The sequence below is a fragment of the Phytophthora cinnamomi genome, assembly GCF_018691715.1.
Source record: "Phytophthora cinnamomi strain GKB4 chromosome Unknown Contig59, whole genome shotgun sequence".
In the NCBI taxonomy this organism is placed as follows: Eukaryota; Oomycota; class Peronosporomycetes; order Peronosporales; family Peronosporaceae; genus Phytophthora; species Phytophthora cinnamomi.
In genome coordinates, this window is record NW_027150992.1 from 98,095 (window position 1) to 217,265 (window position 119,171).

A 119,171-nucleotide genomic window follows, 5' to 3' on the forward strand; every position below is an offset into this window, starting at 1 on the left:
TTCAGCTCTGATTTGTGTTTAGCCTGTGTCACCCTATAGCCTACCATCCCTACTCTGATCCTACAACTAGATGCTAACCGGATCCTTGCCCTGACTGTGCCTTCTGATGCTTCCCATCCTCCGTCGAGCAGCGATCGGCCCGAATCTGTATGCCGATCGCGAAACTTCCCAAACTTGTATGCCGATCGACAATCATCCTCGAACCAGTATGCCGATCGAAAATCCGTCCCGATCGGCCGCCGGTCCTGCCCTGTCACGATCCCACTCCGCCGATCCTGCCGTCCCCGCGCTCACACATGCGTCCTTCCAGCTCTACACCCGCCGACTGGGTCCGGCTCCAGATCCGGTAGCTTCTACTTGTTCTGATCGATAGTTGTAACGGGGTTGCAGGTACAAGTGGCTACAAGCCACTTGTGAATTTAATAGATAGGATATCTGTTAAAAGTTTTAGATACTTCCTCACCTTGGTGTAAGTCACACCAATGGATGCATTGAAGTGGGCCACCACAATGAGTGGTCCACACCTACCTAAAGATCCTATTGGTAGAAAGCAGCATCTTTCTACCAATCAGAGACATGCATATTGGCGGGTCTCTGACAGCCAGCCGCTGTCAACCCCTTTCATAGATGATAAACAATTTTAGCAGATTTAGGAGGAAGATCAATTTACAAACAATACAGTTCTCATTTTACCTAATCTAAGTCACTTGGAGTCTTATCTGATTTAAATCATATTTGTGTATTCAAATATAATCAACCTAAATAATTACTCAGTACCTACACTTCCTCATACACGTAGCGCGACGTGTAAGCTAAAGTAGTGAGTCAAGTTAGACCCACTACACCTGGTAGCACTTCGTAGTCCGTCCAACGACCGACTGCTTGACGTTCGTACGCGGTGTACGAACGCGGAGTCGAGAACCACATGAGCACGGAGGTGACCATGGAGAGCTCCAACACGCCTGCAACGCATGTTGCACGCGCCGACTGCCCCCACCTGTCTGACCCAGAGTGGGAAGCCCTCCAACGACTGTCAACAGTCAGTGGAGAAGCGGCGATAGCTACGATGCTGCGTACGCTATCGCCGACGGAGCAACATGGTGTTGCTCTGGGATTCATCATGAAGGAATAGCGTGATGCTGCTTCCTCAGTGACGGCGTCGTCAGGGACGACACCGCGTGCTCAACCATTAAAATTGAGCGTAAGCAATTACGTGGGAAGAGAGGGCGAGCCTCTCCTCCGATGGCTTGTCGAGCTGGACACAGCCATAGCGGCTCGACGAATCGTCGACCCGCTGTCGAAGGTCGCGTTCGCCATGTCCTGCCTTGGCGGACGCGCAAGGAGTTGGGCGTATGGACGCCGACTCTCCGATCCTACGTGCTTCAGCACGCACGAAATATTCAAAGAGGAGCTCAAACAAGCGTTTGAGCCCCCGCAAAACGAGTTCCGGTCGAGGGCGGAGTTCCTCGACCTTCAGCAGGGTAAGCATGACGTCCATGCTTACGCGCAGCGCGCACGATACTTGGTCTCAAATATCGTGACCAATCCAATTGACGAGGTGACTAAGGTCGTCACGTTCATGAAGGGACTTAGAGATGGGCCCGTGAAGACCTATCTCTTCCGAGAGTACCCGAGTACTCTCGAAGCTGCAATCGCCCTTGCCAGGCAAGAAGAGTTTAGCCTGCGGCAGGCTAAACTCCATGTAAATGTACCGAGGCCGCAACCGCGCCCGGTAGCGAGGACGGGAGGTCCAGAACCAATGGACCTCTCGAACGCAACAACTGCTGGTTACCAGCAGCAGGGAGGTAGCGTGCGATGCTTCCGTTGCGGAAGGATCGGTCACTTTGCACGGGAGTGCACAGCTCCCATGCCCCCTGGAGGTGGCCGTCGTGGCGATGCTAGGCATCGCCGCGGACCAACAAAAAACGCGAACATCCAGTAGGCGCGGGGCGCCCTACTGGTAATGCAGTCGCGCGTGCCGACATCGGGCACGCGACACAGAGGACTGCAGCCCCCAGTGAGACTAGCTCTCACTGCAAGAAACAAGATGACAGGCCGAACCTAGTCATCTTGAAGGTTTACTTGAAGAGAGCGAGTGACTCTCTTCGAGCTTTGGTAGATTCAGGCGCGTCGAACAACTTTGTTCGACTACGAAGCCTGCCGAGGCTTGACTTCGAGGAGGTAAATGTACCTCGAAGTCTTCTGGAGGTACGACTGGCAACAGGTGCAATCGTGAAGACCGAGAAGCGCGTCGTGAACGTGCGCTTCTCGTACAAACAACGCGTGTTTGTCGAACACTTTATCGTCCTGGACCTGGACGATAAGTTCGACGTGGTAATGGGCATGCCGTGGCTTGCACGGCATGATCCGGTGATAGACTGGAAGAAGCGCATGCTCGTGCGCTTCGGACGCGACAGCGGAACAGAGAGCGATGGCCCTGTTACCGCAGCGCACGCACCAACAGGTGCGCGCGACTCACCAGTCGAGACAGCGTTTAATGCCGCTGTCCTGGGGTGTCCAAGGGGTGCGCGGGGATGCGCACTAATGAAACCCGCGTCGGCAATGCTGCCGACGTCGGAAGGAAAAGATGTGTCGCTTCCGGGAACCAACACTCCACTCGCGTTCAAGTACGAATGGGACAGCCCCTGACCCTAAGAGGTCAGGTCGATGACGACGCGTCGACTCCGGGAGTCGACGCACCCTCGGTAATGAGGGGCTCCGCCAATGAATGGCGTCGAGGTGACAAAGGCGTGTCAACTCCGGGAGTTGACGCTGCAAACAGTGCGGACGGTTGCAAACGTACCGCACTGACGCAATTTGCATGCCGTCGTGCAGCCCGGCTGCACGATGAAGCGCCATGCGATCAACCCGGGCTTGATACCGCGCGCCCGCGGACAGGGTCCGCCGGCGAACAACTGTCCACGGCCTGGACAGAAGAACAACTGTGCGGAGCCCGGCTCCGCACAACAACAAGATGGCGCATGCGAAGAACGCTGCGCGAGTCTCGGTCCGGGACCGGGCCGCCACAAGAACCGTCTGCTGGGCAGACTGAGGCGGTGACGCCGGACGTCGAGACGCTTAGCGTCTCGGCGTCCGGGAGTACAAAGACGTACTCCCGGAAGAGATTCCTGCGGAGCTTCCGCAGGATAAGGGCATTCAGCATGAGATTGATCTCGTGCCGGGCACGAAGTACTGTGTCACGCGGCAGTGGCCACTGCCGCGAGATCAAGTGAAGGTGATCGACGACTTCTTCGAAAGTCGTCGAAAAGCAGGACAAGTGCGGGAATCAAAGTCCCCGCACAGTGCTCCGACATTCTGTGTCAAAAAGCCACAGGGCGGATGGCGCATCGTTCATGCCTACAACAAGCTGAACGATGCGACGGCACCGGCGCAGACGCCGATACCGCGAAAAGATGTCATCATCGCTTCGATGGCCGGGAGAACGGTTTACAGTGCTCTCGACTTGCGAGATGGATTCTATCAGATCCTAATGCGTGAGAGCGATATCCCTCTCACGGCAGTGAGCACGCCAAGCGAGATGCTCTGGGAATGACTAGTGATGCCACAGGGGCTTAAGAACGCCCCTGCGACCTTCAACAGGTGCGTGACGCACTTGTTGCGCTCGGTGCGCGACTTCGCACCGAGCTACTTCGATGATCCACAGCCGAGCTGTGGACGGGAAGACCGACGTAGAGATGCACAGGGTGCATCTCCGGAAGCTACTTGAGCTTATGCGAAAACATAAGCTCTACGCGAACCTGAAGAAGTGTATCTTCGGGGCGAGCGAGATACCCGTCCTCGGGTGTCTCGTAGGGAAGAATGGCGTTCGCCCTGACCCGGAAAAGGTCAGAGTGATCAATGAATGGCCAACGCCTTCAAATGTCAAGGAACTGAGGCAGTTCCTTGGCTTGGCCATGTACTTGTGCAAGTACGTGGAGGATTACGCGGGCAAGATCCGCCCGCTGTCACAGCTTCGTAAGAAAGAGGCTGTGTGGAATTGGATACCCGATTGCCAGAAGGTATTCGATGCAGTCAAGCAGGGCTTGACTGAGGCGCCGATCTTGGCAGTGGCGGACCAAGATCGCCCATTTCACCTAGTGTGTGACGCATCCGACTTCGCGATCGGATGCGCGTTGATGCAGCACGATCACGAGGGCCGTGGTCGTGTCGTCTACTTCCAATCGCGTCAGCTGAAGCCAGCTATCCGGTGCAGGACAAGGAACTCCTTGCCATGAAATACGCACTCGCAAAGTTCCGAGTGTATTTGCTTGGAAGTAGACCGTTTGTGGTCTACACCGACATACGTCCTTCTCACGCGCGACTTCTACTGGCACCACCAGTATAAGTGGGTGCGCTAGTACATCCATGCTTGCGAGGTATGCCAACGCGTAAATTCTGCGCCATTCGCGCAGGCTCCGTTTGAATCACTACCGACTCCGTCGGAGTGTTGGAAGTCCATGTCTTTGGACTTCATCTTTGGTCTTCCCCCGGATAGTGGAGGGAATACCGGTGTTGTGGTCTTCGTCGACCGCTTCAGCAAGATGGTACATCTTGCTGCGGTGCCGGCAGAGGTGACCGCGAAACAGACGGCCCGTCTGTTCGTCGACATGGTGTTCAAACACCATGGCATGCCGTCCGACATCGTGTCGGACAGAGACTCGCGCTTCACAGCGCACCTGTGGCAAGAAGTGTTTACGCTTCTTGGGAGCCAGCTTTCCATGTCGACTGCGGGTCATCCGCAGACGGACGGTCAAACCGAGCGCGTGAATCGCGTGCTCGTCGACATTTTGAAGAGCTACGCTCACTCGTTCCAATACTGGAGCGAGTGCTTATCGATGGCAGAGTTTGCCATCAACAACTCAGTGCATGCCCCGACCGGGCATACACCGTTCTGCGTGAATGTCATGCGGCATCCACGTCTACCGAGTTTAGTCGGAGTGATGGCTCCCACTTTAAGTGGGGGAGGATCTACGACTGCAATACAGCAGCCGCAGAAAACCGCTGACACTTGCACAGTGTCAGCTGCAACAACGAACAAAACGCATGAGTCTGCGCCCTGAGCAGACTCCTCCAACAACAAGGACAAAGACCACGGGTCTGCGCGAGGTGCAGACACCGCGAAGAACCACGCAGAGGCCGGGCCTCTAGCGGAGAGCGAGCTGAACGACTTCAGCTCGGATGCAATCAACTTCCTTACCAAAAGACAAGCCGTGATCCGGTTTGTCCAGGATGCAATAGCAGCTTCTGTTGATCAACAGAAGCTGAACGCAGACAATGTGGGCAGAGGCAACACAAATGAATTCAAAGTTAGTTAATTGGTTTTGTTAGCTACTCAAAACCTGCCTAAACATGCAGTTTCGGATTTCGGAGCAAGTAAGCTTGCTCCGCGCTTCATCGGGCCGTTCACTGTGTTGGGACGGCACGGCAACGCTTACACGCTAGACATACCGTCTAGCATGCGCTTCCATCCGACCTTTTACGTCGGACGGCTGGAGCCATACCTGGTGCACGAGCCATCTAGCTCCAGCGCGCGGACGGGCCGGAGCAACTCCTTCATCCGGGTCCTCAACTCGACCTGAATATTCGAGGCGGTCTGCGAGACCGCCGCGACTTGGGCTTTCTGATTCGCCAGCTCCTGTTTCAGGGCGGCGAACTCAGCGCCCTGCAGACGCTCCACGGCGGTCACCCGGTCGTGGAGAGGCGCATACTGATCAGCCCGGGGCTGATCATACCCGGGGCGTGTTCCCACCCCCGCCACCGCCGATCCGTGACGCCCGCGGCTCAACCCGCTGAATTGTTGAGCGGATTGTTGACCATAGTATCCCGAAAACGAACCCTCAAGGCGCTCGTTTTCGTATTCGTTGGAGAGGATTTCCTCCCCATCAAGATACATGGGAGCCGCGGAACGTCTTGCTGGAGGACGTTCCGGAAATGGTGAGGAGCAGTACGCGCTGGCGCAGCGGAAGTAATACGAGCGCTGCGATCATCGCTAGCGCCCGAACCCTCACGTGCTAAGAACTTAGCACGGAGCTCTTTGAGACTCTCGGGCACACGGAATGACGTGTACCCGTTCAGGTCGCGGTCGCTCAAGCGGACCGCGCCTGGGAAGCACTTCGTGCACTGAAAGACCTCGGGCACAGCGCACGGCACATTAGCCTCCTCCGCAGCAACGTGGAGTTGCTCCAATTTTCCACGCTTCGAGTACGTCTCGAAGCGATCACGCGCTTGCTTAATCCGATCACGGTAAGCACTCGGCTTCTTGTTGAAGTTCTCAACAAAAGCATTCCAACTTTGACAAAGTGCCTGCCACTCGGGCACTTTGCTGCGAGAAGATGTCTTCTTGCGTTGAACCCATCGGAGCTCATGGAAGAGTCCGATGTAATAATCGCGCCTTTGATGCGTCTCCGCATCAAAGTGCAGCTCGGCAGCCACGGCGGCATCTTTGATGGCGCTGCATACGTACAGCGGCACCTCATTCGGAGGTACCGAGTTCCCATACCGGTCCGTGATCTCGGAAGCGGACGGCATCCACGGATCGCGCGGAGAGCCTTGAGCTTTGGAATCACGCGCTGCAGTTGCAACGCGCGGAGAACTGAGAGCCCCAGCGGAAGCGAGTGGGGTATCGCTCTCAGTTCGCGAACGCTTCGAACTCGAAGCGTCCGATTCGTCCCCTTCACGCGGGCGAATGTTCTTAGCATAAGGGTCGAGCGATTCGCTCGACACTGAGTCCTTGCGCTGTGAGGACGAGTCCTTCTCGTCCTCCATGTCTTCATCGTCGTCGTCGAAGTCGACGACGTCGCCATACTTCGCCTTCTGGCGTTCGAAGTAGTCATCGATGGAGAGATAACTCTCCAACGACTTCGGAGTCTTCTTTTGTTGAGGCACGCTCATCGTTAAATGAGCGCGGGTTTCTTCTCCAAACGCGGAGAATTGACGAATGGTCAATTCAGAAGATTGACGTGCAGGGACCCCGCGCGTCTAACCTTAAGGGGGGATGGTGTAACGGGGTTACACTCACAAGTGGCTACAAGCCACTTGTGAATTTAATAGATAGGATATCTGTTAAAAGTTTTAGATACTTCCTCACCTTGGTGTAAGTCACACCAATGGATGCATTGAAGTGGGCCACCACAATGAGTGGTCCACACCTACCTAAAGATCCTATTGGTAGAAAGCAGCATCTTTCTACCAATCAGAGACATGCATATTAGCGGGGCTCTGACAGCCAGCCGCTGTCAACCCTTTTTATAGATGATAAACAGTTTTTAGCAGATTTAGGAGGAAGATCAATTTACAAACAATACAGTTCTCATTTTACCTTAAACTAGCTACTCGGAGTCTTATCTAAGTTAAATTATATTTGTGTATTCAAATATAATTAACTCACGTAATTACTCAGTACCTACGCTTCCTCATACACGTAGCGCGACGTGTAAGCTAAAGTAGTGAGTCAAGTTAGACCCACTACAATAGTGATCACATCGGATCGGACTCCTTCATCCTCCTGACACTCGGGCGTCACTGAGTCAGATCACGCGTCCTTGCTCGTCTTCTTCCTTCGTCATCTTTCCTAGATCTGGATCCGTCCTGGCCCGGGCTGTCGATTTATGTGCGTCGTCCCCTCCGAGGAATCTTTCTTGATTGACATTTTACCACAGCTCCAGCTTGCTCTGCACGTCACAAACAAACGCAAGAACTTGTCCGAAAAAGCGCGGAGCGGAAGAAGCACGAGCCAGCGAAGGATGCACCTGCATGTTGTTGCGGACCTGCCACTCGTTGACGGCGCCGTAGACCACGCCCATGTGCGAGAAGGCCACGGAGATGACCACGAGGCTGGACAGCACTTGGTACGGCATCTTAGGCTCCGCTTCCGTCACTTTGCTTATCTGCTGTAGCTGCCGGTAACTGGCTGGTATGAATTAACGCTCCAAGTTAGGGCGACCTAACCCTCCGAAGGGATCATTTTAGCAAACCGAGCCCCTCCAGGATGCGTAGTTAAAACAGGCGGCAAAAAAGTTGAAAACCACAATTACATTAAGCTCGATAAAAAGGAAAGAATGCGTGGTGTGGCTAGATTTGTTGTTTTTATTTACTTTGCCACCACCGTTTGATCTCACTAAAGTATGAGTTGACTTGGGAAAACGTAAGTCCCTCGCACCGACGATTCGGGGACGTGATATAATTGGCTGAAAATAGGAGAGCGTCGGCATGGTTGTTATTGAGGGGTTGGAACGCTGGGCAAAGAGTGGGGTAAGCACATGAACAACTTGGGTAACACGTGTAAGACTGGTCTAGCAACCCGTATATCGTGTATTAAATCAGTTTAAGTAGATGTATTATTCTTTTTCGGTGTTGGTGACCCAGAACATGTCGTTGTAGACATTGAAATTGGCGGACGGCACGTTAACAGCCTTGGTGAGCATTATGTGTACGGCGTGCCTTGTGGTGGTGGAGAAAAGAAGACACAGAAACCGGGGGGGGGGGGGGGGGGGGGGGGGGTGGCGCATTCTCACTGACTGTACTCCGGATAAATATCGTTGTTGATACGGATGGTTGTGGCGATGAGAGAGGAGTTGACTCGGCAAGGCGACGATTGAAGTTTAGCCTGCTAAAGTTGTGACTGCTGGAGTTAGCGTGATTGAAGTTGTGGCAGGTAAGGTTGATGTACAAGTCGTAGCGATTGCGGTCGAAGTGATCGAAGTCGTGACAGCTGAAACCTCAGGAGAACCGGGAGGTGTGCTGCTATTGACTACTGATTTTTGACGCTTTCTCTGCTTGAATAGAATGATCTGATGCCCATGTGTTCAACTTGGCGTATTAATCTGAGCGCTATGGTAAGTATGAGCGGATTTGTTCTACGCTTCCGCAAACTCGATTTTAATCGTAATGCGTGGTATCCAATGTTGAATTGTGTGTGCTCCATCGCGATTTTCGGGTAGCGGAATGTTTGACTTGGCTTCAATAACGTAGACTATTTGTCGCCTCATTATCGACCATGCTAACAATGCTACTTTCTTTTTTGTGTGCCTAGATCATCGGATGATATAGCACATTACGGTGAATAGTCACGTCTAGAATCACCAAACCACCTCCAGAGAAAAACTGCTTCATGCCATCACCATATTCCTCGGGTAGTTTGATCACCTTCAAACGAAACAAATCATTTATAGCACTCAAAGTACCCGACTTCGCAGTTCGATGTTTGTACACCAAAAAATGCTAAAATATTGCAGGCGTAAGCTGCATCAGATTGAGGTCGTCATTCGTGTCAAAATATCTAGCTGTATTGCGGTCTTTGTCGTCTAGCATCAAAGCAAATGCTGCTCTTGTGCACTTCGTGATGCCGTTAGGGTTGCTTGTGTGCTTCTTTATCGTTTCGGGGGCGATGTAGGTGTCAGGTATGGCTCGCGGCTCGACTGCAGCCTCCTGTGATACACCACTAACCATGTTAGCACCACGATGAAGGATGGGAATGATTTTGGCCAATTGGAGTTGCGCCTTATCGTCGGCGATCGCGACTTACGATATCTCGGAAGGGTTCGTTCTCGGACCGCCCCATAGTTACCTCCAGTCAAAGATACGTCGGGAATACATCCATTCCAGGAAAACGTAAGCTGAAACGCCGACGATTTGGCGGGGGGGGGGGCATATATAACTTACGTAAATAGAAGATTGTCAGACTCATTGCCGGGCAGATGCTGCGGCTGCGACGCACCTTAAAAATGATGAAATAAGTCAAATTTTAAGTCCGAATCCCAACTATAACCTGTATTTGTATTTGCTGTGGTTACGGCGACCACGCCCGAGGCACGCTGCGCTGCATCCTCGCATACGGAGACTATGACAAAGTGTAGACCCCGCGGTAGCTTTAATATTGAATCTGATTGTTTTTGCAATTCGATACAACCGAACTTGGTATTATTATGCTAGAGGCGATGCCTCTGAAATACTGAAGCTGTCGACAGTAACCAAACACCGCAGGACATCGGGCTAGTAAGCGTACCTTCGTTGACATCAAAAGGCCAACGAAGTACAAGCCGGTTGAAGGTGCGGACAGCTGAATGTGGCAGCAGTCTACCCACGAGCAGCAACACGACGGACTCTGCCTGGTAGGCGAAATTCCCATAAAATAGGTATCCCGAGAGCAACATAGCTTCAACTGTTGTACACCGTTTGCCCATGTACGTGACGTAAGCGATGTCGTCGCAGTCTTTGAAGAGTCTGGCGAACGGCCCCCCGATGCAGTTTAGTTCAAACGACGTGAGTTGCTGCTTTTGCAGTGTAGAGGTCGTAGTAACGCGTACTATTGTAGTTCTTGTTTTGGAGAATGCAACGAAAATCCTGCTAACACTGTGAAGGCCCCCAGTTGGGAGAATCTTCAAAATAAATGCAAACGCATGTACCGTGGCACTTGTCGCAGCACCGGCAGTGGCGACAACAAAGATTATGTTGACCGTGAACACGTAGCATGAATCCTTGAGGCCGCAGTACTTAGCGCCCATCTCGAATGACTTACGCAGAAGGGTAGCGTTGTAGGTGCAAATGAATGCTAAGGACGTTAATTGTAGCGAAAAGAGCACTCCTGCCATGGAAATTGTGGCTATCTGCAGCACGATTTCCCACAAAAGTCGGAAGTCTCGATTCAATAGTTGTTCTCCAGTGCGAGCCTTGATAAGATTGACGAAAGAGTAAGTGAAAGTAACATAGCTGAGTGTAAGATTAACCACAGAGGCGGACGACAACGTCCCAGTGGATAATACTTGTCGGAGTTGTAGACGAGATGATATGTTATCTGTGCGATATAGATGATCTGCATACGTCCGCTTTGGCATCGGTAGGCCCATATCTGAGCAACTAATACTGATCGATGATGCGACGTCACTTGGTAAAGACTCGTGATTCCCATGATGAGGATCTGGGCCGCAACAATGGCAGGGGGCACACTGAGAGCAACTCTGTCTGCGTAACGACTCCGAAACGAACTGATAATTTGGACAAGGTGGGTCGAATCGGACGGGTCCACGTCGTTTGTGTAGTCAGTCATTGTGTTGTAGAGGTTGTGGACACACACGTCGCCAGTGGAGCACAGTGGAATGTCAAGTGGAGCCTGTAGCATGAGCCCGTACATAATCCAATGTCTTGAGAGTCCACACGTGTCTTCAATGTAAACACCAGTAGTATTCACGACACGAACACGACAGCCTCCATAAAAGCCTTGATGAAGTGACTGGCTAACTGCCGTATGTCGATAGATTGTAGGCGTCGTCGTCACATAGCGCGACGAAGAAGTAGGAATGCTACTCGTGAAATCGTACGGAAACAGTTTGAGAACATCCGACAGAACAGCTACGAGGTCATCGCTATGCGTATCGAGTACGAGCTGGGATTATCAGGACAACAGTCTGGGAAATGCGGAAATGTATGGATTGTGGCGCCTGACATGGTAGTGTAGTAAAGGGAATTCTTTGTCACCTAAAACAAGAATGGCCGCAGAAGAACGTCGATATTCCACTTTGAAGCACAATCATCACTATTCTCGGCGGCAACTTCAAGTTCGCGCCTCATTAATGGCGATATCGACAGTCCAAATGTGTCGACGACTTCCAGCACTTTGTCCACGTCATCCGAAAGTACGATGCTTGGTGTATCCCAGTCAGTTGTACCAGTCGAATATACCGCCCCGCTGCCTTCGAGTCGATCAGCAAGTGCGAGTACCTCGGGGCTGAGAGTGCTCTAATCTCCAGCGGCTACCACAGCAGCCGCAGAGATCTCCAAGGTTTCGTAGACAGGTTTGTTCATGATGGCATCTTTCCCGAACGCGCTAAGCTTCACCAGCACTTTGCGGCAGGAGCAAACACAGCCGCTGCAACCGCCATGCATGACAGGGTCCAGCTGGTTATAGGTGAAGTAGTTGTTCTTAGCCTCGATGAAGAAGGTAGCAGAGGTACCATACCCCGTTGTGACCCACAAAATCACGAGCAGTATAGCGATAATCACACATCGCCCACTTACTGTGCATGTTGCCCCCACAAAAGATGGTCGAATGATCGAGCTCCATTTCCGCGCTGTTTGCTGTCGCTGCTTTTCTTCGTAATAGCGAGCAGCCCAGCTCCCAATTTCGCGTGTGGCCTCTAGGGGGCTTCTTTCAGGCGAAACACCGCAGGCAAACACCTACAAAGACGGTTCATCCAGGACTCTCGAGCTCTCGCATCTTCGTCATCTGTCCGAGGAGTAACCGTTGCAGACTCGGCTTGGGGTGTCATCAGCCTTCTCAGACTTTTGCGGTCTCGCGTCGTTTTCAGAATGAGAGTAATCCTGACTCAGCCTACTTTGTAGTCTCTATTTTTAAGCAGGGAAATGTGCCTCTGAGCTGACCCTGGCGCAGTTCGTAAATATCTCCCACTACAGTTCGACGACGTCGCAGACTCGAGGCTCAGAGAGGTATGTTTAAATTGCAGTGAAATCTTGCTGAGGTTTTACAAGAACGCGATCTCGTCGCCATAGGTTACCGCGGTTTCTCTTGTTGAAACTCTGGAAAAGGACTAAATATACGCCACTTTCAGATGAGAACAACGGCAATAGAAAGATTTCATACGGCGGACTGGTGGGAGTTAGAGTCGTTCGATGGATATGACCGAGCGGCCATAGCTTTGTCGGAAGACGAACTCGACCTTCCAGACTCCTCGTCCATACTACAAACTCTTTGGCAGCTACATCATCTGCAAATGTCCGTAATATACCGGACAATAAGGCAAAAAGCACAGAGATCTACCGGACAGGACGTCCTACGAATTCCGAATAGCGAAAATGGTATTCCATACATTTTTTCATATAAAGCTCGATCGGTTACGCACGGCTTAGAATTTACAGGATGAGTTTCCTGCACAAGATTCACGCGACGTTTCATTCCTAAACGAGACGGAGAGGGTAGAGCGCGGCGGGTTGTCTGATCTGGAAGAAGAAAGCACTGATGCGCGCGCATGCACAATCTCTGTGAAGTCGCGTGCTTCATATCAGGGTTCTACAATCCGATTTCTCCAGTGGATGTTTAAGAACAATCCGTCGCTGATCCCAGCTGCGTTTGCCCGCGAAGTTGTTTTTAACGAGAGCGGTATCGCTGATAGAACATTAATTAGACGTGCATTGGTTTAGGCTCCTGACAATCCTCCTATTCATTTCGATCAGATAACGGAACGTGACTTCATGACTTGGATTGTGTCGCTAAAAAAAGCCCAATGGATTCTATCACATTTTTTCTACGTAGGCTGGTCATCGGTCAGCATTTTATAATCTTTTCCAAGATTATCATCGAGGGATGACTAGGGATTTTGCTCGTAAACTCAGCAGTCACTTCAAGGGATTTCAGCGCAAGGTTGCTGAAGCAATCGGGCAGGGGCGTGGTCAAATCAAAGTTGGGAAGGATCCAATGCCTCTGAGTCTGTACAAGCAAGTTGCCATGTCAATGCTTACTAGTTCTTCGCAGGATATGATATTTGCTAGGACATTTATGATAATGTCTTGGGATTTGATGTCACGAGCTGCGAACACGGCATCTATATGTTATGGGCATTTGGAATGGCGCGAGGATGCTCTTTGTGTGTATTTTGCGCACATGAAAAACGATCAACGGGGATACCGACCTCGAGATCCACGACACGTATACGCGAATCGAACCTCTCCAGAAACCTGCCCCATTCTCGAACTCGGTAATAACTATGTTTGAATGACTATGCGCACAATCATTTTGTAGGTCTAACTAATTTTTGATGTGATAGGCATGTTTTGGGCTTCATACGGTGTTGACGTCTCGGATACCCATCTATAGCCTGGTAATGACCCGTATGAACGCTTCCGAAAAGTATTAGGACGCGTACTAAAAACACCATCTATTGCTACTGAGCTTGTTCGACGCGGTACGGATGCCAATGATATCCGAACGCACTCCATGCGCAAGGGGCATCTACATTTTGTTCGTCAGGGTCCACAGCATGTCCTCCAGCGGTTGCAGTTCATCTAAGAGCTGGATGGGCCATGGGAGGGGTTCAAGACCGGTATTTAAGGCATGATGCAGCTGGAGATATGTTCGTTCGACGAGCAGTTAGCGGTCTACCGATTTTGAAGTCTGATCTCGCTATTTTACCTCCTCATTTTACTAATGACGACGAAGCAGTTTAAAAGGCAAAGCGGCTTTGCTTCCCAGGATTACCTCGGTCTGCTGAATTTATTGCACAATTTGCGCTAGCCTCGGTTATCTATCATCTGGACTTCCTTCGCCAACACCTCCAAGAAAATCATACCATTTTCCAGTCACCATTATTTGCTGGTTCTGACTAAATTGCTCATTTGAGCTCGATTGTGAAGCCAGATGGATTAGACAGTGCTATTCAACCTACAGCTATATCGCCACACGTTACAATTGTGGTATCGGGAAATGAAGCCGAAGCCAAAACCCAAAGGCGGGACGAGGGGCGAAGAAGACTCGAGGCGCCGGCGCTACCTGGCAAGTCACAACCCATCGCCAGTCATTGGACTAAACTCCCGATCGCTGATTGGCCTAAATAGGCCGGTGACGGTGACTCGTCGACGGTCCCAAGTCAAGAGGGGGCGGTTGCAGCTCGCTAAGTACGGTGCGAACCTACTGGTAAGATCCGAACCTATGAGTCCTCGGCGCCTGTCCCGAGTCGTCGGTGGTGTTTCAGCGGCCGTTTGAGTCGTCGGTAACGCCGCCACGTCGCAGAGAAAGCGCCGAAGAGTCGTGAGTTACAACTGGCGGTCCAAAACGGACGCGTTTATACTTGATATTTGTATCGATCGATAGGAAACTGAAGAGAAGACAAGATAAGCCTTCGGGCAACAATAACAGAATAGCTTTTCCTCCCAACCACGCAAGGGCGACATCGGTGCCTGCAGCTCAAGGAAAATCTGGTAGATAGGATTATGACTGTCGGTGGGCACATCTACTAGTGTAGCGTGTGTTCATCCCTGGCAGGGCCAAGCGTTAGTGACCTGTATATTGGTAGCGACGAGTCGTCGCCAGGAACTGGAGGAGCGAGAGCGCACTCCATTTATTTCTTCCCGCCGGAGTATAGCTCCGGTACCCTCGTATCACGCCGTAAAAGGCCGGGACCCTTCCTTCTGAGGGCCTGCGAGGTATATTTTGTGTGTGAGAGCGTGCTAGCCTTTGCTCGTGGCTAGTGACGCTGAGCCTTCCGTCGGTCGACTAGCTGAAGCTCGGTGCACAGAGGAAACACCAACCCGGTGCAAGGGAAAGTTCCTGGTCCTTCAGGTTCTAACCCTAACAAGCCCATTGAGGCTTCGGTGACTTGGTGGGTGTTGTTGGTGAGGAAAGTGTGCCAATATATAATGTAGCGCGTGTTCCTACACGACAACTGGTGCCGCGACCCGGGATTCGTGTGACCTTCTGTGTTTCGTGCTACTGCGGGTAGATCGACTTTACGAGCAACCAAGAAGAAGAAGAAGAACAAGAAAAAGAAGAAAAAAAGAGACGAAGAAAGAAGAAAATGGCGGAAGGATCACGTTCAGCGGTACCAGCAACACCAATGAAGACTGGCGGAACACGTGGCGACGACTCGACTGCGGCCCTGATCACGCCGCACCTCGACCCGATTGCTGAGCGGACCGTCAGCTTCGACGACTCGATGACTGGATCCGACGCCAAGGACGAAGAAATGGATGAAGACTACGACGATTACCTGGAGGAGAAGGCGCCTGCGCCAGCGGTGGTGACACCCGAGACTCCAGAAGATGCAGTGCTGTCTGCGGGACGCAGTGCAGGCACGCGTTCGTTGTCGCGAAACCTCGCGGTTGAGCTTGACGATGACACGCGCTCCGTGACGCGCAACCTCGCGGATGAACTGGATGATGTGGATGGCCCAAGGCCAGCGTATGACTACTTGGAAGACTTTGAAGACGCCGACGACGACTCGAGGTCACCGGTCCTGACGACTCAAGTGACCGAGCAAACCTCCGGTAACCGGCTCCACTCAACGGTGACACACCGGCGGCCAACAAGGTTCTCGGTCGACTTTACGAAGCGATGAAGAAGAGCGACTGGGGTGGGCTATTCGAGCCGACGATAACTCACCAAGCGGTTTGGGCAGATTTGTGTCACGCGTTGGCTCGCCCAGTGAGTTCCATAACGATCGAACAAGTGGTGAAGGAAACCGAACGATTTCTGAAAGCATTGGGCTTCGGCCTCTGGAGCATCCTTCACCGTCGACTCTGGAGTGCTGGGTGCCGGCCGAAGCGGGTGCGGGGCTCTGGAAATGGAAGAAGCGACTCCGCACAGCCTTCAGTGTGAACTCGTTCACTCTGGACGACTCGCGGAAGACTCGTGCGACTCGTGAAGTGGTCGACCCGGCTAGCGTACCGCTGCCGACGACTCCGAAGAAGGCAATCCGCGAAAACCCCAGCCGAAAACCCACCGGAGGGGTGTTTAGCGCGTCAGCGGAGCGATCCCCGTACTTCCAAGGCTCCCACATGGTGACTCCACCACCTACGGGCAACTCAGACCGCGCTGGAAGCACCACCGATGACTCAAAATCGGCCAGGAGCACGAAAAGGCTCCAGTTCAGGACGGAGCAAGAGCCGCCGCTACCAGTCCACCGTCGACTTGTCGGACTAAGAAGAGGACTTTACCGGTGATGGAGGGGCGCAGATGGGCGAATACCTGCGTCAAATCCGTGAGGTGACCGAATCCGAGCTGCTTAACGGGACTCCGAGGATCGAGGTGGCAACTCATCTCCCACTGGGGCAGATCAAGGCGTTCTCGAGCACCAGGAACAAGAGCGAGAACTCGATGCAATGGCTTCGCGCCTTTGTCTACGAGATGAAAGGAACGCGAGCATCGCCCAACGAATGGTGCATGCCTTTCGAGCTGAGTCTTCGGGACGGCGCTCTGCATTGGTACCGACAACTGCCCAAGACGACCAAGCGAACGTGGAGCCTCCCAAGTGAGGCCTTCATCAAACACTATTGCTCCCAGTTCAGCCAGTCAACGGAGACTAGCTACTACTCAGCCAAGCGCGAAGACAAGGAACATGTTTGTGACTACCTAAACCGGCTCAATGGCTATGCCAGGAACGCCGGAATTCGGTTTGAAAGCAACGGCCGCAAAGCACGCGACCACGTCAAGCGGTTCCTCGAGACTTGCGGCGACCGAGGACTCGAACGGCGCCTGTGCCACCTGCGCATCTCAGACGTACATGAGTTGGAAGAGATGATCCAAGCGATATTGAAGATTGACGAGCGCAATTCGTCCCGCGAGTCGCCGCCGCATCACTCTCGAGCTCGGGATGCCTCCCGACGACGTGATGACAGGCGTCGCGATGGCACGCGCCGCCACGAGCGCTCGGAAGACACTCGCCGACGTGATGACCGCCGCCGAGACGACTCGCGAGATGCATACAACCGCCGCGACCGACGCGAACGAGATTATGTGCGTCGTCGCGAAGACTCACGCAATATACCTCGCGTGAGCCTAGCCCAAGCATCTGGCGCCAACATCGCAACCGAACTTCATGGACGGGACACCCGGGACACTCGGAGCGAGCTGCAGCAACAAGGCCACAGATATAATGGCGACAGCAACAGCGAAGATGGAAGTGAACACGGCAGCGACGACTCACAACGTAGCAGCGAAGACTGGGGTGATAGCTATTCGTCAGAAGAAAGCAACCACTATCTTGCGGCAGCCAATGACAACGAACGACTAGTTGCCGCTGAAGGCACGTACGCCCGGTCCGCCAACCGACAACCCTGGGATAGTGGGTCTAACTTGACTCACTACTTTAGCTTACACGTCGCGCTACGTGTATGAGGAAGCGTAGGTACTGAGTAATTATTTAGGTTGATTATATTTGAAGACACAAATATAATTTAACTTAGATAAGACTCCAAGTAGCTATTTTAAGGTAAAATGAGAACTGTATTGTTTGTAAATTGATCTTCCTCCTAAATCTGCTAAAAACTGTTTATCATCTATAAAAAGGGTTGACAGCGGCTGGCTGTCAGAGCCCCGCTAATATGCATGTCTCTGATTGGTAGAAAGATGCTGCTTTCTACCAATAGGATCTTTGGGTAGGTGTGGACCACTCATTGTGGTGGCCCACTTCAATGTATCCATTGATGTGACTTACACCAAGGTGAGGAAGTATCTAAAACTTTTAACAGATATCCTATCTATTAAATTCACAAGTGGCTTGTAGCCACTTGTGAGTGTAACCCCGTTACACCATCCCCCCCTTAAGGTTAGACGCGCGGGGTCTCCGCACGTCAATCTTCTGAATTGACCATTCGTCAATTCTCCGCGTTTGGAGAAGAAACCCGCGCTCATTTAACGATGAGCGTGCCTCAAGAAAAGAAGACTCCGAAGTCGGTGGAGAGTCATCTCTCTATCGATGACTACTTCGAACGCCAGAAGGCGAAGTATGGCGATGTCGTCGACTTCGACGACGACAATGAAGACATGGAGGACGAGAAGGACTCGTCCTCACAGCGCAAGGACTCAGTGTCGAGCGAATCGCTCGACCCTTATGCTAAGAACATTCGCCCGCGTGAAGGGGACGAATCGGACGCTTCGAGTTCGAAGCGTTCGCGAACTGAGAGCGATACCTCACTCGCTTCCGCTGGGGCTCTCAGTTCTCCGCGCGTTGCAACTGCAGCGCGTGATTCCAAAGCTCAAGGCTCTCCGCGCGATCCGTGGATGCCGTCCGCGTCCGAGATCACGGACCGGTATGGGAACTCGGTACCTCCGGATGAGGTGCCGCTGTACGTATGCAGCGCCATCAAAGATGCCGCCGTGGCTGCCGAGCTGCACTTTGATGCGGAGTCGCATCAAAGGCGCGATTATTACATCGGACTCTTCCATGAGCTCCGATGGGTTCAACGCAAGAAGACATCTTCTCGCAGCAAAGTGCCCGAGTGGCAGGCACTTTGTCAAAGTTGGAATGCTTTTGTTGAGAACTTCAACAAGAAGCCGAGTGCTTACCGTGATCGGATTAAGCAAGCGCGTGATCGCTTCGAGACGTACTCGAAGCGTGGAAAATTGGAGCAACTCCACGTTGCTGCGGAGGAGGCTAATGTGCCGTGCGCTGTGCCCGAGGTCTTTCAGTGCGCGAAGTGCTTCCCAGGAGCGGTCCGCTTGAGCGACCGCGACCTGAACGGGTACACGTCATTCCGTGTGCCCGAGAGTCTCAAAGAGCTCCGTGCTAAGTTCTTAGCACGTGAGGGTTCGGGCGCTAGCGATGACCGCAGCGCTCGCACTACTTCCGCTGCGCCAGCGCGTACTGCTCCTCACCATTTCCGGAACGTCCTCCAGCAAGACGTTCCGCGGCTCCCATGTATCTTGATGGGGAGGAAATCCTCTCCAACGAATACGAAAACGAGCCCCTTGAGGGTTCGTTTTCGGGATACTATGGTCAACAATCAGCTCAACAATCCAGCGGGTTGAGCCGCGGGCGTCACGGATCGGCGGTGGCGGGGGTGGGAACACGCCCCGGGTATGATCAGCCCCGGGCTGATCAGTATGCGCCTCTCCACGACCGGGTGACCGCCGTGGAGCGTTTGCAGGGCGCTGAGTTCGCCGCCCTGAAACAGGAGCTGGCGAATCAGAAAGCCCAAGTCGCGGCGGTCTCGCAGACCGCCTCGAATATTCAGGTCGAGTTGAGGACCCGGATGAAGGAGTTGCTCCGGCCCGTCCGCGCGCTGGAGCTAGATGGCTCGTGCACCAGGTATGGCTTCAGCCGTCCGACGTAAAAGGTCGGATGGAGGCGCATGCTAGACGGTATGTCTAGCGTGTATGCGTTGCCGTGCCGTGCCAACACAGTGAACGGCCCGATGAAGCGCGGAGCAAGCTTGCTTGCTCCGAAATCCGAAACTGCATGTTTAGGCAGGTTTTGAGTAGCTAACAAAACCAAAGAACTAACTTTGAATTTATTTGTGTTGCTTCTGCCCACATTGTCTGCGTTCAGCTTCTGTTGATCAACAGAAGCTGCTATTGCATCCTGGACAAACCGAATCCTGGCTTGTCTTTTGGTAAGGAAGTTGGTTGCATCCGAGCTGAAGTCATTAAGCTCGCTCTCCGCTAGAGGCCCGGCCTCTGCGTGGTTCTTCGCGGTGTCTGCGCCCTGCGCAGACTCATGCGTTTCGTTCGTTGTTGCAGCTGACACTATCCAAGTGTCAGCGATTTTCTGCGGCTGCTGTATTGCAGTCGTAGATCCTCCCCCACTTAAAGTGGGAGCCATCACTCCGACTAAACTCGGTAGACGTGGATGCCGCATGACATTCACGTAGAACGGTGTATGCCCGGTCGAGGCATGCACTGAGTTGTTGATGGCAAACTCTGCCATCGATAAGCACTCGCTCCAGTATTGGAACGAGTGAGCGTAGCTCTTCAAAATGTCGACGAGCACGCGATTCACGCGCTCGGTTTGACCGTCCGTCTGCGGATGATCCGCAGTCGACATTGAAAGCTGGCTCCCAAGAAGCGTAAACACTTCTTGCCACAGGTGCGCTGTGAAGCGCGAGTCTCTGTCCGACACGATGTCGGTCGGCATGCCATGGTGTTTGAACACCATGTCGACGAACAGACGGGCCGTCTGCTTCGCGGTCACCTCTGCCAGCACCGCAGCAAGATGTACCATCTTGCTGGAGCGGACGACGAAGACCACAACACCGGTATTCCCTCCACTATCCGGGGGAAGACCAAAGATGAAGTCCAAAGACATGGACTTCCAACACTCCGACGGAGTCGGTAGTGATTCAAACGGAGCCTGCGCGAATGGCGCAGAATTTACGCGTTGGCATACCTCGCAAGCATGGATGTACTAGCGCACCCACTTATACTGGTGGTGCCAGTAGAAGTCGCGCGTGAGAAGGACGTATGTCGGTGTAGACCACAAACGGTCTACTTCCAAGCAAATACACTCGGAACTTTGCGAGTGCGTATTTCATGGCAAGGAGTTCCTTGTCCTGCACCAGATAGTTGCGCCCAGCTGGCTTCAGCTGACGCGATTGGTAGTAGACGACACGACCACGCCCTCGTGATCGTGCTGCATCAACGCGCATCCGATCGCGAAATCGGATGCGTCACACACTACGTGAAATGGGCGATCTTGGTCAGCCACTGCAAAGATCGGCGCCTCAGTCAAGCCCCGCTTGACTGCATCGAATGCCTTCTGGCAATCGGGTGTCCAATTCCACACAGCCTCTTTCTTACGAAGCTGTGACAGCGGGCGGATCTTGCCCGCGTAATCCTCCACGTACTTGCACAAGTACATGGCCAAGCCAAGGAACTGTCTCAGTTCCTTGACATTTGAAGGCGTTGGCCATTCATTGATCACTCTGACCTTTTCCGGGTCAGGGCGAACGCCATTCTTCCCTACGAGACACCCGAGGACGTGTATCTCGCTCGCCCCGAAGATACACTTCTTCAGGTTCGCGTAGAGCTTATGTTTTCGCATAAGCTCAAGTAGCTTCCGGAGATGCACCCTGTGCATCTCTACGTCGGTCTTCCCGTCCACAGCTCGGCTGTGGATGAACACATCATCGAAGTAGCTCGGTGCGAAGTCGCGCATCGAGCGCAACAAGTGCGTCACGCACCTGTTGAAGGTCGCAGGGGCGTTCTTAAGCCCCTGTGGCATCACTAGTCATTCCCAGAGCATCTCGCTTGGCGTGCTCACTGCCGTGAGAGGGATATCGCTCTCACGCATTAGGATCTGATAGAATCCATCTCGCAAGTCGAGAGCACTATAAACCGTTCTCCCGGCCATCGAATCGATGATAACATCTTTTCGCGGTATCGGCGTCTGCGCCGGTACCGTCGCATCGTTCAGCTTGTTGTAGGCATGAACGATGCGCCATCCGCCCTGTGGCTTTTTGACACAGAATGTCGGAGCACTGTGCGGGGACTTTGATTCCCGCACTTGTCCTGCTTTTCGACGACTTTCGAAGAAGTCGTCGATTGCTTTACTTGCTCTCGCGGCGGTGGCCACTGCCGCGTGACACCGTACTTCGTGCCCGGCACGAGATCAATCTCGTGCTGAATGCCCTTATCCTGCGGAAGCTCCGCAGGAATCTCTTCTGGGAGTACGTCTTTGTACTCCCTCAACAATTCGTAATAGGGACTCGACTTCAGCGAGTCCCAACCTTGTTCCTCGAAGCGCTCTCGCTTCGTCTTCGCACTGAGAGTGTCTTCACTCTCAGTGGTACTTCCCATGAAGAGCTGTCTCAGCTCTTCGCTCTCGCTCTCTGTTCTTTCGCTGTTGGAAAGAACGCAGACCTGCTTGATGCGTCCATCTTGCAAGTCGTGAGTGAAGCGCTTCCAGCTCCTGGCTGGAAGCGAAGTCAACTCCGACGCCGACGTCGGAGGATTAGCGAGTGCCATCTCACGATACTGGAATCCAGTATCGGTGCGCGTCAAGACGCTCAGCGTCTTGACATCCGGCGTCACCGCCTCAGTCTACCCAGCAGACTGCTCTTGTTGCGTCTCGGTCCCGGACCGAGACTTGCGCAAGGTTCTCCGCTTGCGCCGCCTTCTTGTTGTGCGGAGCCCGGCTCCGCACAGTTGTTCGCCGGCGGACCCTGTCCGCGGGCGCGCGGTATCAAGCCCGGCTTGACCGCATGTTTCTTCGTGCAGCCCGGCTGCACGGAAATGTGTTCCTTCGCCGGCAGACCCTGTCTGTGGGCGCGCGGTATCAAGCCCGGCTTGATCGCATGGCGCTTCATCGTGCAGCCGGGCTGCACGACGGCATGCAAATTGCGTCAGTGCGGTACGTTTTTGCAACCGTCCGCACTGTTTGCAGCGTCAACCCCCGGAGTTGACACGCCATCGTCACCTCGACGCCATTCATTGGCGGAGCCCCTCATAACCGAGGGTGCGTCAGCTCCCGGAGCCGACGCGTCGTCATCGACCTGACCTCTTCGAGTCAGGTATTGTCCCTTGCACACTTGAAAGTGGGTGTTGGTTCCGGAACCAGTACATCTTTTTCTTCCGACGTCGGCAGCATTGCCGACGTTGGTCTCACCTGTGTGCGCCCTCGCGCACTTCTTGGGCACTCCGGGATAGCAGCATTAAGCGCTGTCTCGACTGGTGAGCCGCGCGCACCTGCTGGTGCGTGCGCTGCGGTAACAGGGCCATCGCTCTCTGTTCCGCTGTCGCGGCCGAAGCGCACGAGCGTGCGCTTCTTCCAGTCTATCACCGGATCATGCCGTGCAAGCCATGGCATGGCCATTACCACGTCGAACTTATCGTCCAGGTCCAGGACGATAAAGAGTTCGACAAACACTCGTTGTTTGTACGAGAAGCGCACGTTCACGACGCGCCTCTCGGTCTTCACGATGGCACCTGTTGCCAGTCGTACCTCCAGAAGACTTCGAGGTACATTTACCTCCTCGAAGTCAAGACTCGGCAGGCTCCGTAGTCGAACAAAGTTGTTCGACGCGCCTGAATCTACCAAAGCTCGAAGAGAGTCACTCGCTCTCTTCGAGTAAACCTTCAATATGACTAGGTTCGGCCTGTCATCTTGTTTCTTGCAGCGAGATCTGGTCTCACTGGGGGGCTGCAGTCCTTAGTGTCGCGTGCCCGATGTCGGCACGCGCGACTGCATTACCAGTAGGGCGCCCCGCGCCTACTGGATGTTCGCGTTTTTTGTTGGTCCGCGGCGATGCCTAGCATCGCCACGACGGCCACCTCCAGGGGGCATGGGAGCTGTGCACTCCCGTGCAAAGTGACCGATCCTTCTGCAACGGAAGCATCGCACGTTACCTCCCTGCTGCTGGTAACCAGCAGTTGTTGCGTTCGAGAGGTCCATTGGTTCTGGACCTCCCGTCCTCGCTACCGGGCGCGGTTGCGGCCTCGGTACATTTACATGTAGTTTAGCCTGCCGCAGGCTAAACTCTTCTTGCATGGCAAGGGTGATTGCCGCTTCGAGAGTAGTCGGGTGCTCTCGGACGAGATAGGTCTTCACAAGCCCATCTCTCAGTCCCTTCATGAACGTGACGACCTTGGTCGCCTCGTCAATCGGGTTAGTCACGATATTTGATACCAAATATCGTGCGCGCTGCGCGTAAGCATAGACGTCATGCTTACCCTGCTGAAGGTCGAGGAACTCCGCCCTCGACCGGAACTCGTTTTGCGGGGGCTCAAACGCTTGTTTGAGCTCTTCTTTGAACACTTTGTACGTGCTGAAGCACGTAGGATCGGAGAGTCGGCGTCCATACGCCCAACTCCTTGCGCGTCCGCCAAGGCAGGACATGGCGAACGCGACCTTCGACAGCAGGTCGACGATTCGTCGAGCCGCTATGGCTGTGTCCAGCTCGACAAGCCATCGGAGGAGAGGCTCGCCCTCTCTTCCCACGTAATTGCTTACGCTCAATTTTAATGATTGAGCACGCGGTGTCGTCCCTGACGACGCCGTTACTGAGGAAGCAGCATCACGCTGCTCCTTCATGATGAACCCCAGAGCAACACCATGTTGCTCCGTCGGCGATAGCGTACGCAGCATCGTAGCTATCGCCGCTTCTCCAATGACTGTTGACAGTCGTTGGAGGGCTTCCCACTCTGGGTCAGACACGTGGGGGCAGTCAGCGCGTGCAACATGCGTTGCAGGCGTGTTGGAGCTCTCCATGGTCACCTCCGTGCTCATGTGGTTCTCGACTCCGCGTTCGTACACCTCGTACGAACGTCAAGCAGTCGGTCGTTGGACGGACTACAAATTGCTTCCAGGTGTAGTGGGTCTAACTTGACTCACTACTTTAGCTTACACGTCGCGCTACGTGTATGAGGAAGCGTAGGTACTGAGTAATTATTTAGGTTGATTATATTTGAAGACACAAATATAATTTAACTTAGATAAGACTCCAAGTAGCTAGTTTAAGGTAAAATGAGAACTGTATTGTTTGTAAATTGATCTTCCTCCTAAATCTGCTAAAAACTGTTTATCATCTATAAAAAGGGTTGACAGCGGCTGGCTGTCAGAGCCCCGCTAATATGCATGTCTCTGATTGGTAGAAAGATGCTGCTTTCTACCAATAGGATCTTTGGGTAGGTGTGGACCACTCATTGTGGTGGCCCACTTCAATGTATCCATTGGTGTGACTTACACCAAGGTGAGGAAGTATCTAAAACTTTTAACAGATATCCTATCTATTAAATTCACAAGTGGCTTGCAGCCACTTGTACGTGTAACCCCGTTACACCTGGGGTGACACAGCGGGACGCAGCCAAGGCCGGGACAATCGGTTCCAGAACCGCGGTTACCGCGACGAGAAACCTCGCCATTATGGGCCGTGCGCAGCCTGCGGGGGCCTCTATCACTCAGCGCACTACTGCCGACGTCGGTGCAAGCTGTGCAAACAAGTGCACGACGCCGGAAAATGTGAAGTGTTCCAAGAAATCACCAAGATCGTCAAGTCCAAGGTGGACAAGAAAGACCTCCCACCAGAGCTCCAAGAACTCCTGTTTTCGGACCATTTAAACTAGGCAGCCCGCCAACTACGACTGGGTTGGTCCCAATCGGGCTGCCACAGTTAGCCGAGCCCGCAATTGAAGCCGAGTGCATATTTGCATTCGTGGGCAAGTGCGAATGGACGAAGACTGAGCAAGATAACGACATGAAAACGACGGAACTGGAAAAGGAGAGAGGCGACTGCCTCGGTGGAGGTATATGTTGTGAAGAAGACGACAAGGAAGAGATTGGAGATACTGCCGAAGACTGGCTGACAAGCGCAGTGCAAGAAGACTCGCGCCGACGACTCGTTCCAGAAGTGCGACTCTTAGCTGGAGAACGGATGGGGTGGTGGTCGGCGCAGAAATTTGACATGCGCGTAAAGATGCGGACACTGGTGAACGGAGCCGTGGACGATTCGCGCACGAGGATGTTGCTAGACACTGGGGCAAACGTCAGTGTCATCTCGGAGAAACTTGCCAAGCGACTGAAATCCGCGAAGTAGTGGGGCATGGACGTTGCATGGATGTCCAAGGGATCACCAAGGGCAAGGTGATGACGACTCGCTGGGCGAAGGTGAAAGTCACCCTTGGATGGAGCGCGTTTATATTTTCGGGGTTTGGATTATGGACCACTACGCCGGGGTAGAGATGGTGCTTGGCACCGACTTTATGATCCGGGCCAGTATCCGTCTGGACCTCCTTAACGCGACGGCCAAGCTTCACGACGAGGTAATGATCCCGCTGATCAAGACTCAAAACATGATGGACGAGGCCGAAGGATGCCACGTCGCGTACGGTCCGACGGAACCAATGCAAATACCGGGCCACGAATGGGACGAGTTCAAACTACAGCGGCGACAACCCGAGCCGACGACTCACGTGCCGTGGATTCGCCGAAGTGAAACGATCGTCCCGACTGTCACCAAGTTCTACAGGGGACGTCCGGTCAGGATTCGACTAACCAACGCCACGGATCGGCTGGCGAGTTGTTTTGTGCACTTCCCGGTGATAGTCTGGGTTCCGATTGGGGTCGCTACAGAAGACTGAAGGCTACGTGCGGCTGGATTCCGCAAAGTACAAGGAGTGGCAGGTGCTCGCATACGCTGCCGCACGGGACAAGACACTACTCAAGTGGGAGGCTGAACTCTACCAACAATGGTTGGCCAAGCAGCCCCCAGCGGTGGAACGATCGAGTTACCTGACGCCTAAAGGTATCCTGCAGCGACCTGACGAAGACTCGGGCCAACAATGAACGTGACAGTACCGACGACTCGTCGGTGACGGATGACTCAGAATGGATGGCGGAGGAACACCACCGACGACTCGACGCTACTGTCGGCGACTCGACGGGGGTGACGACGACTGACGATGAAGCCATGACTCCAGAAGCAGCTGGACCAGGACTGGAGACTGCTGAGTCGACGGTGCGCCACGACGAAGACCAAGGACTGGAGTGCAGTCCGAAGAGTCATCCACCGATGACTCAGACAGCATTCAGCCGAGAAGCCGGAGCCATTTCAACGACTCTCGACCAGACGTTCATAGCAGTAATGCGCGTACTGGCCACGGAAGGTACCGTCGACAGAGACGACGAAACGACTGAGCACCCGGCGGCGGACATCGAACTGGAGGACTACGCGCATGAATTAGCATTCCTCCCCGACTTATCGGAAACAGTGCCGACAACGCTCGACTACTCGGCGGTGAACGTCAAGAATCCCGAGTTGTCGGCAGACCAGCAAGGGAAGCTAATCGAAGTACTCCGACGCCATGAAAGTATCATGGTTGCAAGCGGGAATGCACTCCCGCCGCCAGCATATGGCGTTGTGACATAGATGTGCAGGGGCACGCGCCGATCAAACCACGGGCCCGACGGATCCCGTTCAAGCATCTCAAGAAATTGTACGAACTACTCAAGGGACTGCTCAAGGCAGGGCTCAACGCGTTCTCGGACAGCCCGTGGGCCTCGCCAATCGCCATTGTCCTCAAGAAGAATTGCCAAGACATTCGCCTCTGCATCGACTACAAGACGGTCAACGCAGTAACGGTGATCCTGGAGTACGCCATGCCACTCGTCGACGACTTGCTCACAGACCTGGAGACCTATCTGTGGTTCTGCTCGCTCGACGCGGCCAGTGGATTCTGGGCCATCCTGATGACTACGTGCGCGCAAGATTTCGGCATTTGTGTGTCCTCTGGGGCACTCCGAGTGGCTACGAATGCCTTTCGGCCTCAAGAATGCGCCGATGATCTACCAAAGGATAATAGACAACGCGCTATGGGGATTTGTGCAACCGAAGGGCGGCTGGGACGCCTTTGCAGCAAAGATGAAGGCCGCCGAAGACTCGGCAGAGCACTGCCGACGACTCGAGTCATCACCGCGCCTATCAGGCACTACAGCGACGACTTGAACCAAGTTTGCAGCCGCCCGCGATGACTCGGAGACGACTGAGCCTATTACTTAGCTCATTAACAGCCCAGAGGCCAATATGGTTACGACCAACGAAGCCAACGGGTCGTCGCTGGTGCTTGTGTTCGACCGGCGATCCTTCGTGGACGATATCGGCTTCGGTGGCGATGACTTCGACAGTTGTTTGGAGACGCTGGATCGACTCGTCAGCCGTTGTAAGGAGTGCCGGATCAGCGTCAGCTTTACCAAGAGTATTTTCGTGCAGGGACGCGTCGACTTCCTGTCCCATGAAGTGTCAAAAGACGGCATTCGGCCCGATCCGAAGAAGCTGGACACGATCACTAAGCTGTCTTTCCCACGAACGAAGAAGGGAATGCAGTCTTTCCTAGGTGCGCTGAATTACTACAGCCGCTTCATCCAAGACTTCGCTGTGCCGAGATGAACTATCATGCGGTGGATAAAGAGGTGCGAGCGCTGTTACTACTACTGAAGATTTGCTGCACCCAATTGGCGGGACGGACAATTCGAGTCTACTCTCGCTTCTCCACATTGGAGTGGATAACCAAGTCGAAGTCGTTCTTTGGGAGAGCTGTACAATTCACGGTATTACTCTCCCCGTGGCATCTGATCGTCCAATGAGTCAAGGAGACAGATTGCGCCTTCACCCAGTTGCTTCGACGGTGACCAACTTTGTGGATCTCGATGACTCACTGGAACTGGTTGCCCCCCGATTAAAGGCTCACCGCCGACTCGCATGGACCCAACATTGCTTTGAGCACGGCTACCGACGACTCACACAGGCTTCGTGGTCTCTTTCGACGGGTCAGCGAAGACTGAGAAGTACGGTGGTTACGACAGCTGTTCTTGGATCGTATGGAGCCTTCCGGAGTGGAAAATAGTTATTGCAGCGAACGCTTACCTCGAGAAAACCACAGTCAACATCGCCGAGTACACCGAAATGAACAACGGTGTTCTCGCCGCGATCGAACACAGTGCCGAAGACTTAGTGGTCGTGGGAGACTCGAGACTCGCGATCCAGCAATCCCTAGGGATGGTAGCCTGCCGGAAGGAATCACTGATGACACAGCTACATTATCACAAGGAGATCACGGCACGATTGCGATCAGTCAAGCACCTGCACGTTCTTCGCGAATACTACGCTGCTGCGGACACGTTGGCAACAGAAGCCTTGGAATCAAAGGTTTCCAAGGTCATTCTGAGTGAAAACCGGAAAGCAGAGTTGTCCGGACTTAATCGGATAGAAGAAGTGATCTACGAGTCGCCGCCGCAAGGATCAGAAGCACGAAACCTGGTTCCAGGAGGCTCTATTCAAATGCTGGACGGCGTCTCAACCCTGAAACGCAAAACATTTGCATGTTTCGTGCGTCCAGAACCTAGAATGCTACTGGCGATGACTCGAGCGCAGACCAAGAGCAAGAAAAAAACATGTTCGATTCACACACGACAAGCCGAAGCTACCGCCGAAGACTCGCCCTAACCGGAAACCTCCTGAGATTCAACCCACAGAAACGACTCAAGCTCCACCAGCAGCTCCTAACGCACAAGACATTGATCCTGTGGAAGTCCAAGAGGAGAGACGACGGCGCATAGCTGCTGCACAAGACGAAGAATCACGATGGGCTAACCTGAAGAGCTTGTTACGTGGAGATGTCGAGAAACTTGGATACCGAGCCGCCAGAGATGCATGGAAAATCGCAGATAAGTTCGTGTTGTCGGAGGACAATTTGCTACACTACATGGGAACGAGTCGTCGGCGCGACGCTGAGTCGCAAGAGGAGATCTCGCTGCATCTAGTGGTACCCACCACGATGATTCAAGAAGTACTCCAGAACTGTCATGACTCGCTGGAAGGTGGCCATCAGCGTGTGGTGAGAACCTATCAGCGAGTCAAGCGAGATTACTACTAGTTGGGACTCTACACCGACGTGGAGAAGCACGTGAGATCGTGCCCCGATTGCAGCACCAGCAAGAGCCGCCCCCAACTGAAAGGATGCTCTCCTGGCAACGTGCTGGCGGAACGGCCTTTCCAGTTAGTGTCTATGGATTTTGTGATACCACTGCCGAAGCCTCGGAGGGGCAACACAGCCCTGCTGCTCTTCCAATGTTCTTTTACGGGTTTCGTCATTGCGAAAGCCATGTCGGATACGAGTGCACTCAAGGTGGCACAAGCATTCGAAGAATGCATATACCGACGATTCGGTGCGCCATCACTCATCCGCCATGACCGCGACCCACGGTTCATGAGCGAAGTGTTCCAAGCGTTTGCCGAAATGATGCAGTCAAGGTCCCGAGCAACGCTGAGTTGCCGGCCGCAAGCCAACGGACAGCAATAACGGTCAGTCAAAACGGTAATGCAATCCGTCAAGGTATACGCCGAAGACCCGCTCCAACAAGACAGGGACGAGATCGTGGAGCGCTTAGTCTTCGCCATCAACAACTCACAAGACACAACTCGGAAAGAAACACCATTCTACTTGGTGCACGGGTGGGATGCCCAGTCAACGCTGAAAGCCATGCCATCCTCCCTCCGACACGGCACGCCGAAGCAGTCAGACGCACTGGCGTGGCGCCGCGAAGTCAGCAGACAACACCAGATTGCTATGGAGATGACCAGGGAATACCAAGCCACCGAGAAGACTCGCAGAGCCCGGGAACACAACGCCAAACTCAGCAGGAAAGAGAAGACGATACTGGTGAAGACTCGGGATCACGAGTCGTCGGCGGTGGCACGAGATCAACCGTCTACGGGACAAGACATCCCCGTCCCAAGTGACCTGTCGCTCAAACCAAGTACGCATGAGCCACCGACGACTCGCGAGTCGTCGGCGAGTGCCCAAAACCAACCGTCTGCGGGACAGGGGGGACATGTCTCTCGGGACAGGGTGGATCCACCGAAGACTGGCGGAATTGAGCCGACTGCAGGCCGGAATTCAATGCTGCCGGCCCCGTTTGATGTCGGCAGCAGGGTCTGGTTGTACATGGAGAGAGTCAAACCCGGCCTTACCAAGAAACTGGCACACCGGTGGCATGGACCCTTCCGGATCAAAAGAGGATCGAAGACTATGCCTTCGAACTCGAGTTACCGGACCGCAGTGGATACCGATTCTATCCAGTCGTCCATATCTCCCGACTGAAGCTGGTTGATGAGTTTGGAGATCGACCGAAGACTCGTCTCGCGCCCGGACTTGTCGACGACACGCGGCTAGACTTTGACGAAGAACTGCTCCCTGAAGATAGTTGGGAGCCAGATCACGTGGCAGGAGAATATGAAGTTGAAGCCATCCTCGACGACCGTATGCCGTTGTCCACGGGAACTGAAAGAGCAGTGCGCGAGTTTAGAGTCAGATGGGTCGGCTACGATGAACCAACGTGGGAGCCAGCCGCTAACCTTTCTTGCGGCGGGCTCCTCTATGATTACCTGCGGCGGAAACGAAGTGAACAGCGCCTGCAGATGGTTCAAGTTGCCGACGAAGACTAGGTGGCTATGAGTCGCCACAATGATGACCTGTACTTGGGGCAACGCAGCCCAAGACAACAGACGAAAACAGCTACTGCGGCATTATCTTTTGCATTTGAAAATTAAACGCTACCAAGACGGACAACTATATCAACGGCAACTCAGCAGCGAGACTGGAAATGAAAGCCAAATGGATAGAAGACGCTACCGACGACTCGCTTGAACTCAACTTCAACTCACTCAGGATCGGAGGCAACAGCTGCTCGGGCCAAGACACCAAGCAGACTCGAGTCGTCGGGGCCACCAGCAGCATCCGGAGCTTGTCCTCTCGGTACAGACGCAGCATTCGGCGAAGGCTCGGACGCAGCAGGAACGCGAGGATCACCAAACTCGGCCACCTATTCTGAGCTCAATTCACCCGGTTGCAGCGACGAACTTGGAACGACTCGACGACCAACATTGGCACGCAAAGAACCGGCCGGGACAAACAGCGGATCCGGCGGGTTGCACGGGACGAACGTGGTGATGTAGGGGTGCTGTTCCGGCACATCCATCCAGCGGTTCCGCCAAGGCTCCGCAGCGTCCAGGGCCGCGACCACGCTCAACCAGTCGACAGTCTAGGGCTCCCAAGGCAAGTTCTCCAGGTAATACCCGGGCATGGTCGGCTCGAGCATGAACTCGGGCTTCATGTCCGAGGAGCCAGGATCCTGGCTGCTGCCCCACTTCCAGATGTACGGGACCACTTTGGCGCGGAGACGGTCGCTACGTTTGTTGCGCTCGGCCACGTACCTCGGCCAGGCAGCGTTCAAAGTATCCAAGTCCTTCCTCGTCTGAGTTTTCCGCACGGCAGTCCAGTCCATCATATCCAAGTCAGCAGCAACTGCGGAGAACGTAGTCTCCACGGCCTTCGGAAGGATCCAGTGATCGCGCTCCCAAAGCGAGAAACCAAGGTCGACGTTGTCCGAGTCGCCGCCCCCACGAAAATTGCTCCAGTACCCCATCACTCGAGTCATCGGCGAAGCCCGCTGGGATACCTTGGAGTCGGGATCAAACTCTGAAGTGTCAAAAAGACACGCTTGAGACGGGAGTCGCCGGCGAAGCTTCTGCCACGGATGATCAGGGTTTTTGTAGTCCGCGAATGCCGCGATGCCTTCAGGACTGGAAATAATTCGGAGATCCCGGGGCACCGGTGCAGGCAACCGAGCATTCAGCATCTGGGTCCAGCACTTGAGAGCCCCAGGACGCGTAAGAGGCGGTTCGATGTAAGGCACAGCTCACTTGGCCACTTGCTTGGAAAATCGGACGAGAGGCTGCTGACCCCGCACCGGCGCCGGCACCGCAAGAGATCGCTGGGAGCTCGAATCCGACCCAGGGTTGGACGAAAAGTGGCGACTGCTCGACTGCTTCCGGATGACGCAGGCTGGCGTGGAACGGAAGGACGACGACGTTGTCGACGGTGACTCGTTTGAGTCTTCGGTGGAGCTGGAGGCGCCTTCTCAGGCTCTGGACCAACACCTTGGACAGCTCCCGACGACTTGGAACCTGGGAGCTCCAAGAGCAAAGAGGATTCGGAAACGACCTCCGGCAACTCAATAACTGATCCAACAACGAAGTTCTCTGCCTCCGAGCCAGTGTCTGGAAACCACTCGAGAGAAGCGCCAGAGTCGACGTGAACTTGCTCGGAAGGAGGAGAAAGAGTGCTTGACGAGACAGCATCTTCATCCGATGACTCCACCACACGAAAAGGCTTGCGGGAAGGAACGACAGGTGAGCTGTCCGACGAAGACTTGGCAGCGGCCCCGGAGAAGACGGCGCGAGCTGACGGACCGGTAGACGGCTGAGAACGAGCCCATCGTCCCTTGGGTTTCCGCTTCGACTTGCCCTTGGACGACGAAGCCCCAGAAGCACTTGAAGCTTGCACCGCCGACGCGGACGGTGATCCTGCAGCCGCAGGTACGCTTCTGGAAGACTCGACAACCTCCACCTCCGCTTCCAAGTGCTCACCATCTTGAGTAGAAGTCTTAGAATTACCAGGAGCCGTCACCAAAGACTCACGGCTACCACCTCGACGAGAAGAAGACATACGAGATCCACGAACAGCAGAAGCTGAGTCTTCGGCGGGGCGGTGAGGTATCTTGCCCGGGCGACTGGCGGGCGGACTGCGACGGAGTGACGAAGAACGAACCCGTTTTTGCAACGCCGAACGAGAAACAGAGCTTGATCGACCACGAACATGACGAGAACCGGCTTCCCCTTGCGAGGAGCGCTTGCGTGAGCGATCAACCTGCGCGGCGCGTAAAGCCCGGTCCGCTTCGACATCGGCAGCACGAGTTCCAGGCGTTGTCTTGTTCGCCTCAGCCGACCGCTCCTCCGACGACAACTCGACGTGAGAGTCCGATTCCAGGAAGGCAGCGTGGGCCAAGTCGACGGCAATGGCATCCTCGGTGCGAGACGGGTCCGCATTTGCCAGCATGTCCTTGAGGACCCGCCGAGTCTCGTGGCTAATGTCCAACAGGTTCCAGTTCAACTCGCCAGTCGACAAACCTGTAAGGCATGAGTCATCGCCCAGAATCAGAACACAAGCCAACACATCCAGCAACTCAACGACCAGTACGAACCTTCGGAGATCAGCACAAGGACGTCTGGGTCTATGTCTTCAAACTTGACGTGCGCCCGAAGAGTCCGGTTGGCGCGCGTCAGCCGCTTCACTTGCTCTTGAAGGTCTTCATTTCGGCGCTGGAGGCGAGTCGACGACGCCACGGCAGCCTTGAACGCCGTCTGCTCGCGAGTGAGCTGGACAGCCAGACGCTTGCACTCGTCGTCAGCAGCTCTAACGCGGTTCTCCAAGCGGGCGGCAGTCTCGGTGTGCGCATCCACGGCTCCACGAAGACCCTCCATCTCCTGGAGGTAGTGAGCCTCCAAGACCCGCAGACGCTTGACCTCTTTCTTGGAGTGCTCGAGCTCTGCGCGCGCTTGCTTGAGGAACACCATGGTGTTCTCGTTCCTGAATGACTCCTTCATCGCCGAGTTTTCGGCGACAGCACACGCAGCTTCAGCGGAGTGCAACTGGCCTCGCATCACAGCCAAGTCCAAATTGATGTCATCGTGGACTCCCATGTTGGGCTGAGCCGCCGCCACCACGTCTTCCAGCGATCGAGCAGCAGCCAAGCGAGAGCCCACGTGGCGGTCCCCACGAATGTTGGGACCCTGGTGCAGGGTGACATTGAGACGGCCGATGAGATCCAGCCGAGGACCCAACACGGCGATCACGCGCTCCGACGCCTCAGCACTGGCTTCCATGACCATTTGTTCGAGAGATTCACGCGACACCGTGACCAGCGAGTCATCGGTGATGGAACAGCCAGCTTCAGCACTCGAAGTAGAACGCCGAGCAACTAGCAGCGACGACTGGATCGCAACCGAGTCGCCGGCAGCATTACCAACGGGCACATCAACCAGAGAAGTGTCCGGAATGATAAGGGACGAAGGCAATAACCGTGAAGGTAAGCAAAAGCAGCTCAAGATCAAGGTACCAGTCAACGAAGACGTACCGAAGGAGCAGCAGGAGAGGTGGCCAGTGACGCGGACGACTCAGCGGAAGCTTCCAGCGAAGCTTGGCTCGGCGTATCGCCACCAGCGAGTGAGCTCAACTCCGGAGATGACAGGACAACCTGGGAAGCAGACGCACAAAGCCGCCAAGCATCAGCATCTCACGTGAAGCTGACAGAAAGCGAGAAGACGGCAGGAAACTCACCGTGGCCGAACTGGCCGTCGACTCAGCAACGCTCTCATCCTCGGACACCGCCGACCGCGAGGGAGCAGGAGCAGCAGGCGAACTACCAGCACCAAGCGAGCTTCCTCGACCTGGCGAAGACTGACCAAGATACCAAGATCCCGGTTAGCAGTGAAGACGGCGAGAGAACAAGAGAAGACGGCTTACCTGGAGCGAAGACCGAGACACACCGAGAGCCCTGAGCGCCGCGTTCACGGCGGACTGGACAGCGCGTGAAGAACCGACCATAGCGCAGGAGCACCCCGACGCTCACCAGCACGCGGCTCGCATCACCGTGGGGGCAGTTGTGGTATCGGGAAATGAAGCCGAAGCCAAAACCCAAAGGCGAGACAAGGGGCGAAGAAGACTCGAGGCGCCGGCGCCAACTGGCAAGTCGCAACCCATCGCCAGTCATTGGACCACACGCCCCGGTCGCTGATTGGCCTAAATTGGTCGGTGACGATGACTCGTCGACGGTCCCAAGTCAAGCGTGGTCGGTTGCAGCTCGCTAAGTACGGTGCGAACCTACTGGCAAGATCCGAATCTATGAGGATCTATGAGTCCTCGGCGCCTGTCCCCAGTCGTCGGTGGCATTTCAGCGGCCGTTTGAGTCGTCGGTAACGCCGCCACGTCGCAGAGAAAGCGCCGAAGAGTCGTGAGTTACAACTGGCGGTCCAAAAACGGACGCGTTTATACTTGATATTTGTATTGATCGATAGGAAACGTAAGAGAAGACAAGATAAGCCTTTGGGCAACAATAACAGAATAGCTTTTCCTCCCAACCACGCAAGGGCGACACCGGTGCCTGCAGCGAACGACCTGCAGCTCAAGGTAAACCTGATAGGTAGGATTATGACTGTCGGTGGGCACATCTACTAGTGTAGCGTGTGTTCATCCCTGGCAGGGCCAAGTTAGTGACCGGTGTATTGGTAGCGACGAGTCGTCGCCAGGAACTGGAGGAGCGAGAGCGAACTCTATTTCTTCCCGCCGGAGTATAGCTCCGGTACCCTCGTATCACGCCGTAAAAGGCCGGGACCCTTCCTTCTGAGGGCCTGCGAGGTATATTTTGTGTGTGAGAGCGTACTAGCCTTTGCTCGTGGCTAGTGACGCTGAGCCTTCCGTCGGTCGACTAGCTGAAGCTCGGTGCACAGAGGAAACACCAACCCGGTGCAAGGGAAAGTTCCTGGTCCTTCAGGTTCTAACCCTAACAAGCCCATTGAGTCTTCGGTGACTTGGTGGGTGTTGTTGGTGGGGAAAGTGTGCCAATATATAATTTAGCGCGTGTTCCTACATGACACAATTCTCTACCAAGTTTGTGCAACCCAAAATTCTCTTCAAGAATTAATAGATGGCCGAAAAACAGATATGAAAAAAATTGTCGCCTCACATGACGCGCTATATGTGCGGTTGATGTCTGGTGTCACTACATTATTGGAAGAGCGCGCAGCTCATGCTGGTGTTCCGACTTGTAATAGCATTGCAGACTCGATTATGAAACGGATAGAAGAAGCCCGTTGTTTGGAGTTATTACGTTCTAATCAGCCAGCGGTCAGTAATAGTGAACAACGTGAGACCTTGGGAGGTGATCCAGGGGCAACAGAGCAGCCTGCTAGTGTGAGGATTGAAGGCGATTCTTCGTATACTGTACATCATGGAGGAGGCAACATGCATTTGTTCCCTGAGGACATGAAATTACCAAGTGGCACTGCAGAGCAAGCGTGGGTATACTGGTGCTGCGGTGACGCAGCCGAAAGGCTTCCTCCTTTTCGGCGGATTGAACCAAATGACTTGGTGGATCGTAACCAGCGCAAGAAACTCTGTGAGCTGAAGTTTCTGATGAGAAAAATTGAGCTACGAGCCCTGTGCCTTGGTCTATCGACGGCTAATTTGTCATTTGTAGAGGCTGCCGATGTGTTCCAGCACTGCAAAAGCGCAATCGAACTCCCACTCGAGACGTCGAACAACAGAAAACGTCGACGAGGCGGGCCACAGTAGCAAGCATATTGCGAAAGCAGGCGAAAACAGCTAGACTCGCCCAAATAGAAGCCTCCAGTGAGCGTCAGTGACTCACTCCTTCATGCACATTGGTTGTTCTTCTTCTTTGTACTTTGATTTTGATTAAATACATGTATTACAGTTTTCACCCATCTGCGTCGTGGGGACTGAAATCCTTGAGGAACCAATTCACCAACGGCCGTCCTGTAAAATCGAACAGCCGTCCGGTAAATTCCGCCCAAGAGTAAATGCAATTCGAGCTGTCACCTTCGCGCAACCTCTCCCTCCTTCACCTTCCCGCAACACCATCCCAAAGTTCAAGCTCCAGACGTCACTATTTCGGAATCTTCCCCTTGACACTCAAGCCAAGCCAAGTCACCCCCCGTTCATGGCGCCCAAGCTGCTGGCGTTCGTGACGACGCTGCTGCTGCTGTGCGTGGCGGCCGCCGCGTCCTCCCCCGCCCCCATCAAGGCGCACGCCAGCCACATCCTCGTGGACACGGAGGCCGAGGCGGACGCGCTGAACGCGCAGCTGAGCGAGGCGTCCAACCTGTTCCTGACGTTCGCGCAGCTGGCCAAGGCGCACAGCAAGTGCCCGTCCAGCCGCAAGGGCGGCGACCTCGGCACGTTCGGGCGCGGCCAGATGGTGCCGGCCTTCGACCAGGTGGCCTTCGAGGGCGAGATTGGTGTGGTGCACAAGGTGCAGACGCAGTTCGGCTGGCACCTCGTGCTGGTCTCGCGCCGCCTGGACGGCACGGAGGAGCCCGACAAGTTCCGCGGCCTCAAGGAGACGCTGCTCAAGGTCATGCCCTTCCTGGGGCCCATCATCCTCATCGGGATCATGGCGCTGGGCGCCCGTGGGGCCAAGGGCGGCCCGCGCGCGCACGCGTTCCACATCCTGGTCAAGTCGGAGGCCGAGGCCGACCAGCTCTTCAAGGAGATCGACGCCGCGGAGGACAAGAAGGCCAAGCTGGCCGAGCTCGCCCCCAAGCACAGCACGTGCCCGTCCGGCAAGAAGGGCGGAGACCTCGGCATGTTCGGCCGCGGGGAGATGGTCCCGCAGTTCGACAAGGTCGTGTTCGAGGGAGAGGTGGGCCAGCTCGCCAAGGTGCAGACCCAGTTCGGCTGGCACGTGCTGCTCTGCGTCGAGCGTCTCGGCGACAAGAAGTCCAAGTAGGCTGCATGACACGGGACGAGCGAGGGACGGAGTCCATGTGTGGCGTGACGCTTATTTGCAATGATGTATCCAACTTGAAGCAGTAGCCTTGTTAATACACTCGGTCGACATGTCAGCCGGCTCTCTTTCTTTGGTGGGGTGAGGTTTGCATTGTTTCATGACACGCTTATCAAAACCACTGACATCAGCTACTGCTTCTAATTTCGTGAAGACGAGGGAAACGATGAAAGCGATGAGAATGAGAACGCTAAGCGATCCACGCATCTTGATGGGTGCATTTGTCGAGCGATACATCAAAAGAAAAAAAAATCGCTTTAAAAAATTGTTCCTTTAACCCGGTAATACGTGGCGTTTGGGAAGGATTTTGGAAGGTAGTGAAGTGGCCGCTGCTGCGGAATTGCCAGATCTTGGCATTGCGATGTAAGATGCTTTTTGAAAGTTTCACTCACTATACAGGCGATGCTGCTGGACGCGCGAATCGCTACATAAGTGGGAAAGCTACAGAGGCAGAGACTCCGACAGACCGTGAGCTGAAAGTGGTGAAGCTGTCGGACAAGGAGACCTTGGCAACCTCAACGCCCGACTTTCGCAGTTAGTCGGGCCAACTCCACCGTCAAACCAACTGATAAAAAGCTCCCGGTAGCAACTTTCCTTCTCTCGGAGTAGACAGCAACCCTCTCGATGATCTGTAAGTATCGGAGGGACGGGCATTTTCTTGATCGTTAGCTACAGTAGACTAAACGACTGTAATGTACCTCACCTTACAACGAAAATAAAAACGAAACAACTTCCTCGCCGCAGCAAATCCTCACCCACCTAGATTTCGCTCTTCGATGGAATCCGCAGCCATGCTGATGAAGGTGGTTCAGTATGCTAGATTCGGTAGCTAAACCTGCGTTTGACTTCAGTGCAGCACCATTCCACTTCGTAGTACACTGAAAAATGAAAGACGTCCAACATTTATACCCTCTCAGTGCCAGCGTGTTGCTTTTTGACCTTCAAACGCGCGAATCGTACTAGGCTCCCCGAATCGCTCCTCTCTCGAGCTGCAAGGAAACGAGAGATGCGTTGCGCCGCCAACTGCGACGGATACTCGACCAGCCAGTAGCTCACGGTAGCAAGGGCCACGATGAGAAACAACCGGGCAAACAAGCGGTCGAAGTAGTTCGACTGGTGGCTGATCGAAGGATTCATCACTACGAAAGTGTGGAGCAGATAGATCGAGAAACTGATCTTGCCCCAGAACCGAAGCACGTTCCATTCGAGCATTGCGGACACACAGGACGGTTGCATGACTTCGATTACGATAATTGAGACCATGTACACGCCGGTGAAAGGAAACCCACTTGGAGGAGGCGCAGGATTCGCCATGACCCAGGTGAAAATCAAACCTCGGAAGATCACGCTCAGCATCAACGCGATGATCAAAGCTTCTGCCGCTCGTAGAAGTACCAGGTGCCACAAGCGGAACTGGAAGCCCGTTTTCTTGATCAACAAGTCCAGCTTGACAAACACCACGGCACCAAGGGAACCGAGCACGAACGTGTGGAGGTGGTGGTTAAGCGACTCATGGCTGTTGCGAATCACTGTCCAGCCTTGATACACGGTCCACGAAAACAGAGGGACCGCCGCCACCCACCAGAAGCGCCCCATTTTGAGTACAGTCAACACGAACATCGGAATGATGAAATAGTACGAAATCTCCAGGGGCAGCGTCCAGAACACATGATAGCGCTGCGAAAACTCGAACGTGAGCATTTTGAACAGGCTAACCTCGCTAGGGTCTGCGACTATAAAGTAGCGTTGTTGGTTTTCAGGCGACAACCGAGACAGCACGAACGCCGTGATGGCGAACAACGGGTACACGCGGAAGAACCGTTTTTGGAAGTAGTCGGCCAGCGCGAACACCCACGCACGAGTACCGGCACCTTGGGCCAGCAGCTTCATGCTCTTCTTCATGAACAACCACGTCAGCAGGAATGCTGATAGGATGAAGAACGCGTCGACGGCCACGGATCCAAGGTGCAGCTCAGGCACGAACTCGCCCGAGTGCTGAACCACCACCAGCATAGCTGCGAGGCCTCGAATTCCATCAAGGAACAAAATCTTAGTGGGAGTGGCCTGCAACGGCGAGGAGTTTGCTACCGGGAGCTTTATGTCGGACGATTCGACGCTGGAGTTGGTCTGCCCGACGATGAACGTCTGGTATTCAGAGTCCGACGACGACATCAAGGTCTCCTCGTCCGACGTTTCCACCACTTTCAGCTTCACAGTTTCTGTCGGGGCCTCCGCCTCTGTAACTTTGCCGCTCGGTGTGGCATTGCGCACGTCCAGCACCATCGTGCTGTGTAGTGAGACTTCCAAACAGCACCGCACTCTCCAATGCCACAAAATCTTTGGGGTCCGACAACCTCGAGCCTTTCAAAATCTTTCCCAAAGGTCACAAGGATGATGACAAGCAATAGACGACGCCTCCTTCGCCACTTGAAATTACTCGTCTTCTTGTTTTTCTTCGTGTGTCAATCTAATTCATATGAAGTACGATGCTAACGCTTCCATCGCTTACGCATCCTCATCTTCATCACTTTCATCATTTTGCTCGTCTCCACCACTGAGGCTGCCTTTATCGAGGTCTGACTCTTCTCCATCACAAGAGTTCTCGTATTGAATATCCCAAGCCGCTGCTACCTCGTAATATGAAGCAGTTGAGGGATTTTAATCTCACGTACCGAACGGGAGCGAGATGATCTAGCTTGCATACCGCAGAATTAGAGGTCAGTATACCGCGTTTCCACTCCTTGGCACTTCTAATAGACTTAAAGCTTTCTATCACACCGTGGAATGCCAACTTCGTCTCTAGCGGATTTTCAGCGCTCTATCGATAGGTTTCTTGTTGAACTGAGCAAACTTGCTAATATATGAGTCATATAATATATGACTATGTCGTATAATATGACCGAAGTGCTGTGGGAACAATCACCTCCCGAAGTTATTGAACGCTAGCATCTTCAATAGTGCGTCCAGGTCAGATTCATAGCTCACAGGATGATACCCATGAGGAATAGAACCATTCATATAGGGGTTTGCCAAACGGACGCGCAGTCGATGTACTTTAGTAAGCATTTCGCTAGCAAATTATCTACATTCATTAAGGCGGCTGAAAGTGGTGCAACATGTGTTCTGTCCCGCAGGGCAGAATGGGGTCGTTCCCAGAAATATTACCCTGTTACACTGCAATTTCCCCCGACCACGAAACGAAAATGAATGTCTACCTTGAAAGTCGCCGGGTTTTCTCACAGTCCAGAATAAAATTGAAGGCTTTTGCGTCGACATGGGCTACCGCCTCAACACCGCGCGGAATTTGGTGAACTCGACTTCGCCGCTGTCGATTTCATCTTGCGTGGGCGTAGTCTGAGGGTATTTCTCTGTTTTTCAGGGAAACGTGAAAATTTTCACGTTTCTAGTTGATCAAGTAGACCCATCCCTGCTGCATCGGCCACAAAATGGTGTGTCTCACACTACATATTATTTTGAAAAGCCGCCAAAATGTCCGCGAAAAAGATACCAAAGCTGACTAACCAACTGGAAGTTACGCCGATGAGTCTCAAGCGGATGTACGCGGCGCTGCTGGCGATGGCTCTGGCCATTGCCGTGATGAGTGTGATGGACTTGGGCCCAACGTCTGTGATGGCGGCGGAGAAGCCGACGGCGAGTGCCAGCCACATCCTGGTGCCGACCGAGGAGGAGTGTGACGAGATCCTGACGGAGCTGGATGCGGCCGACGATCTGGAGGCCGCGTTCTCTCGGCTGGCCAAAGCGCGCAGCAAGTGTCCGTCCAGCCGCAAAGGAGGGGATCTGGGGTCGTTCGGTCGCGGCCAGATGGTGCCCGAGTTCGACAAGGTGGCCTTCGAGAAGCCAGTGGGGGACGTCCACAAAGTCAAGACGCAGGTAGAATACAGTATGAGACAGTAGTTGAGGCGATAGGTATTGATGACTGACTGTGGGTGCGTGTTGCAGTTCGGGTGGCACCTGGTGCTGATCACAGACCGTTCGGGGATGGGCGACGACGCGCTCGATGGCTTGGACGACATGGATCGAGATCTATGAGGACGGAGTGTTGGTGCCGACAAGCGCGAGTGAGTTGCAGCGCGATGTGGATGGGTCTCATTTGCTGTCAGCAGAACAAAACACGAGAAAATAAACGAAAGCTAGCTGGTGGGGGCGAAAACAAAACAATTTTGGTTTGTTTCATAATCTCTGGAATGAGAAATCCCTAGGTCGCTCGGCATTTCCACACGTGAAAATAATGCAACTTCACCGGTGTACATGTATCCGCGATCGACTTAAGCTCGACAGCAATGGACAAGATAGAGGAGTTCCATTGGAGGACTTTGGTAACTTATTTGTATTTGTATTTGTTGCGGTTAAGGCTACTACGCCCGAGGCGCGCTTTTAGTCGCTAACTTAATCGGCACAATGAACGCGAGCTACGTCACATAGCAACAGACGGGCTGAACGACGATTGGAGCTATCAAAAGAAAGTCGATACTTGCATTGAAGTTGCTAATTCATTTGTTTCCTCGTTGCAAATGTTAATTTATCTTGTAGTGCCCATGAAATACGCCACTAATACGAAAATGAAGCTTATTTTATGAAGAAAAGCCCGTTAATTTTTTTAGGTCTGTGCACTAGATTGAATGGTGAGCTTGGCCAACATTGTGCACTGTAATGATCATTTTTCGAAGTGTTGACGCATGGTAGAGATTCCCAACACTGCCAACTCGCCGAATTGGGTTAGTTAGTGCTCGCTTAGTTGCGCCTGCTACGAACATTGCACTTGGTAGTTGGAGCAGGTGTCTGGGCGCTAGCGAACTGCTGGTATGTGTCGACGCATTGACCAGCAGTGAGTGAGTACGTGCCTTTGATAACGTCAGAGTTCACTGAGGTCACTGCCACGTTCACCGCGTCGAGATTTGCACCCGTCGAACTCGTGGCAACGAAATAATATGCACCGTCCATCATGGTTGCGGTTTGGTCGTTGATACTGACGCTCTGGACACCCACAATGCTGTTCGTGGGTTGCACTGCAGTCCAGTAGCCGTTGCTGCCGTCCTTTAGGCAGATTTTGACGGTGTCTGGATTTGGGCAGTCCACGAACTGCCAGCGAATTTTCAGGCGGCTCGGGTCTGATCCTGTGACGGTCTTGAAGACGGTCGGTGAGAGGTCCAAGTCGCCATATTTGCATTCCGGGCAACGATCAACAATTTGGACGATGGCAGATGCAGTCGGGTTGGTACAACTAGGGTCAACGCAGGAGACTTGAGCGCAGCGGCCACAATTCGCCAAGTTATTCCACTGCACATCGTTCAGCGCGGCATAGTTGGTTGGCGCGATGCTGTTGGCAGACATCAAGTTGCAGTTCCCGCTGCTAACTTGTGTGAGAGTGTAGGCGGTGCCATCACCTTGGAAGTATTCAGCTGACGTGATCGCCGCCGCGGTGGCAGACAGAGTGAGCAGAGCGCGGAAGCTGGACGTGCTGATCATGGGTTTCGAGCTCTTCGCTTTCGCTGTTGAATTCGAATTGAGGAATGGACACTCGACCTGTTCGAGCTGACCGTGGCGAAGGTATGGTGGGTGTCAGCTTTCCCAACATTGACCAGCATCAGAAGAGATCAGGCAGCAACGTTTGCTCAGATCCCCATAAGAATCCTTATCGGTGCCTGCACTCCAATTTCAGCCATCCCATCTACAAAAAGACTCCTGAAGCGTGAACTTTCGTTGGATTTGAGTGGGCGCTCTCCGGAATTAGAGACGACTTCACCACTATCCCATACGCCTGACCACACGGGGTTGTGTACGTTGGAATTTGTTGCCCCTAGAAAGATTTTCTTTGAACTCTTCTCGCGTTAAATGCGCCGTGCTGGAAATATCGCCATGGGATCATGCACCGAAGATAAAAGCTCTTGGTGGGGCACTTCCGTTCATCCGATCCTGTTTCAACGCTAGAAATTCGGCGAGGTCCCTTCTGAAATGACTGTTACGATGCACTTGTGCTTCTTTTTTTTGCGTTCTCGAGCAATACTGCAGTTTGTGCGGGATTGAGTTTATCCGAAAAACTACACAAAAAAACTCTGCCTAATTCACTCATACAACGTTTATTACTACGTGAACAAACTGTGATCCGAACAAACTACGAGCAACTCCGATTCAAACGATGTTGTCACTTGTCGACCGAGCATGTGCCAAACAGTTAGTCGCGACGGCTTCTCACGCGGCACTTCGGCGAACTTGTAGTAGGAGTCGAAGTTGCGGGAGTCGCAGTAGTAGATGTAGGCGTGGCCGTGGTTGATACTGGCGTTGCAGTTGTCGACACTGGCGCTGCAGTTGTTGACACTGGCGTCGAAGTAGTAGATATCGGCGCAGCCGTGGTGGACACTGGGGCGGCAGTCGTCGATACGGGGGTGGCAGTGGTGCTGGTCGGAGCAGTGGTGGTTTCCTGCGTGTACGAAGCATCTTCCGCAGCGCTGCTGCCCTGCGTTTGTGAAGCCGCAGTGGATGCCGGAGTCGTTGAGGTAGACGTAGAAGTGGATGAAGTCGCTGTGGGTGTTGCCGTTGTCGATGCCGGCGCCGAGGTGGTCGTCGATGTCGACGTTGAAGTCGAGGTCTGGCTGGTCTGGCTGCTCGTCTGACTGCTGCTGCTAGCGGTGAACTGCTTGTTGGTGTCCACGCACTCGCCGGCTGTGAGCGAGTAGGTGCCTTCAACCGTCTCGCCCTCGATGGACGTGATCGACACCTTGACCGAGGTGAGATCGACCTCGCTGGTGCTCGTGATGAGGTAGTAGTAGGCGCTGTCCACCATGGTGGTCGACTCGCCGTTGATCGTCACGGTCTCCACACCCACCAGGGTATTGGTAGGCTGCACCGCCACGTAGTAGCCGTTGCTGCCGGTCTTGAGGCACACCTCGATGGTGCCCGGATTGGGGCAGTCGACGAATCTCCAGCGGATCGTCAGTCGACTCGGGTCCGAGCCCGTGATGTTCTTGAACACCGTCGGGGACAGGTCCAGGTCGCCGGAGCTGCACTCCGGACAGCGGTCCAAGATCTGCACGATGGCGGTGGCACTTTGGTCGGTGCACTGGTCGTCGACACATGACACCTCGGCGCACCGGCCGCAGTTGGCCAGGTCGTCCCATTGGTCGTTGTTCAGCGCTGCGTAGTTGGTGGAGGCTGTGGGGATGGCCGACATGAAGTTGCAATTGCCGTCGCTCACGTCGCCCAGCGTGTAGCTGGTACCGTCGCCTTCGTAGTACTCGGCCGACGTTGCGGCGACGAAAGTGACGACACCCAGAGCTGCTAGCGAACGGAAGACCATGGTCGAAGACTGTCGGGTCGAATTGGAAAGTGGGCAGCTCCCGACACCGGCCTCTCTCCAGACCGGAGGGGTCCCCGGTAGAGTGCGCCCAGGATATCCGACGCAGCAACGGCTGGCCAGGTGAACTGCCGCGCTGCCCCACGCATTTGGCAGGACTGCTCTTCAGGTATCCGCGGCCGAAGTGCCGAGCACCTCGCGCGCCCAGTTCTTGGCTGACAGCTGGGGGCGCTCGAAGGTTTCATGCCTGAACACCGTCGGCTTGACGGATGATTCGCAGTGCCGAGTGCTGAGTGATCCGACGCACATGTGGCTAGTGCGGCGTCGGTGCCAGCGAAACTGATAGCGACGGGGTCCTGCTCACCAAGAGTCTCGGTGCGACTTTGCTTTGCCTCGAAAAGCATCAAAGCAAAGCTCCAACGCCGCAGATGGCGATGCTCCGAGCACTGGGCGCATTGCTATAATAGAGACGAAGAGCGCATGCCTTCGCAGCTCGACAGCTGGGACCGTCGTCAGTCTCAGTTGGCATCGTCTGGTCAGTCAGGTCAACTGCAGCTCGAAGCAGCGGCAGGGAGGAGAGGCACGTTGTGAGAAAGCTAGCTTTTGCGGGGACTAGAGTCTACTGTATTAGATAGAGCCCCTCCAAACGGACGAGGACGACGACGCAACGCTAGACAAGAACAGACGAATGCACGCGAACAAATTAGTTGCGCTGGCGACGGGTTCGCACCTTGCACTTGGTCGTGTCGCCGGACTGCGTCGGAGCGTTCGTAGTTTCGGAGGCCGGTGTCTCGGGAGTCGATTCCTGGGGAGCCGGGGTAGATTCTTGGGTGGACGGAGTCTCCGGGGTCGATTCCTGGGTGGCAGGAGTCGATTCCGGGGTCGAGGTGATCGGGGCCGTGGTGGTGGCAGCCGACGAGGCGTCGTTCTCCGTGCTGCCAGTGGCCTGCGAGCTCTGGTCGTACTGGTTGGAGCCGTTCGACTGCGAGCTCTGGTCACCGTTGTTGCTGCCGAACGTCTGCGTCGGAGCGGTAGTCGTCGGCGTGGCGTTCGTTGCAGCCGGCGTCTCCGTGGCAGGTTCAGGAGCGGTAGTGGACGTCTCCGGGGCGGTCGTCGCAGTCGACGGGGCGTCCGTCGCGGGCGACTGCTGCTGGGAGGTGTCGCCGCCACTGCTACTGGCGAACTGCTTGTTGGTGTCGGTGCAGTTGCCAGCCGAGAGCGAGTACGAGCCCGAGATCACTTCGCCGTTAATCGACGTGACCGCAACCTTCACGGCCGACAGATCCGTGTTCGACGTGGTCGAGATGTAGTAGTAGGCGCCGTCCAACATGGTCGTGGCCCCGCCATTCACCGTGACGCTCTTGACGCCCACCACGCTGTTGGTCGGCTGCACGGCAACCCAGTTAGGGTTGCTACCCCCCTTCAGACACACCTGCAGGGTGCCCGGGTTGGGGCAGTCCACGAAGCGCCACCGCACCTTGAGGCGGTTGGGGTCCAAGCCCGTGATCTCCTTGTACACGGTCGGGGACAGGTCCAGCGCGCCGTGCGCGCACTCGGGACAGCGGTCGAGGACCTGCACCACGGCCTTCTTGTTCTTGACAGTGCACTTATCGTCGATGCAGGACACCTCAATGCAACGTCCGCAGTTGCCGAGACTGTCCCATTGCGCCTGGTTGAGCGCGACGTAGTTGTTGGAGGCCGTCGGGATGGCCGACATGAAGTTGCAATTGCCGCTGCCAACCTGTCCGAGCGTGTAGCTCGTGCCGTCGCCCTCGAAATACTCGTCCGCGGCGGCGGCGAGCGTTGCAACGGCGCCGATCAGAGCTGCTGTGAATCGGAGAGCTGCGACCATGGTTGAATTGATCTATAGCTGAATGGTCTCAGTCGGCGGATTACTTGCTAGGTAGAATGGAAAGTGAGCGGCCCAACTCGAAACTCGGTGGACCAGGCGCGAGCAGGACTCACCTGACAGCAGGCACGAACAGCCAGAGGGAGCTTGCGGGACAAGATCTGCGTGATGTGCGCCAGACGGACAGCGAGCTCCTGGTTCACGAGCAGCACAATCGGCCGATGCGTCATCGCGTTTTTGGGCTTAGCGGCGGCTTCAACGTTGTTGGCCTTGCGTTGGGGAGCACGACCTAGCCAGCGCCGCCGAGCATGTGTATGGATGCATGCATGGATATCGACGCCGACTTGCCACGGCCAACGCCTTTGCCGTGGTAAGCGGACGCAGCGGAGCTCGCTGCGCGTTTAACTCGCACCAGCTTCGGTGAAACCACGTGGAGTGTCGAGCCTCCAGCGTCTGCTCCGGTCGATCAGCTCGTATGGAGCCACCTGGACGGACACAAGCAGCGGGAACCCCAGTTGACGCGTGATTCATGCTGGAAGTGGGCGGACCAAGCTGTAGGAGCTTGGCGCTTGATCACCGCAAGACGCGCGCAAATGGTGGCGACCGTCCAGCTGGTTCCGCGCATCGTGCGGTTGTGGTCATGTCGGTCAAGCAGTGGGACGCCCAGGCTGAAGTTCAGTACAGTACACAGTTCTCGCGCGCGGTGTTGGCTCGAGCCTCGAGGCTCGGGCGCCTGGATACGAGCGCCCAGCTTCTCGCGAGGAAGGCAGATGGCGGCCCAGGGCGAAAAGGATGGCGGGCATGACATCCTGCAGCTGGCGGATGTGGGCAGGTGTTGTTTGGTCTCGCCACCAAGCTGTGTCCACGCAGGAGTCGGTTCCTCGCTCGAGTGACCTCCTCGAGACGGCGTCGACAACTTGTCCGGCTCGCAGCTGAACGACATACACTGCGCTCGCCATTGCACACGACCAACGCTGGAGAATTCTTGAGTTAGCTGGCGAATGAGCATTTGGCTATTATGGTGAGGCTGTCGTCAACATGGTGGCCATCCCCATACCGTAGCAAAATCCACCTTTAGTTGACGGAATGAAAGACCGCAGATGTGCATCGAGAACGTCAGGACAGCAACTGGCAGCTTGAATCGAGCGTTTGGCACAGTATCAAGCCTTGATACTGGGTCAAACGCTGCGTGGATTCTACGTTTGCATACGAATGCAAAATTGTTTGAAGCGTGGTACGCTAGTCATCGGACAGTAAAACTGAAACGACTGATATTCACGTCATTAGTTCTAGACGAGGCCGTGCTCGTCTACAAGTAACTGCACTTCAAGCTCAATAATGTGTTCTTTAGAACTGTTGCTTCGTGTCGACGCACTGGCCGATGGACATGGAGTAGGTGCCCGAGACCATGTCGCCCTCCACGGAGGAGATGGTCACCTTGAGCTTGTTGAACGGCACCTCGTCGCGGCTCTGGATGTAGTAGAAGTAGGCGCCATCCAACAGCGTTGCCTTCTTGCCGTTGATCGCCACACTGCTGACGGCGATGCGCGCGTTCGTGGGCTGCACGGCGACCCACCACGGGTTGCTGCCCTGCTTGAGGCACACCTTGATGGTGCCCGGATTGGGGCAGTCCACGTACTTCCAGCCGATTTTGATGCGGCCCGGGTTGTAGCCCACGATCTTGGTGAGGGCGCTCGGGGACATGTCCAGGTCACCGTACTTGCACTCGGGACAGCGGTCCACGACCTGCAGGATGACGGCCGAGTTCTTGTTCTTGCACTTGCTGTCGATGCAGGTGGCCTCGATACACTGGCCGCAATGCTTCAGGCCGTCCCATTGGGCCTGGTTCACGGCGACGTAGTTGGTGGCCGCTTTGCTCCACGACGACATGAAGGCGCAGTTGCCCATGTTCACGCCATTGAGGTTGTACGGGGTGCCATCTCCCTGGAAGTAGGTCTGCTGGCCGGCGGAAGCGGCGGTGATGCCCAAGGCCAGAAGCGCGGAGTATTGCAGGACGCCCACCATCTTGTTGTTTGAAGTCGAATTGGAAAGTGAGAGTTCTCGAGCGGCGAGGCTTTCCGACCGAGGGCGACAAGATGGTCGGGTGGAAAGGAGGGCAGCCCTTCCCTGCCAGACCAGCTTAAGGAACGACCAGGGATGTGCCCCCGCGATGTTGCGCTGCGCGGACGCAGAGTGCACAAGATAAACGACATCCGTCGCCTTCGAACAGCCATTCCCAGGATGGTGAGTCAACCGGCGGTCCTTGGCAGGAACTTCTTCTTGTGAGCAGCATGCAAAGGACCATTTGTTCGCAGTTTTTTTTTTTTTTTTGGGGGGGGGGTTGGACTTGCTAATGATCGAACATGGAGCAGAACGAATCTCGCGCTGGGGCAGCGTCTGGTTGCATCGGCGCCAGCTAAAGGCCACATGGGGGTGGACTGAGCGCGGGCTTTTGAGATGGGCTCTGTTGGATGCAAGTGTCGTGCAGCGGGTTGTTACTTGTGCAATTGCCATGCTGCTTTCGCACGGCAAGCCCAGTCTGCAGCTGAAATCCATAACGCTTGCCGAGGAGGATACCGTGTAGAAAATCGAGTATTACCAGTGATGCTACATACATGTAGCTGCTGGGATAACAGAGGTGGTGGTGCGGAATCGCAAACTGCTGCTAAGCAGCAACGCTGTTGGATTATTGGCAGGACTGGTAAACAATATTAATTCTGAAATGCTTATGTCGAAGCTGTTTCCTGTACCGTACGTATCTACATCAATTTACTGTATCGCTTAGATTCGTGTGTACATGTATTAATAATACATGTAAGAATGTAGATGCGGCTTCAATACCTCCCGACGTGGCAAAGCAACGCAAGCAACAAAAATACTCGAGAATCGAGAATTGGGTAGTCTATTGAACCTTAGTTGTACTGTAAAACCTTTAACAGGCGATCCAGCTAAGAGGGGGACTTTTTGGGGGGAAACTAAAAAAAAACATTAAATGCGGAAATTGTCCTATTTCAATGAAATTTTAGTCGGAACATAACTAGAATTTCTAATGACGAATGAATCAAGCCCGGCTTTCGTAGCTGCACTGGTTGTGCCATGGCAAGGCATGCAAGCAGCATGCCGATACTAGCGCTGTTTGAAGCATTTGTAGGGATTTGGAGATATGAGACATTTGATAGTGGTACAGTCGGGATGCGTTGGAGGGGGGGATTTCTCAGTGGCGCAGAATTCCAAATGGAGGGGGGACGAGAAGACTCTGGTGGCGGGATCTATCCGCTCATTACCTGAGCCACAGAGACCGAGTGCAAGGACCGAAGGCGGTGCTTACTGCGCGCTCTCCCTGCCGAACTGCGCGATGGACAAATTGTTCTCACCCTCCCACGAGCCCACCGCCGTCTTGCCGTCCTTGTGGAGACGAAGCTACACATTGTGGAGAGATGGGGCAATACATACCGCTCTACCTCCTCGTTTTCCGAATTTAGACATGCATCGCATTCACACCAAGGGCAATCAGGCGGAGGCGCTGTTTTCGAGCGCTCATGCTAAGATGTGAGCTGCGTTCAAGTGAATAAAGACAGCATATTTATAGGTTTGAAATGTCGATCTATCTGATGATGCTAGTTTCACGACCTGAAAATAAAGACCGCAATTACTTGGCTCGACGATTTTCCCCATTTTGGGCCCTTTTTTCACTCTTATTTACTGGATCGCCTGTTCATAGTATCGCACACCAAAATCTTCAAGCGACTGGCCCATCCCTTTAATAGTACCCCCATTCCTTTAATAGTACCCGTCCCTTTAATAGTACCCCATCCCTTTAATAGTACCATCCCTTTAATAGTACCCCGTCCCTTTAATAGTACCCCGTCCCTTTAATAGTACCCCATCCCTTTAATAGTACCCCATCCCTTTAATAGTACCCCATCCCTGATTCAAATAATCAGAATTATCATGATTATCAGATGATCGTAGACATCTTAAGCAAAAATCAACTTTGGCGCTTAAAACAGGGTCTCACTGGTTTGGTTTGATCTCTCTCATTGTCAAATGTGAGTCGTGACAATCAAGCGCAAGTTCACCCTGGAAGAGGAGTTCAGACTACGCGTGGTTCAAGCCTCCAAGGAAAACATTGACGAGTGGAAAATGAGCGGCAACTTTTAGTTTGCTGGCTGAACATCGCGCGGCTGCATCTACCAACGACGATGTAGTTGTGGTAGCTAAAACTAGCAGCGGAGAGGCTGATCTCTAAGCAAGCGCATGCAGCTTTTAGGACTCTTCCTAAATCAACACGGCTCTCACTTGGCTACTATAGTGCCCCATCCCTTTAATAGTACCCCTCCCTTCAATAATACCCCACCCCAGCAGGGGGGTACTAACGTAGTGCCCCATGGGTCACTATTACAGGTTTTATAGCGTAATAGCCTCCTGAAATTTCCCAAGTCGTTTGAACAGCGATATCATAACTCCTTGAGGAACAAAATTCATGTACAGAAGGTACTCTCACTTCCGACACTGCCGATAACAAATGACCTCTATTGTTGTTGGCACTTTCAAATATTAGATTTAGTAGGTAATTTTCGCGCGCGCGCCAAAACCAATTCTGAACGACTCGTTCGGTACGAGGCGATAAGCACCATTCGAGTATTTGCGGCGACCAGCACAGTACAACCATGGGCAAGTGGATGACCAAAGACAACAAGCGAGAGCTTATTCGTAAGCATGCAGCCACACCAGCCATGACGCAGGCCCAGTTAGCCAAGTGGGCTAAAAAGGAGTTCCGCCTGCGTGATCCTTCTGCTCGAAACACAATTTCTGACATACTTCGAAACGCAGGCACCATCATGAAGGAGGCGTACGGCCAAGGCAAGCGCCGCAATCCCCTCAAGGTGAAGGCGCCTGCGTTCGAAAGAAGGCTAGAAGGCTGGATCGAAAAAGCCGAGCAGCGTGGTATGTGTCTAAATCGAAAGGTCATCACTCGGAAAGCTAAAAAGCTGCGCTTTGAGTGGGGGGGGGGGGGGGGGTGCTCGATGTGGGCTTGTCTGTGGGTTGAATGTCGGCATTCCTCAACAGGCATGAGCTTCGCTATCGTCCAAGACATGGAGAAGCGGGCTCAGCGAAGCCCGACGTCGTACGCCAAGGCCGCCATGCTCTCCACGAAGTGACAGACCTGTATGACCCTCAGGACATATACAACATGGACGAGACGGGTATTGCAGCACCCGATGCTGAGGACGAAGTCGTACAAACCGAGGACTGCGAGGAAGATGTAGTTGATGTCATGCTGGGCGTAGCATCGATTCAATTGTAGGTCGCTAACCTCACAACAATTTATATAGTGCACAAAACGTACTGAACAGATGGTGTCGGAAGTGGCGGTATATTCTGTACTCGGACACGAACTTGTACCGCGCTAGTAATTGTCAACGTAGCAACGCTTCACTGTCGATTTGCAGCCGTTGCAGTGTGTACATGTGCAACGTGGTCCGCCTTCACTTTGGCACATTTGCGTCGCTCCTATATGGTTTTGATTCTTGTTCTACTGTTACGACACTGCGCACGTTCCAACACTACACGTTCAACCACTACACGCACTGGGGATTAAACTTGCTGTTTCACGAATAAAAAAAACTGATGGAAGTCATAAGTTCTTCACACCAAGACTACGGGCCGAGGACAGGTCGACCGCCCTACAAGATGCCGAATGCCTGCCTCCGGTCTGAAGGAGTGTTCTGCACGTCAAAAGACTGCGCGCTTATCATTGACGGCGCCTCGAAGTCGCGGGCCTTCTGCTCCTGGATGTTCTTCCTTTTGACGACCACCACGACGACGATGAGAGCCACAAGGCCCACCGCTCCGACCGTAGACAACACAATGATCAACGGGTCGGTGCCGGCAGACGTCTCTCCAGACTTGGTGTTAGCCTTCTGGGCTTCGTCGCCGTTGGCTTGGCTGTCGGTTGTCTGCTGCTCGGTCGATGGAGCAGCCGTGGTCGCGGCCGGCACGCCGGCCTTCTGCTGAGCCTGCTGATGAGTGTAGTCATCGTCAGAGGTAGTTGGGGTGTCGTTGCCACTGGTTTTCGAGGTCTTGCCCGCCTTCGTCGGGGCCGTCGTGGCCTCAGGCTCCACCGTTCCCGAGACGTTGAAATGCTGATTGGCGGCATCGCTTCCGCTGGCAGTCTCCGAATCCTGAGTAACGGGAGATTTAGGAGCAGTGGTGGGCGTCGCAGTGGTAGACACAGGAACAGTAGTGGGTAAGCTCTCTTGCTGTTGGTACGACGGGGCAGCAGTGGCAGGAGAAGCAGTAGCAGGACGCACCGTGGTGGGTGAAGGCGCCTGCGTAGTAGAAACCGGCGTCTGAGTCGGTGTGGGCGTAGGTGACGGAGTCGGAGCTTGAGTGGGCGGGGCCGTCGTGGGGGCCTTCGTCGGAGCGGCAGTCGTTGGGGTCGGGTTGTTGTACGTCGGCGAGCTCTGCTGGGAAGTCTGCGAGGATCCGCCCGATGGGAACTGGTTGGAGCCTTCCGTGCACGAGTCGGCGGTGAGCGACACCGTGTCCTCGATCGAGTTGCCGTTCACGTCCGTCATGGAGATGGTCATGCTGCTCAGGTCGGTCTGGGTCTGACTGGCGCCGTCGAGCAGGTAGTAGTAGGCCGAGCCGAGCATGGTCGTGTCCTGGCCGTTGATCTGCAGGCTCTTGACGCCCGTGGCGAAGTTGGTGGGCTGCACCGCCGTCCAGTAATTGTTGCTGCCGCCCTTGAGGCAGTAGTTGACGTTGCCCGACACGGGGCAGTCCACGAACTTCCACTTGATGGTATACCGCGACGGCGTCGACCCCGTCAGAGAGGTGAACACTGTCGGCGACAGGTCCAGATCACCGTACGCGCACTCGGGGCAGCGGTCCAGAATCTGCACCACGATGGACTTGGACTGGTCCGCGCACCGCTTGTCAGCGCACGACACCTCGGCGCAGCGGCCGCAGTTCTGGAGACCGTCCCATTGCTTGTCATTCAGTGCGGCGTAGTCCGTCGTGGCGAAGTCCAGCGCCGACATCATGTTGCAATTGCCGGCACTCGTCTGACCCAATGTGTAGGAGGTGCCGTCACCGGTGAAGTACTCGTCGGCATCGGCCACCGCGAATGCAGTCGCCAACGAGAGAACAGTGAAGGCCTTCATGAATACTGTACTAGAGAAATTCCAAGTGAAGGTTCGATGGTCCGACGCCGACGCGAATGGAGCCTATCGTCCGTCCGAATGCCGAGTCTTGCAATTGCTCGACGGACGGCAAAAGCGTGAATGCTCTGCTCGGCTCTACCGAAAATCGAGGATAACTCGAAAGCCTCTCCGTACCGCTCGCAGATCACGACAGAGAGCAGGCAGAGCTGAACCTCTGTGCCTGTCTAAAGTGTGAGGAAGAGATCATACGGCGCCTGGATCCTCGGCTGGACAGGCCGCGCCCAGCTGGTGCCGCGGAGCCATCATGTCTGTCGACGGTCGGGACAGAAAGCGGTCCGCGCTGCTCCGTACCGAAAAAGTCTTCGCTCGAGGGTGCCTCCTTCCGCCCCGGAAGAGCATGAAACAGCGCCTCCATCCACTGGGGGCATGCATGCTCGAAACTGAAGTTCAGGGAACGATCCCCACATAACGCTCGCTTTCGGGGGCTAGAAACAATAGCAGCTACAGCACGTCGGTGGGGTCCTTCCCTGTTGAGTCGAGACACCAAGATTTACAGTATTTTCCCACGCGCGGCACATGCCGAGTCCATGCGCAGTCACGACTGTCCATGTGGTGTCCCCTTTCTTGGGGCACCCAGCACAGAACCGCCGACGCACTTCACATGCCAGTCCGAGCCTTTGCCGCAGGAGCTGCTCCTCGATCTCTTTCTCGCTTTTGGTAAAGACGTAGGGGAGGGACACGCAAGCAAGTCCGCCCCGCCCGCTTCGAACAGCTGGAGGTCGCCACTGCCGCTCGATTGACAAGATGGCCCGAGATGGAGCTCGAAGCAGTGTGGATAAAGCCGCACCCTTGCGGCTTTATTTCGTCCAGGGCTCTGTCGCGATTTGCTAGATAAAGCCGCAAGCAAATTCAAAAAGCCGAATAGAGCCGGCCCTATAAAGCCGAAGATAACTCCGCGAGATTGGCTATACAACGGTATACGAGAGGCTATACCTACTTGTATACTCGGCTAATTTGTGTGGGGTTTGTGTCGGAAAGTTCCTGCTCAGGTGAGCACCACAACACAACACAACCCCCCCTCAAGTTCCCGTCCAAATCAGTATACAGCCAGCCTACTCATACAACAAGCCTACCCTGGCACGATGGGGCGCCTCCAGGGCTATGAGCGGCAGCATTTCATTGAGACGGGCTTACCGAAGAAGGGCGACAGGCTCCAGCTTTGGTGCAAGCATTGTCATGCAGCTTACGGCGACGAACAAAGATCTGATCCTGCACCTGCGCCCAAGATCGTCACAGGGCGAAATACCAACTATGTGAGCCACCTCAAGCGTTGTGAGTACTTCCTTGAGGCAGTCACACTGCGCAAGGTTGCCCCTCCTCCCTTTGAATGTGTTACTCTTCACGAAGCGTTGATGCGCAGCGCCCTGCGGCCTATACCCAGACCCAATGTGGCGAGGACCCGACATCGGGGGGATGACGTCAGTGATAGTGTTTCGACGGCTGGAGTTTCCACGGCCAGCTCCGACAGCCCAATTAGGTACGATTTGTCCGGTAATGTCCGGATATTGGCCGCCACTTGCCCCACAAATAAAGCCGCGGCTTTATCGATAAAGCCGCGGCTAAATTATAAAGCCGATCGGCTAAAAAATCGATAAAGCCGAAAAGCCGAAAATAAAGCCGCGGCTTTATCCAACACTGCTCGAAGAGGACGCGCCCACAAGACGGCCCCATCGGAGTAGCATCCATCTGCTGGCGATGACAGGAAAAAAGTCAACTCTTGACAACGTCGCGTGCGAGTGGCTGGCTGGCAATGGGCAATGGGCAACGCCCAGCTACAGTTATCAGGTACAGGCAGCAATTTGTCGATGAAGTTCTTGAGTACCCTTGAAGGGGGCTAAATACATTGTGGGGGGATGCGATTCCGTTTACGGTTATGCGCTGTACCTGTAGGTAGCCCATGACACGGCATGCAAGCCAAATACCATTAGCACTACGAAACCTGGATTGGTAACCAAGGCCAAAGGGCACTCCTTGAAGGCTATTATTGATCCCAACTCAAGTCTGATACCCGCCAAGTTCGTTGTGACCGTTGCTCAACTCGTTCTTCCCGCTTTGGTAATGGCCACGTGACGAACATGTGTACTTCGTTTTGATGACACTTGGTGGTGCTACAATCCTCGAAAATGGTTGAACCATGCATTGACAAAGGATGACACTCAAGGTACGCTCTACACTATCTACATGTTGCTAGAAGCTTTACATAGGGCAGTCCTTGGGGCTCGAGGGGGCCTCCGTGGCGGGGGTGTTCTGGTCCTCGCTGCCGGCGACATCGGAGCCGTGCAGAGTGTCGTCGCTTCCCTGGGAGATCGGAGCGTCCTGCGAAGGGTTCTCGGCTTCGCCGCCCACGCTCGAAGATTCCGAGGTAGGCTGCACCGTCGGCTCGGGCGTCGAGTACTCGTTGTTGCCATCGCCGCTCGACTGCTGGTAGGGCGTCTGCGCGTCACTGCCCTGCTCAACGGGAGCAACCGTGGCAGGAACGTCCGGCGAGTCGGCCGAGTTCTCGCCACCGACACCCGACTGCTGAGTCTGGTCGTTGGAAGAGCCCTGCTGAGAGTTCTTGCCGCAGTCGAGCACGTCGATGTACGACGAATCCTCCGAGACTGGACCAGTGGTGGAAGGCGCCTCAGTCTCCGTCTGCTCCACTGGCGTCGGCGTGTACTCGACAGGTGCCGGCGTCTGCTGCTCCTGGGAGGGCGTGGACGTCGTGACCGTCGGGGTAGATGCAGGGACAGCGGGGGTGGACGCAGGGACAGCGGGGCTCTCCGTTTGGGTCACCGGGGCAGGCGTCTCCGGGGCAGGCGTCACCGGAGCAGGCGTCACGGGCACCTTGGGAGCCGCAGTCACCGGCACGGGCGTAGGCGCGGGAGCGGCAGGCTTAGGAGTGGTGGCCGGCACCGTAGTGTTGGTCTTCGGAGCTCCCGTCTTCGACGGAGGCGAGCCGCCCGCCTTGGGGAACTGCTTGGCGCCCTCCGTACACTTACCGGCACTCAGATTCAAGGTGTCCTTCATCGACACGCCGTTGATGTCCATCAGAGACACGGTCACCTTCGACAGGTCCGTCGACGACTTACCGGCGCCGTCGAGCAGGTAGTAGTACGCTCCGTCCAGCATCTTGGTAGCCTTGCCGTTGATCTGCAGACTCTTGATGCCGGTCGCCACGTTCGTCGGCTGAATGGCCGTCCAGAAGTTGTTACTGCCGCCCTTCAGGCAGTAGTTGACGTTGCCCGTCACGGGGCAGTCCACGAACTTCCACTTGATCGTGTAGCGCGATGGGTCCGACCCCGTCAGCGTCTTGAACACCGACGGCGACAGGTCCAAGTCGCCGTGCTTGCACTCAGGACAACGGTCCAGGATCTGCACCACAACGGGGGTGGTCGTGTCGGTGCACCGCTTGTCGTCGCAAGTCACCTCAGCGCAGCGACCGCAGTTCTGGAGCCCGTCCCACTGCTCGTTGTTCAGGGCGGCGTAGTCGGTGGTGGCGAAACTGAGCGACGACATCATGTTACAGTTTCCGTTGGTGGTGTCACTTAGCGTGTACGAGGTGCCGTCACCGGTGAAGTACTCGGAACTGGTGCCGTATTCGGCACTAGTGACGGCAAGCGTGGCAGCTGCTGCGAACAGCGCGAGCGATGTCGGCGACTTCATTGCTGTGAAGTTGGCAACTGGACAAGCGGGTCAATTGCGAAGTGGTCGATACGGAGCAAAAGCTGGAGTGAAGGACGTTCCGGAACGGGTGAGCGTGTTGCCCCCTCCCTATGCCTTTTGCTGTGCGCTCTCGGAGGTGAACTCGTCTAGCACCAGTGCCTTGTGACCCTCTGGGTATCGGGAATGGTAGGGTCGTATTACGTTTGCCGATTGCCGAATGTTGCCAAGTCCCCGTTTTTTGGTCCGCAAGCCGGTTACCACACATCGTATTACTGTACGGTGAACAAAGTCGGCGATGTGGCATTTATTGATGGGCACGAGTTCATCGGCGAAAATGCCTGCTTTTGGCGAAAAGTCGAAGGAAAGCACAAGTACCTGCGAGCCACTACATGGTTGTTGGCATGTCCACTTTGCCGCGGGCGCGATCGTCAATCCAAACGACGAACATTACCCATAGAACGATTAAACGCCGCTCCAAAAGTGTGTTTTTGGGGTACACTCCTTAGGAAACGCATTTATCGTACGAAGTTCGAAAAGCCACGTTGACATGCGAATAAGCATGTCAACGTGGGACTTGGTACGCAGTGTTCTTGCATTGACAGCTCGAAATCTCGTTCGCGGGGAGGGGGCAAAACAATCAAAAGAATCGTATGACCCGGTTACAAATGATCGACGGATTCGTATGCTGCGAGTTCGATGGAACGACACTCGGGTTCACTTTGTGCCGTACAAGCAGCAGGGATTATTGTAAGAATTGAAAGGGCAACCATATTGTTGCTCCAAATCGCTGGACTGAGCGGAGACGATCAACCACACTGTATCGAGATACCGGTACATGAACAATGATACTACGCAGTGATGGCCAAAAATACATTGCTGGGCATTGTAAAAAAGTAAAAAGCACGCAATATCTACTGCAACTACTCTCCGGTCCTGCATTAAGTACTGCAATACCTGGTTTGTTTGCAATACTATTGCAATACTACCCGTCAACACTAGCGTCGCTGCTGCCGTTGCCCCCCTTCATCGCCTGGGATTTCATGTCGGCGCTCCAAAGAAATCGGTTATGCTTAAGAAGCAGGATTTTCTCGAAGTTCACGGGCGTCAGGCGCTTCCTGGTGAATCGAAGAACATGTTTCGCGCTGCTGAATAGGCGTTCAGCTGAAGCAGATGTCCCTGCAATGAATCGCAGGTCAATATACTCTTCAGATTGCTCCAGACGCTGTCGTTTTCGCTCGCGGAGCCTTTCGGCATAGTTGCGTCGGGTAGTGGCCCCAGTCTCCTCCTGTATCGGCTTGTTGATGACAAAGCGTTTTACCAACGCTCGTTCTTCCAATGTCAGGCTGTCTTCTTGCTATCCAAAATCTTCACGACAGCGGATTCAAATAGAGGAGAGTGTGAGATGTTGGCATCCGCTGCGATATAGGCCAGGAACGCTGTCGATCGAAAGTGGGCTGGAGTGGAGGGCCATGGCGTCTGCTGGTTAGAAGGCAAAAACCAAAGTGAGACCTGCTCACAGCTCCAGCTAACGAGTTCGCGCCCAAATTTGGAGGCCGAGCTCTCGTGACCACACGCCTCGCAGTTCGCGCCAAAAGCGCTCGATGCGTAAATCAGCGGGACCTTTGGATATCACTTTGAAAAGGGATCCCGGAATCGCTTGAAAATAAGTACTGCAATATCCGGCGGCGCTGTAATACGTATTGCAATACCCCAGAGCGCTTGCAATAAAGTATTTCTACTGGTATTGCAAATGCCAATACCCGCAATACAGTTTTGGCCATCACTGATACTACGTAAGTGTCAGTTGTGGCCAACTCGGCGCCACCAGTGTGGACCTATTTCTTATCTTCGTCACTTTTCTCGGCGGCGCTTCCTTGTTGACCCATCTGGGATTCTGACAGTCTTCATCGCGCCAAACCCACACACTCTCCAAAGCGAATGCGAGATGTGTTCAACGAGTTCTTGCTACAGAAAGAACCGTGTCTATCGTGTCTATCCCCAATTTGGAGATGGAAAGTCCAATTGAGTTATATGCACATGTATTTTGGTGGTGTGAAGTTGTTCTAGAGAGCACACGAAAAGTAAAGAATCTAGCAAATCCCGTAATTTTTAAATTACCGGTTTGGGAATTGGGAAACCTAGATTTTAACGTATTTTTATACTACTACCGGTAGTAGTAGTAGCAAAAGGTAAGAAATTATGCAACTAGGAAAATATTGTAATTTGAATCTCAAATTTCTTACATAGCACAGTTCTTGGCAACGTTGCTGTGGTTCTGGACTTCAACCCCCTGCGTAACCTCGCTTGTAGCTTTCGAATTCGTCGATTTCGCTTCATCACCAACACGGTCGGCACTTGGTGTCGACCGAGGGAAGACACGCGGTGTCTCCTGGGCAGTCTCATTGACAACCGATGCCTTTGATTTCAATTTGGCCGGGGCTGTTGTCGCGGGGGCTTTCGTCGTAGGAGCCTTCGTCGCAGGCCGGACCATGGGGGGCATCGTCGATGACTCCGCCGTCTTGCCGTCAGAGCTTTCAGAGCTCGACTCCTGGTGGCTATCATCACTTTCCTGTGAAGCACTCGATTTCTCTTGACTGGAGCCACTCCCACTCAACGAGTTCGAGTGCTGCGTAGTCGTTGGTGCGGTTGTCGCAGGAGCCTTCGTCGCGCGATGAACGATAGGAGGCATCGTTGGTGAAGAATTGTTCTCGTCGTTGTGTCCAGCGCTTGAGGACTGGTGAGTTCCATTACTTCCGCTCGAACCCTCCGAGCCACTGCTGCTCGACGAAGCTGACTGCTGCTTCGTCGGACGGGCCGTCGTCACGGGGGCCTTTGTCACGATAGGAGGCATCGTTGGCGACGGAACCTTCGTTACACTTGGGGGCGTTGTTGTCGACGGAGTTTTCGTTACCGTTGTCGACGGAGTTTTCGTTACGGTTGGGGGCATTGTTGGCGATGGAGTTTTCGTTACAGTTGGGGGCATTGTTGGCGATGGGGTTTTCTTACCGTCGACATTTCCAGAGTTCGACGAGTGCTGTTGGGTCTCCTCGCTTCCGCTAGCTGATGTTGAGCTTCGCTTGTTTTTTTTATACTTGTCATCATTACTCGATGAGCTCGAGTTTTGCTTAGTCGAAGGAGTCTTCGTTACGGGGGAAACGGTGGGGGGCATCGTCGGCGAAGAGTTTTTCTTGCCGTGAGAACTTCCGGAGCTCGAACGGTTGGCATCTCCACTTGAAGACGTCGAGGTCGAAACCTGATGTTCGTTGCTTCCACTAGATACAGACGAGGTGGCTTCGTCGCGTTTGCTGGAAGAGTTCGAGCCATGATGTGTCGATGGAGCGGCATCACTTCCACTGGACGAGATTGAGTGTTTTTGTTTGGTTGAAGGCGCAGTGGTCACTACGGGAGCATTTGTGCCAGGAGTACTCGTTGGCGTCACCGTTGGTGCCTGCGTCTTCTTGTCGTCAGCACTTCCCCCGTTTGCGTCAGACCGCGATGCCTGAGAACCTTGGGCGCTCCTCGAAGAGCTAGCCTGCTCCGAGGTTGAGGGCTCCGACGTACTAGGGGCTGTCGTCAGGTGGGGAATGGCAGGAGGAATCGTTGGTGACAGCGTCAAACCCCCGGCGCTTCCAGAGCTCGAAATTTCAGTAGATTTTTGATGGGCCTCGTCGCGGCCACTTGCAGAGGACGAGCTCTGTTGCGACGACGCCCGAGAAGCTTGAAAGTCCTCGTTCTTCCCACTTCCCGACGCTGAGTTTTTCTGCGAGGAGTGTTCGCTATCCTTTCCACTTGCCGATCTCGAGTGTTGCGAGGTCTGGTCATCGTTCTTGTCGCTTGCCGAGCCCGAGTGCTGCACGATCGGAGGAATCGTCGGCGCGTCAGTAGGGGCCGTTGTCGGTGCATCAGTAGGGGCCATTGTTGGGGGTTGCGTCTTCTCATTTTCACTGTCTGAACTTGATCCCTTCTTGTGGGGAGCCTGGGTCTCATCATTTCTACTTCCAGAAGCTGAACCTCGTGAAGAAATATGTCCGCTACTTGACGATCCTGACTGCTGCTTAGTAGGAGGGTTAGTGGTGTCGGGAGTCATCGTAGGGGGAGCTGTCGTGGAGGGAGGATTGGTCGGCGGATTTGTCGGTAACGGGGTCTTCCCTCCATCAACACTCCCGCTACTCGAGGCAGGCTTACTGTGCTCGCTTCCACTAGCAGAGGTCGACCCCATCGTAGGGGGAGCTGTCGTGGAGGGTGCATTGGTCGGCGGACTTGTCGGTAACGGGGTCTTCCCTCCATCAATACTCCCGCTACTCGAGGCAGGCTTACTGTGCTCGCTTCCACTAGCAGAGGTCGACCCCATCGTAGGGGGAGCTGTCGTGGAGGGTGCATTGGTCGGCGGACTTGTCGGTAACGGGGTCTTCCCTCCATCAATACTCCCGCTACTCGAGGCAGGCTTACTGTGCTCGCTTCCACTAGCAGAGGTCGACCCCATCGTACTACGATTCGTAGGGGGAGCTGTCGTGGAGGGAGGATAGGTCGGCGGATTTGTCGGTAACGGGGTCTTCCCTCCATCAATACTTCCGCTACTCGAGGCCGGCTTACTGTGTTCGCTTCTACTAGCAGAGGTCGACCCCATCGTACTACGATTCGTAGGGGGAGCTGTCGTGGAGGGAGGATAGGTCGGCGGACTTGTCGGTAACGGGGTCTTCCCTCCATCAATACTACCGCTACTCGAGGCCGGCTTACTGTGTTCGCTTCCACTAGCAGAGGTCGACCCCATCGTAGGGGGAGCTGTCGTGGAGGGAGGATAGGTCGGTGGATTTGTCGGTAACGCGGTCTTCACTCCATCAATACTACCGCTACTCGAGGCCGGCTTACTGTGTTCGCTTCCACTAGCAGAGGTCGACCCCTGGTGAATCGTTTGGCCCTCACCATGTCCACTCGACGAGTCTGGCAGTGGCGTGGACGGGGGAGCCGTAGTCGAAGGCGAGTCCGTCGTGACGGGAGGCGTCATTGACGGAGACTCGGTCTTCTTGTCGTCGACACCTCCGACGTTCGAGTTGTCACCGGAAGCCTTGTGGCTCCCCTTGTCACCATTTTCGGCACTCGAGGATTCCTGGTGAGCGGTGTCGCTACCGCTCGACGAACGAGACTGCTGCTCGATGGGAGGGGTCGCCGTCACGGGAGCACCTGTAGGCGGCACCGTTGGCAATGGGGTCTTATCGTCACCATTACCAGAGTTCGAGCCTTGGTGCGAAGTCTGGGACTCTCCGCTTCCACTAGCAACGGACGAGTGCTGCTGCGTGTCTTCCTTTCCACTTGACGAGCTCGACTTCTGCTTTGTCGAGGGAATTGTCGTCGCTGGGGCAGCAGTGGAGGGGGCAGTCGTGGCTTTTGTAGGTGTCGCGGTCGGTAGCACAGTCGGATTCGGAGTCTCTTCATAGTTACTGCCGACGGTCGAATTGAACGAGTCAGCACTGCCACTGCCGTGCTGCGCGACGTTCTCGGAGGTCTTGGCCGCAACCAGCGTGGCTGCAGTGGCCAACACGGCGAACGCAGTGTACAGCTTCATACTTATCCACAGCAACGCAGCAAAGCGTCTGGCAGATGGAAAAAGTCGGAATGAACCACTTGACCTTGTCCTCCTGTTGGTACATACGTGCGAGAGGCATGCACGCCACGCCATAGGGATCAGCACCACCATACATTTTACTGTTAGTGGTGACGGCTGGCAAGGGTGGCCGGCCTTTACGCTACGTGACCACGGTCCCAGCGTGTGATGGAGCTCTACCAAACCAGTTGGCAATTGGTAAAGCTTTTGGCAACGCTGATGAATGGACAAAGCGGACACAGGAGCTACTTGGGCCAGAGCATATGAATCTACCGGAATGCAGGCACTTCCAACTCACTCTGCTGTAGACTTTCCAGTCAAGGAAGATGGCGCTCGAAGGCTAAGCTCGGACTTCTGCCGCGGGTTCAAAGGTTGCCATCGCTCGCAGCCGCAAAAGTGTTCGTGCAATCCGACGATGTGGTGCAGTGCTGGCGCACAACAGCGGTGCAACATTCAATTTAAGTCGGAGCTTGGGTTCATGCTTTGCTGTGCGTTGTCACGACACTGCAGTGCAGTCGCGAGATCGATTTGACGTGACACTGAAATCCTACCATAAGAATGGGTGATAAGAACCGATTTTTGGTGCTGAAGGCTAGACGAGGGACTACAGACACCACTAAGCTTTTCGAACACCCAAACAATCAATACCTATCAAATATGTTAGAGGTATAAAATCATTTTGGATAGGATACTACAGAGCAAAACCCTAACTTCAATACCACATAACCTGTACGCAAATGATAACCCCTATGAACCAAAAGAGTGGTACTGTTCAAAAAGCTTAATGGTGTCTGTACCGGTATTGGCTAGACTGGGCAGCCGTATAAGTATTGTTTTTCCAGGGAGAGCATTCAGCTGGGGCGACCGTCGCCGTTGAACCAGCTTGTGGGTGCGATCGAAGTTGACGGACGTCCTGGAAAGCATACCGTTATTAGTGGTATCCATAGTATGGATAGGCCTCGTATCCACCCCACTGTTGCTCTCGCTGCTGCTGCTGCTGATCTTGCTGGATTGAGGACGAGGTAGTGGCATCCGGCGTTGAGGTGGAGCTTGCGGAGTCGTGCTAGGATACTGCGTTTGGGGCGTCGACGTTTGGGAAGGCCCCGCAGTGGGGGGCACCGTAGTCGTCGTCGGAGTACGAGCCGGATTTGTTGTCGGTCGGGAAGTAGGAGCAGACGTATTAGTCGCAGGCACCGACGTTGTCGACGGAGATGAAGACGTCGACGCGAATTGCTCGGTGCCCTTCGTACACTTACCGGCACTCAGATTCAAGGTGTCCTTCATCGACGCACCGTTGATGTCCATCAGAGACACGGTCACCTTCGACAGGTCCGTCGACGACTTACCGGCGCCGTCGAGCAGGTAGTAGTACGCTCCGTCCAGCATCTTGGTAGCCTTGCCGTTGATCTGCAGACTCTTGATGCCGGTCGCCACGTTCGTCGGCTGGATGGCCGTCCAGAAGTTGTTGCTGCCGCCCTTCAGGCAGTAGTTGACGTTGCCCGTCACGGGGCAGTCCACGAACTTCCACTTGATCGTGTAGCGCGACGGGTCCGACCCCGTCAGCGTCTTGAACACCGACGGCGACAGGTCCAAGTCGCCGTGCTTGCACTCCGGACAACGGTCCAGGATCTGCACCACAACGGGGGTGGTCGTGTCGGTGCACCGCGTGTCGTCGCAAGTCACCTCAGCGCAGCGACCGCAATGCTGAAGCCCGTCCCACTGCTCGTTGTTTAGGGCGGCGTAGTCGGTGGTGGCGAAACTGAGCGACGACATCATGTTGCAGTTGCCAGAGCTGGTGTCGCCAAGCGTGTAGGAGGTGCCGTCACCGGTGAAGTACTCAGAAGCGCTGGCGACGGCAAGTGTGGCGGTTGCCACGAACAGCGTGAACGACGTCGGCGACTTCATTGTTGTGATCTTGTGGTGGTGTTTGATCCTGTTGTGGCGAGGTAAATAGCCGAATGAGTAGGACGCACTCAGGCCCATCGAAATGAGTTTTTAGTGTCTGTACAATGCGCGATCGCCTGTCAGTTATAGTTTTTCCTGTCCGATCCACGAGCCGGTTGTCGTGCTTGTATCTCGGTGGATAAAGTCAGCAGGAACGCGAAATTAATTGACGAGTGGACTGTTCTCTGCTAAAAAGCGGGAAAGGAGCCTGTCGGGCCATTATCTTGCCTGGCGCTGAGGCGATCAGTGCATTGTGCATACAGCGCGTACGCCTGTCGCGTCGAATCCCAAGACACGGTACCTCATCGCGGAATACTGGGGCGTTCCCGAACTACCTGCTTGCACGAATCGGGTACACTAGACTTGTGCGTTCGGAACTTTGGAAAAGCTGGATTCACTTCATTGACGATTTCACCCCGGGGCATCCGAAAATATCGTTTGCGGCACTGATAATGACGTTGCGTGATTCACTTCGAGACGGGTTTGCTCGCGAATGCTTGTTTGTGATCGTCCGCCTCCTTCGCGGCGTGCAATCGCAACGAGGTAGCTGTCTGTACTGTACAGTGTGAACATGTACTCTTAAGACTGCAAACCACAGTGTAGAATAGAACAGTGAATCGCAGTAAAAACGTTGGGTCAACCAACTCTCACGTGCGAGGACTGGTATGAGTACTGTACATGGTGTTCCGACTAAACTCTTTCGGGAAGACACGACGCGACAGTTGCGGAGATTCGTGGACGAGTGCTCGTTCGATGAGACGATCGGGTGGTGGACCCACAGAGACACTTCAAAAACCTTGAGAGATACAGTACATGTAATACATCTACAGGTTATCATTATTGGGCGCTGTGATACAAACGCCAGCAGGGATAGGTAGTAATATCGGTTTCATCCCAAAGTAATATTAATAATTCGGGAGAGGATTTTAATTTACTAACTATACTAATTTACTAATTGTTGGATGCATGGGAATGTAATATTACTACAACTGTTAGTAATTGTAAAATCAAACTACTAAAACGGCCTTACCTCAGATTCCGCTCGCATTTCCTCACCCGCTCAATCTCTTCGTCGTTGCGATGTAGAATTAGCTGACGCTGGGATCGCTCATTGCTCGTACGTGTGCGGGAGGGCTCATTACAAACGAACCTGTTGAAAAGACTCGCTCTTGAATAACTGTTGGGGAGCAACGCATGTGAATAACACTCCACACGGCATCCCGAGCTCGGGGAGGGTTGTAACGGCCAGTATCTACCGGAATCCTAACACCAGATTTACGACTCGCTGTTGCTTGAATAAGGCTATCAGAATCCGCGAGAGTAGCTTCATCCACCCCCGTAGCTGATCCAACACAGATATCCCTTGACTGATTGCTGGGGAGGGCTCACCGTCCGGATGAACGTTATTACTGAGGTTAGAACGCGCCCTGGACTGCAAAATGAGTTTGTCGCTGCAGGTATGATGAACAGGATGGACTCAGATGCAACGCGGCGTCGTTTCCGTCTCATAAAGCAAACAGCAACCGACCTTGGAGCCCCTCATCCGACCCGTTTGCGATCTTCAGGGAGGAAAACGCAAAATGAGCAGGACAATACGACAGAGCAGTTCATCAACCACCCGTTTGTCACCCATTGCACGTGATATTGACCTTGAACTTCTTACTAGAATTTTGTAGGATTTTTAGTAGTTTTTAGTACTAATATCGTGCTTTTTTCTACTAAGTTTATGTTAGTTCTAATGACTATACTTGGAATTTGTATTAATACTAATTCTATACTATTAGTAGTGTATAGTACTAGTCGTGATTTTACTACCAATCCCTGACGGCCAGCTATCGTCTCATCAACCTGGCAAGAGGTGCGGCTACGATGTTGCTTCACAAGATAACAGCAGACTTTGTAGACCTTGCCTACCTTGACCACTGGATTGATACCTGCACCACTACTTAGTATAGAAGCGCTGCCATCTCATAAACCAGGAATGCCCGCTCGGTGCGACTGTACCCATCACACCCTCCCACAACAAACCACGGATCCTGTATATTCCAATTCACTCAAATAACTTGCATCCTCAAACTTTATTCAAACACCGTCCATTACACCATAAGTATATCGCAGTCGCATCGATATAAAGAGACACGGAGCAAAGGAGCTGCAGCCCGCAGTGCACTCCTCCCTCGACGGCATGTCGCTCTCGTCCTCAGGCTCCTCGAGCGCCATTGTCTCTGCCGCCAACAGCAGCGCCGTGACGGCCTCGGACTGCGCCTGGGAGCAGGTGACGACCGGCGACACGTGCGTCGTTGAGCCGCGCTCCTGCTACTCGTGCCTCAACTCGGCGCTGAGTAACGGGCAAGTACGTCTGCACTTGTTCTTTATTTTTTTTCGCATCAAGTCTGACAGGATTTCTTATGCATAAACATTAATTTATTTTTTAATAATTAATTTATGTTTTACCTCCATGTAGGAATGCGTGCTGACGCCGTACGGACTGTGCGAAAACATCTCGGCCTATGACTATACGGAGGACTACCGGCGCGCGCAGTCGGCGTTCACGTACCCGATCCACTACAATTACTTCCCAGAGGTCAATACCACCTACTGCGAACCCAATGACTCGGTGTGTAATTCCTGTCAAGAAACTACTTTCACGGTCGGGAACAACAACCCGTCGGTGTACTGCACGGGCTCCAATGACTGTGTCTGCATTGCCGTGTGCGAATCCGAGTCCTGGTGGAACGATACGCTCGCGAGACTCGCGGCGTATCTGAAAGAAAACAACGAGACCACCACTTGTCCACTAGCGTCCAATTCGTCATCAACGTCGGCGGAAGCTGACGCTTCGGCGTCCAGCAGTGAGACGGTGCCAGCCACCAAAGACGCCTATGCTGCAGACGACGAGTGCATGTGGTACCAGAACTCAACCGTGTGCCAGACGCCGAGGACCTGTTATGACTGTCTCAACTCGGCACTTTACAGCGGCCAGAAATGCACCATCACCCCCGGGGGGTATTGCACCACGATCGACCAGTACGACTACACGCTGGATTACCGAAGAGTGTATTCCGACAGCGCGGCGCACTATTTCCCGTCGACGAATACTACCTACTGTGAATACGACGACGCCACGTGCACGAAATGCCGGAGTGGTGAGTTTGTCGGCGCGTATTCTGGAAAAGCGAATCTGTCGATGTATTGTATTGGCGAGAACGAATGTGTTTGCGTGGCATTTTGCGAGTCGCCGAATTGGAAGTCGACCGTGGTGGCGGAAGGGTGTGAAACCTCGTCAGCTACGGACAATACCACTGGGTCCAGCATCCCGCCCATCGGTATTGCGGCTATTGTTGTGATAGCCATTTTGCTCGCGCTGTCAGCGTTTTTGCAGCTCTTCAAAATGTCCCGTGCTCGTCGTAAGTGTTTTTTTTTCTCCTTCTGTGTTGTGAACGTGCGTTGACGGTACTAACTATTTTGCGTTTGACGTGATGTTCATGTAATTTAGGAAGGGAAACTCGATGGCACAACACGCTAGCGCAGAGTATTGCTGTGCGCCGGCAGCCTACCACTGGCCTTGCTCTAGAGCTGTCTGCTTGGAAAGAGATGCGCAATGGTCTAATTGCCGACGAGCGGAACGTCAGCAACGAAGACTTTCTCGGTCATCGACTCGCTGACGCTCCAGACGATGCTCCGATGGTAACAGTAGAGGAAGGCGACGGCTACAGGCCGCTTTCTCCGAGTGTGCCGGTGCTTCCTGCCCCACCTCCGTCGCCAGCTCGACCATCACCAGTGGCAATACACTCGCGCGCATCCATTTAACCAGCGCTCCGCGGAATCTCTACCAGAGACGTCAAGAGATGAACAAGTTGTGAAGCCTTCAACTAAAGTGGAACTTAAAGTCTGTGCGCTGCGCACAGTGCGCAGTAGGAACAAGCTTGACAGAGCTATGTATGCGTGGTAACGGACGTTGAGGATGCAGTATATGCTACAACACTAGCGGGTGAACTGAAAACAACTATCTTCGACAGGTGAACCGTCAAGGAGTGCGCAATTAATGTTAAAATGCAGACTTGTTGACGCGCGTCAACTGCTGTTAAGTCATACCCAAAGAGCGTCTCCTGGCAAGCAACTCGAGATCATGAGGTCAATGCATCTGCTTCCAGAGGTGTCAACCAAAGATTCCGCGTATGGTTAACGTTCCGCAGCAGCTTCAACTACACGTGTGAATGTGCCACATATCGCCGGGATGATTTAACCGTCCTCCTCTGCTAGCCACCACGTTCAGTTTGGAGACCCCAGTTCAAGATTTTCGATGGTGTCCGAGTTTGTTGCACCGAGAGCTGACCCACTTGTGTGCGACAGCGCGCAGTTGTCTAGAGCTGCAAATGTCGTCGGTGTTCCAGTTGGACCCCTTTTACCTGCACCAATACGACGCTAACCCTCCGGTGGTCTACACTACTTTCGACGGATACAACCCGAAGGACATATTGCCGATAATTCCAGAATCCACTGCAGCTAACACTGAGGTCTCGCGTTGGTGGTTCCAAACTAACCGAAGAACGACGCTGCTGCGTCTTCGACAGCGCAGTCAGAGACGATCCGCTCGGGACCAATTGCTCGTGCAGATTCGTGTTGAGTTGCTGGACTCGCGCACCGTGACAAGCTCAATATTTACAGAGCTTATGGCAACCTACGCTTGACACTCCTCCCATCGTGTCAATTCCAATATCGTACGAGTAGCGCTTCCATCACGAAGGATACTGGCAAGCGAGACATCGCTCCTTCGGACGCGTATCCTTTAGTGGGAGCTCATTCATCTCGTCGTGTGGATACTTTTGGTGCGGCTGGGAGTTCTTGCGATGATTGTTATGGGTTTCTGGATTCCTGTGGAGATATCGAGTCCTGCAAGACGGTGGTGTTGCCTTGCCTGTTGTCAAAATTGGAAGAAATGGCAGACACAGATACAAACTGCAGTAATGGAGAAAGTCATCATGGCAGAGAGTAGTGGACGCCAACAGCAAAACGGATAATTTGGTACGCAGATTTTTACGATGATAATGGATGGTATTATGGATCCAAAAGATAGCACTGCGGCGTCGACCAGCAATCTGGATCTAAACACTGGACCATTGAGGTCTGATACCTCTACAGAGTCTACGTCTGGAATCATCAACACAAAACAGGAGGATATATTGGGATCATTAGCGGCGTGTGTTGCCAATCTACCGAGTGCAGTGTGGCTTCCTATTCGACAGACAATCACCAAATTCCCACTCGGTACTCTCCCAGGGAATGCTCCTGGAGAAGAATACCCGACGTTTATTCGCCTTACAAACGGGTTTCAGCGTTTTTCGGTTGCGCCGGCAAACATGGGGACAAATGTGAATCTTACGATTTTGATGCAAGATATCCGAGAGGGTGTGACTGACCAGCAGACGTTCTCATGCATCGCACCAGCATTCATTCACCTAGGAATGTATTCGCGCGCATTTGTGCTGCTGCAAGCCGCGAAAGTCAGTTCAGGTCGACACTTCGGCTACGGAGCCGAATCGTACGCCCAGGCTTCGGCTAAGCTGCACTTGCTCGAAAGCTGGTTGCCCTCGCAGCCAAGCTTTCCTCCCTTGCCCGCCAGTTTGATCTTGAGTATTCAGACGTGTTGGTAAAAGAATTCACGAACCAAATAATCTAAGTGAGTAATATTGAAGGTTGCAGATCATCCCGTAACTTTAACTATATTGTCACCAGATACCGTAAGGTTGCCCAGACCTACCGTGGCTTGTATTTTAATCCAGTCACGGAATGCGATAGCGGCATCGTAGGGCGATAATTGCGTGCTTGGCATACAATTCATCACGGATACATTGATCACTTCGTATCATTGTATGTTGTCACCTGCAGCGAAATGGTCGATTTATCTGGATTACCCATTGGATGGCAACGCGTCGGGGAGCACTTTAGTGATCTCCGAACGGATTCCTCGGTTTGACACAACTGGCGACAGAATACATGATAAGGCGTATAGTATCCCTGCTCGTGTGGATTCGGTGCCATGGGAACTTTCGTTATGGGCAGTGAATCATACTTCGCAATACAGTAAACCGTTGGAATTGCTGGCCATCAGAGATTTGGCATCAGATTACTCCGAATCGCCAACACTTGAAGCTCCGGACGGGATTGGGAGTACAAAACACTTTAAACGTAATAATGACTGTTACCCAACTGCACATCTGTCGCCAAAATGTGGATGTGAAGCTGCGCTCAGTGAGTCACTACATGAAGATCTTGTCACCATTTTTTCTGAAGCAAGAGAGAAAGTATCACGATAGGAGTTGGAACACAAAACGTTTGAAATCCACTCCAACAGTACGAATTTTCATCAGGTTCAGCAAAACCACGACTTGAACACTAAAAATATTGCACCACTCACTTGCTTTGAAGGAGAACCGAGTATCAACTAACGCAACATGGCCAGAGCGGGTGCAATTTCTTCCGGGTGTCGAGTGCGATACTGCTCGCTCGGTGACGCAGGGCGGAAACCCTCCCCTTCCTCGACAATCACCGACGTGCCCTCCGTCGCCGACAACTGGATCCGCATAACCCCCGCTGGCCCTGCCACCGGTGTCCCGTTGTCATGCTCCGTCTCAATCAGTTTCTCTCGCATGGATTTCCACCCCGACAACGCCAACTGCGGACCACGAGGCGACCTGGGCGGACGTCGACTCCCCACCATGGACGAATCCACCGGGTACACTTCAAACCCTAAATTCAAAATATGAGACCCAAAACGTTAACACCATCATCAGAACCCCAAGAATTGTAAAGTTGTCAAAAACCCGTACAGGGAACAGTGCACTTCAACAGCCGCTTGAGGCAATAGGTGAGCATCGAAAACACGATGAACGACGCGAAGCCCATGGCGATGATCAGCATGATGCTGCCGACTTTGGCTCTCTCGTAGGCCGGACACTCGTGCTGAATCACCAGCGAGTTCCTTGCCTCCCGCTCACAAACTGCGAGGCAGATGCAGCCATTCTCTCCGGAACACACGGCCGAAGACTTGACTTCTCCACTTGAGGCAAACTCCTCCAGCCACCGAGCGCGGCAGGTGGAACAAGTTGGGTCCGACGACTCACAGTAGACAGTGTCGGCTGCCAGGTAGTATGATTCTCCCTCGACTCGCTCCGAAGTGCTTACGCATTCGCCGATGTTGCCCACTGCACACTGCCGTATGCAACAATATTTTTTTTTAGTTGGTGTTAAAGTTTAGGCTAGTGTTAACCGGTTAGGCTAGTGCTAAAGGGTACCGAGTCGCCCACGACGCCGACGTTCAGGCAGTCGTAGCAGGTCCGGGACTGCTCGCAGCTCGCGCCCGCGTACCACGTGCACGAGTCGCCGTTGGTGGAGACGTTGGAGGGTGTCGTCACCTCCGCCGCGGCGCTAGAGCTGTCGTTGGAGCTCGAGGAGGAGGCCATGGCGAACTGTTTCCCACTTTAGAGACTCTTTCTTCGCTGGCGATGGTACATCCGCCCATGGCACCGCACATCTTCACAGTGGTCTGGTGGTGCCGCAGCTTCAAGGTACCTCGCACTTAACCGAACACCATCTCCGCTTCAAAATGAATAGGTAAACTAAAAAACTGACGTGGATTGAGACCATATTATGGAGGTGGCAACGAGCCTAAACAGTGGCAGCTGGGGTGGCCGTGTCCCCCTTGACGAAATTGTGCTCGGTCTCGATGAGCTTCTCGCGCAGCGACTTCCATCCGGCCAACCTGAGCTGAGCTCCCGACGAAGCACGACGATCTGAGCCGGGTCCTAAATGCAAAGACAGACAACAGCATGTTTAGATGACTTTCAACTTGCAACAACTCAGCGAGGTATTTTCAACGCACCTGGAGAAGCTAGCAGCTTGCACCTCCGCATCACAAAGATCGATAACAGCACAATGCCACCGACACACAAAGCCAAGATGATGCTAATCTGCGTGCTCGGCGAGAACTCGAGTGGGCTTCCCGAGCCGTCGTCGCACTGGTTCGCAATAACAGTTTGAGCCCAATCCGGAATCTCCGTTGCCGCCACGCACACGCAGCCGCCCGAACCCGTGCAGTACGCCTTGTTGCCGGCGCTTCCCGTCGAGTCATAGTTGGAGGTCCACTCGGCGATGCAACTCGAACACACCGAATCATTCGCGCTGCAGTAGGTGTAGTTGGATGCGGGAAAGTATCGAGATAGAGACTCGGAGACGGATACGCTGACGCACGCGCCGTTGGGGTCGATGGCGCACTCGTCCGTCGACAGCAGCACATTGAGGCAATCGTAGCCTGTTCGAGGCTGCGAGCAGCTCTGGCCAGCGTACCAAGTGCAGGAATCGCCCGCATTGGAGCTGGTCGTCTTGGTCACGGTGGAGTCTCCTGCGGCATCACCCGATGATGAGTTGGTGACAGCTTGCGATACCATCTTGCTTCTGCGCTGCAAGTTTTGTTTTGGTCAACAGTCCGAACAGCCTCGTTTCGAGGTACGGCTAGTGGACTTGTTTTGCAGTGTCTGCCTTCCCCGTTATTTTTAGTATACCGACACGGTATACAATAGCGTGCGCAAGGTTGTTGCAACTTGTTGGGCCCACAAGAAAAATGCCATAGCAGCAGCGAGTGCTACTGTATTCTGCTTGATGGACAGCGTTCATCTAATCTTGTGTTGTGAAGCGCCTACTGCACTTTACATGTAACCTTAATACCGGTCTGGTCGAACCAGACTGGTACTGAACCAAATTGAGATGATTACAGTAATTAATTAGTCTGTCCTAAAGGATCCCTGTTATTCCTGCTAAGCGGATATGTGACTATGCATTTATTTCTACCATTCATGCTATGTGAAAATCTACAGGCATATCAAACCGTGCATCCATAATACATGTAGAACGAGGTCATCTGCGACTTGGCTGGGGTTGCTGCTTGCCGTGACAAAGAAGCTATCTACAGTATTCTGACCGCGCGAGTCATCTCGGCCATGCGTTCTCTAAACCTCTTGCAATGTCGTATGGAAGTTATTGACACCAAGACAAACATCTCACAGAGGTCGGCTCTCAGTCAACTCGTTGCATTCGCTTCACGGTGTAGCGCTGAACGAGCCAGTTACGGCGGTGGTTGTCGACCGTTAGATAAAACGAAGCACCAGAATTCCGCAGTGGCAAACCTTTATTTCCTTCACGTTCCGAGTTATCTGCAGCATCGACTATCACGGTGTCATAGATGGTAGGGTTGTAGTACTTGGCCGCCGTCACCGAGACGCCCCCCTGCGTGGCCGCAACCTTCCTCAAACAGGGTGCCAAGGGGGCGGCTATAGTAAGCGTAGTCGAATCTTCGACTTTTATGACTTTTAAGATATATAAAAAATCTTCAATGATTTCTTCGATTTCAGATCTCAGGGTAAATAAAAATGATGGCTCTCGTTCGCCCTACTACATTCAAACCCTCATGGAATGACGGAAGTGACTATGGTCCTAAACAGTGGTGACTGGAGTTTCTGCCAGCGATTCGGGGCTGCGAGCTGTCATGCCCAGTCTGGCGGTGTCCCCCTTGACAAATTTGTGTTCGGTCTCGATGAGCTTCTCGCGCAGTGACTTCCATCCAGACAAACTGAGCTGAGTTCCCGGCGATGAACGATGATCCGAGTCAGGTTCTAAGGCAAAGACAAAACAACAACACGGTTAGAAGTTTTTCTTTGCAGAGCATCGGCGAGATAGTTTCAACGCACCCGGAGAAGCTAGCAGCTTGCACCTCCGCACCACGAAGATCGATAGGAGCACAACACCACCGACGAACAGGGCCAAAATGATGCGTGCCTGCGCGCCCGGCGAGGTCTCCAGTGGACTTCCCAAGTCATCGTCGCACTGGTTCGCAATAACAGTTTGAGCCCAATCCGGAATCTCCGTTGCCGCCACGCACACGCAGCCATCTGATCCAGTGCAATACGTCTTGATTCCGGTACTTCCCGTCGAGTCATAGTTGGAGGTCCACTCGGCGATGCAACTCGAACACACCGAATCATTCGCGCTGCAGTAGGTGTAGTTGGATGCGGGAAAGTATCGAGATAGAGACTCGGAGACGGATACACTGACGCACGCGCCGTTGGGGTCGATGGCGCACTCGTCCGTCGACAGCAGCACATTGAGGCAATCGTAGCCCGTTCGAGGCTGCGAGCAGCTCTGGCCAGCGTACCAAGTGCAGGAATCACCCGCATTGGAGCTGGTCGTCTTGGTCACGGTGGAGTCTCCTGCGGCATCACCCGATGATGAGGTGGAGTTGGAGGCCATCTTGGTCCGGCGAAGCAGATTCTATTATGGAGCGGGTGCATGGCTTTTGCTTAGTCTAGGTAATACCTCGGTTGCAGTTGCACTCGTTTTTGTAGTGTGACATTGGGGAAAATGACAAAAGACGAGGGAACTGGTAAACAAGTGTGAATGATGGTCATTATTAGGGACCCGGTTCCGGCAAGTACATCGGGTACAGTTTCCTCATTAGGTATTTCAGCTGCGGTAGCTACACGACGACAAACCTTTCCTAGGGCCTGTTCAAGTTGGGCTTGCAAGTTGTATCCCGCTGCTTATATTGTGTATGGGGGGAGCGAAACTAAGTAAATTTGCCAAAGCTGTTATCCTACGTCTACCACAAGGAAGTCGCCAATGAGACCCTGAACCTGTTTCACTTGAAGAGACAAGATGCGTTTCCACAAGTGCTGGGCAACACGCACACGCTTCCACGACCCCGTCCGCATTGGCATCTACAGTACCTTCCTGAAAGCCATTCGATAACGTGTGGCCTGTACAGGCCTTTCATCTATGACGCTATAGTGCGAAACCACGAATTTGACATAAGTTGGTACTCGTTTTGCTAATCCAAATTATCTAACCGCGCCTTCAGTCACACCAGTCGGGTTTTGTAAGGTGAACCACTATACGTGTATGATGTGTATGATTCTGGGGAGGGGCTTCCAACTCCATCGGCGTTGACTCTACATGTAGTACTTGATCTCGGTTGCTACAGTGCGACTTCAAACCCTGTTGTTCATCATGATCAAATGATGAGGTTGGTGAACATGCCCGCGGTTCATCCAATCTTTTGGTTGAAGAACATGTAGTGCCAGTCTGCATGTGTACCATTAATGCTCAAGCCAGACCATTACGCTACTGAAAACCATCGTCCATCCGTAGGCACATGTACCTCGAGGACGCCTACGAAACTATTATAGTATTGTAAGATTTCAGTAAGGCCATGGGTCTGGAGATACAAAGCAGAATATCCATACAATTTCCTAGTATAAGAAAATGTCGCGTGGGGATGGATGTCAGCTCGCATTTTATCCCCACACCCAGACACCGACGGAGAAACCAGGGCCTAAATTATCCCTACTGGATATCCTTCGGTACTCGACGGCATAAATTATCGCCTCAACTTGGCGATCGCCAGAGCAGTTCTCCCCCTGCACGCCTTTGGGGCAGGTTACTTACGTTGAGTCATCATGACTTCCTTGAATCCAGAAAGTGTCGTGTTTTCCGAGCGCTATGGCAAATTGTGTTCGAAGGCTCGTGGAAGACTGCATCACATCACACTTGCTAGGTTGTACGTTTCTCCCTCCACTTCCAGCTGATGTCAAACTGGCAATGCCAACTGCACACGTCAAAGCATGCAGTAGTGGTCTTGTTCGCACTTTTAGGTGAGCACCATTCCTTCGAAGTACCATGCCTGAGGTGTGTGAGCTCTTCAGCTGGTATCACAGCAATAAAAAATATTCGCGACGTGCTTCTTTCTGCTCGTCAGGTCTGGGTCTCGGTAGTTGGCCGAGATCTACATTGGAGCCATCATGTACTGGGCCTCGAACGGCGGAGGCGATTCTGGCCGCCGGGGAGGAGCGACAGTGCATACCTCGACAGTGACAGCGGGTGCTTCTGCCAATGCCTCGGCACTACGAGCTGTCGCGTCCAGTCTGGTGGTGTCCCCCCTGACGAAACTGTGTTCGGTCTCGATGAGCTTCTCGCGCAGCGACTTCCAGCCGGCCAAACTGAGCTGAGGTCCCGACGGAGCGTGATGTGCTGAACCAGACCCTGCTACAACGCAATGGAAAACACGGCAGCACAGCGCGATAAGTTATTTTTTTCCCGCCAACTGGAGAGATATCCATCGCTATGAAACGCACCTGGAACTCGAGAAGCTAACCGGATGCACCTCCGCACCGCGAAGATGGAGAAGATCATGACGCCACCGACACACAGAGCCAAGATGATGCAGATCCGCGTGCCCGACGAGAACTCGTCCGAACTGCTTGCACCGGCGCTCGAGCTATCGCACTGGTTTGCAATGACTGTCTGTTTCCAATCCGGAGCTTCCGTCGCCGCCACGCAAACACAGCCGTCCGATCCCGTGCAGTACGTCTTGGTTCCGGTACTTCCCGTCGTGTCATAGTTGGAGGTCCACTCGGCGATGCAAGTCGAGCACACCGAGTCGTTCGCGCTGCAGTAGGTGTAGTTGGACGCCGGGAAATACCGCGACAGAGGCTCGTAGTACTCTCGGTCGGCCAAGTACTCTTCGTAGACGGACATGCTGACGCACGCGCCGTTGGGGTCGATGGCGCACTCGTCCGTCGACAGCAGCACATTGAGGCAGTCGTAGCCCGTCCGAGGCTGCGAGCAGCTCTGGCCAGCGTACCAGGTGCAGGAATCGCCCGCATCGAAGCTGGTAGTTTTGGACACGGCGGCGTCGCCTGCAGCATCGCCCGACGATGAGGTGGAGTTGGAGGCCATCTTGGTCCGGGACAGCAAATTCGACTTTGCGGTGGCATTCCCAGCGGAGGAATCTCAATGCGTGGCCATCGCACCGAGGTAACTCGGGCGCACTTGTTTTGTGGAGTGCCTGCGGCGACAACTTGTTGTGCATCGACTGGCTCCGATAGGAGCACATAGTGGTGCTAGTACAGGTGATGGGCTGCGCTTGTCTCTTTTCGCGCATCTTCAGCTTGCAGAAACACGCAACGGCTGAAACGGTTTAATCGCGCGGTTCTAGCGCCGAAACGAGGAAACAACGTCGTTGCGGTCCGCTGCACCAGTACATGTAGATCTCAAGCACACCCGTTTTGATGTGATCTTGTGTTAACTCTTCAGCACTGCCAAGTATTCTTGACCAAACGTTGGACGGTCATTTGGCATTTGGCTATTTGCGATGAGGTGAACTCGCCGTTCGTCCAATCTCTTGCTGTGAAGTTTGTCCATCTCATCACACGAATTTGACGGTACAACACGTTTGTAGCGGCAAGGTGGCGCACATGACAGTAGAAGTGAATGCTCTAGCACCAGTCCAGTGTGGTGTAATCTGCCTACAGAAGTGACCGTCAGTTTCACCGTCGTACATGTAAATCACCTGCGGCAGCATGACACTTTCAGACACAGCGCTCCACGCGTGCAAGAATGCTGCTGCCTTTTGTCGCCATTGACGACTCGTCAGTGATGGATCTCCACACCAGTGTGTCGGAGGAGGCCTGTCATATCCATCAGTAAGTAACAAACTAGTGGCGCTGTTCACTCCGTGTTAAAACGTTTAAACCAATTCGTCTACGCTGAATACTGGTGCTGCGTGCGCCTTGCACTAGTTGAAGTCGCAGGATACCTGTCGTAATTTCTGAAGCGGGAACTAAGACTGCAATCGATTCGCGTCTCCGGGCCGCCGCGCATTAGTCTGGCTCGGCGACATTGCCCGGTAGGCGTCTCCTTCCTCCAATGCGTCTGCTACCGCTGAGTCTTCGCTGCGTGACTGTGACTTGACTGCGGACGCTTCGGTTCGTATTCCGAAGGCTTCCTGCTCGATGGCAATGAGATTCTCACGCATCTCCTTCCAAGCGGTCAGTTCAAGCTGCGGTCCTTTAGGCGAGCGTCGTGGCACGGTCCAAGTCTCTCGAACGGCTGCAAGCAATGGCACAAACAAGAACAATGAGCTTCGAATTCTCCATGAGCTGGTGCTACAACCAACGCAACGTACCAGGGAGGTAAGATCCGCGACCTCGACCATTACCCCGGCCTCGAAGAAGCAGCTTGATGGCCCAAATTCCAAGCAAGACACCGAACGCAATACCCATAGCAAGCGCAAAGCCGATTCGAGCTGCTGTCGAGGTATGGCTTTTCGTGCTGGTGCTGCCGCTTGGGCTGCACTGGTCTGCCACGATCGAGGATGCCCAATCGGGCAGCTCACACCGAGCTAAACACAAGCAGCCGTCGAGGCCTGTGCAATACGACGGCGTTTCGATGGTGCTTTCATTATTGTAGTCTCCGACCCACGTTGACTTGCATGCTGAGCACGCCGCGTCGTCAGCGCTGCAGTACGTGTATTCGCTGGACGGGTAGTACTTGTAGTAGATGCCGAATTCCTCCTGAGTGCTGAAAAAGTGCGAGTACTCGTCCAGATTCACGCACATGCCGTTGGGCATGATGGCGCACTCCCCGCTGGAGATCGGGACGTTCAAGCAGTCGTAGCATGTGCGCGGTCGCTTGCAGCTCTCGTCCGCGTACCAAGTACACGAGTCGGCAGTGTTCGAGCTGTCTGTCTTGGTCACGGGTGTGGATACGTCGCCAACATTGTCACCTTCGGACGAAGTTGAGCCTGAAGACGAGTGCGAAGCGTTCATATTATAATAGGCGTCGTCGCTCCGCGGTGGTCTGGTAAGCAAGGTATTGCCAGAGTGCTCGCGAAGCAGTCTGTACGGATAGTTAGTATTCGTCCATACCTCGATCAAACAGCAGTCAAGCAGCAGATGCTGGTGCGGAGCAGCTCAAAACTCTGACTCCGGCGAGAATCCAGCCGAATGTGCGCAAAATGGCACACATCTGTAGGGTTCAGTGAAAGTCTGTCTATCACTGATAGACTTTGTCCGTCTTGGCACCACGGATCACTCGACACAGCGGTCGCTGTTCAATTAACTTCTTGAGCTCCGAGGGGGACGTTTACAAGTGATCATATTTACATTTACGGGTTAAGACGGGAGGCCAGCCCCTCTCCGTCTCAATAACTGCTGACAGCACGACGTTGGACGATTCGCGCTGTCTTGATTGTGGCTAGCGGCTTGATAATGATGGCTGGCCCTCAGCGCTATACGTGGGCTCTGTCATGCGGCGCAGTCTCGTGCGCGCCCCGTTCCAACTCGCCGGGCGACGCTGACCGGAATCCCTCGCTCTGCTCCACTCTGATCTCCGGTCCAACTTCGGTCGTAGCGGGGGCGAAGGAGCCGTTGTCCGCGTTGCGCTGCAGCGCCACCGCACCGTTGCCATTCACGAAGCCGTTCTCTGTCTCGATGAGGTTCTGGCGCAGCGACTTCCACCCCGTCAGCGTGAGCTGCGGGCCCGTCGGTGGCGGCCGTGGCCTCGTTCGAGTTTCACGGCGAATAACTGCATCATACCAGCACACAACAAAACAATGAGTTCCTGCTGCGGGCCTCCACCCATTGCAACAACCAACTTACCGCCAGGCTCGCCGTGCCAACGGTTGACGAATCGGCGCACCCCCCACGTGGCGAACGCCAGCAGCACGGCCACTGCGACGCCCACGAAAATCGAGACCGTGATCCGCGTGGCCATGGACGTCCCGGAGTCGGCGCTGTCCCCGCTGCCGCTCGCCGAGCACTGGTCGTTGATGACCGTGTCCTGCCAGTCCGGGATCTCGCAGTCCGCGATGCACACGCAGCCGTCCGCGCCCGTGCAGTACGAGGACATGCCGGCGCTTCCCGAGGTCTCGAAGTTGGCATTCCACTGCTGCACGCACGTGGCGCAGACCGAATCGTTGGCGCTGCAGTACGTGTACTGGCTGGACGGGAAGTAGCGCTGCATCGGCGTGTAGTAGTAGCGATTGGCCAGGTAGCTCTCGTAGTCGCTCATGCTCACGCAGGCGCCGTTCGGGTCCACGGCGCACTCGTCCGAGGACAGCAGCACGTTCAGGCAGTCCGAGCACGTGCGCGGCCGCGAGCACTCGCCGTCGTCGTACCACGTGCACGAGTCGCCGGCGTTGGAGCTCACGCTCTTGTCCGCGTCCCCCACGGTCGTGGCATTGCCGTCGTCTGCGGCCGAGCTCTGGACGCTCGCGTCGACGGTCTCGGAGCCGCTGATACTGCTGAGACCGCTGGACGTGGAGGGGGCCGTGGTGTCCATTGACTTACTGTGTTGTACTGTAGCTAGTCGCGCGAATAAGAATATGTGAGGGGACTTGTAACGGTCGGGGAGGTTTGGACACTGGACACGGGGGTCCAGAGAGGGAGGAAACGCTGGACTGCAGGCGGGAGCTTGCCGGGATGCCTGCCTGGCCTGCCACGCGCGACTGGCGGAGCGAGGGCTCTTGTGTCTAACCCTGACGCGCCGCCCTCGGCGGCTGTGGTGTCACTTGATGTGTCACTTGATCTCGAGCAGATCGAGCCGGACGGCGATGGATGCATTAGGCTGCGAACACATGTGCCACAATCTGCACCTCAATTGGTACGCACCACGTGATGCGGTCCATCATAGACGAGGCAAGGGACCCGGCTATAGCACCAGTCGAATCCTCGTGGACTAGAGCGGTAAATCCCAGTATGGTTTGCAATGCAGTATTCTGTTAGATTACGTGAATCCCAAGCGCATAGCTGATACCGTACCTGCCCTCGCAGACTGGCACGCTACCATTGGCCAACACCCCTTCACGGTCCCTTTTGTCCCTTTTTTTGGCGATCATGATTACGTTCCCACCAATACTGAAACCAAGCCAAAACGACAGAAACGCTTGCGTGCCCCTCGCCAGAGTGACAGGTACACTTCAACTTCAACTTGCCATCGGCCTGAGCCGGCCGCGGCCCTCGCCCACGGGGTCCACCTTGCTGTCTATGAGCTCCTCGCGCAGCGCCTTCCAGGCCGGCAGCTCCAGCTCCAGCGTGGAGCGCCGCATCTCGGACCGCCGGCAGCGCTCGGCCTCTCGCCTGCGGATCAGAACCAACTGCCGCACGCGCCAGGTGCCGAGTATCACGCCCAGCACCACCGCCACCGCCAGCCCGAGGAAGACGCAGAAGGTCTTCCACGGGAACTCGGACGCGGACAGGCTCGAGCTCGTGGCGGACGTGGAGGCCGAGCACTTCTCGGCCAGCACCGTCGCCTCCCAGTCCGCGGACTGGCAAAACGCCACGCAGATGCAGCCGTCGCTGCCGACGCAGTAGGACGCCGAGTTGCTGGCAGAACTCGAGACGCTGCAGTGCGTGCACGCCTGGTCGGTGGCTTCACAGTACGTCGTGTTGGTCGACGGGTAGTAGTAGCCGTTGGCGGCGCCGCTGCTGCTTGGGCTGCGGAAGTCCAGCTTGTAGTTGTAACTCCTGGCCAACGTGGCGCAGTATCCGTCGGGCGTGATCGTGCACGCGCCGCCGCTGTCGGTCAGCGTGTTGAGGCAGTCGTAGCAGCTCCGCGGTTTGCTGCACAGCGTCGTGTTCTGGTACCAAGTGCACTTGTCGTCGCTGGATAGGGTGTCCTTACTGCTTGAGGCGGCGGAAGAAGCAGCTCGGGAATTGTCCGAGGTTGACTCGGCTCCACCATCGGTAACAGCGTTGACGGTATCTGTTGCGAAGCTGCAGCCTTCGGGTGTGCTCCCGCCTACAGCGAGGACAATGAGAGGCAGGCGCTTTCGCGCGTAGCTGAGCCAGGCTGAAGACTCGCAGCTATACAGCAGCACGCAGTTGATGTTGCTCGAGGTAGAATATGAATTGCGGCTGGATGAGCAGTACGTTGCGTTCCCCGCCACGTAGTAGGTGCCGCCTGCGCTCGACAGCGTTTCTTCGTACTCCTCGACGCTTAAGCAGATGCCCTGTTCAGTGAGCACGCATGTCTGTCCAAAACACGTTAGCTCGGTCTCATCTTTGCCAAGTGCCGTGAGATCAGCGAGTCTACCTCTCCGGTGGTGTGGGTATCCGCTAGACATTCACTGCATGTCCGCGGCTCCAGAAAGCACTCGCCTTCTTCGGACGTCGTCGTTTTCCAGCTGCAGCTCGAGGCGTTGACCGTGTCGGCCGACGTCGATGCCGACGTGCTCGCATTTCGACCCGTCATCTACGGAGACTTTCTAGCAGTGAAGAGTGGCCGCTACCCATTCGTCGCGCAAGGGAGACCTGACCAGACCTGCCGAGCGATTATGAAATGCGCGCGCGGACGAATCGCCGACGGACCATGCATATGCACCGGATTTGAGGACGAACACGGCGATGACGGCGGACGCGTCCAGCCGTAAGCTTCTCAGGACTGCAACCACACAACCGGTGGTTGTCTCTCATGCGAACGACGTCGACGCGAGCCCCTCATTGTTAGACAAGAAGCGGGCAGCGCACACGGTCGACGCACAGGAGAATCTCGCGTGACGACACTGCCATTGCTTGGTCTTCAACAACGCAGCGTACAGACCAAGGGCTATATGAGAGCAGTGTAGTCATCGGTAGTAAGCCACTTCAAGGAGGTCGGCTTCTCACAATTTTGAGTCGGCGTTGCTCCGATATCTATCGCGCCAGGTGCGCCAGCGCCAGCGCGCTCGATCCGATGTTCGCCTTGCGACTCGACCCCGAGGCTTGGGCCGAGCTGATGAAGACGTTGGGGTCTGCCCTTGTTGAGGTCTGCCCCAGCGGGAAGGTTTGGTGCGAAATCAGCCCACGTTGAAGCGCACTTCAAGGCCGCGCGCTGACTGCCATCCAAAAGCTTCCGCGTGCGTGTCTTCTCCGCCGAGAGGCTCTCCACCACACATGCAAATTCGTTCACAGCTACACACGCACTCATATTAACTCCAGCTACTGCACCTAGGCTGTGCGGTCCTCCAACTCTGCATACGGCGTCGAGCGCACGTCCACCTCCTCATCCTCGTCGCCCTCGTGAATGCTGACGGGCTGACTCGGCCGCGGTCTTACCACGTTCGTATTGTCGATGCTGGAGCGGCGGCGACCCGTGCTCGTTACGGCCGTGAGCGGGTGCTGCGGGTCCTCGAACTCGATCGACAGCGTCGCCACCTGCAGGTTGGTGAGCGGCGCGGTCGACGCCGAGCCTCCATTGCCTGTATCCTCCGTCTCCGTCGCCGCCGATGTGGGTGTCGCCACAGCGTCACCCACTGCGGCGGCACCCACGATCGCCGTCTGGTTGGCCATCAGATCCGCGCAGTACTTCTTCCAGCCCACGAGCGGCAGCAGCGGGCCGTTCACGGGCGGCCGGTTGCGGTAGGCCTCCTCGCGTGCTTCTCGGCGCTTGTGGAGCCGGCGCACCCACCACAGGTACGCCATCACGGGAATGGTGAAGCACAGGATGACGATGGTGACGATGTCGTCCACCGAGACGCCCATGACGCTCACGGTCGACGTGGCGCTCAGCGTGGCGCAGTACTCGCTCCTGACCTTGGAGCTGTACACGGGCGACTCGCAGAAGCCCACGCACACGCAGCCACCCGCACCCACGCAGAACTGCGACGGGTCCGTCGTGCCCGACGCCGACTTGACGAACTGGTCGGCCGCGCAGGCCGTGCACACCGAGTCGCCGTCCTCGCAGTACGTCGTGTTGGCGGACGGGAAGTAGTGCGGCGCGGCGGCGCTGCTGTTGCGGCGGTAGTCCTCCTGCCACACGTAGTCGGCCATGGTGGTGCACAGCCCGGCGCTGCTGATGACGCACTGCACGCCGTCGCCCGGCGACGAGTTGAGGCAGTCGTAGCACGAGCGCGGCGAGTCGCAGGCGTCCGAGCTCTGCTGCGTCCACATGCACACGTTCTCGCTGGCTTTGGTGGACACGGCAGGCGACGTGGGCGCGGGCGTCGGCACGGCGATCTCCGCCTCGGAGGAGGAGGACGCAGCGGACTGCGACGCCATTGACGCCATTGACACAATTGCTGTTGCGGCTCCTGCCTCGGATGCAAAATGACTCTGAAGTATCCGCTGGCTCTGATTCCAAAAAACGCTTTTTTTTCACGCCAAACACGCATTCTGATTGGCTAGTTGAGCATGTCAAACAGCCGCCCATCACCATTTTGAGGTTGCTGGAATGGCAAACGACATTCGGACGACAGTACAAGGCAGCACGAAAGTTTTATTATTATTATTAATTATTATTATTATTATGTAGTTGTTACGTCGATTCAGAAGCTACCAAACTCGGTGTCCCAACCCTCGAAGAGCTTCAGACAGGTGATGTGGATGTTTTCAAGCTTCTCGTGGAGCACAACATTCTTGAGGGCCACAGAGGCTGTCGCAGTGCAGTATTTCAGCGATAATCTCGTCACCTATCTTGCTCGACTGTAATACTGATGTAAAGGCTGCAAGTTGTGGAAGTGCTGCAGCGCCGAACTCCGCTGCTCGCAATGGCTACCTGGAAGCTTGCCGCGAACTTCGCGCTCGTTGAAGCGCTTTCCGTCTGCTTCGCGCACTTTGGTAAAATGGTAATTACACCAACCTTGCACTTGGGCAAACCGTGTGGTTTGGTGCGTTTTGGCGCGAGCAGTTCATTTTCACGATGAAACGCACATATAGCGATCTCGTTGATGAAGCCAATGAACGAACTGACCAAGCTGAGCGTGTTAGAGCCCTTGCTTGCAAAGAAAAAGTCACTCTAATGAAGAACCCAACAAGGAGATTTTGAAGCTGCAGGTGGACATCGTGCACAATCGACAAGAAATTGGGGTAGGACCTGAAGAAACAGGCGAAGGAGTTCAAGAAAGCAAAAGAGGATTGAGAAGCAGATGGAGGCTGAAGCAAGGAAGAGCGCGACGAAGATTGCTGCGTTGAAGAAGCAGATGGACGATGCAGAGCAGGAAGTTATGAACACTACAGTCAAGTACTCGGCGGCGGAGCTGAGGAATGAAAATATGAAGAAACAGATGAAAGCTGAAGCAACGGAGAACAAGAAGAAGATTGCAGCGTTGAAGAAACAGATGGACGATGCGGAGGAGGAGGGAGAAAGACGGCAAATATGCTGAAGTGAAGAAGAAACTCACGAGAGCAAATTTTAATGCTGAAATCGATTCGACTTTGATCAGTAAGACTTATAGCCAGATCGTGAAATTGAAACGAGAGCTGGAATGCGCGAAGGCCAAGGAGAAGAAAGTCGAGTCCGAGAACAGGACGACTCCAAGACGGCAGAGCCCAAATGGAAGTGTGCATGCAAGAGCTGATCTCCAGGTTTGAGTCGGAAACCATCAACAACAGCGACAGCGGCTTTGCATGCATGTCAGCACACGAAAACCCGGTCGACTCTGCAACGCGCTTGAAATCGTTGGCACTGAGGTCGTGTGAAGATATCTGGGCCACATAATGAGCTCGTTCACACACTTTTTTTTCTTGCAAAGTCGAGACCAGCGAAGTCAAAGCGATCGCTAACATTCGCAATGCGAGAGCTGAAGACATCCGAGTCATTCAACACCAGGATTCCCTGCAGATGTCAAAGCGAGCATTGGATTTAAAGACCCAGGTTTGCACATGTCAAGCCTTCACAAAGGCTGTCCAGCATCACTTGTCATCTTGAGCAAAATCCCGGAATGGTAGGGGCAAGTGACGGAAGTAGCGCGTTGCAACTAGCGATTCGCAACGGGCACCAGAAAGTTTGCCGCGTGCTGATTGAAGACGGCGCAAATGTAAATGCAGCAAACAAAGCTGGATTTAGTGTCTTGACGGAAGCGGTCCAGCTGAAAAGTGAGGCAACCGTTGAACTTCTTCTTTGTGATGGCACTGATGCTGACGCGAAAACTCCAAATCGCAAGACTCCTCTGCATTTTGCGGCTGAGACCGGCGCCGTGAATATAGTGACGCTGCTATTGGAGCGAGTGAAGAGCGTGGATTCGGTCGATGATGAATACTGCACACCTATCATGCTGGCAGCTCGTGGAGGGCATACTCGCGTAATTGGCAAACTCCTTGAGCATCAAGGATGGCTTCACCATCGTGGCCACCATGCCAAAATGAGAGCTCTGAATTACGCAGCTCGGAACGGACACGTACAAGCATGCCGCCTCCTTCTGTCTACAGCGACAGATTTCCGAGACTTCGACGAGGAGGATTATGAAGACTCTACGACTTTGTTGGACGCCATTCGAGGGGGGCACCACGAAATCGTGAAGCTTCTTCTCGCAAAGAATCCTAACTTTCTCGAAGAAACGTATGATGGAGGGTTCGCGATGCACTTGACGGCCGAATTGGGCTTGCTTGATATGATGGAGATCCTACTGGATACAACGCAGTGTGTCGACAATGTTGACGACCACTACATGACACCTTTGATGGTGGCAGCCAAGTTTGGACATGTGGCCATCGCCCGACGACTGCTGCAGATGAAGGCCAATGTAAAACGCAAGTGCTGGAATGAAAATTCAGCACTGCATTTTGCAGCCGGGCGTGGTTCTGTGCAGATATGCCGCCTACTTTTGAAGAATGGTGCTGATTTGAGCGCGAGGAACTCTGCGGACCAAACCCCTCTAATGATGGCTACTCTTGCAGGACATTCGGATGTTGCGCAGTTTCTTGTGGTCGCAGGTGTTAATGCGAGTGGAAGGAATGCGCGACCAGCACTACATCATGCTGCGACAATTGGAGATCTCGGCCTTATCGAACATTTTGTCAAGAATGGAGCTGACTTGGATGACATGGACGCGAGAGGCTTGACGCCGTTGATGGTTGCTACTGAAGTGGGAAATGCAGACGCTATCGAACCTTTGCTGAAGCTTGGAACCAGGAACGAAGGCTCATGGACATCGGAATGAAACGCAGAAGGATTATGCCGAGGATAGCGACTACAGCCGCGCACGTCGCCAGAGTTTTTTTTTTCTCTCTCCTCAATTCTGTTCCTCTACAATGTCGCGGATACGTGTTAGTTCGATCAGGTATGTTGAATTACTGAAAAAAATCCTACCAGCAAATGCAGGTTCCGATCACCATCGTTTTGATCTTGAAAATTCTCAATTTGAACCGACCATGCAGCACAATCGCCACAGTAAATCCCGTGAATTGCCAATGGAACCGACAAGATCGCGCCCGATGTCCGCGTGGCAAGTGTACATTGGTTTCGACCACAGGTGCCTCGAGACAAAGCTGCGTCGATGCCTTCTCCGTCGTTTCAATGCCGTACCTGTACATGCGTGACTACGGCAACGGTACCGAGCCCAGCAGATCTGGACGCGATTTTCGACGCGTGGCGATCGACAACCTCAAGGACGCAACATCTTGATAATACAAGCAGAAGTTGATGCAGTTTGGCGGCTGGCCATTTCTGCGTCGACTTGTTCAACTCGGACTGTCAACACGTTAAGTTCTAAGGCTCTACATCATTGATGCATTCGAGGAAAGGACAACTTGATTCTGTTGCAAGAACTCAGTAAATTTATCGCCCTTCGCCGCAGTGTCCTCCAGCGATGGCAACGTGGTCAGCATGTTCTGGACTGAACTGCAGCTACACATTCAGCTGACCACCATGAAGTGGGCCACTTCAAATGGCTCGAGTTGAAGTTGCTGGCAATTGGGTACAGTACCCGTTTGCGGGTACGCTGCGCAGGTTCTGCATCTCGCATCCACCCTCTCATATCCTTTATTGTGTTATATCTATACTACTTACATTCACGTATTGTATCATTTGATCAAGCCTTCATATGCCGATGTTACCGCTCAAACCAATTTATGGACTTTCCGTGGCGACAGGGCTCAAATCAAAATCCGTTTTTTCCTCGCTGTTTGGATAATCACGAGGCGGATGTCGCGCCGAGGTGAGTCCGCGATGGGAGCCACGCTCCATGCCTCCTGGTCTGCCATAATCCCATTCCCCGCCCGGCCACAATGAGCAGCGCCAGCGGCAACGGCAACAGCAGCGCGGACGACGTGGGCGCCAGCGTGAACGGCTCGTCGTCTGCCGACTCCGTCGTGTTCACGAGCGCGCCCAAGAAGGAGGCCTCGAACAGCGGCGACTCGTGCACGTGGTACTCGGGCGGCATCTGCTCGCGCCCGCGCTCGTGCTCGGACTGCCTCAACGTCGCGCTGCCCGGCCTGGACGTGAGTCTGCCGCAAGTGTTAACACTAGCTTAAACGGTTAGGATAGTGCTAACCCATTTCATTTTTTTTTTTATTGATTCTCGCAGTGCGCCGTGAGTCCCTACGGCGAGTGCATGAACTCGTACCTGCTGTCCAGCGTGGGGGGCTACCCCATGGCCAACTACACCTACTGCTCCTCGGACGACGCCGTGTGCTCAGCCTGTCGCGCCAACTGGACCAGCGACTACAACTCCGGCGCGTACGTGGACGCGACCGCCACCTGCGTCGGCAGCGGCGGCTGCATCTGCATCGCCTCGTGCGAGATGCCCAACCGGGACGACACCATCGTCAATAACTGGTGCATCCCGGCGCTGGACGGCTCCCAGTTCCGGCTGGTGGCGGGGCTCATCGCCGGCACCATCGCGCTCTTCATCGTGGCCACAGTCATCACCAAGCGGCAGCTGGCGCGCCGCCAGCAACAGGATGCAGACGACCGCGAGGCGCGCAACGCCGCCCGCGCGGCGCTCAGAGAGGCCAGGCGCCCCGCCGCGTCGGCGCACCTGCCGCAGCTGAGTCTGTCGGGCTGGGCCGACATGCGCGAGAAGCTGGTGACCAGCGAGCACTCGCAGCTGGCAGGTGGCGGCGCCGTCAGCAAGCCCACGCTGGCCAGGACCAGCACCGCCGCCATCGTTGAAGAAGGCGACGGGTACCGCCCCATGTCCCCCAGTGAACACCCGACGCGCCGGGAGTTGTAAGATATTGTCCGGCTTTCGAGCAGAGGCCAAGTTATAAACATTGGAAATCCGTGAAGACAGGTGGAGCTGTGGTGGAGGACGACCTTGAGGGTGGCATGACACGCACGGGTTTCTAATGGGCGAACGTTGTGTTTTGTTTAAACATACTTTTTTTTCTGGTGCGGGTGTAGCCTAACTATTGCTTTAGATGCTATGCTAGCTCTGTAAACTGTGGGGCGGACGACGCGATGGGCGACATGACCGGTGCGGACGGTTGGGCGCCTACGAGTTGAAGGTAATTCGTGGACGGAGATACACCAGACAAACTGCCTTCGCACGCCTGGCCCATGAGACCCCCCAGTCTCTCCTGCCGCTCCTTCTCGATGAGGTCGGCGCGCATGGCCTCCCACCCGAACAAGTTCAAAAGACGGACCCCGCTTTTGCTGGACTTTGGCGTCATACAGCGGGAAGAGCTGGCCACGGGTTCACTCACGACGATCGTTCTCCTGCGCTGCAATTCCTCGAGTCTCCTCTTGTTGTGGTGGTGGTGTATCGTGATCACCATCGCCAGCGTGGCTACCAGTGTGAGCAAAATAGCGATCGCCACGCACCAAAACACTAAGTCCCCCTGCGGATTGCCATGCTTGTCATCTCGAGCCCGGCTGGGTCCATTAAATTCCGCCGCGGTAGCCCCAGAGCAGTCGCTGCCCCCGACGACGTACGCCCAGCTGGGCACTTGACACACTTCCACAAACACACATCCACCCGTGCCGTACATGAACCCGGCGTCGGCAAGCACCTCTTCGTTGAAAAGAACATCGTTAGCTTCGCAGTACGTGGTGTTCACGGCCGGAAATTCCATCTCGAAGACTTGAGTTGTTAGTGCTCGCGACGGAGGCAGCGTTACCTCGCTGTCATTCGCGCTGGAGCCGGAGCTGCTGTTGCTAATATCACCACCCACCGGGGCCGCTGCTGACACCACGCGGAAATCCAAAGAAGCGTCGTAGTTGTCTGTGACGGAGACGCACTTGCCGACTGTGTTGATCATGCAGCCTTCTGGTTCCCTGTCGAGATCAGCATTGAGACAGTCGTAGCAAGTGCGCGGAGCTCGGCAGCCTCCCTCGTCCGGCGGGTAGTACGAGCAAGTGCCCTGCGTCTTGTCAGGGTTGGCATCGAACTGTCCTGGGTGAGGCGCGGACTGCGCTCGGCGACGGAGACCCGACCGAGAAGTTGCAGTCGACGTTGCTGGCATCTCTGGCAGTTTGCGCGATGCTGTGTCCTACGCTGCCAGGTTCGGCCCAGCGTCGAGAGCTGCAATGAGCCGTCGACGCGAAGGGCTCCATCGCCTGGTGGTTTCAACTCGGGACAGTGCTGCTGCGTCATGGCCCGCTACGTCGGGGAAAACCCTCGCACCGTTTCAAGATCCATCTAATATAGAGCCGCGCATGCACCGCAACGTCACGCTAAAAGCGCGAACTGCATAGTCAGAGCAGCAAGTCAGACTGACTGGAGACTTTCGCCAGCGGAAAGATACTTTTGGTTCAGACTTCAACTGTCGCCGATATTTTATAATTTTTTTTGCCAAACAGCAAGTTGACTGTGCGTTGTGAGTTGCACCGCGCCTCCCGTCTCGTGCACGGCCAGCATGGCGCGCTTCGAACAGCAGATCGGTGGCCGCTTCCCACCACACGCTTCTACGCACGCACGGATTCTCCAAGCCCATCCACCGTCGGATCCATACACTACCAGTATTGGTAGCAATAATTTATTGCTCGAACATGCCAAGCTTGCCCAACATTCGCCCCGCTTGCGCAGCGCTTATCTGACGCCTCGAGACGTCAGTTCCTCGTTGCGAATCCGTCGTCCTTCTCCTCTGTTGCTGGGCGCACTCATCTGGTCGCCGCACAGTGAAAACAGAGAGCAAATTGATCCGGATCCTGCAATTGGCGAAAAATGGCAATCAGGGCTAGGGGACCCAATTGTCTGGCTCGAAAAAAAACGGTTCGAGTCAGAAGGAACCCCTCCCCGCTCAAGGGCTGCAGGCAGGTCGCCACTCTCCAATTGCCAGGGGGCGGACGACGAACACAGTGCCAGCGCGCCCAGTAGCGAGCGACCCGCAGCAGCAGTAGACGGCTGCGCCTGACCGGCTGCCCAGCACGCAGGGCAGAGAGCGCGGCGAACTATTAATACCGCGAGGTGACAGGGGAAGCAAAAGCACTCTTGCATCAGCCAAGGGAGACCAGACAACCGACCGGATCCGCATCACAGGTCGCAGCTTCAGGCGCCATGTCGTCGGCCGAGTCGAGCACAGACGACATCACCTTCCCTCCCTCCTCGCAGGGCTCCGTTCCATCCGTGAACCTGGCGTCAACGGCGGACGGCGCGGAGAACAGCGGCGGCCCGCCGCCCAACTCGAACAACGGAGACGGAGACGACGACGACAGCTCCCAGCGCCGCCAGGAGGTCCTCAACTACCGCCGCACGCACGGCACCTGCACGTACTACCCGACGGACGACCGGCACCCGTGCCAGATGCAGCGCTCGTGCTACGACTGCCTCAACTTTAACATCACGTCCGAGCCCGCGGGCTGCTTCGTGAACCCCATGGGCCAGTGCCTGCCCAACGTCGAGTACGACCCGGCCATGGACTTCCGCCTCGGCGAGCCGTCCAACCAGCTCGCGGCGGAATTCGTAACGGCCGGATACAACGGCACGACGGGTAACGGCTCGGAGCCGACTACCGAAAGCGGCCAGGGCGAGAACCAGCAGTTCGATTTCCTGGCCGGCAACGCCACGTACTGCGAGAATGACGACGCGCAGTGTCTGCTGTGCCGCGCCACGGCGTTCGCCGAGATCATCTACCACAACTCGGACAACTCGCGCTCGCGCTACTGCCTGGGGCAGAACGGCTGCGTGTGCGTGGCCATCTGCGAGGCGCTGGAGATCAACCACCGCCGGCCCGACAAGAGCTGCATGATCAACGCCATGAGCACGCAGGACAAGAACACCAGTGTGAGTCAGATGGGCTCCATCGCCGCCATCTTAGGCGCAATGTGCTTCATCGTCGCGTCCGTGTTCGTCATCTACCGCATCCGGAAACGAGGAGAGGGCTTTGCATCGGATGGAGGCAGCGACCAGGAGAACGGCAACGGCAACCGCAGCTTGCACCATAATCGACGCGGCAGCAATGATGACGACCCGGTGATCACGCCAGCGGACGGAGCGTCCCCCATTGCCACTGCAACACCCGTGATGAGGGGCGAGTCGGGCTCTGGTCTGCTGTTGAACCTGTTCGGATGGACGGCGATGAGGGAAGTGCTGATCCACAAGGAGCAGATGCAGGCGGACGGGGTTGAGGACCCGGCGTTGGAGCCTGTGAAGAATAACAATGTGCAGTTGATTGGAGCAGTCCCCTCCGCACCCATGGCAGACGCGGAACTGCCGACAGCTCCACCCGTGATGATCCCGTATGCCACGGCAGTGGCAACAGCACCCGTGGCGATCACGGTTCGAGCCATGGCAGCACCGTCCGCGCCTGATTTTGAGGATATGGACTCAGTTGACGGGGACGATGTTGATATGGCCGAACTTTGAGGACAAAAAATAGCAAACAGTATTTAATGCGGACGCAGGAATCGATGTGATAGAAGTAGGTGTGGTAGTGGTCATGGGTAGCGTCGTATCCACGAGAACATGAAAACTCGAGCAATAACGAAATACTTGAAGTAACAAAAGTGTTCAAAGAAAATCATGCACCACGTGACTGTACCCGTATCAGCACTTTATATTTCTGCTGGGATGACGATGTTGTAGCATTCAGCGCGAGGTGGCAAGGCAATAAGTTGTTGGCAACAAACTCCTATGTTTTTACGTCGCATAATGTGATCATGACAGAAGAATCGAAGACTGTAGCAGCTCTCCTAGCTCTCATCGACTGGAATCCGTGCTGTGCTGTACGTCTGTTTCTCTCAGTTTGATTTCGGACCGTTGGTATCCCCCAACTCCTAAGCTTTCATTTCTTCGTTTCATTCTATTTCATTCGCACTTGTTCATTGAGGACCGAAGTCACCAACTCCGCTTTTGTTCGTGATAACGTATAGCGTTGCAGCAAACTCAGCGCTGCTAGAAGCAACAAGGACGGGGAAATTGACTCGAAACCCGCAGTCAAGAATCGAGCGGATTTCGCTTGTCCAGATAAGGACCCTACACAATGGCACTGACAATGATGTCAAAGACGAAGAAGGCATGACGCCGTTGATGTATGCTACCGAGCTAGAGGTCACGCCGTCGTTGCTGAGCATCTATTGCAGTTGGGTGCAGATGTCCGAGCTCGAACGCCGGGGGGGGGATTACTGCTCTGCACTTGGCCGGGAAGAGAGATTCCAGGTTCCAGGTTGTTAGAATGTTGATCTTTGAAGGCGCGGATATCAATGCCATGGGCGTCCAATACATCACGTTGGTAATGGAAGCTGCTAGAAACGAGCACGAACGCATTGTTCGGCTCTTAAAATTGGGGGGGGGGGGGGGGGCTTGTATCAAAGCAGTTGCGGAGAACGGACAGACTGCGCTACAATTTGCCTCAGCAGCAGGTGAACTTAGTATTCTAAACTCTTTGCTGGTAGTAGAGGCGATTGTGCCAGTGTTCACATGACTGATAGAAATGGTTTTATGCCGTTGATGTCACTGCTCAGGCCGGAAACGATAACACTATATTGATGCAACAGCGGATAACGGAAATTCAGCTCTGTACCTGGCGGCTCGCAATGGCCATCTCGGTGCTTGCCGGGTTCTAATCGGTGGAAATGCCGATATCGATATCGATACAGCAACTGACGCTGGCCTAAGTGCACTGATGGAAGCTGCTCAAAGAGAGCGTGCTCAAAGAGGTCACGTGAAAATCATAAACTTGCTGCTGCAGCACGGTGCCAACGCTTAACCAAAACGATTGATTCGAAACCGCACTACATTTTGCTGTGGAGGAGGGCGCTACAAATACCGTGAAATTGCTCTTGGAGCAGCTGATGATGGAGAAATCACGGCGCTCATGGTGGCTTCCCAAATCAGGATGCGGTTATTGAGCAACTTCTCCGTCAGGTTACAAGAATCCAATCCCACGTAAATGATGATAGCACGGCGCTACATCTTGCAGTGAAAGGCGGTCACTTGAAAACATCGTCTTGTTTAACGTGCGAATCTATGAAGAATCATTCGTCGTGGCGGGTTATCTGCGTCTTTTACATCGCTGTTGCTATTGGCACTCCATCTATGCTCCAGGCAACTTTGCAACCATCGCTGCCGTCGGCTCACTTCAGCTATTGGTCATGCATTTAAGCTTCAACATCCGAAGGGTGCTGCAAACCTGTCTAACCATGCATTAGACGAGGATCATCAAGATCCCCCCCCATCGGTCGTCTAAGTCACTCCTGCTCCATGTTTTTTATGACAATCGTTGCCGTGCCTGTTGCTCCTCATTAATTAAACAAATTTCTCAGCCGTGAGAACTGCGAACCAATCAGCGCTGTGGCAAGCTGTTGCCTTTTCCGACCAAACGAAGGTTCACCAGGAAATATAGTGTATTCTTTTTGAAAGAACAGGGCAATACTACGGAATGTGCTGTATAGCGAGCACCGCGCGTCGCCGCCTTAGCCACCCTTACAGCTTCCTTTTCTTCTTCGCACGAGGTTCGACGATCTTCCCAGCAGTCTTCTCGAGGGTGTCGACCAAAAGCTGACCTTCCTTGTTGCGGCGGTCGAATCCAAAGAACTGAGCTCGCCCCTCGGACGACGTCAAATCTACCAATACAACGTCTTGAATGTGCTTGTAATCTTCCAACAGCTTCGTCTTGTCGCTGCCAAACAGGTTCATTACACCCTCCGAGCATTCCAGTACGCATACAACAAGTACATTGGTCATGATACCAACTGCCTGCGTCGTGGCCTGACTCAAGTGCTCAAACATCGCGCTGAAGTGCTTGCACTGCGCATGCACTTCATTGCTGTCTAATGGATCCGACGTGAGGTTCATGACCAATCCCACAGTGAGTGTGCGGTAAATCGGAGTTTGACGCTCGCTGTCTTCTGTAGTGTGGGCCGGATCCACCGAAAAATCACTGCTGTCTCTTTGTCGGACCATCAAAATCGCATTTGTCGCCGGCGACTGCGGGGTCCGATAGGGCCACAATGGGTGGGCCTTGAAACAAAACGAATCGTTGTCGTTGTCGCCAACCTCCCGCATGCCGCTAATTTCCTGCATAAGTAGCGGCCAGAACTCCAACTTGGCTGTCTTGAAATCAATAACTGGACCAACACATAGAGAGCTGAGGTTTGCACCTGGCCGAATTTGGGGCAGCACCACAATGCTGTCGGAGAAGTGCACGGATGGATACTCTCCGAAGACGGTATTCTCCTTGAAAAATGCCGGCAGTTTCACTTTGGGGAAACCAGGCTCAGCAAAAAGGTCAATCCAGCGCTTAAGGCATATCCATTGAAATACTTCCGAGTAATCGAGGGACTAACGTGTGAAGATGTCGGCAATATATCGCACATGGTCACGCAGGGGATACACCAGATTGACCATCTCACATCTGACATGTGGTAGAGCGTAGATGGTTGCCTTTTCCAGTGTGCCTTCCCACCCAGGCAACAGCGATACAAGATTTGCTCACCCATGACAGGACCATCATCGAAGTCCTCAATCTTCTCCGTTAGATCTACCACCGTGCCTTTAGTTAGCCATTTCCGAAGAAGTGGTCTGTATTTGAGCACTTCCACCTGAATGCTCTGCCACGAGTTGTAGGCCAAGTGAGGAATCTTGTACATCTTCAACGCCTGGTGGGTTCTGCATTCCCGCAAAATTTCGAGAACTATCAGCTCGTCACCCGAGGGTTTCCAGAAAATACATCGAGCGGCTTCTGCGATATCTTGCTCGGTTGTCAATTCCCACTCGTCGCTCACCGTCTTGCGACTGCAGCTTCGAACCTGCGTCTTGTACAAGATGTCTTCAATCCCGTGGGGTTGAAGTAAATACAAACCGAGCCGCTTGAAGGTGCAGGGAGGAAGCGAACCGTCAGTCGTCACGGTCCGTTCGTCCACATGCCGCAAGAACCCAGGATAGCCTAGTACGTGCAGAAATACTCGAGGAATGTCAATCCACACATGCAAAATATCGTTGCAGAACTTGAAGAACAAGTCCAGCGTCGTTGAGGTGTTTTGAGTGTACATCAACCAGTCGGGAACATTATCAACAACGATGAAAAGAGGAGCAGCGACCTTGCAATCAACTCACTCGTGTGCGCCATCAATGGTGAACTCGAGCCCGACACCAAGCTGGACGTAGCATCCGCTCTGTCCATGGATCTTAGATCACTTACGACAAGCTTGGTAGAGAAGCTGGGCCACCCCTTTTTCCCACGTAGCTCGGGCGACGGAGGGGTGAGACAAATCGTATGACAGGCACAAAGTTCTTGATCGAACTCATCCCGCGTCGACTCCTCGGACCACATCTCACGGCACCACTGGATATACTTGGTTGCCAGTACTGTATTACCCAGTTCTGGCAGGTTGTCAGCAAGTGGAACCACAAACTTAACGGGTCGGCTTCGGTTTTGAAGAATTTCGTAGGTGTCCCAGTGAATAGACTGGAGCTGTTTGACAGCGTTCCATTTCGTGATGCAGTGCATTATCCCATCCAAAAGAGAGTAGTGAGGTAAAACTTTTTTTTGTCCAGATCGGTTCAACTCCAAGGTGTCCAGGCTTCTGTACCAGAAGTTGGTACTCGTTATCTTGAATTTGATCGGCACTTGGCAGCTCATACCGGGACTGCTGAGACCCCTGACGCACAATGTTGTCCGCGTTCATCACCTTGAAGATCTCGTAGGGCACGAAACCTGCCTTCATTTGGCGCCGGTGCTCCTCAGTGATAGTAATCCAAGACCCATCGGCGTTTTCGTAACGAAAAGCTCTAGACTGACAGCACTGCACCCCAAGCGCGCTTGCTCCTCCAGGGCGAACTTCAGGTCCTGGCCGTCTTTATCTTCACTGATGGTCACCCTGACGATCTCCCCATTGTTTACCACGGTACACTTGAGCTTCATCTCTTGCGGTGACGGGAGTTCGCGTGAGTGTGGCTGCCCCATTCTCGCCCTGCTACTGTAGAATGATCGTTCTCCGAATGCTCGTCCCAACCTTTCAGCGTGAAATGACCTGATCGCCAATCATCGTTCATGTTACGATGTTAATGGACCAGGTATTGCGGCAGATCAAACACTAGTGTATCGTGGTAAACGACGGAGCCATGGTCAGCGTGGTCATCAACAACGATATTACGAGCCAGGAGCTGAAGTTCGTCCTGCTATCAATCTGGAGCTCTTCGTGCGATAACCCCCGACGGGCTTGGATTACTGAGGAGCATCGGCGCCAAATGAAGGCGGGTTTCGTGCCGTACGTGATCCTCAAGGTGCTGGCCGCGGACATCACAGTGTATCCGTCGACTGGGCTGTCCCAGTATAAGCCCCCAAGTGGTGATCAAATGAAAGATAATGAATACCAACTTCTGGTTCAATTATGATCTTTTTCTCTGAACTTTGCATACCCACGGAGAAACTACCGACACTCGTAGAGGCAAATACCAGTTTTGGGGTGTATGAAGATGTAGCAAGACGTACTGCGTTTACCTCAAAATTTCCAGAAGACGAGGCCCTCACGCTAGAGTGGAGTTCTGATGCATGCTACTCCATTAATCCTCGCAACTGGCTGAAGTTGTTGCAAGAAATTGGAAGTAAGTTGTATTCCAACGACAGCACGCGCTCGTCGCTCAATATCGCACTGGTAGCCGATAGCTGTCCCGACACATGGCAATAAACGACCATTAGGCTACGCATACTGGTGGTGGGACTTGCCAACTGAAGTATCGAGCTCACCCTCCCCAAACTGGAAACAGAATGCCATCAATTTAATTTGACATTTCAAGATAGAAAACCATTCTGGCGCGTGTGCTAGATCGAAAACAACCCACTAGGCGACATGATCAACATACCTGCCATGTGTGGGTCACAATGAAGCATCTGCTGTACGGCTTTGAAGCCCACCCGGCGGAGATGAGGTGAAGCAGACACCTGACTCGATGGACGACAAGTGCCCGGTGTGCGTCACCGTGATCAACTTGACGTGCTTGCTGGTGACCTTTATCAGGCGAGCATCCTTCGCGCTCTCGATCAACTCGTTGCCCGCCTTGATGCCTCGCACGATGGGCCTTTGAGTCAGAACCGTTTCTCGGTGAAGTTGCTTACCTCCACGAAGCGGCTGAAGCCGTCCCGAGTACCGGAGACGGACTTCCGCCTCCAGGACCTTGTCGATGAGCTGCTTGGTGGCCGCGACGACGCGCAGGAAGTTGGCGACGCGGTCGAAGGCTTGCATGCTCGTGTCAATGGCACCAATTGCCTTGGTGTGCTTGTTCTGCAGCCACTTCTGCAGCATCAGGGATGTTCTCACATCAACTTCAATCTCAGTTTAAGGTTTGAGTAAAAGCTCAGCGCGGTCTCGACCAGGCGCTCGGCTCAGAGGTCCTGCGGTGATAGCGAAAGATGAAATACACGATCGCACAAGTGGCTGGTAGCAGACTCACTTTAAAGAAATAAACCTCGCATTCTCCTCGAGTGCTATCGTTCACTTGGGAGTCAACCACTTTAGTGTCAGAAACCACTTGTGGCGCACGCGTTTTCCCGGCATTCGACTATCCCGCGCGGATTTAGCACTGCGCTTTTGCTGCGCTCCCGCCGTCGCAGGTACCGCAACTTCATCAGATAGTTCTTGGTGTCCCATTTCCTCAACGTCAGCAAGAAATTCCAACTTGGTGATGACTTGCTGAAGCTTAGGTCGCTCGAACCGATCTGATTTTATCATCACCTCAACCAGCTTCCGCACATGGTCGGGCATCTCATCAGGTCTATCAGAGGTACCTCCATTCCTTAGCATGTCACGAACGTCGTCGTCACACAGGAATGCGAAGGGAGGTTCTCCAGTAACAGCCTCGATGATGCACATTGCGAACGAATAGACATCAGACGCGAACGTCGGTCGTCTCATCAAACATTCAGGTGCGCACCAGCGCAGCGCGGTTGCACCAGAAAAATACGCCCGCAACGTACCCAATCCGAAGTCTGTCAGCTTAACCTGGCCACCCGTACACACCAGCATGTTACTCAGCTTGAGGTCACCATGCACGATGCCCTTCTTGTGAATGTAGTCCAACCCGATCGCAGCCTGGTAGAGCTTTCCCCACATCTGCCGCTTGTTGTCTTCCGAGCGAGCGAGAAAGGAGCTCAAATTGCCACTTGCAATATCTTCATACACGATGAACGGCGGCGAACTGACATGCGATGCACCGAACACCTTCATAAGGCTCGGGTGGCTCATCTCGTACAGCAAACTCAACTCCTGCTTCATCTTCAGTAGCATGCCTTCGTCCGCAACCACATCATCACGACGAAAAAACTTGACTACCACCGGAGTAGATGTCAGCATCAGCACTCCACGAAAAACAGAGCCGAGGGACCCGCGACCAAATGGTTTCGTCTCAACGGTGAATTCTGTGGCGGGCAGGAACCATGAGGGTAGTGGACCTAATGTTATCGTTGATATCGCATCGATAGTCTTCAACATCGAGCTCATTTGCTTCATTGACTCCTCACAGTGCTGGTCACTCCGTCGCTCGATTTCAAACTTTAGGGCCAGCCAAGCTTCGACTTGGGCTCGTGGCTCTTGAAGCTCCTGATGAACAGCAGCGTTGTCGCTTGTCATGACAGAGAGCAATTCTCTATCTTGCTCCAGTTGCTCTTCCCAGTCTGTATGCGATTCCACACCAATCGAACGGAATAGCCCAGAGATTTCTGCGTTCAGCACGGGCAGCTCGTCGACCAAACCTTGGTGGGTAATAACCCGACGAACGAAATCCTTCGTACGATGACAGTCAAGAAAACGCAGATACCGGAACACTATTTCAGCGTACTTATCAACCAGATCCTTGGAGGAAAGCGGCCCCGTCAAGAGAGTTAGGTGAAAAGGGTCTGCAGTTTGCCGTACAAACGTTCGCACGAAGTTTGGCCCTCTTCCATTTGACTGCAGAGCTGCGGGATAGTTGAAAGCACTCGCTCAACCGAGGTGACTTCGCGGGCAAGCTGTGTGCGCGCCTCGCTCATGACTTGGGTGGAAAATATTTGCTCAACGGTAGCGCCTAAGCTTACGAGAAAAAGTCGATTTGGCTTTCAAGGACAATGCCAACTGGAAATGTGGGATGCGTCGTGCTAACGGTTCAAACTGTAAGTAGCCATCCATTCATCGTGATGCAATCCTTACCCTTAACATGCAACAGAACTTACAGCCACCGCTTGTATTTGAAAAACAGCACGTTGAGCCCCGCCAACACGATCATCACTGCCCACCAGATGAAGTACCCGTAGTGATACGTTTCCTCGGGAATATAGGGGAAGTTCATTCCATAGACACCCGTGAAGAACTGCGCCGGCAGGAAGATCGCTGCATTGAGCGCCAAGATGTAGCTCACGTCGTTCTGCTTCGACGATCGGTCGTTGTTGAAGTCATCCACAAGGCTGCGGCAGTGATCCAGGTTGTGCTCGCACTCCTCTTCGATCGACGCGAGGTCCTCCTGCACGTCGGTGAAGTAATGCAACGTCTCGCCTTGGAAGTCGTTGGATGCGATCAGCTTGGAGATGACATCTCGCAGCGGCTTGCAGTGCTTCTGAAGTCCCTTGATCTGCTTCGAGCAAGTTGCGATGCGGCTCAAATCAAAGTATCGCTGATCCAGCGACATCAAACGCTCAAGCATGAGTAGCTTGGCGCCGAACGTTTGCGAGATCGGCGACAGCTCGTGCACACAAACGTCCATGATCGTGTACACAAGGAACTCAGTGCTGTGCTGACGCACTTTTGAGTACGACATGTGCAGCCGCTGCTTCAGACCCGACCACAGCGTGCCTCCTGAGCCCTGGACACTGATGAGGACGCCTTCCATCACGTACAGACTGAGCTGCTCTGGTGGAGTCATCACTTTGCCGACATCCAGCTCCTTGAGTCTCGTTTCGAGCTCGGATCGACTCATATTATCGAAAGGCGAGTCGTCCTCGGGCAGCACGAACTGCGAGGCGCGGTACATGTTCTGGTACGTCTTGACCACGGACCAGTGGCACGGGTGCAGTATCTGGAGGATGAGGAATGAGTGCTCGTCGTACTTGACGTACTTGGGGCGCTTGAAGGCGGGGCCGAGCGTGTCTTCAATTGCCAGCGGGTGCAGTCGGTAGCGGACGGAGAGTCGATGCATGAGCAGCGTGTTGATCCCTTCGACATTGATCCAGCGGACCGTAGCCCAGTCCGGTTTGGTAGAGTAGATGAAACCTTTGACCTGGTTGATCGGATACACGCTGCGGATCCGGTCCGGAGAGTACTCGATCGAGCCCAGCTTCACGGGAGCCGTCAAGCTGTCGTTCAGAGGTGGCATCGAGCGCAGAAACGAATCGTTGAAGAGCTGAGCCAGTTTGATCTCCTGGATGGCGCACACGAACTCTTCGTACGAGATATCGCCGTTCTTGTCTTCGTCCACCACGTCTACGAAAGCTTGGAACTGTCTGTCGTTGTCACAAGCGATGCCCATAGCCTCCAAACCACACCGGAAGCCTTCGTACGATAGTTTTCCCTGATCTACATGTAGACGTACAAACGTCAACAATGGGCACTTGAATGAAAAAAATGATCTTCTTTTCACGTACCATTGGGTTTGGACAGCGAGAAGAGCTTGGTGATCTTGGCATTGGTGAGGTCGAAGTGCGGGTCGCGGATGGAGAAGTCGTTTTCGGTGTCCACTGCGCCGAGTGTGTCGGACCACTTCACTGGGTCTGCAGCAGACTCGGTACTGCCAAACGGGAAAATGTGGAGGATGTCCTTACCGTGGAGCGTGAGTGGCTGCACCGTCGTGTTCGCTGGTGGAGTGGCCAGTGTGTCTGTCGATTTCCCGGTCGAGGCTGCCGCGTCCGACTTGACACCGGAAGTGCTGCGAAAGCTGTTGCCGCCTCCGGTGCTGCCAGGCAGAGATGGAGTCGATTCCGAGTCTCTGGTGTTGGCGACATTGTCACCGGTCAAATTGATGGCGACGCGTCGTGAACTGCCGTCCACCCGAGCTCCATCGTCCGAGCTCCAGTCCGTTGGCTGGTAGGTCGTGGGGATGTCAGATGCTGCGCTTCTCAACGAGTTGGGCTGACGAGAGTTGGGTGATGATTCTTCCTGCGCTACGATGGTGATCGTGTCCGTGACCGCGTTGCTACGCGGCAGCAATGCGCTTTTCATCTTGGTGGGTGCTGGATTCGAGCTAGTACTTTGGCGAGTGCGATGTGGCAGGCGCCGACAATGTTACTGAATACCCTCGGATTCTCCTGCCGTGATTCACACGATTTTCATTTTGCTCTGTCGTTGTGCTATGCGGATGGGCGTGCAGTCCTCGATGCAGAAAGCTCGACTTCATCTATTCTGGTATCTTAGCGGCAATTTCCACACAAAAGGGCTGTCTTACATGTGACGTATAGCTGCAACCGCCCAAGGCACCGTGGGAGGGGTCGTGTGGGTTGCAGCGGTTGCGAAACCACGACTACTAGCAAGAGGCATCCGTTTTGGATCGCAGTAGGCCCCACTTCACAGCTACCACTCAATCTATTCACTTCTACTTTTTCGTGGCGCGGAAGAAAACAATCTTTAGCTCCTTTGGCCGACTTCGAAGAAGAAGGGGGAACTGACCCCCGCTTGGCTGCCGCCGCGATGGTACCGAATCAAGAGGAGAAGGGGTCATGATTACACAGGAAGCCACCCGACCAATTTCTGGGCTAGTAGGAAACGCGACCATGATGCGGCTTAACTCTTACGCGACGAGAGAGCGCTTTTTCGCCCGTTAACTAAACTTCAACTGCAAATCCACCGTGTATTATGAAAAATAAGAAAGGTGTATAACGTAATCATTATATAATCGTGTGTACAGTCTGCCCTCCCAAATCTGAACCCCCCTCAATCGATATGATATGATAAGTGATCAGATTTTTCATTTTTGTCGTCCCCCGATTGTTGCAATAGGAGTTTCCGATACTAAAGCAAAGCACTCGATATTCCCTCTCAGTACTGATAAGTGATAAGTTCTGGGACCAAATATCATCTATATTAGACAGGTTTAAAGTGGTGCGTGATTGTTTGCTGCTTTCTAGACGCGACTAAGACCCTGGAAATCATGACGGCTCTTGAACGTGGCCAGCCAGCCGTTTGAGAACTTGGGGGCTCCGCCGAGCTCTCGATTAGCCCTCCCCGCTGCATATCGACGAAGAGGCTCCGGGCTTTGGTTTGGATGAGATCGTCTGAAATGGGGACCCGGTTGCCCTGCTGCGCGAGTACCCAGAGCTTTAGGGCCTCGTCGAGGCCAGGGTAGCTGACGACATGATTCGTTTTGCGGTCGTCGCTCACCACGGCATCAAGGATCTCGGTGGAACGTTTGAGAATACTGGAGATTGTTGCCTGTGCGGGGGCCTTGGACAATTGGAAGTGAACGCGACACCACTCTCTCAGCTCGTTTTGCGTGAGCTTTGGCTCGCGCACGTGCTTTTCGATCAGCTGCCGCTTCTCCTTTTGAGTAAGGTTTCCTGTGCGGAGCGTGGTTGTCTTGGATGGCATGATCGCGAGCTGGGGTGCGAAGAATGGGTGTGGGTGTGGCGAACAGGGAGGGATTCTTGAGTGAGAGGCTCTCACTGAGAGCCAATCATGCTCCCTTCTGAATATGATAATTTGCCAAATATGATAACTGATTGAGCTGGCCTATTCTCCCGTGATAATCATCTGTGGGAGGGTAGACTGTACCGCATAACCCCAGCGTTCTCAACCGAAGCGTTTTTCCCCGTATGCTCGGTTGAGAATGAAACTGACCAATTTGATTGGCCCAGTGTTTGATCAATATTATCCAATCATTGTACTGTTACTCTGCGTGATCTACGTGTGGTTCACGACTCTACAATATCTGAAGCACTGATCAAGAATCCCCCGTCCGGCAATGGGGAGCGAAGCTGGCCCAACCCACCAAGCCCCAGTGGCGCGTAACCTTACGCCAGAGATCGTGCAGGTTTCTCCCCCACCACAACAAGTTTTATTAAACATCGGAGCATCCAGTGCGCCTGCCATCGTCCAAGTCGTTGGGGTACAGCGCGGGGGAGAAGCACGTCGAAGCCGGACCGGCGCCATGTCAGAGGATAGGGGAGTGTTGTTAGGGAAGAGTGATGTGAGGGAGAGTGCAAATGCTGGGAGTATGCAAATGCTGCAGTGCACTGATTGGCCAAAAGTAGTTAACGCTTGCCAACGCATGCGTTGTGCAGTATCGTTTTTGTAACGTCCTGTTAACCAATCAAATCACAAAGTGGCCGAAAACGCATGCGTCCGCCTTGGTTGAGAACGGGCCTAAGCGAAGTTCTATTTCAGCCAATAGCAGACCTCAATTTGTAGCATATGGCTACATCTAAAATACCGCCGTGTGCCAGCTAATATTAGAGTGGCCTTGCCGATGGCTGGCGAATGGACGCATTGCAGAAGCGCCATGGGAAGACCCCGTACGACTGGAACCAGCAGAAAGCAAAAGCAGTACACACGTATCGCTGTAGACTACACCCACAAGCTGCATGTGCTCGATTTCTTAGATGCAGAACACAGAGTAAATGAAGCGATCGAGCACTTCTATCCATCCTGTACTTCAGAAGAAAAGAATCGCAAGCAAAAGCAAATATCAAAGTGGAATAAAACAAGAAGTTCATATTCGATCGATATGCAGCGACGGCAAGGGGCACTTAAAAAACTTGCGCAGCACAGGGCAAGCGACAGTTCTATCTAATGATGCAGAAAGTGATATTGTCCTCTGACTGAGCTCAATGTGCAAAGAGGGATGCCCCGTTACCTCGCAGATGCTGCGATACAAGGCTTTAGAGGTCGCTGCTGACGAAGGGCTGAGTTGCGACACCTTCAAGGCGTCTCACTCATGGCGAAGGCGCATTATGCTGCGCCAGAAGCTGTCCATTCGTGCCAGGACACGCCAAGGACAGACGACGCCAGAAGACGCTGCAGCAGCAAAAGCGAAACGAAGTTCGGGCAGCCATCATTGAGAACGGCATTAGCGCTGCGTACAACGCAGACCAGGCAGGTATGGATTTCGTCAGTTCGTAGCTTTCACACCAGAAGTACTGACAGTGTTCGTGCATGTCATAGCTGTATTTTGTTTTAGTATTTACCCCGCAAGACAATTAGTACTCGTGGTAAAAACCGTGTGGGTGAAGTGCAGTGGCAAGGACAAGGAGCGAACCACTGCGATGCTGTTGGGGGACTGGCACGGAAACAAATATGCCCCGTTTCTTGTTTTCAAGAGCGGTGTGTCACGTCATGATCACATTCAAGCAGCAAATGATTCCATTCGTCATGGTTTCGGCGTACGCTTGTGGAAGGAGGTATTTGCGTTGCAGGCTTTGCACGGTTGCCGTATCTACGACAACACTACTGCGTGGTGGAACTCACATATCTCGCTGGAGTTCCTTAGATATCATTTTGCCTACAGAGATAAGATGGATGAAAAGATACTCCTACTCTGGGATGACTTTTCGTGTCACTGGACCCAAGAGGTTGCTGACTATGCTGACTCCATCAACGTCGTACTAATGAAAGTGCCTCCACGCTATACCTACGTGTGCCAACCAACAGACGTGGCTTAGAATCAGCCTTTCAAGAGTAGGCTGCGACCGCGCTGGGTAGACTGCCTCCGCTCACAGATTGCTGACCATCACGCCCGCGAACGAAACCGGGCAGCGGAACGGCAACGTGTTGCAGAACAAGCGGCAACCATAGCTAGGGTCGAGATATAAGAGGTGGCGAGAGAGATGATCGACGGCATTCAGGACGATGAGTCCATCTCTGCTTTTGCCATGGAAGCGCCCAAACGCACTGACATTACGTCCTGGATTGCCAAAAGCTGGAATGATCTGAGCTCCAAAACAATTGTTTGCAAAGGCAGGACACCTTGGCGATGTGCGTAGTGTCGATACAGAAACTGGGTCTGACTGCGTCGAGGATATCACGGACTTGCTGGACAAGCTACGTGAGCTCGGTGCTGCAGGAAGATCGGTAAATACGGACGATGAGTATGCTAGCAGCGACAGCTCGGAAGATGATTTCTAGAATATTACTTCATGCAATTTCGAGGGTAACCAAGTGGGCTTGGAAAAGAGCACCGCGGTTTGTGTGGATGGACGCGGGTTCGATTCCCACCGTGTCCATAATTTTTACTCTTTAAGTACGATTTTATCTCCTACCTTTAAATACTTAATTCATTGCTGGGCTAGTTAACCCTAACGTTAAGAACGCACATTGACGTTCGCTTAGGACAGGAGATATGCGGTAATACACATATCAAGATGAAGATTCCAACATTTTGTAACCGTTGAATAACAGTAGATGGTATGTCTCATCAGACATGGTATGTAGTACTGTGATTTCGTTAAAGGGCGAATTTTGCCCCTTTTACAATTGAATGCCTTAGACGAACCATGCGCCACCGCTAGGCGACGGTAGGTCTACAGTGCCCGCCACATCATTAGGGCCACAATTTTCAGGGCACGTTTTATCCGATATCTCGGCTTCTACTACGAATTAGGTCCTGCTACTTGGATATGATGTTTTTCGTTTACATACGAAGAGGCTACTTGTGTTCACGACTTGGATTTCGACGGCCTGAAGGTGCTGCCGCACAGACTGTAGGTTTCGGCGGCAACGACAAATTAAAAGTACCACGCCCTTTTTCTAGAAAACCATACACGTTTTTTGCGAATTCATACTCACTTTATATTAAAAGAGTGATTGTCCCAGATACGTGTTGCTGTGAGAGCTGCGCTTCGCGTTGGCAGCGCTCATTTCCGAATGGGCCACGGCAAGGCCGTCACGAATGACGTGTACTGGTGGATAATCGACCTGCACGACGGCGGCGTATCGCTTCGCGATATCGCAAGGAGGACCCGTCGCTCACCCACCTGTGTGCGTGTAGCGATCAAGACAGAGCGCGGACCGGCGACCGACAGCTGCGGCGGCGACAACGCAAGATCCGGGAGGCAACCCGCACTGACCGAGAGGGAGGTGCGGCTGCTTGTCCGCACGGCTGCCAGCGGCGCCCACTTTGCGACGGAGCTCAAGACGAAGCTCCGACTCAAAGCTACCGTGCGGACGGCGCAGCAGGTTTTGCAACGTTTGGACCACTTGGTGTACACAAAGATGGACCGCACGCTCCCCCTCACAGCTGCACACAAGGCGACTGGGCTGAAACCCACACACCAAACCCTGGTACGCTTTATTTATTTATTAATTTTAGAGATGCTAGCAACCCGTTATGTGCATAGGAATAAGGCAATACACATTTTTCTGACGAAAAAAGTTAACCTTGACGGCCCTGGTGGGTTTAAGTTCTACTGGAGCGACATGCGCCACCCGGCGCAATCCTTCGTGCGGAGCCAAAACGGCGGTGGGAGCGTCATGGTGTGGGGCGCGTTCAGCGCGGAGTGCAAGAGCAAGTTGGCGTACCTCCAGTGACGCCAAAATTCTGGTAACTATGTTTACACTGTATCCGAGTATATGCTATCGTTTGTTCACGCTAAGCACGGCGTTGACGTCCTATTCCAGCAAGATAACGCGTCGTTTCACGCGAGCGACGCAGTTCTTGCAGGAAATAGAGTTCAACACTATGGTGTGGTCAGCCCGATCCCCCGATTGCAACCCTATCGGGAACGTGTGATCGGCTATAGCAGCTCGGGTGTGTGCCCACGGCCGCCAGTACCGTACCACGGACCAGCTCGAGGTAAGTCGTTAACACAAGTAGCCTCGTAGTATGTAAACTAAAAGCATCATCTCCAAGTGGCAGCCACTAATTCATAGTAGAAGCCGAGATATCGGGTAAAACGTGCCCTGAAATGGGAGTCCTAATGATTTGGCGGGCACTGTATGTTGGGGCCCAGTTGGGTGGGCCTGCCCGCTTCCGCTGCACGCTAGTGGGCTTGGCCAAAGTCAGGCAAAACATCTACCGTAAACCACGGGTTCATTGCAACACTCGTAAAAAGGTCCCGTCCTGTATAATTCGTTTGCAAAATCTCAGTTTTTACGGCGTAAAAACTAAACGTGACCAGTCATCGCATAATTTGCGGATTTGAAGGAATGCTTAGTCTTTTCCATACAAATATTAAGATAAAGACGTTGTGTCACCCCAATCGTAGGGATTTATAAATTGTTTTGTGTTCGTTATCGAGACACGCTACTGTATCGCTAAGAGTTTAGGTCAAGTAACACAACAAAACTATTAGGAAACACTTTAAAAAAAAGTCTGAAGTGTTTATGACAGCTTTGGATATGGCGCCAAAATACGTTTTCGTAGGCTTGGTGCGTGCCACAAAGGGTGGGATAATAGTTTAGCATACCACACTAATCTAAGTACACTACAGATTTTATGTAACTCCAAATTAACCACTGTGACCAAAAGACGGCTTTATTATTAACTTCGTGTGCATGTTTCTTCGGGTGCCACCGTGGCACCTAGCGAATGCGGTGGCGCTTGCGTCGCTCGCGGTCCGCACGCGGAGGAAGGGGCGGAGGACCAATCGTGGTGAACACCAGGGCAGAGATGTGTTCGCGCGGGTTGCCTGGGTCGGTGCCACTAGGGCACGGAGTCGGGGCCGCTGGCGCACGCAATGCAGCGGTGAGCGCCCGCCCTGGCGTGTCCTACTGCGAAGGCGTCACATGCGTGGAGCGCCTCGCAGCAGATACACCGCCGCAGCTGCAGCCCCAAGCCGTCCAGCGTAATGGGTGGCGGCACCACCCGGATACGGTAGGTCTTGCAGTCCAACGGCTCCATCCTAAATAGAGAGGGAAAACAAAACTAACATTAGCCAACCACATTTCATCAGATCATAGCCGCCTTCGCTGCGCTGGGCAGCCAAATGTTGTTTTGACCAATCAGAACCGACTTCGCTGCGCTGGGCAGCCAACGGTTGTTTTGGCCAACCAGAAGTCCGGATTCGCGTGACAGGAATGTGTTTCGGACGGCAATCATGTTGCTCATTATAGTGGTTTAGGATTTGTATATTATAGCCAACTAGCCGATCGCCGCCGCTTCGCGGCGTGTGTGTGTGTGGTAACTCCCAGGCCGTTACTCTCGTTGTTCCAGCTCGCTCCACTTCTTGACATTGGTCGCCCTCCACTTCGCTCTGGCGGGTATACAGCTCGTCCCAACCCGTTACGATCGCTGTTCCATCTCACTGCACTACTCAACTTCCTGTTGGTCGCAACCAGTTGCGCTCGCATTTCCAGCTCGCTCCAATACTTGCCATACCGTTCGTCCAAACCCGTTGCGCTCCCTGTTCCAGCTCCACTAGTACGCGCTCGGTGCTGGAAGGTCCGACGTTCGTGAAGGTCCGGGCGGGAGGTGCTTGAAGGTCCGACGTGATTTAAGGTCCTGAGGTAGGTGCCTGAAGGTCCGGGCTTACTCCTGTCCAGTGCACGTCTTCTATTTCACGCGTCCAATCGCGAAATGTGTGGCACCCCGAATAGGGTAGTTTTCCACGCGAAGTGAGTGCAGTGTTGAAGCAAGGCGGAATGAGCAAGCGGACGAAGCTGGGGAAAATATGTATTGAAGCAGAATGAAGACATTACGACCAAGTCCTCAAATTGAAGACCCAACATCTAGTTGTGCAGAAAATGGGTAGGTGGGCTGGCCAATGCCGATCCTGGACCAGGAATCTTGGCCCCCCTTCCTGTCGTGGTTCATTTGGAGTTACGTCGACGCGGGAATCAAGCCCTCACGACCGCGCCTCCGTACAAGTGCTGTGGGCGATTCACCAGCGTTGCGTCCAGCACCACGTCTGCCATATCGGCGTAGTTGTAGGAATTCAACCCACCCACCATCCCTGATAGGGGTTGCCACTCGGCACCTTGCCTCTCAAGCAAGGCAAGGCATCTTCATGCCTTTGACCTTAACCAAATGAACCACATTGACCCCTAATCTGATTGAATGCTGCAAACAATATATTCTAACTGTGAGGATTTGGGCCAATCCCAGTGCAGTAATAATATATTATGTATTTAGCTCAGGCCCAGAAGGTCGTCCTCTACTTACTTTAGGGCGTATGTACAGGTTGCTATGCCACACACACAGTACACTGTAGTCCCTGTGCGGCGATCGCGTCCTGTGGGGTTCGCAGTGGCGCTTCCTCGCTCCGCCGCGCGCGAAATTCAAAAAGGACATGTGAGCACTGAGGCAAAATCAGCCAATCCCAGTGCGAGTAGATATAACGCATATCTATGCGTTGTAATATCGGGCAAAGATAAGGCAGTCCGGAAGATGGTGGGATGCCATAGGGCAGGTTACTAATGCGCTAATGCAGGGCGGTAGGACGATGCTCGATGGTAGGCTGATGCTCCAAGGGCGGGATACGACGGACTTACAGAGAAACTTACAGGATACTCTGTTAGTTGTAGGGGATAAAGGTGGTTTGCGAAAGGGTTAATGAGACCGCCCCCACATTGGGGGGCGCTTATTACACTGCGGTCGAACAGATCGACCAGATACGGCGGCAGCAAGGTTAAATCGCTACCAAGACGTCTGAGTACTTGCAGAAGTAAAATAATCAGCAGTTGGACCTACAGCAGCGGTAGGAGGACATCCACATGGAGAAGGGAGAGCCACGTCTTCATCTCCAGGAACATTTTCGACTATTGATAGCCGCTGACGAAGCAATCGGTTGTCAAGACAGGCAGATTGAAGACCTGACTGAAGCCGTCCGCCCGCACATTGGAGTGAGGTGAAGGTTGTTCGCTGAGGTGTCGGCAAGTACAGAGACAGAGGTTCGTGGAACACGACCTACTTCGGAGCCCACCGCAATGTTAGCACTGGTGCCAACATACCCGTGCTTCCCATGTATCGTGGTAGCACGAATAAAGAAAAGTGAGAGTTTATGGATAGCTACATGGTATAAAATGGCGAGTTGACGCGCTGAATCAAAGGACCCAGAACCGATTATTTACCATACCTCTTGGGGCCTTCATTGAGCTGGGAATCCGAGTGAGCCACCGAAGATGACAGGAAGGCTTGATGTTTGGAGTCCCGTAAACCTGACGTCACGTCATATAAGAAACTTCAGCAGACGGTGCGGTCGGTGGTGATGGATATGGAACTGAATGATCCCAGTGGTTGCACCGACAGCAAGTCCATCGAGGCCACAGAAGCAACAAAAAAGTGGTCAGCCACGGGTAGTTGCCAAAGAGGCAGGTAAAGCCAGCCAACCCGTGCCAGCTTCGATTTTGCAAGCGCTAAGCGCACCGGATGCACGTACCACCAGTGAAAAAGCCTCGTCCACCAAAGGCGAGCAACAGGGCCCGAACGCACGAATTCTTCAAATCGCAGGACCCTACTCACGGATTTTTCCAATGTCCGAACGTGGCAAACTCTCAGTAAGCAAATGCCCAATGACCTCCGTGAACAACCCACGGGTCGAAACGTGGTCCGGGAAGTTCTGATTGGTTCACAGGACGGTATAGAACAGTGGCACAGCGTCCGTGTTGAACCGTTCGCCGATACCTGCCCAAGTAACAGGGCTGGAGGAAACCTCGAAATGTTGGGTCGGCGCACTGCCTTCTGGAGTAGGCCAGGTGTTGCTGGAAGATGAAATAATGTCCCAACTTGGTGTGATCCGGTTCGGCTACTCGCGCACGCCCAGCGCAGCCAACCTGTTTATGATTTTGCGGACATTGCTGAGCAAGGGCTGAACATTACCTCGGCAGGCATGGAGAAGGAAGTGGATGCTTCACCTGCTTTGCAGGACCTTGAGAGCAATGCATCCTTTCCGACTTCGACGAAAGCAAATAGTCCACCAGGTCTGACGGTGGCAGCGGTGCTGCGAGAGTAAGTGGCAGAGGTTAATATTATGGATGCTCCTTCGGCGTACGTTAACGGGCTAGATCTTTTATCGGCAGATCGTGCATTTGCATTAGAGCTGGATATTTCCAGCAATCAACACTACCGCTTTGGGACAAGTTCTGCTGTTTGATAATTGGGGTGCTGCGAGGAGAAATATGAAAAGTGAGCTCTCGATCGTTCCTCCTCTCGTAGTGGTTTCTAACGGCTTCCTTGTCACCGTGAAAAGACATTGTCCGGTTTTGCGTTGCTTAGCGCCCCAAAATCCTGAAATCACTCAGCGACCCGCCAGTAGATACGCCTTCGATGAAAATAAAGCTGAAACCTGGAGCCATGCCATTTCGATGCCGAGTGCGACAATATTCTCAAGAACATCGCGAATTTCTCGATAAGCACGTCAAATATCTTCTTGAAACTGGACTATGCTACAGGAACCCATAGATGCGCTGGTGCCCTCCGCCGTTGGTAATTAATAAGCTTTGCATCGGTAACTTTCGGATGACGGATCATGTAAGAGGACCTAATGAACAAGTCGAGCCCACCGCGCGGCCGAAGTCGATCCTTGAGGTGGAGTTTGACAGGATCCGTGGTGCTACATATTACTTCAGCGTTGCGGTTTGGCAGCGTGCCTTGCGGATTCGTACTGTACTATTCCATTGTGTCGAGAGATCTACTGGATTTAACTCATTACACCCACCAGGGTGGAGCTAATAGCGTGGACCATGCCCATTCAACGGTGCAAGCTGCGTATGAAGAAGTCCACAACAACGGACTACTCATCTGGATCGATGATCGCATAGGCTGCTCTCTTACAGCAGAGGGATTGCTCATACTACTACGGAAAGTCATTTCGAGTTGCGTTTAGTTCGGGTTAAAGATGAATCCTCACAAGTCGTGCGTGAGGCAAGTGGCGTGGACGGACTGGAAAGTGCTACCAGGTGTAGTGGGCCTACCTTGACTCACTACTTTAGCTTACACGTAGCGCTACGTGTTTGAGGAAGCACAAGAGTTATTAATAATTTGAATTAATTATCCTTGAGTCCACAAATATAATTTAAATAAAATAAAGACACCAAGAAGCTAGATTAAAGTAAAATGAGAACTGTATTGTTTCTAAATTGAACTTTCTCCTCACGTAATATCGTATCTAAAAGGATTGCCAGCGGCTGGCTGGCTGGTAGAGCCCCGTCATTATGATGTCACTGATTTGTAAAATATGCTTCTTTCTACCGATAGGATCTTGGGGTATGTGTGGACCGCTCATCGTGGTGGTCCACTTCAATGTAGCCATTGGTGTAACTTCCACCAAGGTGAGGAAGTATCTAAAACTTTTAACAGATATTTTATCTGTTAAAACCACAAGTGGCTTGTGACCACTTGCGCGTATAACCGCGTTACACCATCCCCCTTTAAGGTTATACGTGGAGGCCCCGCATGCCAATCTTTAACTTGACCATTCGTCAATTTTCCGCGACGGTAGCAGAAAACTCCGCGCTCATACAACGATGAACACGCCGAAGGAGAAGGCCTCCAAGGCGATAGAGAGTAACCTCTCACCCGAGCAATTCTGCGCTCGCCAGGAGGCGAAGTACGGGGACATCGTCTCTGTTTGCGACGACGATAAAGATATGGAGGACGAGAAGGACTCGTCCTCTGAGCGCAAAGACTCAGTGTCGACCGACCCGCTCGACCCTCCCGCTGGGAACGTCCGTCATCGAGAGGGAGACGAATCGAACGCTTGGGTCCCGAGGCGTTCGCGAACTGAGAGCGATACCCCCACTCGATTCAGCTGGGGCCCTCAGTTCCCCATGCGCTGGCACCGCCGCGCGCGATCCGTGGATTCTGTCCGCGTCCGAGTTCACGGACCGTTATGGGGGTTCGGTACCTCCGAATGACGTATGTACAGCACCATCTAGGATTATGCAATGGCAGCCAAGCGGCACTTTGATCCGGAAACGCATCAAAGGCGCGATTACTACATCGGACACTTTCATGATCTCCGATGGTTTTAAAGCACGAAGACCTCTTCTCGCAACAAAGTGCCCGAGAGGCAGGCACTTTGTCAAAGTTGAAATGTATGTGTTGAGAACTTCAACAAGAAACGGGGTGCTCACCGTTAACGCATTATGCAAGCTCGTGATCGCATCTAGACGTACTCGAAGCGTGGTAAGTTGGCCAGCTCCACGCTGCTGCGGGGGAGGTTGGGGCCTTGCTCCGTGCCTGAAAGCTATCAATGCACGAAGGTTTTAGCACGTGAGGGTTCGGGTGCTAGCGATGACCGCAGCGCTCGTACTACTTCTGCCGCGCCAGCGCGTACTTCTCTTCGTACGCCCTCACCATTTCCGGAACGTCCTCCAGCAAGCCGTTCCTCGGCTCCCATGTATCTCGATGGGGAGGAAATCCTCTCCAACGAGTACGAAAACGAGCCCCTTGAGGGTTCAGTTTCGGGATACTATGATCAACAATCTGCTCAACAATCCAGCGGGTTGAGCCGCGGGCGTCGCGGATCGGCGGTGGTGGGGTGAGAACACGCCCCGGGTATGATCAGGCTCGAGCTGATCGATTCGGACCTCTCCATGACTGGGTGACCGCCGTGGAGCGTCTGCAGGGCGCTGTTCACCGCCCTGAAGCAGAAGCTGGCGAACCTGAAGACCCAGGTCGCGGCGTTCTTGCAAACCGGCTCGAATATCCAGGTCGAGTTGGGAACCCGGGTGAAGGAGCTGCTCCAGCGCGAACGCGCTGGAGGAGAGGCAGCTCGTCGCCGAGGCCAAGGCTTCCGCTTCTGCCTCGGCTTCGGGTCAGCCGAGCTAGATGGCTCGTGCCGCAGGTACGACATCAGCTTCCCAACGTAAAAGGTCGGATAGGTATGTCTAGCGTGTAAGCGTTGCCGTGCTGTGCCAACACAGTTAACGGCCCGATGAAGCGCGGAGCGAGTAAACTTGCTCCGAAGTCCGAAACTGTATGTTTTGGCAGGTTTTGCGTAGCTAACAAAACTAATGATCCAACGTTGTATTAATTTGTGTTGCCCCTGCCCACATTGTCTGCGTTCAGCTTCTGTTGATCATCGGAAGCTGCTATTACATCTTGGACATACCGAATGACGGCTTGGCTGCGATTAATAATGATAATTGCGTCCTAGCAGAAGCCATTCAGCTCACTCTCCGCTAGAGACCGGTCCCTGCGTGATCATTCTCGGGATCTGCGCAGGGCGCATACGCCGAGAATGATCACGCAGGGACCGGTCTCTAGGGCGCAGACACGTGGTTCTTGTTCCTTGTGGAGAAAGGTGTTGTTACACCCAATTCGCATTGTCGCACCGACCACGATCGGTGTATCACCATACAAGAGATTAGTCGGGCCACCCACACTTAAAACAGGCGGCACCACCAAACAAAAATAGACGGTAACCAACACATCACTTCAACGTGTGGGCACTTCAACGTATTGCAGCGCTATTTTGCGCTGCTATTCATTCACTAAGTTTATATTTGTAAATGGCTCATATCATCTTGTGAAGTACCAGTCATATATCAAGTCTCAACGATAACCGAGCGCGCGAGCGAGGACTATGCCGGAGAATTGCAGCTGGAGACGTCCGTTTCGGAAGTCGAAGACGTTCCATGGCGGCGCCGTCGACAGTCATGGATACAGATCTGGCGATCTACTTCTTTGGAAGCCTTGCAGGTGTGTCGTAGTTCGCTACCAACACATTGATTTAAAAAAAAAAGCAATTGTGTGGGCTGCACAGTGGATCACATATTGGATAACAATTACGAACTTGCGTGCTCCATGCATAAAATGAGGTCCCAAATGGTAAGTTGTCGATCTCAACGATGCTTTGGCGGACTATTGACTACTGTGGGTGATGCTGAGCGCATGCAAACTTCAATTGGTCCTCGCCGACACAAGATAAAGATTTGCTTATCCTCTGGAGCATGTAAGAACTACAAGCAGGGAGTGCATATAATTGCCAGTGATGATCCTCCAGCACCGACGGGGCGCAAGCACACACCAGAAATGGAGACATTCATTTATGGGAGACTCAGCAGCGGCATTAAAACATCTGCTGCGCGCCTGCATACTGCGCTATCCACAATGATTGAGAGCAACACAACTGGGGGGGGGGCAGCGCCAAACGAAACCCAAGTTACAGACTTTGTTAGGAATTGGAGAAGGGATAACCCTAGGAACTCATTGGCATTGGTAATCGAGCTATGCGACGGGCGGCTATACGATCAGCTCGATTTGGAGACCGTGTCAGATCGCGAGATGATGATTTTGAGCGACTCGCAGCCTGACCATCGTCCTGGTGCTGGAGGCAGCGTTACCCATCTAGGCGACGGATCTGCTGCAAATCCGTTTAGGGTTGGCATGACCTGTCTAAAACGGGTCCACGATTACATTGATGTGCAAGGTTGGGTTGATCGCATGACGATTTTTAACGTAGACAGCACGCATAGCATTGCGATCAACGGCTACCTGGTCTTTGCGTTTGGATATTCAGATAGAAGCGGACAATTTTTCGTGCTGGCGTACGTTTGCACCTCACAGAAGCGTGTGATTGATATAGGCTGGTGCATCCGCTATACCAAACGCGTGTGCTCTGACGCATGCAATGCCCAGTTTTCACCCCGCTTTGTGATGTCGGATGCTTGCAAAGCGCAGTTCAACGCTTGTGCATCGAAGCTTCCAGGCACCACGCTGTAGATGTGTTGGTTTCATGTAACACAACAGGTGGGGAAACAGGCTCCGCTACATCATGTAACCATGGATGATACACATGCGATATACGCAGATCTGTATGACATGCACTATGCAAGCTAAGAAAAATTGTCTCAGTAAAATCCAGGGTTTCACTCCGGTGGAGTAGATACCCACGTGATTCACCTGCCGGCAAATTGACGGATCATCTGAAACGAGTCTGGGTCAATTCAAAACGGTTTTATAGATGGTAGGCGTTCTACACGCCCTGTGGCTATGCTGCAACTTTCAATCCATTGGAGCAGTACCACCGCAAATTGAAGTTTCAGTGTCTGGACGGTTTGGCGACTCCTCGGGAATTGATACACAACCTGGATGGTGCTCGACTTGTTTGCTGCCCCGCATCAGTAGCATCCCCCCCCCCCCCCCCCCCCCCGGCGCAGGAATTACTGCAAGGATCCCGGCGTTCGGCGCGCAAGAGGAGCCAACTCGGCGCACTTTAGAGTCGCTGCAGCAATCGACGAAGCGTCCACAACGCTAAATGGCTCAGTTCGCGAGGTGTGGCTATTTGGCTTCTATATACACACTCTTATCTACATTTCATATATACGCTCTTAACATCAATGCATTTCGATGAAGCGTCCAGAATCTTATCTTCTACGCGCGCTGGCCTCACGATGGCGTGTTCTTCGTGCCGATAAGCTGGTCGTAGCGGCTGACGATGGCGGCCACGGCCACCGCGCCCGCGGCAGCACTGATCGCCAGCACGACGTACGCGGT

At 53.9% G+C, this 119,171-nt stretch overlaps 22 protein-coding genes across 24 annotated transcripts; 7 read left to right on the forward strand and 15 right to left on the reverse strand.

Annotated features, from left to right (window-relative positions):
- Window positions 1-37,511: 37,511 nt before the first annotated feature.
- Window positions 37,512-38,300, forward strand: IUM83_19191 (putative PpiC-type peptidyl-prolyl cis-trans isomerase; the record flags this gene model as incomplete). The annotated part of the gene is made up of 1 exon (XM_067944234.1): window positions 37,512-38,300. One exon carries the CDS (start codon window positions 37,512-37,514, stop codon window positions 38,298-38,300), a length of 789 nt encoding a protein of 262 aa, XP_067787622.1.
- A 960-nt stretch (window positions 38,301-39,260) lies between these two features.
- IUM83_19192 (Acyltransferase family) lies at window positions 39,261-40,640 on the reverse strand (the record flags this gene model as incomplete). Of its 2 annotated transcripts, none has more annotated exons than XM_067944236.1 (1): window positions 39,261-40,640. In XM_067944236.1, one exon carries the CDS (start codon window positions 40,638-40,640, stop codon window positions 39,261-39,263), a length of 1,380 nt encoding a protein of 459 aa, XP_067787606.1. The 2 variants fall into 2 exon arrangements, with proteins under 2 accessions (XP_067787606.1, XP_067787605.1); XM_067944235.1 differs by having other exon boundaries at window positions 39,261-40,199.
- A 1,257-nt stretch (window positions 40,641-41,897) lies between these two features.
- Window positions 41,898-42,407, forward strand: IUM83_19193 (putative PpiC-type peptidyl-prolyl cis-trans isomerase; the record flags this gene model as incomplete). The annotated part of the gene is made up of 2 exons (XM_067944237.1): window positions 41,898-42,248; window positions 42,318-42,407. 2 exons carry the CDS (start codon window positions 41,898-41,900, stop codon window positions 42,405-42,407), a joined length of 441 nt encoding a protein of 146 aa, XP_067787607.1.
- Window positions 42,408-44,461: 2,054 nt separating this feature from the next.
- IUM83_19195 (Carbohydrate-binding protein) lies at window positions 44,462-45,672 on the reverse strand (the record flags this gene model as incomplete). The annotated part of the gene is made up of 2 exons (XM_067944238.1): window positions 44,462-44,897; window positions 45,032-45,672. The coding sequence occupies 2 exons, from the start codon at window positions 45,670-45,672 to the stop codon at window positions 44,462-44,464; spliced, it is 1,077 nt and encodes a 358-aa protein (XP_067787621.1).
- A 700-nt stretch (window positions 45,673-46,372) lies between these two features.
- On the reverse strand, window positions 46,373-47,521 carry IUM83_19196 (RxLR-like protein; the record flags this gene model as incomplete). Its single annotated transcript, XM_067944239.1, has 1 exon — window positions 46,373-47,521. One exon carries the CDS (start codon window positions 47,519-47,521, stop codon window positions 46,373-46,375), a length of 1,149 nt encoding a protein of 382 aa, XP_067787604.1.
- Window positions 47,522-48,865: 1,344 nt separating this feature from the next.
- IUM83_19197 (Expansin protein 3) lies at window positions 48,866-49,543 on the reverse strand (the record flags this gene model as incomplete). The annotated part of the gene is made up of 1 exon (XM_067944240.1): window positions 48,866-49,543. The coding sequence occupies one exon, from the start codon at window positions 49,541-49,543 to the stop codon at window positions 48,866-48,868; it is 678 nt and encodes a 225-aa protein (XP_067787620.1).
- Window positions 49,544-52,188: 2,645 nt separating this feature from the next.
- IUM83_19198 (Eukaryotic peptide chain release factor GTP-binding subunit) lies at window positions 52,189-52,680 on the forward strand (the record flags this gene model as incomplete). Its single annotated transcript, XM_067944241.1, has 2 exons — window positions 52,189-52,465; window positions 52,589-52,680. 2 exons carry the CDS (start codon window positions 52,189-52,191, stop codon window positions 52,678-52,680), a joined length of 369 nt encoding a protein of 122 aa, XP_067787610.1.
- Window positions 52,681-53,205: 525 nt separating this feature from the next.
- IUM83_19199 (putative carbohydrate-binding protein) lies at window positions 53,206-54,111 on the reverse strand (the record flags this gene model as incomplete). The annotated part of the gene is made up of 2 exons (XM_067944242.1): window positions 53,206-53,703; window positions 53,833-54,111. The coding sequence occupies 2 exons, from the start codon at window positions 54,109-54,111 to the stop codon at window positions 53,206-53,208; spliced, it is 777 nt and encodes a 258-aa protein (XP_067787623.1).
- Window positions 54,112-56,943: 2,832 nt separating this feature from the next.
- On the reverse strand, window positions 56,944-57,858 carry IUM83_19200 (Carbohydrate-binding protein; the record flags this gene model as incomplete). Its single annotated transcript, XM_067944243.1, has 1 exon — window positions 56,944-57,858. The coding sequence occupies one exon, from the start codon at window positions 57,856-57,858 to the stop codon at window positions 56,944-56,946; it is 915 nt and encodes a 304-aa protein (XP_067787600.1).
- Window positions 57,859-68,123: 10,265 nt separating this feature from the next.
- Window positions 68,124-69,748, forward strand: IUM83_19201 (uncharacterized protein; the record flags this gene model as incomplete). The annotated part of the gene is made up of 3 exons (XM_067944244.1): window positions 68,124-68,291; window positions 68,403-69,345; window positions 69,435-69,748. 3 exons carry the CDS (start codon window positions 68,124-68,126, stop codon window positions 69,746-69,748), a joined length of 1,425 nt encoding a protein of 474 aa, XP_067787601.1.
- Window positions 69,749-72,383: 2,635 nt separating this feature from the next.
- IUM83_19202 (uncharacterized protein) lies at window positions 72,384-73,401 on the reverse strand (the record flags this gene model as incomplete). Its single annotated transcript, XM_067944245.1, has 3 exons — window positions 72,384-72,688; window positions 72,769-73,150; window positions 73,234-73,401. 3 exons carry the CDS (start codon window positions 73,399-73,401, stop codon window positions 72,384-72,386), a joined length of 855 nt encoding a protein of 284 aa, XP_067787624.1.
- A 205-nt stretch (window positions 73,402-73,606) lies between these two features.
- On the reverse strand, window positions 73,607-74,385 carry IUM83_19203 (uncharacterized protein; the record flags this gene model as incomplete). The annotated part of the gene is made up of 2 exons (XM_067944246.1): window positions 73,607-73,743; window positions 73,821-74,385. The coding sequence occupies 2 exons, from the start codon at window positions 74,383-74,385 to the stop codon at window positions 73,607-73,609; spliced, it is 702 nt and encodes a 233-aa protein (XP_067787625.1).
- A 1,042-nt stretch (window positions 74,386-75,427) lies between these two features.
- IUM83_19204 (uncharacterized protein) lies at window positions 75,428-78,724 on the reverse strand (the record flags this gene model as incomplete). Of its 2 annotated transcripts, none has more annotated exons than XM_067944247.1 (4): window positions 75,428-75,606; window positions 75,682-75,817; window positions 77,850-78,028; window positions 78,121-78,724. In XM_067944247.1, 4 exons carry the CDS (start codon window positions 78,722-78,724, stop codon window positions 75,428-75,430), a joined length of 1,098 nt encoding a protein of 365 aa, XP_067787629.1. The 2 variants fall into 2 exon arrangements, with proteins under 2 accessions (XP_067787629.1, XP_067787628.1); XM_067944248.1 differs by having other exon boundaries at window positions 77,850-78,031.
- Window positions 78,725-81,056: 2,332 nt separating this feature from the next.
- IUM83_19205 (uncharacterized protein) lies at window positions 81,057-82,108 on the reverse strand (the record flags this gene model as incomplete). Its single annotated transcript, XM_067944249.1, has 2 exons — window positions 81,057-81,352; window positions 81,427-82,108. 2 exons carry the CDS (start codon window positions 82,106-82,108, stop codon window positions 81,057-81,059), a joined length of 978 nt encoding a protein of 325 aa, XP_067787630.1.
- A 643-nt stretch (window positions 82,109-82,751) lies between these two features.
- IUM83_19206 (uncharacterized protein) lies at window positions 82,752-84,019 on the reverse strand (the record flags this gene model as incomplete). Its single annotated transcript, XM_067944250.1, has 2 exons — window positions 82,752-83,798; window positions 83,861-84,019. 2 exons carry the CDS (start codon window positions 84,017-84,019, stop codon window positions 82,752-82,754), a joined length of 1,206 nt encoding a protein of 401 aa, XP_067787626.1.
- A 734-nt stretch (window positions 84,020-84,753) lies between these two features.
- IUM83_19207 (uncharacterized protein) lies at window positions 84,754-85,812 on the reverse strand (the record flags this gene model as incomplete). Its single annotated transcript, XM_067944251.1, has 1 exon — window positions 84,754-85,812. One exon carries the CDS (start codon window positions 85,810-85,812, stop codon window positions 84,754-84,756), a length of 1,059 nt encoding a protein of 352 aa, XP_067787627.1.
- Window positions 85,813-86,669: 857 nt separating this feature from the next.
- On the forward strand, window positions 86,670-86,906 carry IUM83_19208 (uncharacterized protein; the record flags this gene model as incomplete). The annotated part of the gene is made up of 1 exon (XM_067944252.1): window positions 86,670-86,906. The coding sequence occupies one exon, from the start codon at window positions 86,670-86,672 to the stop codon at window positions 86,904-86,906; it is 237 nt and encodes a 78-aa protein (XP_067787631.1).
- A 2,842-nt stretch (window positions 86,907-89,748) lies between these two features.
- On the forward strand, window positions 89,749-90,695 carry IUM83_19209 (uncharacterized protein; the record flags this gene model as incomplete). The annotated part of the gene is made up of 2 exons (XM_067944253.1): window positions 89,749-89,961; window positions 90,048-90,695. The coding sequence occupies 2 exons, from the start codon at window positions 89,749-89,751 to the stop codon at window positions 90,693-90,695; spliced, it is 861 nt and encodes a 286-aa protein (XP_067787632.1).
- Window positions 90,696-90,885: 190 nt separating this feature from the next.
- IUM83_19210 (uncharacterized protein) lies at window positions 90,886-91,926 on the reverse strand (the record flags this gene model as incomplete). Its single annotated transcript, XM_067944254.1, has 1 exon — window positions 90,886-91,926. One exon carries the CDS (start codon window positions 91,924-91,926, stop codon window positions 90,886-90,888), a length of 1,041 nt encoding a protein of 346 aa, XP_067787597.1.
- A 1,034-nt stretch (window positions 91,927-92,960) lies between these two features.
- IUM83_19211 (uncharacterized protein) lies at window positions 92,961-94,268 on the forward strand (the record flags this gene model as incomplete). The annotated part of the gene is made up of 1 exon (XM_067944255.1): window positions 92,961-94,268. One exon carries the CDS (start codon window positions 92,961-92,963, stop codon window positions 94,266-94,268), a length of 1,308 nt encoding a protein of 435 aa, XP_067787594.1.
- Window positions 94,269-96,326: 2,058 nt separating this feature from the next.
- On the reverse strand, window positions 96,327-100,147 carry IUM83_19212 (Crinkler (CRN) family protein; the record flags this gene model as incomplete). Its single annotated transcript, XM_067944256.1, has 4 exons — window positions 96,327-97,102; window positions 99,475-99,510; window positions 99,592-99,666; window positions 99,760-100,147. 4 exons carry the CDS (start codon window positions 100,145-100,147, stop codon window positions 96,327-96,329), a joined length of 1,275 nt encoding a protein of 424 aa, XP_067787611.1.
- Window positions 100,148-102,044: 1,897 nt separating this feature from the next.
- Window positions 102,045-104,026, reverse strand: IUM83_19213 (CorA Metal Ion transporter (MIT) Family; the record flags this gene model as incomplete). Its single annotated transcript, XM_067944257.1, has 2 exons — window positions 102,045-103,384; window positions 103,453-104,026. The coding sequence occupies 2 exons, from the start codon at window positions 104,024-104,026 to the stop codon at window positions 102,045-102,047; spliced, it is 1,914 nt and encodes a 637-aa protein (XP_067787595.1).
- Between the last annotated feature and the right edge of the window lie 15,145 nt (window positions 104,027-119,171).